This window comes from Falco rusticolus, chromosome 16 (assembly GCF_015220075.1).
Source record: "Falco rusticolus isolate bFalRus1 chromosome 16, bFalRus1.pri, whole genome shotgun sequence".
In the NCBI taxonomy this organism is placed as follows: Eukaryota; Metazoa; Chordata; class Aves; order Falconiformes; family Falconidae; genus Falco; species Falco rusticolus.
In genome coordinates, this window is record NC_051202.1 from 2,412,834 (window position 1) to 2,557,012 (window position 144,179).

The following is a 144,179-nucleotide window of genomic DNA, read 5'->3' on the forward strand; positions in this document are numbered from 1 at the left end:
GGTTTTTTGCTACAGGAAAAACCCAAGAGAAATGCACGTAATGTGAGAAAATCCACATTTGTGCTTACCATGACTGCAAAAGGATCTCTGCCCACCGACCAGGCTTCGCGTGGTCACAGCGCTCACGTGCCCAAGGCAGACACACGGCTGCAAAGCAACATGTTTTACACAGGCAGCACTTCCACACAGTTTTGACAATCAAATCACACGGTGGGCAGTTTCAAAGATTCAGAACCTACCTTCGGATTGTAAATAACTACTGACAAACCATTGTATGAACAGAGCGCTTTACAAAGCAAAACCTCCAGCTGGAGAGCATTTAACAGTCCAGGAATATACAAAGAGCAGTGATGTCAGGAGCGTAGTGCAGAGACCACCACAACAGGGATGGGAACAGCGCCAGCCACGGGGGAAGTGGAAGCTATCCACCCCCAGCAACTGGGCGAAGTTGAGCCGTTATTTTCAGTGGCTTGCTGCAGTCTAGGCTTGTGATTTTTGCTCTCCTGATACTCTCCATCCCACAGATTATCATTTGAGATATCAGTGATATCAGCTAAGACGTTTAGTCCCTACTGCATCTCCGTCTCAGGAGAAATCAAGAACGTGTAGCAACTTAAAATACACACTCAAATCCTCACTGGACTGAAACTCTTTTGCCTCTGACTCATCTCCATGAGGAAGACGAGCACATGTAAATCATATGGTGAGCCAGAACAACGTACCTGACAGACCTTTATGTGCCACCTGCTTCAACAGAAAAGGGATTAATTAATTTCATACTTATCAAGTGTCAATTGACAACTTGTTCTTCCTGGGTAATAGGGTTTGTGTAAATCTGAAGGTCGCCACTGACAGGGCTGGCAGAGGCTGGAGTGCTGAAAAGCACTGCCTACGTCGCAGCTGATGGGAGCGGGGTTGATTCATCCAGAAACTCTGGACACACGCCTGGCTTTCCTCTCTAATACACTGAATGTTTTAGCAGTGCCACTCCAACCTATGCCAAAGGGGAATTTGCCTTCAGAATTTTGAACTGCCAAACAGTACATCCAAATATTGGGTAGGACAAATTACTTCCAGCTGACAAACTACATGTTATACTAGACGAAAGCTTTTTTTGCAAGGGGCACAATCATACAGCAAGTTATCACGAAAGCATGCGAGGCAGCTGATAAAAAAACTGGGACGTGTTCAAAGGCACACAGTATTTCTGTCAGAAGAAATGGGTACTGACCAGCATCACCTTCAGACCACCACGAGGCATACACTCATCCTGCTGCTAACACTGGGTTTCATAGAGCCCATGGAGAAAGACAAAACCTTAATGGGCAATTAAGAGCAGGAGACTGAATCTAGTAGGTCAAATCTCTGCTTAGAGGGAAAACTGCAGTGGCTAGGCTCCTAATTTTAATTCCACAGTCAAGTGACTAAAGTAGAAGGCCTAAGCAAGGAATTTATCTGGGGGTAATAAATCTTTCTGATGTGCTTCCAGTCTCCTCTGATGGCTCAGAATTAAACTGCTTTATTTCAGTGGTCCAGCTTCCTTTGCAAGTATTCTAATTTTTGCCTCTTCCTTAGAGAACCCAATTTCACGATGGGCAGCTGCAAAAGTACTAAGCTTTCATTTTTAGTGCTTACGTTTCGCTTTAACATGCTACCTTTGGCAGAACCGGTCCATTAATCATTCTGGTGAGAAGGAAAACACAGAACTACTTTTCAGAGTACAAGACAATTCCCAGAGGGCTGGTAATTTATTAAGACTGATTTTCTTTATGATGCTGTTTTCCCTTTCTGAACTTTGGTGGCCTTTGCAAAGCTGTTTTGCTGTTGTATTTCAGACTGTCTCCTACTAGCATAGCATGTAATTCTTTTTTTTTTTTTTTTTCTCTCCAAACAGATGATTTCCAGTGTTTGGTTTCGTATGCATTCACTTTGTGATGAAATGACAGTCATTTTGCAGTATCACTTCAGCAGCTGAATACAGTACTTCAGGATGGTACTGCAAGACTGTAATATTTGAATGCAATGCTGATTTTTGTGAAATAATTCAATAAAAATAGACCTTGTTCCAAGGAGCTGCTGTCTTGAGTGGATGCTCAGAAACTTCTGAAATTATTAATCTTCAAATATGTTATGTTAAAGAGTAATCTATTTTTAAATGATGCAGTAGCCTAAACTCCCGCAAGGTATGAACACAAAGCCTCATTTTGCCAAGTAGCATAAATTTTCAGGGTTCTAGAACAGCTAAAAAGAAAGTATTACTATGTAAATTTGAAATATCCAACTTAATTTCCCAGGAAGAAACACTAACTTGTGTATTTTAATTTGCCATGATTACCCTTTCCGTAGCAGAGAGGAATAACACACGTTTTGGAACTTTTCACGTCACCCTGAATGCATTATCAGAGTATACTGTGCTGCCTGCCCAAACTGCACTACAATTTAAAACAATCCCTTGAGAAGACAAAGACGGAGTTTGCTATTGCTAAAAAGCACATGGCTAGCGTCCAATAAATCCCCGAGACAGTAACTAAGCTACGCGCATGCCCGAATTTAAATTCCCATCGACACCAAGAAGGATGAAAACCTCTCAAGTAATGTCAGCATTATGGCGCTGAGCCCTGTAAATCTCATCGCACAGCGGCTCACGTTAAGCAAACCAGAAGCACAGCCGTTCCCGTGGCTTTTCGGGCACCTTGGAATCAATATCCCCAAAGGTTGCACGTTACTAACAGTTTTCTAAGCTCAAATGGTTTCACAGCCCAGCTACTCACCTGAAGAGGAATGAGCCCGTCTAGTCAGAACCAAACTGTAAAAAAGATATTTGATTCAGTCCTTTATTTTACATTCGTAACAAGTGTCTAACTGCCTAATTAACTGAGAGGGCAAGCTATACAGGCAGGCTGGAAGCCAACCTTATTTATCATTTGCATTTAAGCAATGCTTTTGTATTTGCGAAGTGCTATGCAAATACCAATTACTGCCATGATGCAGCAGAGCTTATTAACACAAGCACAGTGCTGATATGATTATGCTGCTTCCAGCTCAGGAGCCAGCTCGTTTGCCAGCAGCCCGGCAGTCTCTGCCCTGCCTGCCTCCTGTTGCAGGGTAGTTATGCTGGGACACCCCCATCTCCCTCACGCTGTCCTGGAAAGCACCTGGAATAACCACAATATATCAAAAGTGACTTCCAAAGCGTGAAGCTCGGGTTCAATGCTTTGTGCCCCCCCGATGCTTGTGCTGCAAGGACAGCTCTGCAGCCAGCTGTATTATCAAGGAAGAAGCAATAAGGCTCCTCTGGCAGGATGTCCCCGTTATCCCCTGCTCCGTCCGCTGTTTCACAGCGTTACCAAGAGCATGACCGTATGTTACACTTCACAGTCCTTTGCCTTACTAAGTTGTGAGCATTTCCAGCAACTGTTCACTTTTGCTTCCTCTCTTCCACTTCCAGAGAAAGACATGGAGCACATGGCATTTGTTCTAGGAGAGGGACAACCTCCTGCGTCCTGGGAACCACTTGGGTCAGATCCACTACCAACAGGACTCAGTTTGTTTTCCCTTGCGTCAAAGGCACAAGCTACTACCCAGCTATTTCAGCTCGTGCACTTGCTATGCCAACACTGAGCTTACATGCACCTAACTCACGGCAGACCTCAGCCACCACCTATGTCCTGACCGCAGCACTCTGCGTACTGAGCACGGATTTGGTGGCCCAGGGAGCCTTTCGTTCATAGTTAGCTTCCTCACAAATCATCTCACCCTGGCTGCATTCAAAATAATTGACTCCTGAGGCAAAACTTGATGGGACTTGCGAGATCCTCTTTGGGTAAAAATCAGCATTAACAGCAAATATTTCTCCATTGCAAATCAGTGTGACCTACCTCAGCTCAGCTCCTAGAAAACCACGTGAAAAGGAAGACCCAGGACTACCCAGGCTCACATCAGTGTCTAGTTCAGACATGTCTGTACAGAAAAGTCAAATCCAAACAGTGCAAGCTTGGGAAACACTTGTTTTAATACTTAAACCATGTCATCTGGACTCATCTATATGCATTTGTTCCCAAGGACAGGATTCCTCTCCCCTGTAAGCCAGGTGTTTCAGCTGAAGCGCTCTTCCTGGTTGCTCCTTTATTCAGGCAGAGAACAGCATGCCTCTGCCGGGTAATTATCATCTCGGGTATGCCTGACGCGAACGAGGCAAATTGCTGTCTGGAGGTGCTTCTTTCTTCCTTTTGGCTACAAAGACAACCTGAGTGACTAGCATAGCCTCAGAGTTAAACTGGCTGAGCCGTGTCCCATCCCAGGCAGCTTCATACCAGGAGATCTTACTACGTTTTGCAGCTATCGAGCAAATTATATGGGGAAGGGACGCACGCAAATCAAGCAAGCAGAAAGCTCCAGTCTCATCACTGGGCCCTTACTGCTACTATCGATTCACCTGTGGAAGCACTCGGATCGTGGGGACCGCCTGCTGTACAAGCCCCGATGCCCCCAGTAGACAGCAGCCCCCTCCGCACCGCTTCCCGCGGTAAGGCTGGCAGCCCACTCGGTTCTGTCGGCACCCAAGGGGGGGGGTCAGAAAACAGCAGGTACAAAGAGCGAGGGGCTGCGACACTGCACCAAAGGACCCCCGATTTACAGGCTGATCTTGTACAAGTCACTGCCTCTCCCTGACTCAGTTTCTTCAAATGTAAAGTGGAGATTACGCTCCTGACCTCCTTTGCTGATTATTACTGGATCCACTGATGAAAAAAACCTCCAGCCCTAACACACAGGTGTTACTACTCACTAACTAGGGGCATTTTGCACATGCCTTTAAGTATGATACTACAAAGACCCAGTCCTGGGACCCTCCTCAAGCTGAGCACAGTAAAAACAGAAACCACAGACATGACTTATAAAAGGAGAAGCGCTACAGGGGGAAAATCTAAACTCAGCTAACATTTTCCATTTAAGAGAACATTTCAGAACTGTCAGATACAAACGCTTCACTAAAACAAGGCTACAAAACACTTAAGTGCATCTTGCATCTAAGAAAATGTTGCATTCTTTGTGGATACAATAGCTTTTCAAAACATTAACCACGTTATCCCCGAGCCATTTCCAAATCAAAACAGACCATGAAAACCAGTGAATTCATTGCTAGCCGAGCCCCAGTCCGGTAACTTTTTGCATTACTCCACTGACTTTATTTTAATGGGCATCGAATGGGCGGTTGGACTGGTTCTCAGCAGCAGCTGAGCAGTATCCAGAGTAAATCAAAGTCAAGGGCATTTTCCCAAGAGGAAAGTAGGTGAAAGGTAAGGCTGGATTTTCCGACAGCATTAACTGCCCCCAGACTGCAAGCGCAAGGTGAAACTCTGCCCACGGCCAGGGACACGCGCCGCCTCGGTGCACGGGGAGGTGACGGCAGCGGTGCAGGCAGGGGCAGAGCGCCTCTCGCCGGCTCCGTGGAAGGCTTCGTGAGGGCTGCAGAGGCTTCTCCTCTCTCCATGGCCACTGCTCCCTTCAAGGCCACCACTCCGTGCCTACGAATCTACAACTTTCTCTGGATGGAGCCAAGCGGCTGGGGAGTTTTCACATCGTGATTTTCTGTACCATGGCGGAAGCACGAGTAGCTTGCACTAGCAGTGCACAACCAAAACGACCCATCTTTTAGAAGCTGGTGAGAACTGTGAGTTTCTTATGCTCCTTGTGCAAAGGCTCTATGACACGGCACCAGTGCTTTCTCCAGTTCTGTGTTTTACCTTTCCAATTGCTCATCTCCCACTTCCCACATCTCAGACTGCCTGGGTGACCCTGAGGTGTGACACTGGGTTACGAGTACAAGAGATGGTGGGACCAAAGCACAGGCGCTAGCAGTAAGGACATGGAGACTTGGCCAAGCCCCTTCACGTGGCTTTGACAAATATGAAACAAGTTTTTCTTGACCCTAGAGTATTTTCTGTCCAAGGCCGAGTGCAAGGTTTGTGTGGGTAAGGTTTCACACTGCTCTGGGCTGTGTACAAGCCCATGTGATTTTCAAATTCCACAGGTAAAATGCTTTTTGCAACTTCATATCACAGCTTAAACATCCCACTTGTGTAACACCTTGAACTATTTCAAGACCATTTGCTCTCACCCCAGAAACCTTCTCTGAATTTTACTCAAGGACACAAATGTGACCATTATTGCTAGAGGATGGAGTTTCAGAAGGAAATACAAATGAAAAATGAAATGCATTCACATTTTCTGAAATATCTGAAAAGGTATGATGAATTGAGTAGAGAATGCTGTCCCTCCTTCCTTCCCTACTTTTTAAAGCAGTCAACAGAATTCCACTGCAATGATATTGCATGTAAATGAAAAAAAAAAAATTTAAAAAAAATAAAGAAGAGTGGGACACGGCATTCTCTATTAAATGCTTCAACAGATGCCTAGCACCTTGCCTGCTCTGGTAGCAGGTCTATACAATCCACCCACTTTTCTGGGAATGCAAAAATGCAAAGGAAAATGAAAAAAACCCCACAGTTTAAAACCAGACACAGACATTTTAAAACAGTTAACTCTTTTTTTCCACTGAGCCACTGAAGCCCACCGCTTTCAACATCCTTTTCAACTACTGGCCATTTAAACTTTGCTTCCTGCTCTGCAAATCTGCTAGCATTGTTACAGATGGGAATACCAAACACAGAGGGCAGTCTGTATCAGAGCAGTGGTGATGGCTGTCAGCTCTTGTAAACCATGAGCCATCACTTTGTCAGTCTCAGCCTTCGGCTTTGCAAGCTGTGACTAAAGATCCTGACTTGCTCTGCTAGCAGCTGTTGCAAGCTGTGAGCCAGCATCTTGGCATTCTCAGCTGAAACACTCACCACTTCTGCGCTCACAAACTGTCATTTTCAGTTAGCAGAACTCTCAGGTGACATGGCAGCAGCACAAGGACCTCACAGGGTAAGAAAAGGTTCTTCTGTTTGAACGACCCACATTCAACCAACTGACTCATTTTTAATCACTTTCCAATAGAGGTCATCCAGACAGTAAACATCTGGCTGTGGCACCTCAGCCATCTCCAAAGGAGAATTAGCTTGCGAGTCAACATCCAGTCCCACTCTATCAGTTGTCAATTATTTGTGCAGTCACAGTAGCACAATGACCCGTTTTTCATCATAAAAAAAACCCCCAAAAGCCAGAGGACCAAAATTTTCTAAGCAAAAGAGCCTCTTTGCCAAATAACACTTGCTTTGTTTCCACATGAAATTAGAATTCTCAACCATTCAAAGTAATTTTTGACACTGAATGGCCAACACCCTCCCAGAAGCTGTGTGTGCAAACCTCTGCTGACCACGCACTGCCGTTTCTAGACAGCGGTACTTAAAACATATAACACACATACCACGTATTTCACAAGCAAGCCTTCCCTGAAGCTTCCTCACTTACGTTTGCACAGGTACTTTGGGGTAAACATACCTCTGCGCTGCTGTCCATTTTCTCTTCCCACGTGTCCAGCTTTAGCTATGCACAGGCCCATACTCGCATCCCTCTTTTAACTGTCACTTTTTCACCCTGAAGAGTCACCTTGCCTCTGCTGCTTGGCAGGCTGCGAGGTCTGTCAGGAGTGACATTGGGTGTGTTGTTCTAGAGGAGCAGATTCACGCTGCAAACTACAGGTTAGCTCCGTGAGTCCCAGGTGCGCTGGTCTGGCACATCAACCAGCACATCAGATAATGATTGAAAAGGAAAAATGTATCATTTTGCCTGAGAATGATGAAAGCATCAAGAGAGCGGCTGTGTGAAAGAAAGACTAGACTTTATAAATTCCTGTATATCATTTATAATTGAAAATGAAATGTTGGAAACACCACCACCTTTAAAGAAGGAGGCCATACTGTGTTTCCACATGAACTTCCAGCCCTGCCTGTACCTTTGCACAGCTCCAGGAAGTTGCAAAGAGGAAGAAGATCAATTTTCCTTACTGTTTGTATACCACGTTCAATATGAATTTAGTAATGGCTTGTCTTAATAGCACTAGGAAGCAGGAAGATAAAATATTGAGAAGAATAAAAGTCCTAGACACTGTGATTTGCTTGTGGCTTCTCTTTTCTTCTTCAGAGATGGAAAACTTCAACTGAAGATTGCTTCTAAGTAGTATTCCCCCTTCCTCACCCCCCCGAGAAATGTGCAAGTTTTACTTCTCATCTTTTTAACCTTTCCTTCGGCAGGGAGCAGCCAGCTCGGCAGTTGATAGCGTGCCCTGACAGCCACGCCGCCGCAGCTCACTACTCCAAGTAACCCAGGATTACTCTGGATGTATTAGACACAATCACGGCTTCCTGATGAGCCGTGTGAAAATATCCTGAATGAGCAGTTCCCCACATCAAAAACCAACAGAACACGAATGGCTGTATGGTAAGCAGAAACTCTGTAAACAAGGGCTAGAGATGAAAAGGCCGGTCACTTCCCCCACACCTAACTAGCTCATCTTCAGATGATGTGAAGAAAATCAATGGAATATTGAAATATATAGATGTGAAATTATTTATTTCACCCATGTTATCTCCTTGTAGATATACAAAACTCACCTCAGCGGTGTATTAGCTTCGAAAGGGTGAGGGCAGAGAAAATCCTTTTGTAAAAAAAAGATAAAACTTCCCCCGAAACAGACTGCAGCTGTGGTGACGGTGCCAAGTCCCCAGGGATAACAGGTCAGCCGGGTATTTATAGTGAGGCACACTACAGTTCACCATTTAAAATGCCATCTGAAAAGCTGGGAGTTAAATGTATTGCTTCTCATAATTTCCTGCTCATCTTTGATTAAGGAAAAGCAGAAAAAAAAAGGCACAGAAACATCTCTTTCCCTGCAGTCCGTACAGTGCTATGTGAGACAGAAGGCGCAGCTCCCCGTCCTGGGGAGACAAACGCTGCAGGCACTCAGCAAGGAGCGGTTTACAGTCACGGCCGAAATTACCAGTGTCAAAATACCGCTTAGGCTTTTGTTTTAATGTGGCTCCCGAGAGCTCTGTGCAAATGCTTGGGTCATCACTTGTGGCCTGTGAATTACAGTTTAACATCTTTGGGTTAAATTAAGAAGGAAAACCAGGTAAGATTTAGCACTTGCTTTTCCCTCTGCTGAGAGAGGCGTTTCTCCGCTCCACTGAGTAAGGAAACAAGGAATCCTCACCACTTCCCACCTTTTTAACGGATGGGACCAGAATATATTCTCAGCCCCTTCTACTTGCCCTCACTAACAGGGAGGCTGCTGCTGGAGCAGCCTTTGCACAAGGCTTTGGAGCCAGCTCCCTAAAGGAGAGGATGATCGCCCAGGTCACGCACATCCCTGCTGGTACGTGCCCCACTCGCCTGCTGTGCCATCCCACCTCCGAAGCGCGACTTCAGCACCACAACACTGTCTCCTGAAGGTCAGGCTTTATGTTACCCTTGGCCTCAAAGGAAAAAAAACAACACCCAAACCCAAACCCTTCTCTGTCACACCGGCAATGGGCCTGTGCTAGGACACCCAGACAGACACGAGCTGTGTTCTCGGAAATCTTCTTTTTGCTGGTGTGAGAGCAATGAATGAAGGAGGGAAGCGCCCAGCAGAGAGGCTGCCACGCTCCCTCTGCCGGCTCTCCCCACGGGCAGGCAGCCAGCCTGCCCCACGCCTCGTCGGGGCCAAGCCAAGCCCAGCTCCATCACCCACCTCTGCACCCCAGGCGACTTCTGCAGCTGCATGCTGCCAGCTCGGCTAACGCAGGCTCCGCTTCACACCAGAGAGGTGGCATATAAATAACACAGCCAAGTTCAACAGGCAAATCACAGGTGAACGCGCTACGTTCTCCTTGCTCCACAAGCCCGTACAAACACTGACATCTTTGCTTCACAGCCTGGATGAATTCGAGAATCTCAGCACAGCTATCAGCAGCCTGCAGTCTTCACGCACTACAAGTTAAGAAATGTGTCTCCGTGTGTTAAATAACAGCAATTCTCCTGGCTCTCTTTTTACAAGACTTGCATACACTGAGGAACTCAGAATAGGATCAAAATATGTTTTAATCCTGAGGAAGAAGTGCAAGAGCTGTAACAATTCAGAAGGGACACATTATTTTTCTAGACTGGTATTTAGAAATCAGAAAAAATATTCATTTTACCTTCTAAACAGGGCTCAGCTATGAATATTGAGACACACTAAAACCACGTGACATTTACAGCTCTCTGGCACAGACCCAAGATTATTCCTTTCTATACATGCCACATCTTGCCAAACCAAAGCACAAGTGCTTCGCTGGCAGGATTCAGCTGTGTACAAGGACTTGTGCACAACTGCAGCCCGGGTTCTCGTGCATGCTCGATTTCTTGTACCTTTTCAGCAGGGCCAAGTGACAAAGCACAAGATCATCAGTGGCAAGTGACTAATGTTAACAAGGATAACTCCTCCCAGCAGTGGGATTTTATGCTGTCTAACCACAGTATGGCGGTTGGGGGGGTGGGGAGGAAAAAAAATAAAAATCTTTTCCCAGTGCTTCTCATCTTCACTTTGTAATTTACAGGAAACAAACCTTTCAGTGGAAAAATTTAATGAAATTTCTACCGCAGAACTTTTTAACCATCAATTTTGCACTTTGAACGTGGCAGCTCAATACAGATTGTTTGTCAGCAGCAAACCTGGCTCAATACTTTGTAAATAATGTTAAGCTGTGGTATTGTCCGTAGGGCCCTTCCCAGTTCAATTAATTTGCCAAACATACCCTTAAGAAGACAGATGCATCCGTGTAACCATCGCATGCAGCCCAGGACGTATGTGGTATCTTGTTGCCAAAAACTTTTCTGATTTGCATTTCTAAAATTCGTCCCCAGGCAAAAGTAGTCATGATTTATGGAAGACAAATGCAAAAACTGCCTGAATGACCCAGATAGCATTCTAAGTCAGAAATCATTACTAAAAAGTACAGGGTAGTTGTTCCTAAAAGTCAGTCAATAGCAGGATATAACGATACACATTCTTGCTTTCCATCTACCAGCTATTTCTTGCCACTGGGTTAGAAATCTCAGTTCCCAGTTAAAAACTGTAAATGAACAAAATAAAAGTATGCTAGCCCTGTTCTGACATTTTGCAGCCCACTGTCTTTACCAATGGATCTGACGGACAACTCAACTGCATTCCTGGAAGGCATTTCCCTGTTTCCAAGCCCACGTTTCCTTTCACATATCCCCACCACTTCCAGCCTCAGCAGTCTAGTTTCATGTCAGATACACTCACTGTACCTTTTGATTGTCTTGCTCCAGTATCTTTTCCAGCAGTCCAGGGGACACTCTCAGTAACGGGTAACACAACACAGGCAGATTCACAGTCAAGATATTATTACAATATGTGCCACATGCAAGAGCAAAATCTCCAATACTTACATACATATAAAAAAGCTTTATATTCAACTCCAGGACACACTCCAGTTAGCAATACAACAAACAGCAGAAGCTGAATGCAAAACCTCTCCAGATTCACTTCTGTATCTTGTGTAACATTCTAAGATTAAAGAATGACATGGAAAAGGACCAATACACATAAACCAACAAATGGAAGTGTCTTTGCTTTTTTAATATGTGTCATTTAAAGGAGGTATGATACTCTAATCACTGGAACCCAGTCTGTGATTCGAACATGCATTTATTCATGCTCCTGCTGAAGTTGTAAAGGATGTTTCTTGGTTGTCTTCCCTGCACTAACAGCTTATACATAAGGCTTGAAACATTAAACATTACTTATCTCCATTAACATGTTGTATCTCTCACCACAATTTGAGTCATCTGCTAGCGACTGTGGTACCTCACGTCTCAAACAATGCAATTTGAAGCTCATGAATTATATAATATAAAGACCAACTGCTGAAATGGTTTGAAGTTTAGTGAGACCAGTTCTGTCAGACGCAAGACAAGCCTTCCCCCAAATAACGTTAAAGTACATAAAACCTTTCACCATGTTTGACTCATCCTTTTTGTCAGTTAAATCTCAGAGCTGAAGCAATTGTTAACTTTACTTCTAAGTGACGAGACACGCCAGGTATCAAAAGTATCATAAACCTCATTATCAGTCCTGTATGGAAGCTTGTAATTGGTACAAGACAAACAATTTAAGCAAGCTGTTCAGGTAAACGCTCTTGCTGAAAATGCACCAGGAAGTGCTTTTTTCCAGCTAAGCATGAAGGTTAAAAACACAACAAATACAATGCAAGAATTAGAAGTGAAGTCCAAGCTAAGAGGCTTGAAGGAGCACAGCTCTACTATATCCCTATTAGTACCTGAACAGGGCAGGGAGCTGACTTTTAGGGCAAGCAAAGGGAACATTATGTGAAGGGGCAGGACAAAATGTGCGCAGACTTGCTCTACCTCGCCATACATTGCCACAAGAGCTGGAAATCAGAAGGGGAGCCCCGTGCTGGGAAGTCTCTGAAAGAAAGAAACTCTTTGCTTCTAGCAAGTTGAATAATATACCCGTTCCCTAGTTGTGAGCAAACACTACAAAGGAATAATTAGAAACTATCTGACCTGAAACCCACATGCCCATTACTGTGGTATTTTTCCACCTACTACAGGTGAAACAGAAGATGGGCTGGACCTGGAAGGGGAGGGGTGGAGTGGCAGCACAAGATGCTGATTTATAAAGCACTAGCAAACAGTGCTCTTTCTCCACAGGCTTTGGACAACAAACTCGTCCTGCCTGAAGGATGCCGAAGTGCAAGCAGGATTCCAGCTAACGTCTGCTTGCCAGCTGAGAGGGAACTACCACCTCTGGGAGCTTTTGCACTCCAACAGCCAAAACTCCTCTGAGCCACTTCATTCACCAGCTGGGCTTCTGCTTTTCATCCAGAGACTTTAGCTTGGCTGTTTCACTCATTGGGAAAGGAATACACTCCACCAGGATGGTAAAGGTGAGTACACTGTTCACAGATTTGCTCCTACTGCATATGTTTCTTCTTAAGAACAAGCATTAATTTAAATTTTAATATACACATGTATATTATAAATACGAGCTCAGAGAAAAATGGAACTAACACTAGATGCTGTTGGGCATCCAGTATAATGACTAAAGTTTTCACTGTAGATGGGTATGCACCTCTAACCCTAAAAAGTAAAGAGAGAAGATTGAATAAGGGAGAATTCTAGGACTGACTTGTTTCATAATCAAGAGATTCATGATCAGTATCCCTTTTGCAAAAAGTCTGAGATTTTGTGAAAATTTGCAGGTTAAAGATTAATCATAGATCATGCATAGAAGTGATCAATACAGTTTACTAACTTCATTAATCTTCTTTATTGTTCTCCACCTGCTATGTTCTCACAAGAGAGAGCTGTTTTCTTTCTCTCTTGCTTCTCTACTTCATGGGGCTTTGAGAAGCTGAACAGATTTTTGGGTGGGATAGTTAAAGAGAGGGGGAGGAGAAGGAGGAGGAAGGTGAAGGAAAAAATCCCAATAGATAAACCAGACTGTGAATCTTTGGGAAGATAGAAAAAATAGAACTTCTTGTAACAGACATGTCCTTTATCTGGGTTACATTATCACCAAGCAAATTCAAATGCTTTAAGGAAAAGGATTTCAAGACTTTCGACTCCTCAAACTACTCATCAGCTCTTAGCTTTTCCCTTCCTCGAGATACAATGTCAAGACTTCAAGATTCCTGTAACAAGAGGGCATCTGAGGATAAGATGCTACTTTTCAGTTCAGAATAATATTAAGTAATAAGATGTCTCAATCCTTTTTTTTTTTTTTTTTGACTTCTTGTTTCCCTTACTTGAGCGCTCTGGTTTAGCCTGGATGTAATTCAGATGTCTGCTCCCAACTCACCTGACATAGTACCTCTGCAGGAGTCCGAACACTGACAAATGCCCTGCAGAGTGTGTGTGTGCTCGTTCAGACAGACACACACAGGCAGACAGACAGCAGCAGCCTCCGCGCTCATCTGTCCCACTAATGAAGCACACCATCAGATAAGATCCAGTATGACTCTCATGAAGCTCTGTTTGTTAATCTGTAAGGAAGCCTCTGAAATGGGGTCAACCAATAGTTCTTCCAAGGCATGGCATGTAGTTTACAAGATAATTAGGATCTGGAACGTTATGATTATAGAAGCTGGTAAATTAGCAACACAGGAAGTTTGCCCTTCAGACTACAGTATTATCTTGAAGTTAGGAAACAGAACAACCCCCAAGTTATGAATAAAAGCAAAACACTAGCTCCCCTAGGTATAGCAGTTCCCTGGACCTGATACCAGATCAGCCAAAAGGAGCGAGGAGTTTGCTAATTCCCTGTCAGTTCGGAGCTCCATGTGACAGAGACTTGCTTCTCCTCAGCTACCAGTATGGTGTTTGCCTCCATCTCTCACCACATGATCGAATGTAAATGTGTAAATGTTAATTTTATTTATAAAACAAAAGTAAATCTTGAAGTCATGTATATAAAAAGCTCCGGGAACTGGCAAGTTCTCAGTGAGTGTTTTCTCTGACCCCTTTTCCTTTTAAAAATCTTCTGCTTTTACATTGATCCCTTCTTGGAGCTGGTAACTGACTTAATGGTTTTCATTAGCAATGCTGAGACCCTGGGCAGTATTCCTACACTTTGTGTTAGACCATAAACTGCTAAAGGTGTTGCACATCTCTAAAGGAATCACTGTAATTTACATCTGCTGAAGACCTGACCATAATTACTGTAACACACGCCGGAGAGATCTCAGGATAAGACAGCAACTAGCACTTTAAGCTGCCAGGAGAAGGAGATGGTAGCAACTTGTAGCTTGTCTAAGAGAAGTAGATTTTTCAGAGTATGACTTGCTTGTGGTATTTTTTTACTGCTTCCTTCAAGTCCCAGCAGATGTTCACAACAATGCCAAAACTGTATTTCTTTTACAGAAAAAGTCTGATGTTTACTCAGTCGAGATTTACGGGACAAAAGATCTAGAAAAAACAGAGATTGGAGATGAAGAGGAGAAGTACAAAGACTTAAAAGGCAACAAGAAAAAAAAGAAGACAGAAGACCTTAAGAAAGAACTGGACCTGGTGAGTGTGGCTAAGCTCCCGCCAGACCTGGTAGGACAGCCTCTGGAACGAAATCTGGCGAAGGCGAGCAAAACGCCGATGCACTATCATTTTAACAGAGCCAAGCTGCACCAAAAACCCTAGCACAGGGAAGGATTAACTTCCTCATGCTCCTGAAATGTGCCAGAAAAAAAGTTGTGCAAGATTAATACTTACAATGAAAGAATGATTCTGGCTTAATTAAGCCCCCAATGGTACAGAACATCATCTCCCTAAAGAGGAGTTATTTGCCACATGGAGTAACTGTAATCAGTATTTCTCCTGTGAACTGCCACTTGCACAGTCAGCCAGGAAACAGGGAAGGGTAGAAGCACAACATTTTGTTCCAGGGATCTAAAAGCATGCCTCAGTTATAAGCACAGGGTGGTGGTTTTTTTTTTTTTTTTTTCCCCAAACTAGCTGCCCTGTACTTCAAGGACAGTACACTGAACTCAAGAAACCTGTATTTTACTTCTGGCTTGCTACTGACCTGTTGACTGATCTTGGAAAAGTTGCTTCCCCTCTAGACACTCAGTTTCCCAATCTGAAAAATGAATCTGAAAAATATAGTGACCTTTTTTCTGAACTGCTTTGAGAACAACTCAAAGGAGATGCTATTTATGGGCTACATAGTACTTAAATGGTAAGGAAACCCCCAAACTGGCCATCAGTTTACCCACTGTGTTTCCAGATCTACCCAGTACTAAGTAAATAATTCGCAGTGTATCTTACCCTTGCCACCGGGGCACATATGATTACTCTCATGTTTCTAATGAGAAACCAAAGCACAGGCAAGTTCACTGACACATTCAAGTACCAGTGAATCATCCTGTGAAAACTATTGTGAGAGCTCTCAAACCCTTGGCTTCTAAATCTCAGTTTGAGACCAGATATAATAGGGTCAGTGATACCACAGAGGTGCCACTGCAGGGAAAAGAGAAGAGCTTTGAGATTTCCCTCTCCCACACCCTTTTTACCTGTGGTTAGAACCTGCTGCTTCTTTCTACCAGACTGTGGCGAATGATTTCACACACCGTACCTTGTCCATCAAGTGCAAAGATTGTTCATACATATTCTGACACCACGCTCTCTCTTCTATTAATATATTTCCTATGGCACTGAATGCTTGAGTCCTGTAGCATGTAAAGAGGAACTATTTATTTAAAAGAAGCACAGACATTTGTTGCAGGCAGTATTAACATGAAAACACCATTCTGTCCTTGTGACGGATTTGCTGGAGGAGGGAGCTATTTACAAAAGTACTCTTAAAAATCGAAAAGGAAATAGCATCTTCCACTGGAAGATATTTTACTTATCCATATGCAAATTGCATATTGTCTATTGAGGAAAGCGGGATGTCATACTAACCACTGGATCCCTGCTCCAAGATCCAGGTAGTTTGAACAGTCACTGGATCCTGAAATAAAGATTTCAATACTGACATTTTTCTCACGATCATCTTCTCTTTCTTTTGGAATCCAGGATGACCACAAACTCAGCACTTCAGAACTGGAGGAAAAGTACGGTACGAGCATCAACAAAGTAAGTCCATAAGGCATCACCAAGAAACCACCTTAATTAGTTGCCTTAGGTTGCCTCTGGCTTAGCCAAAGCTTCCTAGAGGCAGCAGGAAGGCATCCCCATCAACAGACGTACGTGCGGACACAAGCATTCACGCTCCCAATAAAGCCTAAACCAACAAGTCAACATGCAGCACTGACCTGGATTTAAACCGGAGTTTCTCTCAAGCCTGAAGAAGTCTAAGCTACCATTTTGAAATCAAAATCCTTGCACAAAACATGACCTCAAAGTTTGCACCAGGACCTCAGCTTTTCTCAAATTTTTACCTGCTATTTTGATTTCACTACAGCTAGTTTTTCACCAGCAGTGCCTGTAACCATTTATAGTAAAAGAGTGCACTGGAAATGATTTTACCTTGAAGGAAACACTAGATTTAAGAAACTATGCACCCGAGTCCCTTCGACACCTAACACTCGAATATCAAAGCACTGCAATGTGGCCAGAGTACAGACACGAATTTCATGACACCCATGAACTACAAATATCTTGGTGGAAATGCAGAAACAGCAGCAAAAGAACTGATGTCTCTTTCCCCCCAGCTTTCCAAACGCTTAGTACAGGTATACTTGATAGATACCTGACAAAATGGAAACTCCTAACGGACACCGCCCCAAATTCAATGCTCCAGTACAGAAAATACTTGTTTCTTCGTAACAGATAATTAAGTGTGACCACTTTGAAATCAGAACGCCTGGAAATCAAAGGTGCAGGCTACTGCAGCTGAGCTGTGATGCAACATTTAAGATAAAAACAGCATGTGAATTTTGTTCTCAGTTGAGATAAAAAAAAATAATCTGGTTTTCTGTGAATTCATTTTAAAGCTGTCATTTACTTTTGCAGGGTCTCTCTAGTGCAAGAGCAGCAGAGATTTTGGCTCGGGATGGTCCCAACTCCCTCTCTCCTCCCAAAGCCACCCCTGAAATCATTAAGTTCCTCAAGCAGATGGTGGGAGGGTTTTCCATCCTCTTATGGATAGGAGCTGTCTTCTCCTGGATTTCCTTTGGCATTCAGCTTGCACAGGGAGCTGAATCACCCTTTGACAATGTAAGTAGTTGAATAACCACAGAGTATTTGACCCTTTGACAATCTAAATAATTTAAATACTACTTCACAGTTATTCAGTAACTACAAGGAGGCCTTATACTTTTTCAGGACTCTCCCTCCACTGCTGAACAGTTCTGATAAATGCACAAATACCTGACATACCACTTCCGTCTAAGAGTGCCTATCCAAAGGTTTTATAACCACTATACGTAATTGTAAGAATTGAGTACTCATAAGAGCGATACTAAGTCCACAAAGAACTCCGGAGTCTTTTGACTCCGACTCCCTTATGATTTGAGTTACACTCTGCTAGTAATATAATTTGTCTGGGTTTGTGTCAGGTGTAGTTTAGAGAAGGCTTTTAGAGAGATGGAAAACTTGCTGTTAGAAACCCTTTTCATACTCAAAAAGCTTAATTTATATATATATATATATATATTTACTCATTAGCAAGGGAAAACTTGGAAGTTCTTTTCTTAAGCCAACTTTTAACCTGACCAATACCTTATTTATGATTTATTCTAACGGAGGAATTACTGAGCGTGACTTACATTAACTGGATTATGTCTTTTATTGATTAGCTCTACCTTGGAGTAGTCCTGGCACTGGTCGTTATACTCACTGGTATCTTTGCTTACTATCAAGAAGCCAAAAGCACAAACATCATGGCCAGCTTCAGTAAAATGATTCCACAGGTGAGAACCACCCACTGCCTTTGAAACAGAAGTTCATTCTAATATTGCACCTCAAAGTGTCAAAAGCGCAATAAAGCCCAACTCGAACATACTTCTTGGTAGGAGGTTTAGAAGAAGACACAATGCTGATTGTTGTCACATTTATGTCTTTCAGCAAGCTCTTGTCATCAGAGATGCAGAAAAGAAGGAACTGCCTGCAAACCAGCTGGTGGTTGGGGATGTCGTGGAAATAAAGGGTGGAGATAGGATCCCAGCGGATATTCGTCTGATCTTTACTCAGGGTTGTAAGGTAAATAGTACTTTGAAGAACATGGGAAAAGAGGAAAAACATGGTTTAGAGACTTTTATTACATATAGAGAATTTCTGTGCACCCACTGAGTTATTAGAGCTTTAATTAGACAGAATCTAATCAAATCACAGAGTGCATAGAGTGCAGAAGTTACACCGTGATGCTCAGCTCATCTGAGACTACCATCCCCACTCCCTGGATGTCAAAGGAAGCCTTTTGGTCCATACCATGTTCTAACAATGCTCTTTGTCAGGACAGAGGCAGGAGCACCAATCCAGTATTAAGCGTTTCCACAGACCTGGAGGCAGATCTTCAAAAGACGGCTGCTTTCAGCCTGCTACTGAAAATCCCACCAACAGACACACAGCGCTGACTGAATCCCCACAGGAACAGTTTCTCTCAGTGACAATGGCAACTCTCCCAGAGAAAAGGCACCCAGAGATGATGGTCCTGTTGCCCATTAGTAGACGTGCTGCCGCCTTGCCTTCTGGGCGAGATGTAACTGCATATTGCTAACTTTAATGTGGGCATGTCTTCATTTCATTAAAGGTGGACAATTCTTCACTCACAGGGGAATCAGAACCACAGTCTCGTTCCTGCGAGTTCACCCATGATAATCCCTTGGAGACCAAGAACATCGTGTTCTACTCCACCACCTGCGTGGAAGGTGCGTACAAAGAGAGGGGACCCCAGGAACGGCACCTGCAGACAGTGCTGCACGATACTGCTAACTCATGCTAAGCAATTCTGCTTCAAGTAATTCCAGAAAGGTTTAATGGCTCACAAGAAACTCCTGTCCCAAGCACACCAAAATAAAGCCTTAAGCACTAGGCTGGTCACACTTGGTATCAACCAGTGAGATGTGTCTTAACACCTAGTCTAGTTATGGGTGCAACAATCAATTTTTTGCTTCCTTGTGGTCTTCCCATTACATTCTTTAGGAATATCAAATTGCAGATGCCTCTAAGTACTTGTGGATGCTTCTGCGTTAGGGCTCTGCACACATAAAGGTGTTGCTCCTGTTCTCAGCACTAAAAGCTACGTGTGCCATACCTGACTGACCATCTGCTACGAGGCTGTACAGTGCCCAGGATAATGCTACATTCCTACGGCAGTGCAATCAAAGATGACTAATTAATGAAAATAGTTTACATCTTTCGTGACCGACAGAGCTGTAAGATTTTTAAGGGCAATAATGTAATTCTGGGGTGAAGTCTCAGGCATCTTAAAGCTAAGGAGGGTGTCAATTGATCAGTACTGGGTACAGAAGATAGGAGTAGCCTCTCCTGGAGCTGACAGTCTTATTTCCTTGCAGGCACTGCTACTGGCATTGTAATCAACACTGGGGATCGCACAATCATCGGGCGAATCGCCTCTCTGGCATCAGGAGTAGGAAACGAGAAAACACCCATTGCTATTGAGATAGAACACTTTGTCTACCTGGTGGCAGGAGTGGCCATTTCCATTGGTGTTCTCTTCTTCATTATATCTGTTTCTATGCGATACAAGATTCTGGATTCCATCATCTTTCTAATTGGCATCATTGTGGCAAATGTGCCAGAGGGACTGCTAGCCACAGTAACGGTAAGTCTGTGTGAGAATTTGGTGGTTGCCACTGTAATCCTTCAGTCATTACCACGATTCATTCTGAGACAGCTCTGCTGAAATTTGTAGAAGTCATTTTGGGTGATGTCATGAGTATTAGAGCACAGAACAAGAAAGTGGCCGAAATGCCTTTCACACACACAAATAACTCCATTACAATGCCACACTAACCAGTGAAGAACAGTTACCTATTAAGTGACTTGGCTGAGCTGAGTCTGAAATAGGGGTGGGTTTTTTTTCCATGAAACTGAAAGGATAAACGTTTCATTTGGGAATTCTGGCATCACTGAGCCATTAATCTTAAAAGTTGCAACTTGAAGAAATAAGGCCCTCCAAGTACTGTTCTCCCTCAATTGCTAACCAGTAGAAGGATATGACTCATTTCCCCACAACCTGTTCCTATTTGGAAATGAGGATATTGCACCCTAAAAGTTGCATGAAAATTCCGCTTACTAACACAAACAAGGCATCACTAAAATCCCTGGCTGAGAAGCAGCACACCCGCTGAGCCCTGCTAGCTCTGAAGTACACCAACAATGAACATCCAGCAGGACTGCAATAATGAAGAGGATAATTTCAGGATTCATTAAGTTGATGATTAGGAGCTCCCCCCCCCCCCCCCCCCCGTATGTTCTTCCATCTAAAACAGCCTCTTAACTGATATGACACTCTCATCTCCATCAGCAGGAAAGCAGGTTCCTCTCAGCAGCAAATGTACTCGTGCTAGTTACAGCCAAACCTCTGACCTTAACAACTCTATTAAAAAAGAAAGAAAAAAAAATATGCACTGCAGTCAGCCAAAAGATAATTTTGAAAAAATGTTCTCTTCCTAAAAAAAAACCCAAAAAAACCAAACCCAAACCAAACCCAAACAAAAACCCTAGCAGAAGTATGTAACCTCATTGAATCGTTTTGTAACTGTACCTCACTGACAGCGAGCTGAACTGACTTTACTTCTGCCAGGTGAGTCTGTCCCTGACAGCCAAGCGGATGGCCAAGAAGAACTGTTTGGTGAAGAACTTGGAAGCTGTAGAAACACTCGGTTCCACTTCCATCATCTGTTCTGACAAGACAGGGACCCTCACACAAAACAGGATGACTGTTGCTCACCTCTGGTTTGATAATCAGATCTACTCAGCTGACACCAGTGAGGATCAAACAGGTAAATATGGCAACGGGCCATATGGGCAGGGGCAACTGCTTGATTAAAGCTGTGGTGTTTCATACCCACCAGCTTTCAAACGGGAATGCCTTTTGGTAGCTAAACCAGGTATCTTCCTTCCATGCAGAAGTGTAGTGTGCAACAGCGAAGTCCCTTCTTAGCCATGTAGAGATGTGAAAAAAGGAATTAATATTTGAACTCCACTCACAGAAAGTAAGTCTGTGAGCTTCTAATCCAGAGCCTTTTGCTGACCGTAAATCTAGTAGGGAAACAAATAGATAAACATAATCTAAGCAGCTTTGCCAGAACTGCTAACCAAGAGATGTCAAGGTTTGTGTCAAGTTGCTTTTCCCTAACAGAACCTCTCAAAAGAACCATTTTCTTCCGCAAATAGTTCAATCTTGTTTCAAACTTAAGCTGCTACTTCTATCACGTAATATGCTCAAGGATGCAATGTGTCTTTTGCTTTCTTTCAGCCCAGCCTTTTGATCAAAGTTCTCCATCATGGACAGCATTATCAAAAATTGTAACTCTCTGCAACCGGGCAGAATTCAGACCAGGACAGGAGAATCTCCCAATAATGAAGGTACCGCCTACGTCACATCAGCTTATTTCTCTTCCTCTGAAAGAGCAATACCTATGAGTTGTTCTCTCTGGTTTTAGTAATCTCCTCCATCTTACTGAAGACAATCTTCTAAGTTACTATTTATAGTAGTATTATTGCTATACACTCACAAAAAGACAGAGAAAAAAACCCCCACACAGACAAGAACAACTGCCCCTATAAGGAAAAAGGCAATTCGAGTACCGAGAATTTCTACACTAGTAATTACTACACTATTAATACAACAAAACAGAAAAGGTAAACATGCCTTAATTAACGTCTTCACACATGACTGCTGAAGGTAGCAAATTCTGGCAACGAGACTACCAGAACAAATCCCTTATTTCTACTGTTTACTCCATCAATGTTTTCCTCAAAGTCATTTGATTTTGTGCACCCGTACGTGCCTGCTGCTACCCCAGAACTGCACTACAAAGCTGCTACACAAACCTGAAAATGATTGCAAATCTGCTTTCGCAGAATCAAATGCTGATTTCATCTGGGTGCTGTAGCTTAGGTCTAGCAGCAAGTGCAAAATAGATGTCCCAATTACTGTAATAATTTTTGAGGACAGCTTGAAAATAGCAATGTAGATTCATTGCTGCTTAAGCATAGGACATGTTATAGAATCACGCAAGCTTCTCCTGATGGAAGCGCAGAAGTATGTTTGCTCTAAACGGTTTCTTCTTTTGTGCATACAGAGAGTTGTGGTAGGTGATGCCTCTGAGACAGCTCTGCTGAAATTTGCAGAAGTCATTTTGGGTGATGTCATGAGTATTAGAGCACAGAACAAGAAAGTGGCTGAAATTCCTTTCAACTCTACCAACAAATTCCAGGTGTGTTCCGTTTTTGGAAATTATGTCAGATTGTTTCCAACTTAAACTGTTTCTATCACTGGGTCTAATGCAACGATTTGTAACCTGGAAGTCTTAGTGGGATAATTCAATGACAGAGGAAAATTAAACTGTAATAAATATAGTTCATTTCACTTAATGGAATGTACGATATTCTCATGGGAAAGTAGAAACATCATTTCCATGCAAAGTGACCAAAACTAAAACCAAATGAGGATCACGTATGCTCTTTCAAATCATTTCACATTTGTGGTGCACAGCTTTCCATTCATGAGACTGATGATCCCAACGACAAACGCTTCCTGCTGGTGATGAAAGGTGCCCCAGAGAGGATTTTGGAAAGATGTAGCACCATCATGATCAACGGCAAAGAAGAACCACTAGACAGTGAAAAGGCAGAAGCTTTCCAAACAGCATACATGGAGCTGGGGGGCATGGGAGAGAGAGTGCTGGGTGAGTCCAACTAGAGGGACTATGACAGAATGGTGGTGTGAAGTGAGCTTTAAATCTTGGTACAACCCAGTGTGTCTGGACTGCATTCCTCTTGCAGTAGAGAGGAAAAAAGGAAAGCATACAGCCTCCTAAGCAGAGTGTTAAAACCACACCGATGTGCTGCAAGATCCCTGCGGCAGGGATGCCCTTACCAGGCTATACTGATGTCATCTGCCACATGGAGCAGCCAAAAATCTCCATAAGGAGTCCACAAAGGAAAACACTCTTCTGTGCTGGCAGTATCGCTAGCTTTGCCCCATGAAACACTGACTCTGGGTGGACCTTGATATGAAGGTTACAATGGCAGGTGAAAAAAAAATCCTCCAGAAAAAGCTAACTGTTAAACGCACTGGAGTTCTGTGGACAAGAACAAAGCTGATGCAATACAGCAAGCTCTTCTCTTTCCCCCACTGCTTCCTGCACATCACATCAACCTAAGTTTCCTTTCAGGTTTCTGCCATTTGTACCTGCCTGAAAACGAGTTTCCAGACACCTACCCATTTGACACAGATTCCATGAACTTCCCAACCAACAACCTGTGCTTTGTGGGGCTCTTATCAATGATTGACCCACCGCGTTCCACAGTGCCGGACGCCGTCTCAAAATGCCGCAGTGCTGGGATCAAGGTAGGGAATTTACAATGAAAAATATGGTGATTCTACAGAAAGAATCAATATAACTTTTAAGATCTTCCATCAGGATGTCATTAAGTATCTTTCTAGCAACAACTACCAGGAATCTAAGTGTTCATTAATAACATTCTACAACTGGAACTTAAAGAAATGACCTGAAAGCCCTGAGAGTCAGAACAGTTTAATTTAAGTGGAATCACATTATAGGAAGTGCATGGAACCCCAAAACTGGAAATCCAAATTCGGAAAAGCTCAGATACTGTCTTATCAGATCCATTTCTAGAGTACAGAAACTGTGCCAGCTAGAATGACTTGCTTGTAAACAGAGTAAAGATAACAGAAACAATTATTGAGAAGGCATTAGGGCGCAGGGCTACACCTGTTATGAACTTTTATGCACAGGAATTACTAATCTCAAAAGTGTTCGAGTTGAACCCGAAGGAGTAATTCTCCTAACTTCACTCCCAGGGCACCCACAAGCAAACCTGCAGAGAGGCAATCTAGCTAAATAAAGGAAAATCTGTATTTAGAATTAGTGATCTCAGATGAGATGAATCCCAAGTCCCAACCTTGAGGAAGCTTTTTGTAGTCTGAAGGCAGATGTGGCAACTGGCAACTTTTCTTCAAGAAAAACAAGAAAAAAACATCTTACCTGTCAGGACACCTCAGTCACAAGGATCCATTTTAAGATACAATATTCTAACTAACAAGCCTTTGAGTATAGCCAATATAATTTCTTATATAAAGGCTTCTTTATTCTGCACTATTCCAACCTTGCTGCCTGTGACAAGTTCTTCCTTTACAACCCTGATAAAATAGCAGCAATCACAAGAGGTAGAGACCAGACGTCAATCCAGCACTAAGTAATTAAGAGTCATAATCTGTCGTTGTTGTGTACATAGCACAGCTTTTCACGTTCAGATTCTAAACCGCTTCCTGGTCTACAAGAGTAAATATTTCCCCTTATCTCGCTCCAGCCATTACACACACATTTGTCACTCATGCTGAGCGCTTGTCCCTTCCTCAGGTTATCATGGTCACTGGCGACCATCCAATCACGGCCAAGGCCATTGCCAAGAGCGTCGGTATCATTTCAGCCACCAGCGAGACCGTGGAAGATATCGCCAAGCGCCTCAACATTCCTGTTGAGCAAGTCAACAGACGGTAAGAGCAAAGAGAGCGCAGGGGATACGTATGGGTTTGCTTTCTGAAAGCTGCACCTCACCGTCTCCCTCCACAAGGCTCTTACAGCCCCTACGTACATCGCAGCTCCTTTCTGCTTTTCTGTTTCTTGCCACGTTCCCAGCCATTATGTCCATCCAACATGTCACTTCTACCTAAATAACTACACGTCCAGGTCAGTGGCTCTCACCTTTGCTGCCCCTTGAAAGAACACCGAGCAGATTACACTTTGCAGATCACGCTGGAGTTTGCTGTCACAGCCCATCTGACAAAACACACAGAGGAAAGGCACAATTCAGAATCACGCGACCTAAGGACCCTCAGGGTCCAAATTCTTCTTCCACCCATTAAACGTGAGAGAAATAACATCACAAGAGAAAGATAAAAGCTCTTCACAGCCCAGATGCCTTCCTTCTCCACTCTCCCACCCTCCCACCAAGTGTCCTCTTTCTCTGCTGTTACGCTTGCCGGGGAGGAAGCCTCAGCTCCCCGCTCTGTATCTAGGTAACTGGCATCCACTGCATTTCTGCGGCGCCTCTCATTCAACACCTGCTGATTAACAACAAACACTTCCGAAATTAACTCAATTTGCTGCTTTCCTTACTGTCAAGCCACATGCATCCTCTGAGCGCACTATTTTTATCTAAGCCTTTTGATGTGAAAATTCACCCAGCCTTCCCCCGGCCCTTACAGAGAAGCCACGGCAGCAGTGGTTAATGGGATGGAGCTGAAGGATATGAGCTTGCAGCAGCTGGATGAAATCTTGTGTAACCACTCCGAGATAGTCTTTGCTCGGACATCGCCCCAACAGAAACTGATTATAGTTGAAGGCTGTCAAAGGCAGGTAAGAAGTGTAAAGGGTTATGCGCAGATATGGCCACAGGGCATTCACGAGGCAGTAGCTTTCCACAGAGGACATCCCCGAGGTGAGAGGATGGAAGCCAATCTCCAGTGCTCTCTAAGCTCTGTTTATATTCTTTTCGCTGTGCCAGAACATTATCTAACATTGCTGCAAACACTGCCTGGATGGAATCCAAGATACTCAAATTCCTGTTACAGACTCTGAACTCCCATTGACAGGACGAGCTTCTCCCCAGTTTAACTGGCTTGGAGCTGTACCGAGGGTTTGTCTTTTGCGTGTCATTCTGAGAAGCTGCTGCGCTGTGCAGAAAGCCTCCTGGGCAGAGACTGTACACTTTGGGAAGGAGCCTTCCCTCAGGAATTCTTTAAACCCAGATAAAAGCAACACATTACCACATCTTTTCATCTCTTGTGGCCATTTAGACCTATGCAATTCCTGCCCACAGGAACATTTAGAAGGAAAATAAGGTATGAATCCCACAAAATACCATAGCGTGATTTATGCAGGACCAAGCCTTACCTATGTTACTTTCAAAGATTGTAAAACAACCCACAGAAAGCAGGATTTCAAGAGAGTTTGTCCCATCCACATGCAAAATTATGTAATGAAGCATGGAGTGCAGCCAGCACAAGAGGCAGAAGGGAAAGAAATGACATGTATAGAGCTCTGAAAAAGATGCAAATAGTCATATCAAAGGATTCTGCCCTCAGATATGACATCCTCCGAGTAGACGCTGCAAACTGAAAACCACACTACTGCCATGCCTGAACTTTGCAGAGGAGGAGATGCAGCACAAAACATTATTTTATTTTTGTAATTATGCCAGAGCTAAGCTTTCCCATCAGAATTATCAGCTTTTTGGGTTTAAGCCTGAAATGCTTTCAGGAAAGCAAAAAAGAAGAAGAAAAAAGTATAAAATCTTTCAATTTCACCCCTCTCATTTTCTTTTTGAATAGCCTTTGGCAGATAGGGGGTAAATATATTCTGTGCTGCTTAGATACCCACACTCCTAGCAGATTTGGCTCTTCATAAAGAATGAAAAGGAATACCCTGCCCCCCTCAACTCCAGCCAGCCAGTCTACATGCTATGTTTAGTACTTAGAGCTTATAAGCCCTTCTGTACATGGCATTATTTATAGGGAGTGACACTGTGCTAAATCCCCACAGGGACAGGACATTCAGTATTTCTATTAATCAGTTTGTCAGGCTTTTTCCCCCCTTGGAACACTCTGTATTGCTATCAAGCCACAAACTTTTGCATCAGCTAGAACAGGACCTTTAGCTGCAGTAGATGGTTTCACTGGAAGAGAACAAAGAAGGTGAGTTGAATAATCAGAGTTTTCCATCTTTTGGATTACTAGCACAATTCTAGCATAGACTGGCAGAGACTAGAAGTTGTTGGGGTAAGATAAGAAAGGTCCCTAACTGAATAGTTACGTAATTTACAATTGAGATGAAAACTGATTCTATAAGCACTTCACAAAAAAAGGCAAAGAACACACTGTCAACCGAAACTCTCCCACAGATACTAGAAATGAGCCTGGGTCTGCTCAGACAGGGATAGACCATATACATATAGACAGATGTATACATTTTTAAGCCCCCTTACATTCCACAGAAAGAAATGGTCAGATTAAGTGCATTTTAAATGCAATAAATCCACCTGCCTACTCTTCAGGATCTAGTAAACCATACCCCCAAATTTCCCATCTCTCTGTGGAGACAGTCTAGATGCCAAACTCACATACAGACATCTATCACACAAAAGTCTGAGGCTGCTGTATTAATCATGCCTAGCGTCTGTCTGATCACTGGCTATGTTTTATGTGGGTACAAAGAAGACTCAAAACTTCTCATCAGCATCTTTCTTCTAGAGATTTAAAGACAGGGAGCGTGCTGAAAGCAGACTGTCCTTAGGGGAAGACAGCACCATCACCTCAAAGAACCCACGTCTGGATCCTTTTGTGTGTTCCAGGGAGCAGTTGTTGCCGTGACTGGAGATGGAGTCAATGACTCCCCTGCTCTTAAAAAAGCAGATATTGGAATTGCTATGGGTATTGCTGGTTCTGACGCAGCTAAAAACGCAGCTGATATGGTACTGCTGGATGACAACTTTGCTTCGATTGTCACAGGAGTGGAGGAAGGTAAAAATAATATTGCTATCCACTTTCTTAGCTGAAAGCTGCTGACAGCCACACAGCACTGGCAGGTCCTCCTGATCCTTCCCTCCTGTGCTCACCCCCCCTTTCTTCTTTCTGGATTTGGAAATGCGATTGTGATATTTGTAATAACTGGGAATTAATTAAATTTATAGACACATGACAGACAGATAGCAAGGAAATGACCCCCCTCTTTCACATGTAACATTGGTCTGCTGTTGCTGCTTGTTTAAGCTCCAGGCAAAAGCACTTCCCATCTTGTCACAATGCAGTTTTGAGCCTCACAAAGATACAAACTCTTTTCTTTGCATTTTCACTCCATTACTTGCTCACGCATCACCTTAACTATGCTCCACCTATGACAGCTGCCCACATCCCACTCTTCTTCTCTTGTAAAGGGCTTTCCATTAAAATTACAGCATACTGCCAAATGGGACTTTCCCCTCAGCTTTTCCCATTCAAAGATTTTTTATATTCACTTGAATTTTCAGAAGGCTCCAAGGGAAGGTAGATTAGTAGTTTGTTTTTTTTTTTTAAAAACAACAACCACCCACCCAAAATGCATGAGGAAACATATGAAGAAATTAGACATAAGCAGTACGTGTTTTCACTCCATTTAGTTTAAAACGGAACTTCTTTCTGGAAAACACTGTTGACAATTAGCTTTGACAGAAGTGTTTCCTTTTCCTCCAGGCCGCCTAATCTTTGACAACCTGAAGAAAACAATTGCCTACACCTTGACTAAGAATATTGCTGAGCTTTGTCCCTTTCTCATCTACATTATTGCCAGCATTCCAATGCCCATTGGTACCATCACCATCCTATTCATTGACCTGGGCACAGACATTGTAAGTTGGGGTCTTTTAAGTTATTTTCTGCCAAAATATCATGACAAATGAGAGGGTCTGGGTGCAAAGGGACACGCAGAACATTGGAAGATTTAGCTGCCTTACCCTGCAGCTGAATAACAAGCTAGCTGAAGAGTAGAGGGCTAGGTTAAAAGTAGGCAGGTACAGAGAAAGAAGAGTAGAAAGGAAAACCTGCAAAGGGGGAGCAGAAAGAAAAGACTTCCGATCCATGCTGACAAGCAAAACTCAGTAGTATGCAAAACAACAGTGTGTTTCAATCAAGAGACCACACAGATTGTTGCAGTTACTACAGGGGATGAATACCAGACATTTCATCAGAGCCCAGTCCAAGGGATGGGGAAGATGTTTTCGGTATGCTCTGGCCCTTTGTATCATCATATGGTCATCAGGCCTATGAAACAGTTTCAGACTTCCCTCAAATCCTCTATACCTGTCAAGAGGATACTACACGGATCCTTCTTTCATTTGCTCTCTGTATACTGAAAAGGCAACACAGAGAACAGAACCACTTGAGAACTGAAACTTTTCTGATTAGCATCTGAGAAGCAGACAAATGTTTCCAAGACTCTGAAAGCTTATTTCTGTTGTAGATCCCCTCTGTTGCATTAGCCTACGAAAAAGCTGAAAGCGATATTATGAACAGGAGACCTCGTAACAAAAGGAAAGACAGGCTGGTGAATGAGCAGCTCGCCATATACTCCTATCTGCAGATCGGTAGGTTGACCTGTTCTCTGAAATGCTATCTCATACCAGCAAACTGATTAATTTTTTAGAAAAGGGGGAGCTGAAACTCAGCTCCTCCTCCTGCTCTCCTAGGTAAACATACTAACTCCCTTCTGTTATTCATTATTCAACAATACAACAGGTTTTTATCTACAGAGGTCAAGAACCTTAGAGCACTAAGAGCCCTAAAACTACCTTTAGACTCATAGCAAGTATCATGCCCTGGCAGACAGATAACACTGATAGCCAGTGTATTCCCCAGTGCTCCTAAAATTTGCTGCTTCCTCATTGCAACCTCTTTGGTTTTGCAGGTATCATGCAGTCAGTGGGAGCCTTTGTAACCTACTTTACTGTGTATGCTGAACAAGGTTTCCTCCCTTACACGCTGCTTGGCGTGCGAGTTGACTGGGAAAACAATGCCATTAATGACTTCGAGGACTCATATGGACAGCAATGGGTAAAGAAGCACTGAAACAGCCTTGCACTGTCACCCAACAGTTTCTTTAAAATTCTGTACTGCCCTCCAAAATAAGGGATTGGGGAAGGAGAGAGAGATTTAAATGCAAAAATAATTAGTTTTCATCTAATGGTCCCTCAGGATAGGCTATTCCGAGCTTCCTGCCACCCAGCACTCTCATTCAGACTCCATTCTTTCATTCATTCTTCTATTTGCTGCCTTCTCAATCAAAGCCTCTGGAGATGCACCTTCTTCTCTGGACTTTATGTTTAAGCCCATCACAATTTCTCAGCTCTGCTTCTGAACAGCACTACTATAAAGTACTTTGCAGACTCTTCCTCCCCCTTTCACTCTTCACTCCCCCTCACTCATTCTGCAAGAAATCACAAGATGCAGAAGCCATTAATAAGTCAGTTTAAATACCTCCTTACACCAGGCTCGTGCTTCAGCCTCATGACTCATCCACAGTCACTAGCAGACTAGAATAACTGGCCAAAATCTGATCATTATGTACCTAAATCTGGAATAACTCTGCATTTACACCTTAGTAACCGAAATCCCAATATCAAGGTTTGCAGTTGCTTGCAGAAGGTACGAGTGTCTGATATAACGCTGCTTGATTTTTCCTTCACTTTGCAGACAAAATACCAGAGGATGTACCTACAGTGGACTGGCTACACTGCCTTCTTTGTCAGCATCACAATTCAGCAAGTTGCCGATTTGATCATCAGGAAAACACGAAGAAATTCCATTTTCCAGCAGGGCCTTTTCAGGTGAGTTTTGCAGATCCTTTACCTGATGCACGAGAGGATAAGTTAGCCTGCTGCTAATTGGAAGAAGGTTAGCTCAGTTATTCAGCCCACTCACATCCAGTCTTTGAACAAAGACTAAACTAGGCTTCAAGCTACTGCAAATCTCAGACCAATATTTATTACAACTCCCCTCACCCCGCTTTTCATGATTTCATGGTGGGGTTTTCTTTAAAGAAAGACATTGCACTGGTTACTCTGAAAATGCATCCGCTTAAAACTAACTCTCCATTCATTGAAATGTTTACTACAAAAAAGGGAGTTTCCTCTCCAGATTATTTTCTTAAGTTCTTTATGTAGTTATCAATAGATAGCACACTTGGACCTCTCAGAGATAACTTGAGCTGCTGAGGAAACACCAGCTGGTCAAACAACCCCAGACAGTGCTGGCTGCCCTCTGCAGAACACTCTGTACCCTTCAGTCCCATGGGAGCCAGGGAGTTCAAAATATCTATTGGGACTGAAATACAAAACCTGGTATTTATTCAGAGTGCTTCTGGTAGGAAAGCAAATTTTTTTCCTTTATCTGCAGGTACAGAACCTACACCTATGTATACTTCCTTCTTACATTTACATTTGAGTCACAATGCGCACATTCACCGTGTGGCTAGCAGGCATGACTAACACACGCCACATGTCTACCTAAAGCTTACCTTAATCTAGGTAGGTCAGGAATGCTACACCAGGAAGGACACGGGTGTATGCAATGTAAGACAGTGCTGCACTGTCTACAGCTTGTCTCGTGCTACAGCCTGCAGCACTCATCATCTGAGCGGATCACTCAGGCTCGCTACCGGAGCGCAAGCACTGCTCTGGAAGCGGCACAGCCTTTGCATTATGGCATGGCATCGGGTTTTTATGCAGGGCCAGAGGCGTGTAACCCTTCCTCTTCGGTTTTCTTGCAGGAACAAAGTCATCTGGGTGGGTATATTCTCCCAGATAGGAATTGCTCTGATTCTTACCTATGGTCTCGGACATGTTACAGCCCTGAACTTCACCCCGCTGAGGTGAGTTCTGATGCTAGCTTGCTTCCCTTGCCCTCCGCATATAAACAATCATGGACATACCATTCTGCCAGAAACAGATGAATGGGAGCAGGGTGCCCATGCAGCACAATTCAAGGATAAATATTTAAGAAAATTCATTGTGAAGAACAGGGTGGACAATTTATTGACCAAAAGGGGCATCATAGTTTCCCCCCTAAAAGCACTACTTTTTCTAGTAGACTTACTACAGAGGATCCAGAAACCTACTTGTGTAGAACAAACATTTTAATATTTTTTTCCAGGATCCCCAATGTTTTGGTGACATTAGATAGCATTTTACCTCGTTTTATGCAAGCAGGTTTTATTTTAAATGTATCACTGTCAGAAAAGTTCCATTTTTCTGCCATCTTCAGAGACTATAATACCACCAGGCAACATTTTCTTCCGAACATTATCTGGAATAAATTAATTTAGTAACTACTTAAGACTGGGAGGCTTACATGCACATAATCTTATTTCTGAGTGCTTAAATTAGGGGCAGGCGAAGCCAAAAAGTCCAGATTCTCTTTTAGTGGCATCAGATAGCACAGAGACCCCAGAAATGCAGCTGAGCTGTTAGATGCATCTGAATGAGAACCTCTTCTCCCACTGCCAGGTTTCAGTATTGGTTTGTGGCTGTACCATTTGCCATCTTGATATGGGTCCACGATGAAGTCCGCAAGCTGTTGATCAGAAGATACCCAGGAAGTAAGTAGATTTTTCTAGTTTAGTATTTTAATATAAGGTGTCCTTTCCTACCCTGCCCACTTACACACCTACCTTAGCTGCCTACTTAAAAATGGACCACTTTTTTCCAACAATTATTTTCCTTTCTAAGGAAAAAATAACTGATTTCCCCCCCGCCCTCCCTCTCCCTTCTCCTGCTGCAGGCTGGTGGGACAAGAACATGTATTATTGAAACAGTCCTCATCACTGGTGGTCTTCCTCCTTGTGGAGAGCTTCTTCCCCACCTGACACAGCCTCTGCTGCTTTAATGCCCTGTCTGTGCAATATTAAGCATGGGTTTGCCCCATGAAGGGGTGAAGAAATTTCATGAATTTAATGAAGAAATAAGGACTTTAGAGGTTGATAAGTTACCTCCGACTGTACTGTAAAGCTGACGCTTGTCTAGAAATTGAAGTGCTACCTATTTTTGTAACAAGCACAATCTTCCCTCATTCAAAGATGAACTTGGAGAGTGCTCAGAGGAAAACATGCGTAAACGAAAAAAGAAAAAAAGACAGAAAATCCATATAATCTAAGGCATTAATTTGCACTAAAGGTGGTGTTTGCTGATTTTCTTTTTATGGTGGAACTGAATTCCAAGCAAGTGCATACACAGATCTGTATTACCCTACCAAGGGTAAAAATGCTGTATAGAAATAATTTGATAATAAAACTTCTTCCAGAAAACAGTACTCCATCTTATTTTCTTATAACGACTACGAGAAACTGAGTGGAACAGGAAAGAACCTAACCTCTGCCAGGACAAAGAGGAAAAAAGTGCACACTTGCTTTTTTGCCCCCATTAACAGACTAACATACTGCAAAAGTATGTGTTGAGTTTTGATAAACATATCTTGAAAACTAAGGCACAAGCAGTTGATTTGAACACACCGAGATACCATATTCAATACTCACTTTCCAAAGGCCACAATCTCTATGGCAAAACAGACCTTAGGATGCATTAGATAGGTACAGTTAAAGTTCAATTTCAAACCAGGTCTTTAATATGGTCATTTTAGCAAGAACCAGTAGATACCACATCTGTTAGACAAAGGCTTTAGCAATTTTAAACAATAAATAATGTATGTTGATATTTCACATTTACATACAAATCTAGATGAGCTTTAGAGAAGAAACAGGCAGAAGGAGAACTTCTGTTGCAGCAAACAGCAAAGAGGGATGGGCAATGAGAAAGAAGCCAAGAGAAGAACTGAGGGAGGGGAAAATAAGAAGAGTGTTTTCCAGCCCAACACCCACCTGCTCCAGAAGTCCACACCCTGCGTGCTAGAAGCTACTTTGCATTTTGCAAGCCTCCCTCCTCAAAACTCCTCTCCTAAATACCTGGCTGGGTATTACACCGAGTATCAATTACACTGGATGTCAGCGTTTTTCACGTACAGACGTGAAGGAGAGGAACTGAAAGCAGGAAGGAAGAGCAACAAAAAATAAACACATGAACAACGGGTGAGTCCAAATTCCAGATATATGTGCTGCTTATCACTTGGTAATGCAACCCTGTAAGACACCAACAACAACTACGCGAGGTGCCAAGCTGACTCATTTCAACACCTTGTCATTTGTCAGTAGTCAGGACTGATCTGTTTTGTCTTCTAAGACAGGAAAAATATGAGAAGCTGTACAGGCGAGCAGCATAACGCGCCCTCCACCATCTATAGATTTGCAGTTCTTAGCCAAAATGACATGTTCAAATATAGACAGAAGAAAGAAAAAAGGGGAGACTGTTTTTGCACAGCGTGTGGGCCGTTACTGCAGAGAACCAGGAAATAATATAGCTACATTTGTTTCACTTCAAAAACAAAATACATGTAGTTAAAAAAAAAAACAAACCAACAACTTGTGGGAAAGATAACTGGGCAGGTGGTTGACTCACAGAACAGACAAGCCTAAAAAGCACTGAGAAATGCAGCGGCTGCTCTGCAAAACCATCTACAGAACAGAAAGCCTGTTTTCTCCTGCTCGTTGTAGATTTGGTGTTCACCGAATGCTTACAAAAAGAAATTTCCCTGGTTGTGCTCTAACTCCTGATAGTTATCACCTCACAAATGCCTCAGTCTGGAGGAAGGGGTGAGTACTATCTCCGAACGGAGCCAGCAGCCTGCAGTTTGGTTTCTGGCCTCCCTTTGTTACTTGGAGTATCTCAGCACCTCCGACTACATTCACAGTCAACATCATTTTGCTGCCAAGGCAAAACAAAACCACACTCATAAAATTGTATACACAGAAGCCCAGAGTCTTACAACACACCGAAAGAGACTGACAAAACCACCCAGCTACAGAAGAGTAATTTTCCAGGATTTCTAGGCCAAGTGACAGTGTTAACAACTGTAACACTGGAAGCTAATCTGGCTTCTTCGTTTATTTTTCTAGGAACATTCTTTTGCTGTACAGCAAACCATTCTGCCTTTGTCTGACAAGTGCAGCCTCCCCAGCATCAGAGAGAACTCTGACACACGGATGTCCTGGGCTTGAAGGAAAAAAAAAAAAAAAAAAAAAGAGAGAGTTAAACAAAGAAACTGGGAGGAAACAAAGTAATGCAAGCTGGAAAAAAACAAACAAACAAAAACCCACTCAATAGCAGAAGGGGGAAAAAAACCCACAACAAAAAAGGCTTGAGAGAAAAACTTTAAAGACTGATGTGATGCATTGACATATGCTCCTGAGAGCAGAGCAAACTAAATCTGTCACAGTAATAATTGGAAAACTAGCAAACATATGCCTTCATGTCTCCACTGTGCAAAAGTGAGTGGGGAGGAACTGCAGCATCACATTTCCCACATGTATAATCATTTTAGGGGGGAAAAAAAAAAGCCACCTAGAAGATCAGTAACAGAAAAAAGAAAATAAGAAAAAAAGAAAAAAGCTCCAGCTGGTGTGCTCTGGAGCAAAAACCTCAAAACCAGCAAATGAATCTGAAACAGTCTGCTCCTGTACCTGTAGGGTCAGTTTTGCTTTTAACAAGATGTCCTTTGCATTTCAAATCTTGCTTTAGTTCAAAGCCCTCTTCAGTGGCTAAGAGTAGTATGCAACCTAACAGCTCCCATAATTTGGCTGCCTGTGACTCCATCTCACCAACATTTTCTTTGAGAGGACAAGATGTACTTTGCAATCTGTTTTACTGTATCAATGCCTGAGCAGAAAGTCCAAATTGGAGATTGGCAAAGCAACTGAACAGACAAGTTAAGAAATCAGAAGATTAACATCATTTCCAAGAAGGGCAAAGCCCATTGACACCTGAAGACAGATTCACTGTTTCTAAATCTAAGACTTTACAGTATTACAAAAGATCTCAAAACTATTAAGACAAAATGGACAAACAGGCCATAGGCATGGAAAGAATGAATCCTACATTTGCTCACTGGCGTGCATAGTGTTTGTTAGAACTAGTGAGTCTAGGAATCACTGTGTAGGGCAAGGCAGGTCATTGCATAACAACACGTGTGGGGAACAGCAGGTAGGACCTCCCGGTCCAGTATAGCCATCCTCTGTTGACATTAAGGCATGAGGTTATGCTATCTGATGCAAGTGAATGTGGCACTGTCCTCAAACACAGGCCCTATTTAACCCAATAAACTCAAGAAAGCATTGCTGTACCCATCAAACAACATTAAGATTATTCACAAGGAGAAGTGCAAAGAAGGTGGTACAATCCTGCTGCAAACTGAAGCAATTCAAGTACACACAGAGGCATCGTCCCTCCAATCTCATAACAGGTTTTTAAGCAGCAGTATCACACATAAATTCTTACACTTGGTGCTCCATCACTTATTTAATTCAATCTGTTTTGTATCACATTTGTGATCAGGTTAAATATATTCACCATGGCATGACATCTTCACGTTCTAGTGGCTCCCAAATCAAAAACGTTACACACATTCAGTTAAATTCCCCATCTGGGCAGAATACACAGACTGTAATCCAGAATCTGAAAACGTGAGCTGGCAAGCTCTTTATATTATAGCTGTGAAGGAAGATAATTTACTTTTCTGGTCAGGTCTACATAAGGCTTTTCCATTTAGCCTTGCACAGTCTTTATCACAAGAAGCCTTCAACCTTGCACAGGTTTCTTACTACTGCATGCATGCCATCATTATTATAATTTGAGGGATGTGAGAACATGTAGGAACCATAGCCACGGACCACGAGGAATACTTCTGTGCTAAATACTAAAGCAAAAAGAAAACACAACTCCTCCACTCATTTCTTACTTGTAAATTCCTTTAGTCAGTTCTGCAGCCTCGACAGGAATAAACATTGTTCTCCCTCAGTCAAGTATAACTCCAAGATACGCAACGGTGAGAAGCAGCTTTTTAAACTGTAGGTTAACATACCTTCAAACAGGCTGTTTCTTTTCTGCCTACAACTATGTTGCAAGCATGCCCACAGTTATCTATTAGCTCATAAACTGAGAAATCTTTCTTTAACACAAAACTGCTTTCTTGCTCCAGCCTCAGCCAGACTAGACAGGTCAGATGTCCCCACCGATTATGCTAAACTCCACAGCTTTCCTTTACCTCCTTTTGCTCCTTTTAACAACAGCTTCTTTGCACAGTTTTCTCTAGTTTAAACTAGCTCCCACCACCTCCCCCTCCCACCTCCAAAAATCCGAACACCTTTCCCCTTTCACCTGCTATGTTACTAGACAATTCCTGCATTCTGGTCAAGAGGCAAGCGAGATGAAAAGGGCGAGCTGGCTAAAGACCAAGCGCTACTCTGCAGCTGAGGAGAAAGGGAGAATGTAGGGATGGCAAAACCTGCTGTGCGACGCAGGATGTAAGAAGCCATGTGGGCAGGGAAATTGTACTAGCTGTGCTCCGTTGTAAGGGCTGCCTTCTTGGCCCTGTTCGTATGTTGCTCAAAAAAGTATTCGTGACAAGATTTCACGCTAGAGTTAGGAAGTATCATATAAAATCCCACTAACACACAGATTTTGAACAAGTCAAGAGTTATGAGCTACTTATCTTGGGGTGAGCCGAGCTTCAAGATAGTAACAAATAATACCCACCTTCTACCATAACTGTGTAAGAGCTAAAGTTCTTGCATGTGGCAGGTCTGAATTTTCCCTTGTGCTCAAATATAAAACTGGTTGTGGCAGTAGCAGAAGGGACATGTGTAATACCTAAGCGCAGTGACGAGTACATGTAAAGCACCTTCCTTTCCCTATAAATCAGTTTTGCAGACCTCATGTAGGATACTTATCCCCTCTCAAAATTATTAAACAACTAGGAATTCTCAGTATTACATTTTAAATCACATAATATGATGCAAGAGCTGAATAATTATTTGAGAAAGCTTGTGATGTTGGCATTTCAGTGGAGACTAGAGGGATACAGTGAAGACCTGTATTTCTGTGAAGTGGAGAATGTCTTCACTGTCATTAACTTATAGGCAGTGGTCACATTTCAACACAAAAACTGTAGCCAAATTATACAGTGAAAATTATTCTTATTACCTTTTCTGGTGGCAGCACCTCCAGTGCAAGGAACCTCTTCAGCAGACACCACAAGGCTGCTGGCCCAGGTGCACCTCCACTAGAGGAGGAAGGAAAATGCAGAAATTCATTTTTTCCCTCAAACATTTGCGGACAACTGCTCTCCTCACAACCGTGTCAATGCTTACTGAAAATAGAAATGATCGCAACATTGCTAAGAAGACACACCCAAGTCAGTTTATTTATTCTTCTAATTCAAGAGATTACCGCTGCTGTACCACCACACAAAGGACTCTGGGCTGGCTGCTCGCGAGGGTAATGAATTCTCCAGGGCCTTACTGCAGGTCTGGGATGTAGCAAAGCAAGTTCATGTAAGCCATAAGGAGAGAGACAACATTGCACTGCCAGGGGAGGATTATGGTGCCACTCTTGAGCCTTGACGTAGTCTCAGAAATCTCTTTACTGCTACACAACCTAGAGCATCCTGATTTACGGAGACCCCAATGATTTATTCCAGCCCCATCCTCTGACAAAAACTCTCAGGCACTGTTATGCTGGCTGCATTAATTTCTTCTGATACTAGAGATTTTCACAGAGGAAAAACACCTTCTCCTAAGTCATGCCTTATTACACCTGCTTTAACTAGGTCAGTTCATGAACTTTTTCCAAAACATTATTTTGCAATGACTGAAAAACTAGTCCAGACCCACCAGTCTGAAAGACCCCCTGGGAGCACATATTTTCGGGCATAATCACTCAATCCATCTAATTCCAGGTAACAGCACCAGAAAGCACAATGTAGTTTGCATTCATAATGACACGACACTCAATTTCTTACTCAGACCCATAACGAGTTTCCTTCAACTCCACATTGTGAAGTTTATTTTTAAGCTGAAAGAGTTTAATTTGAAGGTGCAACATTTGAGGCCATAAATGAAAACCAAAGACAAAGAGAAATGCTAGATGCAAAGATATTTACCCCCAGCACTCGCCTACCTAGGAGATTCTCTGGACTAATCATAATCACCACGGCAACATGAGCTACCATTTGTTACCTGCAAGATACTATCTTCAGAGCTCATTTGGCATCATTTAAATGCTCACATTACTAAGCATACCATTTAGGAAACAAAGCTCAAATGGAATCAGCTTTAGCTGCTTTAGTGCTGCTAAACCCTTGCAGTTCTGCTAGGAATTTTAAGCAGAATGCCCACTAGCCCAGTCAGAGCAACACTGTATGCTGCATTTAAGGATAAACACGGATTTTACAGCAGACCCATTTAGCAAAGCAGCAAAACCCACAGTCTAGAACTACATCTTTTATTTAACAACCTATTCTGAAACACCACTGCTTTTCAACTACTGCCACTTTAATTGGAAAATGAATCACAACAAGCGATGATTCTTTCTGAGAAGACCAGAAGACTAATTCCTTCTGTCTTGGGTTTCATAAAAATTTCAAGCAAAAAGCTAGACCAAACGAGAGAAAGCATTGTTCTTTTTCTTGAAAAACCGAATGATAAAACCTCCAACCAGATCTCTATGAAAGTGAGCTTAAAAGCCTAAGTCCTAAAGGTTTAATTAAGGACAGCAAGGTAGCCATGCCACCTCCAGGAGCTGAGCCTGAGGCTACCTGTGCCTCAGGGAGCCACCGGGGAGCCTGGCCAAGCCACAGCTCCTCCAAGGAAAATTCAGCTGGCTGGTGGTCACCCCCAGCTGGTGCCAGTATGGGTCAAGCCAGATCGTGCTCCATTTCGCCTGCATTCATGGGCAGGCAGAGGAGCATGGCCCCAGGCTCACAGGAGCCACAGAGCCAGCCAGCCTCTCACCAAGCCCTCCTGGGGTGAAGCGCCGAGGCTCCACCAGTTCCCCCCAAACCCCCCGAGTGCTGCCTGGGGACTTACCGCAACCACAGCCCAAAAAGCACCACTTCATCAGGCCGGTTAAATACTCCTTGCCTACTCAGAGGTACGGCACAAGCGAGTCTGTCCGGGGGCACCCGACATGCCTGGACAATAGCCCTGCTCAGCTGTGCCCAATGCTCGCTAACGAGGGTGCCCAGCTGCTCGCAGGGGTGGGCACCACCACACCTGGGGGGCACCTGCACCCTCCCACACACCCTGCACGCAGGCACACCTGTGACATGCTTTGCTAAATACACACACTTTTGGAACAGACATATTTCAGTATTTATACTCCTAAAACGATCCGGGTTATCAACTGAAGATAGGCTTTTACAGCTAGTACAAAGAACCTCCTAGAAGGAGGGAGAAGTACAGTGAAGCCCATTCTCAAGCAGCAGTGGGAAGGCAACGAGATGCACAAATGCCACAGAGATGGGCAACAAGCAAATGCTGCCTCTAATTCTGCGGGGGATGTGTTTTAACTCCCTGCAAGCAGACAGCCCTGCTAGCACAAAACCAAAGCACGTGCACCAGCAAGACTTACAGCCGTACAGTAAAAGCTTTCCTCTGCTCCCAAGAGGTTCTAAGAGGTAATGAATATTCTTAGGGACAAGAAACACTTAGTTAGGTGCAAAACAAGCAGAAAAGATAAACCCCAGTAAAAATGGTAACAGATTTCTCTGCCAAATGATTTGACAGATAGGAAATTTGTCCCCCTGTGAGCCAACAGAGCCATGTGCTGTCATGGTACCCGAGGTCTGTTCAACTTGACCAATCCTCTTCTAAACATCAAGAAAAACAGTGATTTTATAACCGCTGTGACACAAATAGCACGGCCTTGAAGCTTCACACACAATTCAACCACTGCTAAGTCTCTGTTCCTCCAAAATTCACCCCGAGGAAGAGCTTGTAACTGGCCCATTTGTACATCACAGTGGAACCCCACTGTTAGATCAATAACCATTTGGCCCAGCCTCACTCCAGTCTCAGTGGGAAAAGCAAAAGGTCTTTTATCAGTCACCTGCTGTTAGCAGGCAAGAAACACCCTAACCTGAAACTATCCCGACAATAAATATATCAGAAGTGACCGCATTATTCATTTTTCCAACCTATGATTTCTTCAGTCATTCAGCACTTCTCTCCCACTGTTCCAGCCCTACATAGTCTCCATACTTCGCCAGCCACCGCTCTCGTAAAACTGGAAAAGAGAAAACATTTTTGGGCTATGCAACTGAGAAACTACAGGAAAAACCACATTGTTCTGTACAAGCCTAGCCTCTTGGGCAGAAATTCCTATGGTGTCCGTTTGTCAGGTCTGAAGGCCTGTAAGACTGCTTCACGATCCCAGACCAGGCTTTCCAACGGAGCAGCTGATACCTACACACATCGCTTCCTACACTGCTGCAATAACCTTGGCTCCTGGCCTTATTTAGGCCAGCACATCAGTTTACTTTACGTACTCAGAAGCTGTTCCAACTTTCTTTCATAGGCAGCACTAACGCTTTCAGGGCCACAACCTCCTGGAATCTCTGCTCAGTCTTGCATGAAGCATCATTGTAGGCTATTTTGTGAATTCAAGAAGATGCCCAAAAACTGTCAAGATCTGTCACAGATCTGCAACTTAGTGGCAAAAAAAAAATGGCACAGCAAATTTGAAAATCTTGCATGACTGCAATACCTGCTTGTCTGACTTGAACAAAGGATTTACAGCGTCAGGCTGCTACACAAGTGATTGATTAGGAAGACAAGACACTGTATCTATTTTTGTGAAAAGATCTGAACACCTAGAATAGTCCTGGCTGAAGTGAAAATAAGCTTCCAACCTAGAATTAATTTTGTAGATAAGAAACTTCTCTCTTTTCCTCAAGAATCTCTCACTTACCTCCCCTCTTCCCTAGGTACACTGGCCTTCTCTTAAGTCTGCATTACGTGAGGCAGGCTGGTCTCGCTAATGTACTGGTCAACATCACACTGAAAGATGCATCCCTTCTGGCCTTTCTGTGACAGGGACAGAATGGGGATGCAGCTCAAAGCCATGATTTTGAAAAGGCTCCCACTAACAGGCGTCCCTCAGCTGTAAAAGCTGGTGCGACCTTTGTTTTAACTATGTAGAAAACCGAATTATTTTTTGTGAAACAGGAAATTAAATAAAGGCTGGCACCAGCTTAAACCTGAGTAAGGAGAATATGCTGGTACCAGCAGGGAAGGAGGAGAGAGTGCGTGCACAGATGGGTTGTGTGCTCGCTCTCTTCTCTGCTGGTACCAGCAGATCCTCTCACCTCCATGTACCACTGCTGCCCCGGGCTCCAGCAGCTCTGGGGTTCCTGCCCATCACACAGGCGAGTCAGCAGAGGTGAAGTTCCAGAGGTGAAGAATCCTTCACAGCTGGCAGACATGATGACTCTGTGCACTAAGCAGGGAAGTAAACAAAGCAAAACGGCTCAGGTGAGTCTGTGACACTCAGCTGTCTGTGTCCTATGTTACAGAGGCTGAGGGAGAGAATATGGAACATCAGTTTCATCAATCCAAACTGATGCTAATGATTTACGGATTTTAAACGCCAGAAAGGATCACTCAGAAACCAAGACAACTACAATAAGAAGCTGAAAAACATAAAGTGAATTAGGAGGCAGACAAGAACACATGGCAAGTGACATGAACTGCTGGGAGATGGAAAAAAATGAAAGAAAATAAGGAGACAATCGAGTTATCCTTCTGTAACTTCCTTGAAGGGTTCATGCCTGATAAAAATCTCCTGAACAATATCATTCATACCACCAGAAAGTCACCCCAAAAGAATGACTCAATGGCAAAGCATGTTTCAAATGTAATTTCCTATGGGATTGTAGCAGACAATACCTGAAGTCCAGTGATTTTATCCCAGGAAAATTGATCTGTTTCTTCCTGGTACATAAATAAGGCACCTATGATATGAAAGGGCTCAAAACTGCTTTTGTGTGAGTTCTGAACATTACACAAAGAAATATTCCTTGGATGTGCTGGTGGGGAGACTGCTAACTTACAGTACTACTCTGCACTAGGCCTTTCGTCTAAGGAGATCCATCTGCTTTCCAGAATCAGAGGCCCGAATTCCTCCAAGATTTGGAGAAGCAATCTGCCAGCTGGCTCTATGTACCCAAAAACCAGCCGTGGAGAAAGGAGAGCATAAACCTGTGCTCCGATAACAGCTCCGATTTTCCACCCAAGTTCAAAAGACTCACGAAGCGCTAACATTAAGAGATCTACCCCAATTCATTTCCGAGCTGAACTGGAGAAAGCAGCTACTTGTAGCAACTTCCCTATTTACACACACAAGCCCGCATGTGAGGTCAGAAGCACAACGCTGTCGTATTGCGATTTCATGTCAGGCCTCCAGGTCAGTCATTCTGGGAAACGTGTAGGACTTTGTCTTAACTCTCCCTGCCCCTGTGCCATACTGGGACCAGCACAGCCCCGGCTAGAACCAGTCTCTTCTCTTTTGTTGCGGCTGAAAAGAATTTTGCTTTAAATTCCCAGGGGTCTCAAGTCAGCTCTGCTAGATGAGGCTTGTGTTACTCTGTGCTTCTGTCTGGAATAGCCAGGTATGAGCTACCTTGGAGGAAAGTTCATGACATCCCGAACAGACAGAATGTTCCCAAGACAAATCCCCCCAGTTCCCAGCTGGCCAGCTGTAACTGAGCTTTCCTTACAGGTTACACACAGGTCAACTGGGGTGCTCAGTTGCTCCCCCGCTGCAGCACCCCCACAATGAAGCGTGAATAGTAACTCCAAGGGGAAGTAGCCGCTTGGCTTCACAGCCTCCTGCTCAGATCGCAGCTGGATCCAGCTTGCTTGTTGCTGAGATTAAACTCTTCCACAAGGTGAGTTTCTCCTTGAGTCCAGGATGTACATAACCCAGTCTCAAATTTCCTCCCAGTCCAGAAAACGAACGTGGCGGGAAGAAGAAAACCCACAAAAGAATAAAAGCCAAGGGGAGTGATTCTGCTGCGCGAATACTTCCTTTCTGAGCTTAGCTAACAGTTTTGGAACTGCAGTTTGCTAAGAGAGGGTGGAGAAGCCAAGGTAAGCAAAGGATTTACAATACTGCAAAAGTCTTCCTTGTTCTACTGCTGACCTACGAAGCACAAGTAAATACGCTGCAGAAAAACTCCTCAGGGTGGTAAATCATTGATGGGAGACATTTGCTGCCGGACTTACTATGGCTCAAATAACATTTACATCTTAAATTTAAAATTATTTCTCCAGGAGAAAGTTCAAGGGCTGTTTACCTAGTGTACAACACTTCTTTTGCTAGAAGAGAAAAAATTAACTCTGGCTTGTCTGACAAGATCAGAAAAAAGCCCCACAGGTCCTGACCTAATTTGTAGCAAAGTATATCGAAATTTCATGTAAGCAGAATAAATCCAACTTCACAGCAGCAGATACTAAGAGAGCACGACGTCTGTTTATACTTCCAATTTCTAATTTCTGCAGCCGTGTTGTAACGTAAAACCAAACCACGAATACTCACTTTTTCCTCTGATCTCCCCCCTGGTATGACTTGTGAGCACATTCATTATCTGGCCCTTTTCCAAAAAAGCCGTTAGCCCAGGATCTACACGCAGGACTGTGGTAATTCACCCCTCCTGCCTTCTAACACTGCACTATAGCTCAGTCTGGGGATCCTACAAGCTTGGTGCTTCAGGCAGGCTGCTTCTGAAAACACGGTTTCTCACACCTGCCAAAAAGCGACTGGCCTCAACATCCAGCGTTACAAGAAGCCTTTGACCTTACACACCATGTTGACTTCCTCGTTGACCACAATGCCGTTATCAGCTGCTACCTCTCCTGGCACCATTTACAAAGGGCAACCTGTCAGCCCTACGCACAATGGCTTTCCAGTAGAATTTGGTAAGAGCTGGGCACCTGGAAACTACCAGCTTTTTTAATGCCACGTTCTTCACTTTATCTGTGTTTGCCTTGGCAAATTTGCTCCAAGAAATAGGCTTATTAGCAGCTTTTCTCCCGATAAGAATACCACAGGTGTACACTTGGTATGGTTTTGGAGCTACAGAATATTGAGCTGTTTGCTTTGTTGCTCAAAGGTGTAGGAGTGATGGGCTGCAGCAGATTTCTCATAGAGAACAGTGCATATTTGTGTTATTTTGGGCTTTGATTCATCAGAACTTACATTGGCTGACAGATGGGCAAGGGGGAGACTGGGAATCAATGCCTGTTGCTTTTGGTACATGTTAAGTGGGTTTTCCAGGTCTCTTTTTCAGGGTCTAATAATGCCAGTTAGTAAAAGGTAACAAGGAAAACCAAGCTTCCCCTTCCTCAGTTCAAGTTTCATCCAGTTCTTTTAATGATTGGACTGCACGACTTACATTCAGACAAGATTTTGTCCTGCCTAATTTATGAAGTCATCTTGTCTGTCTGCTGCTCTTTCAGAGTCATCTGTTTTCTTTCCTAGGAAAAGCTAGCAGGGGTAACTATTCCCTTCATCCAATTTTAATTTTCTCAAGACTTCTTGCAAGACTGAATTCTACAAGTTCAAGAGAAAACAGAGATTTCCCTCTGAAGGAACTGTTATTTCTGATGCTACCTTAGAAAAATGCTGTGTCCCGACAAATATTAGATCTCCACAAATTCAAATCAGCTGCCACTTTTGCACTTCCCTGGTATCAGCACAGTCTGATTTTGCAGCTCCATTGCTTCACACCTTTTGCAACTGCAATCAACAACATGGCGAGTCAAAGCGTTTTGTCCTATTGCTCCGGCAAATCTCACAAAAAAGAGATTCTGTGTAGGCATTAAAATATGTCAGAACAAAACACATAAAGCAGGTGTTATACTGAATGGATTTAAAGCAGAGGAATACAGTGTGTCCATAAGCAGAGATTTCCTCCTTGAATTTAATAGAAATCAGTCGCTGCTGTTGCTTCCAAAGCCAGGAATAGGAATTTTAATTGCTGGGTGATTGAGATCTTGCCACGAGCATTAGTTCCTTGTAGAAAATATGGATGTTATTTTCCCATGACATGAACAGCTAAGTACTTCCAAGATTGTCATATAGTTCTCACATAAACAGACAGGTGAATTTCACTGTATCATCACCAGCGTGTACAGGATCTTATTGGTGAGTCCCAACAGCCATTTTCTTGTTTGGGGGCTACTGTTAAAAAATACATTTTGGATATCTTTTTGTTTAATTTGAAATATTTTCAGCAACGAAAAAAAAAAAAAAAAGAATTGCATAAGGCCAAGCATTGCAACTTTTAAATTGTTTGTGAATGTATCCGAGATCAATGTACCACTGGGTGTTGTATAAAGGTACATTCTCGCTGATTAGGTTTTACAGCCTTTTTTTTTTTTTTTTTTTAAAGAGTAACCTTGAAGACGACAGGTTTATCTATAGCTTTTGCAAGATAATCTACATTTTTATATGCAGTTGTAATACAAGGAAATGGCCTCAAATTACACCAGGGGAGGTTTAGATTGGATATTAGGAAAAATTTATTCACTGAAAGGGTGGTCAAGCAATGGGACAGGCTGCCCAGGGAGGGGGTGGAATCGCCATCCCTGGAGGTGCTCCAAAAAACGCGCAGATGCGGTGCTTGGGGACATGGTTTAGCACCAGACATGGCAGTCCTGGGTTAACGGTTGGATTTGATGATGTCAAAGGTCTTTTTCAACTTCAACGAGTCTGTGATTCTAAGTAAGAGCACAGCCAATCAGCAGGACTGCGGTATCAACTACGTGAAAGATGGGACAGGCTCTGTTCCACGGAACCACCTAGGGAGTTACAAAGTCATTTATAGAAGCTAGTCAGGTAGAAGTTGAGGAAAAGGTACTAAGGACTTGTTAATTCAATACTTCAATCATTCCAGAAAAAAACTACTGAGTTAAAGATGAACCAACCTGGGGCTGCAGCTTGTCCTGCTAATTTCTGTGATTCACCATATAAGCCCGCGTCTGCAAGAATCAAGGCTTCACTTGGCAAAGTTATTAAGCACGTACTTGGCTTCAAACCGATTCACTGATGAGCTAGTGAGACTATTTTCACATAGAAATGAGGTATTTACTATTTCAGGCTTCTGGAAGCAACCCAACAAATTGTTTAATCAAGGAATAAACCAACAAGCATAAGGACAGCCTCCAAACTCAGTACCAAGCAACTCCTTCGATTTGTCATTATTAGAGTTTCCCAGTTTCTTTCAAAGGGGAAGCCACAGTTTTATTCTTGTGGCGCTGTGGTGAATGACTCCTTTTACCTGTGGTAGAAACACAGTACCCTCACGGATAGGTGCTGGGGACCCAATGAAAGCATAAATATTAATTTCGCTCAGGTCAAGGGCTCACCTTCTGTGGATGTAACTTCCAAAAGCAAGATTGTTTGTTTATCATAATTTCGGGATTTCACTCTGGTAGGTGACACTTTCAAGTCTTCCCACTTTTCCAATTTGGCTGCAGAGAGAAGAAAAAAATTAGCTGAGAAGATCAAACGTAATCCTTGTACTTCTGTGGTACACACTACATCATCTACAACTCCAGTACTTCATGCGCAAAGGAAAGGTATCAACAAGCATTTTCTTCTTTAGTTAGTTTTCATTCTGGGAAGAACAATCGTATTTTGGCTATAAATTAAAAACCTTCTTTACTTCAGGCTTTTATTCTTCCTCTAGGAGCACAACTGATATGATATTCTCTGCTCTCATGTTGGAGAACACAATTATATAAACACCTGCTTCAGGCTGTCTACCCAGGAACTCGGGAGTGACAGTGCTGTGGTCTTTCAGCAGTAGCGTAAAACCAGCTTTTTGGGAGCCTTCATGTCCTGTGATAGATAAAAGCATGGCATTAAACCCAGAAACTTTCAAAAGAACATTTGGGACTATCAGGAAACCTCTGTCCTACACAGAGACAAATCTTGACTTCCACTAGAGCATTTTCAAAAGCAGCCTTAATTTCAATGCCCAATTTCTGGTACCTCAGCTCTGTCTTCAGTAAGTGTTCAAGATCATTAGGTCCTACTGTCTCTGAATGGAGCTAAGGATGCTCAGAGGCTCAAGCTGGGAATCCAGAACAAAAATCCTCTTTAACTTTTAACCTTCATCTGTGTGTGGGTATTTCTTGAGCCAAAAAGGAAAATAAAAGCATCTCCACCACAGACATTTGTGAATTTACATACACGTGACACAGTAGTACACAAAATTTGCTCTCATCTCACTCAGAAGTCGATGTGTAGCGGTCTTGGTTCTGAAGCAAATTCTTCACCAGGCCATTCTCATCTGCCAGTTCAATCCCACCTGCAGCACACAGAAGTCTAGGTCAGGGTTCAAGGGCAGGAAGCTATGGCAATTAAACTCAAGATATGTCTCAACGATGCAAAAGTAACCTACATCTGAAAAACAGCCCAAAGGCTGGGTGCATTTTAGTTGAGTACCATGATGCAGGACCATCTCAAAACAATTGCCTGCCCCTCATCCTAGTGGTCAGTCAGCCACGTTATATCGATGCATATACTTTATGTCAAGTCAAACCCAGCTCATACAACCCAGTGCAAACCTCTTTTGCTGTGGGATAAGCTGGCTTGTAATACACTGCAGCCGCTACGGTCTAGGAGAATTCAGTGGATGGCCAGTATGGTTATGTTCATCAGTGGCAACTTGATAGGCTTAGTTAACATGGTTGTATTTAAGGGCTGAGCATGAAAACCTGCAAAGAATCCACCAGCAGATGTGGGTTGTTAGCACATTTCAAGGTGCTGACATAGCAATGAAACCTTTATTGGGTAATTTCTTCAGATGGACATTTTCATTGAACTTTTTCTTCTAACAGCTTTTAAAAGCACTTTATTCTAGCTGCCTGTGTGTAAGAGGTAAGGATTAACCAGATAATGAGCACAGCCAGGGGCGGCCTCAGTAACTGCAACAAACACCACTGGGAACATTATCTGGCTTCATTAACACACTGGGAAGCTTGACAACAGTTTCACACTGGAAGACAGAGTCAGCAGAAACCACCCTGCTCGTTTCAGAAATCAGAGAGACACACAGAGCCATAACCCAAAGAGGTTCCTTTCCAGGGAACTCAGCCATGCCTTCCTTCTCACAGCCACAGCAGTGTGTGATGCTCTCCAAGGGAAGCTGAACTTTACACTGAATGTTGAAAAGGGCCCTTTCATTTTCTGTTGAGAGGCATGAGTCAAAGCAACCGAAGAAAAAACAACAGCCCTGTGACCCTTCTCCAAATTCCAAATTAAGTGACCCTGCACTTGATCATTCTTATCAGCAGTCTCAGGGAAATAGCACCTTTCTGAATGCGAGGGGACTTCACAGCTACTCCAGACAGCGCTGGACGTCCAGAAGATTCCATAGACCACTAGAAAAAGAGCTATCAACAGTAAATACTTCAGGAGCAGAACAAAACCACTGGTTGCACCACTCCTCTTTTTATTTGTTCTTTCCAAGTACCTATTAACAGAGCACAAATCGAAACGCTGTGTGAAAATCTGGTCTTTTCATTGATATTCTTTGGCTTTATGGGGAAAAAAAAAGAGACCCAAAATATTCTGAAACTGAATAATGTTTACTTATGACTAAAGTGTACTTGTTAAGAAAACCACAGTGGGATAACTGAAAGCTTCTAGCAAAAGTTCCATATGCATCTTAGTTTTGATTTAAAGCAAAAAAATGTTTCCATTGGAAAAATGTTACAATGAAAAAGCTGATAGATTTTATTTACTATTACCTTCCACCCTGCCTTTTACAAATATAACTTGGAACCACAATTTGCCACAGAGATAACTTTATCACCTGTCTGGGTACCATGTTTCCCTGTGGATATACAACAATCACTGAAGATGCTTACCTCCATGTAGTACTGTTACAAACATACCTGCTGATAATCTAAAAAAGAAAGCAATGAGGAGAGCAATGACAGTTTTTTCACTACTATGTTCTAGAACAGGCAATCACAGAGAGTAACCTGCAGGTGTTTTGTAGTGTTTGCCTGTAGGTTCCCATTGTCTGAAAGTCCCTTCAAAGTGTTAGTAAGCACCTAAATTCTCCCAAGGTGGAGCTGCAAAGGAGCCAGACCAAATCTTTTGTTTATGGGAGCAAGCTCAGAAAACACGGAACCACCAAAATGATGGTGGCAAAAGTCCTTGCAGTTCCTCTGGATCCAGAGACACCATTAGTGGAAGTAAAACTGAGAGCTTCTGTCTTGGCTCTTGGGCACTGAAGTCTCGCTCTCTTAATACTCACTATGGTTATGCAAAGGCAGAAGGTGCAGACACCGATTTGTGCCTAGGAACCATGAAGGAGTGGGTCCGCCGTTCACAGATAAGCAGTTCAGTAAACACTGCAGTGAGAAGAGAACGGGCTTTGCTGGTGGAAAGAGCTGGCTGAAGCCTACCTGTGGGGGTTGCCAAGGTACTGTGCTGGCTCACAGTCAAGAAATACTACGTTGCTGTACTCCACCTGGAACTAAGGAATACTGTGTAGGAAGAGATGGAGCAGGTGTTCCGATTCTGCTCCTGTTCCACAGAAGCATAGCCCTCTTCACAGCCAGGCTCTCTTGGCCTCATACAGACAGATCAAAAGAATAAGAACGGTAGGAAGGATGTTTTCATTTTAAAGATCAGGCTCCCAAAGCACTGGACACCAGCAGCTACACCATTCCCTGCAGTCACTGCTACTAGGAATAGTTTAAGTGTACTCTTTCCTCAAAGAAATGACATCTCTAGAGGTCTTCAAGGTCTCTGCCAGTAGATCTCACACAATATATTGAAAACATGCAGAAGCAATGGAGAGATGCTGGCCAAGGGCTAGAAGTATGGCTCTAGCCATACCCATGGCCTCACATATTTTCTGCTTTACTGACTTAACAATGAAAACTATACAATTAGTAAACAATGTCAAGAACCTCAGCTTCCTTCTCAAGTCTACAAATTATTAATAATCGAAGGCAAGTGTGAAAGTATTTCAATCAGATTAAGCAAACGGAATATGGACTATTCATTATGTAAGTGACCAAGCACATCTCTAACTAAACACACATCTATTCTGATACTTCAGGTACGGCAACTCTGTCCACAGACACGCACATTCTCCAATAATCCACCTTCAGCCATTGCCAAGGATAAACTAGGTTCCTCAAGGAAATGAGCTGGTGGCTATTTCACTTCACAAAAGATGAAATACTTCTGCTTCTGGTCTCTTCAATCCTCTGAGCAATGCAGCTCCTCTTCATTTCCAGCAGAGTTTCATCCCTCTTTGTGGCCCAAGAATCCAGCAGCTCAGAAGAGGGCTGAGCTCCCCATGCTTGTTTGATGTTTGCTGTCTGTTACAGAAATCCAAAACAAAAGCAGAGTGCAAATTCAGTGGACAGCACTGAGGAACTGCTATGCCACCACTAAGGCAACCTAGTCCAATGGGCAAAAAACCATAACAGGATCTACCGCCAGCACTCTGCACTGGCTCCAGAGTACGTGGCAAGCTGCACAGTGCATGTCACTCGCATATTCAGGCCTTTGCAGAGCTCACTGTATCTGAATTTCAAAATAATGCAAAGGATCCACCCATAATTACACCAAACCCACACCATTAATAAAGGCAAACTCTAAGCATCAGTCTAAAAATTCAGCAGCAGCTTGAGGAAAGCGTTCAGTTCAGAAGACACACTGCTTATTTTAACTCTTTGTTTATTTACAGCTATCAACCAGTACACATGAAGAGAACAGATGCCTTATTCCTTTGCTGGTAAACTGCTTGGTAAGATCACAGATCTTGGCTACATTGCAACATTTTCCCTGGAAACCTGTTATGATGAACAGAAAAGCTCTTACAAATGGATTAATAAGAAGCAAAAATCCTCTAAGTACCTGCTGAGAGAAAGAAGGAAACAAGCCTACACCTGTGAATTAGTTATGTACTTTGGTCTGCTTATTGGCCTTCTGCTGACTTCTTTTCAATGACCTGCATGTATGTTTTACACCAAGGAGGAGAGACAACGTATCTCCATCCCATTTTGTAATCTTATTTCCTATCCACTATAGGGAAACAGAAACCACCATACAGACTAAGATTTGTTACCTGGATTAACAAGGTCTGAAGGTTGCTGCAGGTTCACCAAAGCTTGCTTGATCTCACACAGAGTCTTGGCAAGGGGGGAAGCTGCTATCAGGCCCTCCACCTCCAACTCAGCCAGATAAGCCAACTGGAGATCGAAACCTGAAGGAAACAGGGAGGCACTTCTACTCCTCAAGTAAGTAGAGGCTCCTCATGGCTGAATGACTGCAATATACATGCTGCCATGAGCAAATACTCTATTGAGCACAGGGAACGTCTACCCAGAGGCTGTGAGGATCACAGAACTGATGGTACAGAGTTTTCCTGAGCTCCCCATAGTCGTGTTTAGTAAGTATAATGACACTCAATCTCTTCTTTACAGGCAGTCACTCAATATATGTGTAAAGGGTCTGTGGGGACAAAAGCTCCTTGACTTCACTCTTACAGAGGGACAGAGGAGGCAGAAGTGACTTTCCCCTTACTGGAGAAATTTTGTTGTCCTCAGCAGAAAGTTAAGTAAGAAATCACATAAATGGGAAAAGTAATTATACATTTGCTCTGTTAACAAACATACATATCCACTCTTAACCTAGACTTCATGGAATCAGCCTTCTACTATGATCTCTGAAAACCACCCGTGGCACCCACAACTAAGTCACTGCCCTTACCATGTTCTTCATGTCCAGGGAAGCTGAAGAAAGCGTCTTTCCTACTGAAAAGCTCACGATCCTGTGGGACAGAAAGGGCCCAACTGTTAAAATAAATGGGCAAGTGGAAAAACTAGCAAAAAGGTGAGAGATGGCCCAACAACAGACACCTGCAACTCACCTGCCCTTCCACTACTTCTGGTTTACTTTCACTGGCCAGGCTGTCCAGCGAGGATACAACTGCCACCGCCTCCTGCCCGTGGACCTTTAGCTCCATCGCTTGTTTCACAGCTACGTTCTTACACGGAGCATTCCCAAGAAGCATTTCCAGAGCTTTCATTAATTCTGTTGCCTCTTGCCATGGAGCACCTAATGAACCCGACAAGCAATTTAAAAGGCCTTCTACAGAACCACATGAAGAATGATATCTCCAGAGCAAAACCAAGGGCAGGAACCTTTCTTTGGAAATTCCACAAGACAGCTCCAAGACACCTCGTGCTGTAACACTTCCAGATAACCGTGCTTACCCTTTCCTAAGCTGACAGATCTGTCTTCCCGTTGAGCTCACCCGACAGTCTGTCAGCCCTTACAGAACGACACCACCACTGGAAGACATGATCTTGTGGGATCTCGTCTCATGTATGAGCCATGCCTTGTTTTCAACTGGTCCGCTGATGCCACCCTTACACATCACTCCTCTCTTGACCTGGTTCTCTCACCTGCCACGAAGTCGTTGCTACAGTGTTGATCGCATTGTTCGGCACCCACTGCTGCCCGGCTGCTGTCTGCATTTTTACACTCACAAATCCTTCGCTCAACAAAGATTTTCAGGCCTTCAGAGTCCTGTGCTTGCACCATGTCCTGATTACAGAAAGCAGCAGTATTAGACTCTGCAAGCCTCACAATCCACCTATTCCACATTTTGCCTTTCCTATCAAAACAGAGATTAGCGTAGTTATTTTATGCCAAAGTAAGGTACCGAAAGGATTAAGAGCTATCCCTCAGTAAACTGCCACATCAGGGAAACCACTTATCTTACAAATTACAGTTCCAAGACTCCCTTCCCTCAACTGTTCCTTCACACTGACCACAAGACTTTGAATCTGCTGGCTGATTCCATTGTAAAATGCCAACACATCCATCCTGTGCTTTGCCAGCTGAGATGCCAGATGCAAATTCTGATCTTCCAGCTTATCGTACAGGGTGCGAACACTGAAATCCTCCAGAACCCTCAGTGCAGAACGCTCTTCTGAAACACAAGGTAAGGCTCACACTTAATCACTGGCCACAACTCTATCATACTTTATTTTCCAGAGGGGGGCACTGCCTATCCATAGGAGGCAACAGCATTTTGTGTTCTGTGAAGGAGGAAAACGGATGAGGCAAGAGATGTAAGAGGTCTCGTTCCTGCGTGAGGGGGAGGATGACAGAGCGTTACTATCGACTCCTAACTTGTCCAGTAAACTGTCAGGATGCTACTTCCCTGTAAGCTGTTCTCAGCATCACTAGATGGTGCCATCTGCTGGGCTCTGGACCTGCTGTACCCTGTGAACATCCCGAAATTCCCAAGATGAGGTCACCCCCAGAAGGCGAACAAGCACCAAGAGTCATGTGCCTTCAGAGAACTGAATGACCAACAGAACCCAAGGAAGTATTTTTAAAGATCTTTATTTTCTTCACTAGTTATCTGAACCCGCTGTTGTTTTAAAGGACTTTCCAGGGCTGGCCACTTACCCTCCTAACTCTTAAAGGAGACAACGCCAACCCATTCCAATGACAGGAGGTTACACTCCCCAACTAAAGAGATCAAATAAACCTAGGACAGAAGTTTGGGGTGTGTGGTGCAAATGTGCACAAACAGGAGAGTGCTCAGTAGGCAAAGCGCCAGTGTTTGCATGCAGATTTCGAGGTATCAAAACGAGGTATCAAAATCTCATACTTGACAGTTAAACAGAAGACAACAGAATGGGGAATAAGTGGGAAGAAACCAGTGGGACACCTGGAGTTGGCACAGCACTTCACCTGCATTATGCGCAGCTCCCTTCTCTCCAAAGTCAGCATCCTCTCCAGAACCATGAGGACCAACAGTTTGATAGAACCGAAGGCTAGAGGAAATGACAAAGAGGCTGAAGAGCATCTCATTCTTCTCAGTAACATCAGATACCACAGCATCATCAGCCTAGTTCAAGCAGAAGGATAGGGTTCTTGTCTAGATTTTGAAGTCAAAACATGCAGAGGAAACCTAGGCCAGGTAATTCAGGCAATAATTGTTGTGCAGATGACAACAGAGCTGTCATACACTGCAGTGAAAGAGAGCTGGAATATTGCTGGGGAATTCCTGGGTAATCCCAAGAAACTGCTTGTGCAGCTAGAAACTCAGCATACTGTAAAGCTGGCAAGAAGTCCAGCATCGGGGAATGAGAGATTCAGGAACTGCAACAGGACATACTTTTGTACTATCAAGGTCTGAGCTCCAGATACCCACACAAGGGCGGTTTACCTGTCTTTAAGGAGGATGTACTCTGGTGGGATGTGCGGCTCGCCCAGGCTCCTCCATCGTGGCTTCCAGCTCTTCAGGGGGCTAATGATTGGGACAGCAGGCTGCAGCACTATAGCCAGGGTTGTCAGCACCACAATTAGGAAGCCCAGAACAAAGAGGACCACTGAGGAAGCCAAGAGTGATGGCAAGAAGTAAGAAACACAGGCAACTATGTGCATCAGCAACACGGTCTCCCTTTTACACTTCACTGAACAGCCTCCCTCCCCCACAAAACCAACATTTAGCAACTTTCGTATTCATTACGTGGGCTTCTGCTTCTCGCCTTGTTGATCCAGTGCACACAGGCAACGAGGCAAAAAGTTTTCAGCATTACCAGCTGAAGGGGACAGAACCAAGGATCATGCTTGCAAGTCACACTTTCATTTCTCTTTGCTTTAGCGTCCTCCCACTGATGGACAAGGGACTGGTGTGTACACAGCGCTTACACAGAGGTATGGCCTTGAGGAAAGACCTTAACTGCCCTTGTGTTTAGCTTTTAGTGAACTTTTAAACTATATTGAAATTAAATGCATCATTTATCACGGAAACACAGTGGCACTTTCTGCTTTCAAGCCAGGGAAAACAAAACCCTCAATTACTTGAATTCTTCAAGCAGGGTGTGGGGAAAAACACAACTGCTTCTTTCCTTTCTCCTTGCTTCAGCTCCTACACAGGCAGGTTCTTGGCTAGAGAGCAGTGAACTTTCAGGAAGAGAAGCTTTACTGGAAAAAGGGCTTAAAACTGACAAAGGCAGTGGTTTTATGGTATTTCAAAAAACCCACAACTAAACAACACCCAACCAAAATACTTGTTTTAACAACACCCAAAGAGGTACCAGAAAGGTCATGGCTAAGCATCAAGGTTCAAGGTCAGTGTTTTGGCTGTACCTGTGACAGCAGCCCAGTTAGGAGCCAAGTTCAGATTCTGTTGCTTCAAAACCCCACGTCTGGCCAGCTGGAACAGGGAAGAGGGCTGGAAGGACACATCTCTGGGGTCACAGCCCACATTTGCTTCATTCACAGTCACAATCAGAAAGTGTTCCTGAATGGTCTTATCCCTGAAAACATAAGTCCCAGACTCCAGGAAAACATGGGCAAACCTAAAAGGGAGAAGTAAGGAAGGCACTGGCTGATCCAAGCCTCCCTTAGCCTCCAGCCAGGATGACTGTTAAATACATGCACTTGAACACACTGAACTCTGGCGTCTTCACACACTGCTCAGTGCCAAGGACCTACTGATTTCATGAAAGACTCAGTCTTAAATCCTGCCCGTAACACATGCACTATTAATCACAGCAGATATTACCAGGAGATGTTGAGGTGAGTCTCCTGGATAAGGTGGTCTAGCCTTCGGAAGGGTCCAAAATCCCAGCCTGGGTTGTTGTTATATAGATGCTGCTTCTGATAAACAGGGTAATGGCTGGAGGAACGACCTGGGAACAGTTCAGCAGAGCGTCAGCAGCTCTGACCCACAGCAATTAGGATAGCTGACAGCGGTCTGGCAAAGAACTACATAACTGCATTTCTTTACAAGGGCCGTGCAGTGTCAACTCATTTGCATGATGCATTACTGCCCAACAAAGACTTAGCTTTCCAACAGAGAGCAAACTTCACCTCTACTCTACAGAAATCCAGTCAAAAAGTAAAAAAATACACCAGGTAAGTCAATGGCAGAGCCTAAACTAAAGTTCTGGAATCCCCTGAAGGCGAGAGAGACAGGGAGGTGAAGGAATGTGCTCATACATGCAGTACTATGAAATGCGGAGTCGTTGCTCTAAACAGGTCTGGACACATATCTGTGAAGAGCGCACACAGATCCAGCAACACTCACTGTGGGAATTGATGCTAAGCTGGAAAAGGATCGTGTCTCCTGCTTCCAAACATACTACTGGGTTAGGAACAAGGGGCAAGGCATGGATATCTTTGGAGGAAGTCCTCTGGACTCGACGGCCTTTCTGCAGCAACTGATCTGATGAAAAATCTCCTGCCACAGGCAACAGATGAAAAAAGAATTAATTCTGCAAAATGATCAGCATGTGAAAACACCTAACCCTTGGCAATGAAGAACTATTTACTTCATATCTGTGGGCAGTTACTGCTCACAAAGCCAAATTCTGCTCTCAGTCACACTCCATAAATGAGGAGCAACTGGAATTGGGAGCCACCACACACTTGCCAACAGATTTGCCACCAAATGGAGTTTCCTTCTAGTTCCTTGGAAGGCCAAAATCACCCTACAATTTTATTTGACCTGTTCCCAGGGAGCTAACCAGGCAGCCAGCATAGGTCCCCATTGTTTACTCCCAGAGAGAACAAGATCTCTCCCTACTTTGTAGACAGCTCTGAGTGTCTGACAATAAATTCCCTCTGTGCCAACTTGCTGGCCACTTGCTGTGCCAGCTTGAAAGGAAATGAATGGCTTAGTCTGGCTGGAGCTTCAGTTCCCTCTCAGGGGCTCTCAAGCCTTACCAGTGAGAAATGCATCCAGAACATCGGTGTTGGAGACAATGAAACCCAGCACCCCAGTGGGACAAAACAGAACTAAATGCACCCGCTGGCTTTTCTGCACATGTTCATCTGGGCCCAGGACGTTTGCCACTTCCTATTAAAAGCAGAGGGGAACATTGATCACTGTCAACCCTGGAGTCTGACCCTGGCTTGTGATCAGCCTTATCTTCAGTTGTACAAGACTGCTCTAGTGAGGTTTTCTTCTCCACCATTCAGAAACCGACATTTCTCAGTAGTGCACCAACCTGCTGCCTAGTCAGTACCCTGGGTAAGGAGACACACTGAGCCTCTCCCCTCTGCTCACAGCTTTGTACCCTTCTGTAATCCCAGCCCCCAGGAGTCCCTTTACCTAACCATAATCTGTAAGGGCCCTCTCCAGACCCGCACGCTGAGAAAGCATTCCCCTACTCCACGCTTACCCGCACTTCTCCTTCATTCATCCTCAGAAGCAGCTCTCTATTGATGCCAAATCCCAAGGTGATCTGTGGGGCTTTCAGCAAACACAGCTGGTCACAGAGCTCCTCAGCAGAGACATACTGCTTGCAGTGACATCTACAAAGTGGACAGAAGGTCTTGATGATTTATGATCCTTGAGCAAACAGCTACATCATCCTGATGGTCAGGCTAGCCACAGTGTCTTACGGTCTACACAATGAGCGGGCCTACTCTGTGTCCATGGAAAACAGGATAAAGCAAACTCACAGCCCATCTCGTCTAGTTCTGTGTCTGCTATTCAATGCATGTGAAAGGTCAAAATGCAACACCCACTCTCCAACAGACCTCTGTTGGTGTGCAACAGAGATCAGCTTCAGCCCTGTAACAGAGCATCATGCACCCCTCCCTAAAGTTCTGCTTTGAGAAAACGGTTGAAAGAAACAGTGTAATTTTAACACACTAGATTTCTATGTAATCCATGCCAGAAGGAGATTTTTCAATACAGAAGTTCATTCACAAAGAGAAAAAAGTAGTATCCTACGGCAAGAACTAGCTTCAGTGACTTAGCATTAATGTGGGGAAAGGAGGGAAATGACAACCGAGGATTGATTTTCCCAGTTCTGGTCTACATCTAACAGCGCGACCATCCACTGTATGGGGGCTCAACCTGAGGCAGGTGGAGAAGGCCTGCCTCAGAAAACTGCGAGCTGTGTCCACCCTCCCCTTGTCACTCAGTGCTCATTCTGGTGTCTCCACCCAGGCTTACAAAATCCCTAGGTAACGCCAAAAACACAGGCGTGCTCTCCAGGTAGAGGAACGAGGCCAATGAATGCAGACTGAAGGCCAGTATTTCCACAGAAAGGAACTCCAGCAACGGAAAGTTTCTCAGAAACACCTCCCACAGCCCTACCCTGAAATGACCTCATGGGATCCATAACTCAGGCAGTCAGAACTAATTGTGAAGTGCTTCTTAATGAGAGGCTAGCCTGAGACTTACATGCCCAGCTCTGCATTAATCTCTCCACCTGCAGGCCCACAAGAAGGAGAGCAGTCATATCGCTCAGGAAAAACGCACTGGCGCGTAGATGCCAGACGGACCTCTCCAGGAGCACAGAGCTCATCCACCTGGAAGAACAACACCCATCCAATGTGTGAAACCAGACAAGCTCTGGCACTTCGAGATGCAGCATCCCTAAAATTCTCTTCCTCCCCCACCCACACTGCTGACATTCAACGTAAAGGTAATCCAGCAAGGGTCATGAAAAGACAACGTGAGAAGCAAAGAAGGAAGATCACAACCATTTCCCTTCCCATCCAAATTCCTCAAGCAGGTCTGATGAAGAACTCCATCATAACAATATAGAAGCTTACATTCCTGCATCTGTAATCAAACACACTGCGCTGCTCCCCACTGCCCTAGCACAGAAGTATCCTTTGCCTCCATCCTTTCTGAGTTTATCCTCCCAAGATTCCAGTAAAGATAAATGCCATTATCCTACAAGGAATGGTCAGGAATCTCAAACAAACCAGCTAAAAGACTTGCTCATGTCTGCAGCAGCCCAGAGAGGGGAACGTGGATTGCATGCACACACTCAGACAGGGCTTACCTAAAGCATTGAATTACCCTCCCTCTCCTGCATTTCACGCAACTGTTTTGTTTTGAAGTCAAATTTCACCTGAGGTTGGCAGTCCTGATCGCTGTTGCTGTCAGGGTCTTTCTTGCCTCTCTCATCATAGTAAACGTAACCTGCCCGGCAGATACAGGAGGCATCTGACTGCTGGAAAGCCCGGTTCAGCCCACGGCAGGTACAGCTGGTAGCACCTTAGAGAAGAGGCTGGATTTAGAGTGGTAATCTGGGTAGGAAATACAGTTTGTAAAAACCTGTGCTCTCTGAAAAGGAACAGTTCCTGTGTTGAAAGGTCTTTGACCAAATCATGCTGCTTGTTTTAGTGGCACTCCTGGAGGCTGCTACCCCACTAGCACAGCAGAGCTGAGCCAACAGGAAAGCCAGCTGGAGCCAGCCTGGCTTTTGCTCCACCAGCACAATCATTAGCCCATTTCCTGAGGTGTCCATTTAACAGAAGATGCAGAAAGGCCCAGCTGGTCATTTGCAGCAGCAGCATTTTGACAAGCACTCCATTAATTTGTACATTAAGCCACCAGATAGGGTAAGGACCCAATCAATCAAAGCTGCCAAGTTTTCCAGTTTTCCCACCTTCTCCCACTTCATCATGGCTCAAAATGGACACGGTTCAGTACCCAATTTTGGCTCAAAAGCACATCTACACTTAACGCAAGCTCCCCAGTTCAGGGCAAAAGTACTCTTGGTGACACTCTGCTGTTTTCAAAGCAATGATAGAGCAAGAATCAGTAGGGCTGCTCATCCCTTCCTTCCTTGAAGGAGATCAAATCCCCTTGGCTAACAGAGTGTAAGGAAAAAAAAAATCCTCCTGGCTGGGACAGAGGAAGAACAGTCAGGCATTGGTGGCACATACAGCATCATGAGGATATCAGGGCTTGTGGTCCACCGTAAAACCACGTGGCGGGGGATCACATTTCTAGGTGATTTCCTTTTTAGCCTTTCCCTTAACAGTGATGAAAGTTTCACTCACACACAGCAAAACTCACCAGGCTGAGAGGAAGACGAGCTGCCACAGGGGAAGCAGGCAGCCTGAGCAGGAAGGTGATTGAAGGTGCCAGCAGGACAGGCCTGGCAATCCTCTATACGCTTTGCGAAGCTGCTGCTCCCATGGGTCCCCGGGGGACAGGGCAGAGGGGCAGATGCCAGGGGAGGGCAGTAATGGCCACTGGGGCAAGGTTTCTTGTGGTAATTCTCGCTGCCTAGAGAAAGTGGTGGGCTTTCAGACACAGACACTGCTCATGGACCCAAGCAAGTAAAGCTATTGTAAAGCTATTCCTCTTGCATCCTAACTCAGCAGGTTGCAAGCAGCAATGACTGTCACACAGCAAAATGTAGAACCCTTAGGTTTACTTTTTACTTCTGGTAATATATTAACTCTGGGCCTCTCAGCTAAGCCACGAAATTAGAGAAAACAGGGCTTGCAAGGGCCTGAGAGGTCACCCTCTGAGAGACAGGACACCCATATCCAACCGACTCCTGACCCATTTCTCTATACCCTCAACCTACACACAACCTGCCACGACAAATGCTCCACAAACTGATGTGACAGCCCACACCAGGGATTTATAACCGCTAAGGATTAAGAGGTTTGCCCACACAGACCTCGAAACTCTGTGATTACAATTTAAGCTGCTTGCCCCACTCCTCCACAGCAGCTCCATTTACCTTGTGGGCAGATGAAGCCTGCTGGGCAGGGCTGACAGGGTGCCGTGATGAGAGTGTCACTGCGATAGGTGCCTGCATCACAGATTCTGCAGAACTTCTCAAATGAATCCCTTGGACCAGGCAAGCCGAGGGCCATATACCCGCCTTCACAAGACAGTGGATGGGCACTGCCTGGGGGGCAGTAGTGGGGAAATACACACCTGGAAGGCAAAACAAGGCAGGAAGAGGGAAGAAAGTCTTTGAAAATATTTTGATTTCTGGATTCAATGACCAGTGCAAACTGAGGGCAAAATTAAAAATGGTTCTCATCTGGTTCCAGGCTCAAACTAACTACTAGAAATCACAATCTATTCAGTCTTAGCAGGCACCAAATCCGTCACTGTAATTACAAAGATACCTTTGCTTTTGCCCAATGCACAGCCACCATGGTTGAAGCATTAACTCAGGTTTTATCACAGGCCCATTTCAAAATATTCAAGAATTTTTAGAAACTTAAAGCTGGCTGCACCAAACATGCTAGGTACTCACAGCTGCTCAGGGCTATTGTATGTCGACGATCCTTCAGGACAGTAATAGCCAGCAGGGCACACTGAAGGCACGGCTGTGCGAGTATCACAGTATCGGCCAGGCCTGCAAGGTTTTGGATTTACTGAACCTGGTGGAAAAAAGGGGAAACAGTGATTGATCACGTGACATTCCCAGAACAGGAGATTATGCACTGGGGAGACAGTGAGCAAGAGGACTTTAATATGTGTGACTGCCCATAAACACTGCACTCTTCCTCATGCTCACAAAAGGGCACAGGTCTGTTGGGAACCAGTTTGCTATTTAGCATGAAATGCTGACACCTGAATGCCCAGCCCTGGGCGATGAAAGGTACCTGCTCCTTCTTCAGGCCCAGACCACCTCCTCTGTGAACCTCAGCTGAACGAGCAGGAAGGGAGGGCTGAAGAACTGGAGATGGGAATTCAAAGGCCCAAAGCCAGGAAAAGAATTCAGGGTAATAAATCCACTTCTAAAGCTACTCCATCAGTGACCATTATCCTGGGAGGGCTGCTGCAAGAATAGGACTGTAGTCACTGCTAAACACCTGCTGTGCACTGTCAGCCATCTAGACTCAGAAATAGCTGCAAATAGAGAAAATGAAGGAGCATGGCCATGTCACCTGCTGGGCATTCATAGCCAGGTTCACAAGGCACCCCTTGGGTGTTAGGCAGCCCTGTCTGTGCTGGATCCGGGCAATAGTATCCAGGTGAGCAGGGATCACACTCTTCCAATGATTTTGCACCAGGCTGGATCCTGGAAGTGCCAGCTGGACAAAGGAAAACATCTCCTTTACCAGGGCACCAGTATCCAGGGGGGCAGGGATAATCCTCAAACCTGGTCAGACCTGTTAGGAAGAGAAAGGAATGAAGAAAGGGAGGCTGAATGGCTAGGAGGGGTTCTAGAAAAGGGGTTTTACCTCTCTGTGAACATCAGTTACTTCCCCCTTTCCCTGTCTCATCTTAAGGAATTCTGTAATGAGCTCTAGAGGTAGGAAAAGGCTGGCTTTCACCTGGCACTTACCCGATAAAGGGCAGTGATAGCCTGGAGGACATGGCTGGCAATCTGCCAGGCTCTGAGCCCCTGGGTGCTTGCGGTAAGTTTGTGGTGGGCATTTCTGAGGTACCAGAAGACTGCTGTGGTCGCTGCTGTTGCCTCCCAAGCAATAGTGTCCTGATGGACATGGATATGCTTCCGAATCCCCTAACAAGCAGAAAGCAGGGCTTTAAGAAGTCATTTCTTCATCGTTAATTGAAACCCCTTTCTTCTGTGTCCTCCCTGGGTCCTTTCTAAACTACTGCATGTATGTGTACAATCCACCTCCACAATCCAAGTACCACTTCTGACAGATGGCACACAGGGATATTTGGAGACTTGTTGTGATTTCAGGCTCTCCTACATTTCCAGTGTTTGCTGGAACAGCACATTATATTAACCATGTTAAATGTCTCCTCTGCAGATACTTGAACGCTTCGCTAGAGAGTGTGTCCTGCTGTGAGGGCTGTTCCACCATACAGTATCTAGTTTCAAAGCTAGTCTCACCAGACTCAGGGATACATACAACTCTTGAAAAGCAGCTGCCATGCCCTCTCCTCACTGTTTACGCCCAGGTTCTAACCTGCTTTGCACCAGTGGCCCGGTGGACAGGGCAGGCAATCTTCTCTCTTCACAGCCCCTGGAACATCTCTAATAGTATTGGCAGGACATGGTATAGGTACCTCAGATCCTTCCAGGCAGTAGAAACCTACAGAAATGGGTGAGAAAAAAAAAAGAGATGAAAGTAAAACATAAAAGTCCTCCAATGGCAAAAATGAATCAGCAAGAGCCTCCTGTTGCTGTAGAATGAACATCTGTACCCAGCTGTTGGGATGCTGCTGGGCATATGGAGCACCAAACCAGCGCCTTCAAACTCTTCTGGACTAGAATGTAGCACCAAAAATTAAAGGTGGCCTTTTTGGTCAGGTGTAGAGGAATGAAGGCAGTGGGCTGATGAGCATTGATAACATGCAGCTGTGGCCTTGCCTCAGAGGCAGTGGGCTGATTGACATGGACGATGTGCAGGTGTAGCTTGTTCCTGCTAAATGGTTAAATAGCCCTGAGGATGGGGGGGGGGTGTCAGGTGGAGGAGGAGCAGGGTGGTCTGACCTCTGGAGGAAGGAGATACAGCACAGATGGTAGAATCTGACCAACGGTAAAGCCTTGTTGCAGCCTGCTAGTTTGTGCTGCAACAGTCAGGCGCACCTCTTTGTTCAGAAGACATAAACACAGAAGAAACCAATGACAACTTCAAACAAGGCATCACAATATATTACGCAAGAAAACAGATGCTCTCCAGTTGGTTAGCAGCAAGTCAATATTCTATATTTTCAACACTACTGAGATTCTTGCTTACCTGCAGGACACAGCCCTGCACACACCTGACCCCAGCGGCACCCTGCCAGGAGGCTCCAGGAAAAGCTGTGGCCCTGTGGAGTAGATTGAGAGCTCCCAGCAAGGCAGAAGTATCCAGCAGCACACTTCCCCTCCAGCTGTCCACGCCTGGAGCAAGGACAGTAGGAATTTACACACTGCTAATGAGACTGTGCAGAAACAGAACAAGTATTGATGCAATGAGCTCTGTGAAGTCTGCAACAAAAAATAAGAGTTTTTTTACACTGATATGAGAGAGATAACAGACACAGGTTTTCCACTTATAAAAACATGCAGATGACTAGAGTGAGCCAGGCACTCTAGTTCAAATTCCATGAACATGGGAAAATTGCTTTAAATGAAATTGTGGATGACTTTACTAGGCTGGACTTTCTGAATTACTTCCGTGTTTTCACCAATGCTACCTACTATCTCTTTCAGATGCTTCTTTGTACCACAACAATGTCCGACTGCTTTGGGATGCCTCCCCAAAATTCACAGATCCAACACCTCTGTACTCAAAAACTGTGTCTAAGCTTATATTTCTTTTCTTTGAATGAGAGATCTGGTAAAGAAGCTGGGAGGGACTTAGCATTGACTTAACAGCACAAAAAAAGGATGACAAACTGCTTAAGACAAGGCGAAAAAATGCAAGATACCTGCAGTAGTGACCAGGCAAGCAAGGCAGGCATTCCTTCTCATTCCAGAGGCCAGTCATATTTACAGGAGTGAAGGTGCCTTCAGGACACGTGAAAGGAACCCATGTGCCTGAAAGGGAGACCACAGAGACAATAAAGAGTCCTAGAAAGACTGTTGTGATTTGGCAGGACTCTAGAACTGTGTCAGAGTATAACAAATGACTCCCAGAAAAGCAAGGCGGCAACTATGCCATGCTTGCTCATTGCCACCTCCTCATCACCTGGCCTACAGGAAGACACACATTAGGTTTGTACAAGTCTGGGATCACAGTGAGGCACACGACATTTGAATCCTTGGCATAGCTGGTATGCAAGTTTCAGTGAACCTGTAGGACAGTAAGAGTGTGGTGGGCAGCGCTTGGGATCTCCTGACACCAGCTCCTGGCAGTAGAATCCTCTCTGGCATGGAATGCAGGATGCAGAGCCCCTGGCCGGCTGGTATTCCCCAGCAGGGCATGGCGTTGGGTGGGCTGCTCCTGACCAGCAGAAATGACCCTGGCAGTGGCACAGAAGGAAGAGGATTGCTAGGAGATGATAAGCAAACTTGAGAGTCTGTGTAAAGGGTGAATCCCAGAATTAGCAAAGCCTAGGGCAACATTCTTTGTGGATATAATCAAGATTTCAATCAGGGGCGTGTGTGACCCTTTGCCACTGGAAAAGTAACACCTCTTGCCCAGAGCTGGGACCCACCTCTTTCAATGCCCAACCATCACTAAGCAGTACCTTCGGGCAGAGGAATGCTGTGGGGCTGATGGAGCTGAAGTTTGCTGGGCAGTAAAAGCCCTCAGCACAAGGTCCCGTTGGAGAACTCAAACCAATGCTAGCACAGAAAGACCCAGGATAGCATGGCACACAGCTCTCTGGGGAGGTACCACCTGAGGAGGAAACCAAAAGTCAAGGCCAATGAGAGAGAGAGAGGAAAATACACTCAGTACAGTCAGAGCATCATCAGCATTTATTTGAATTGCCTCTTGCTGGCACCATCAGGCCTGGCTGAGCATACCGATACCCTTCGGTGACCCAGGGGCACCCCCTCACCATGGCTGCCAGCAATGAAGATCCCCATCACTGCGGACCACAGGAGAAACCTGTGGGTGAAGTCACACTCACCTGTGGCATTGTTCAGGGTCCCAATGGGGCAGGCAACTGGGAAGTGAGTGCCCTCTGGACAGTAGTGCCCTGGTGGGCAGGGCCCACTGAGTGGGAACGCAGGTGTCCCATGCGGAATGGCATCAGTGGCTCCTCCTTCACAGTAGTACCCAGCTGCACACAGACCTGCCATGACAGAACAGACAGGGTGGCAATTGCTAGCCCATGGCACTGTGGTCGGTGAAAAGGCACATCCCCAAACCCTCAGAAGCAGGCAGATACCTCAGAGAAGCTGAAGCCCGTCCTTGTCCTGTTTTATCACCGCTGATATCCTAGGCTTTTCACCTTTGGTTTGCCTTCCCTTCTTCCCATCAATCTTTGGCCTCTATCATTTCATTTCTTTACCTGCACTGACCTCATCCAGCATTTGCTTACCTTCTGACTTCTTTAACTCGTTCCCCGTGTTTTGTTTTCTATGGAAAGAGTTCTGCCTCTCTTTTCATGTGGCCAACCTTTGCATTTTGGCTCAGTGACTCTCTGCTTAAACAGGAGGGGAGGATTTAGGAGGACAGAAAGAACAGCAATAAAGGGGTTAAAAGCAAAGAAAGAGAAAGCAAAAAAAAATGTAGAGAGAGAAGGAAACTGATGCAGTAACATAGAAGTAACATCCAAACCAAATGCTCAGTTAAAAGAATGAAACAAAGAAATGACTGATAGGTAGAGACGTAGGGTAAAAGGGTATCCTCCAATAGCCTTTACTACCTCTTTACACTGAGTTTTCTACTGCCCTGCATCCTTCAGCCTTGAATCTCCAGCCCCTCCGTTATGGGTGGTCTGTCATTAACCAAACTCACCATCAGGTTCCCAGTTAGCATCTCCTCTGCAGTACCTCCCCACTGGGCACAGCTTGCAGGCAGTGGGGGCCAATGCCCCCTCCAAGGTGTTCAGTGTCCCCTCGGGGCATGGCATGGGGACAGCAGTCTGAACGGGGCAATAGTAACCTGTACATTGAAAGAGGTGAATGAGACACTACTCAAAAAAAAAAAAACAAAAACAAAAAAAAAACACAGAAGGAGAAAGAGAGGGGAACACCGAGCTTGCTCTAACAGCAAATACCCCAACCCCTGGAGCGAACCACTGCTATGGCTCGGCCAGAAGGAGTGGTGTAGGCATCTGTCATACCTCTTCCCATTTGCGTGGTAAGGGTTTTGCTGCACACATGTACCGCTCACCTCTGGGGCAGCCGAGTGGCTCCACAGTGGCAGCATTGCTGCAGGCCATCCCAGCCGGGCAGGGGAGGCAGGCACCGGCCCCAGGCACAGGGCTGAACGTGCCAGGTTCACAGGGCAGTTCTAGCCCAGTGCCCACAGGACAGTAGAAGCCACTGGGACATCTGTATCCACGAATCCCATCAGAAGGGCAGGGAGCAGAGTTTCCTTCCAAGCAAACATACCTGTAGAGAGAGAATTCCAACCTGAAACAATAAGCTCACAGCACTGTTCGGAGCCAATAGGTGGGGGAGGCACTAACTGAGAACCAAGGGACAGCATATTAAGAAACACCCCTTGAAAATGCAGTTTTATTTCAGTTTTGTTAACAACGTCCCCCCCGCACCCGAAATTTAGCGCCCACTTTAAAATTCTGGCAGAAGGCTTTTCTGCACTAAGCTCACTGAAAAGTGTTCTCATTCTGGAAGGAAAAGCCTTTGAAAACTGAAAGTTTTTTACTTCAAAGTACAGGGCCCAAGCGTTCAGTTCCTGCTCTCTTTGCTTAGCCTCCTTTTATCCCCAGTCCTCTTGTAGGCCTCTGCTTTAATGTCATCACTGACTCTTCCCTTTACCACCTCCTTCCCACGCTCTCACAACAAATAAAGATGAACTATAAAAGCTATGATGGCTCATAAGAGCTAAGCAACAAGGAAATGAGAGTCATGATCCCATCGTAAGCTGCAGACAGGGATTCAAAGGATGTCGTTTCTGATGAAGAAACAATTCCTAGTCCTTAAGGCAAACAACTCTGTGCAAAAGGAACAGCACTGAACAACAGAACAGCAAAGCTGAGGTTTTTTGCCCAGAAGCAAGACCTGTCTAGACGGAACAGCAGGCTACGAGAAGTGATGGATGCTACATGGTAGAGGTATTGAAAAGCAACCTGGGCAAGGCAGAAATTGTAGCCTGTTGGAGGGCAAGAACGTCACAGATTTTGGAAGTCCAGGCTCATTTATAATCATGTAATATTCATTACCATGCAGCCTAGAAAACCTTAATCAATACTGTTACAGCCAGGCTGTAACATCTTTCTAGGGTTAAAGGAATTTTTGGAAAGGCTTAAAATTTGACTGGGATGTGGCAACTCTCTCTTATTCCTAAGCAGTCTATTTCTGTGGCTAATTATTTTTAGTCATTCCAAATGTAGCCCTCACTTGTATTTCTGAGCTTAGCTTCAACTTTTAGCCACATTTCACAGCGATTTTCTCCACTAAATTCAAGAGATATCTGCTACCAGAAAGCCTTTCCCATGAAATCTCATTACATTACCATGAAATCACTTCTAAGATTCTCTTACACAGATAAAATAAACCGAGCTTCTGTAGCCTCTTGCTATGAGGCATACTCATGAGATGGAGAAATAGCGCTAACAGCATGTTTCTGCTTGCATTTTACAGGCTGGAAATGCTACCTTGTCACTGGTTTTTGCACCACCTTGTGGGAGAAGGGATAAAACACAGAAGGGAAAAAGGATGCCCAGGTCCAGTTCTCAGCAAGTGTGATTATCACGCTAAATAAAGGATTTGCAATACACTAAACCTCTTGTGAAAACAGTGCGAACACATCTATAATGCTGGGACTGGACGTCAGGCGCACATAAAGGGAAAAGGAATGGCTCTGAATGACTACTGAGGTCACCAAGTAGATGCTACATAGCTGACCTGAAGGGCTAAGAACAAAAGTCCTTCACAGTTTAATTATTTGAGTATAAATATTTGCATACAAGGCATTCGATGAGATAATGAGGCCCAGTATCTTTTAGTTTGGAAGTGCCTCCACTATAGCCTATAGCAATCCTGCTGGGCTGTATTTCACCGCTAACAAGTGACAGTCTCACCGCACCCTGCGTTACACAGCGATGTCTGGGCCAGATCAGACAGTCCTGCCCCACTGCAATAGCGTCCAGCTGGGCAGGGCTGGCACTGGTCCTCTGCCTCCAGCCCCACGACGGTAGAGAAGGATCCAGGAGGACAGGGCACGGGATACTCTGTACCACTGGGGCAGAAATGCCCTACAGGACAGATGTCATTACCAGGCAGACCAAGGCCTGAAGATTCCACCTGTATCAGAAAAATATAGAGGAGAGAAAAAGCGTTATTCAAAAAAGCTTTAGTACAATGTAGTACAGAGACAGGTTCTGGAAAGGGCACATAGGAGCCAAGTCCAAGAGTTTGCTGCCACTGAAACCAAATGAAGACCATGGCTGGCATAAAAAGGGCACTGGCTGCTGAGGCGTGGCTGTGCTATCCCTGGTACCATCTTTTGGAGGAGGTACTGGATGGCACACTCCAAGTGCAATCCACAGAAACTCACGTATGGCCAGATTTTATTAGTAGGCAGCAACATATTCCAGCAAACATTAAGAGGAGCACATCACATCATCTAAGGAGCTTCCAGGGGCAGCCGTAGAAGGCATGAGCAACCCCATACAGAGCAGCAACGCCTGGAAAATGTTACACCAATAGCTGCGAGATTGTGAGAGACCAGTCCTTGTCCCCAGGTCACTAGGTTTACAGTGCTGCTGCCTGGCACACGCTCACCCTGTGTTGGAAGGGGGCTGGGCTGATGGCTCCCTTGGCACAATGATAACCTGAATAGCAAAATCCAGAAGGCTGTGATAGACCTGGTGCTGAGCAATACATACCTAAAATGAACAGAAAAACCATCTCAGTGTGAAGACCTGCACAAAGGAGTCATCAACACCACAAAGGAAGAAGCTGTATTTTCCTCAACCTTCCCACGTATGCTCCCTGGGTTTCTTGTGCCAAGTCCCTCCTTACCTGCAGGGCAGGGCTCACAGTCAGACTCGTTAGCAGCACCAGTCCTGGGTCCAAAGGTACCCTTCGGACATGGATGCTCTGTACTGAAGTTGGTACCAGGCAGACAGAAGTATCCAGCAGGGCACACCTCAGGAGAATGTGCTCCAGAGCCTAGGAAACAAAGAACAGCATCTTGCTCAGAAGATACTACAAGAGGTGACTGGCAATGTCATTCTCTGTCAGCCAGAGTCAGCCTTCCTCCGCTGTTAGTTCAGCCAGAGCCAGGTCATGAGATTCCTCGTGCGTACTTCCGATTTAGTTGTTCAGATTCCCATCACAGTAATAGGAGAGAAACAGCACTTCCAGAGGAACTGCACTTCAAGTGCAATTCGTCTCATCCTAAGGTGGACATCTAAAATGAGAAAGATAAACTCCACCTCAGAAGGGCCTCTTTCTCTCTGTTGACTGCAGAAGGAGTACAGAAAACTAGCTCAGATGCAGATGTCTACAAAGGAGCTGTCTACGGTTTTTTTTTTAGAGTAATCCCATCTAGGGAATTCAATCACACCTGTGCAGCCATATTTTCTGCATTTTTTTCTTGCATGCATAAGCTGCCATACATGGATATCTTTGTTACTTTTATTTTCCTGGGCATGGAGTTACTTTCCTCAGATAGGAGAGTTTTGGCTTCAGCCTACTTGTTCACCTACAACTTCATATTCTTTGTAATGAGTTTCCACTTCCATTCCTGGCAGAAACTGATGCACCTGCCTGTCCTGTCCAATCCATGTAAAACCGACTTAGTAGAACCTTAACAGAACAAAGGTAGGCACGGCATTCAAAATCCCTTTTTGTTCTACTAAGCCTAACAAGAAGACTCAGCCCTCGGTGACACGGAAGCTCTTTTTATCGCAACACACAGCCCCTTCCAGACTCCTCACTTTTGTTAGGCTGTTCACAGAAGAGTCCTGCTGGGCAGAGGTCACAAAAGTCCTTCCTCTCCTGTGACCGATATGTCCCGTTCTCACAGGGTATAGGAAAAGCAGATCCCACGGGGCAGTAAAAGCCTCGTGGACAGCGATAGGGAATGGGAGTAGCTGAAGACTGGCCACGTGGGCAGTAGTGACCTGCAGAACACGGTCCTTCAGCAGTGGTTTTGCCCAGCCCTAAAACAACAAGAGCAATACCTTTCTTTTTCCTTTGCCAGATCAAAGAGAATGGAAACCCGTATCTCCTGAGATCCTGATCTCCATCATAGACCTGTAACATGCGTCAGAAAGTACCTTTTCTCTGAAGTTCTCTGTGAAGCCTCACACAGAGAACATCTTATCGCATAGGAAAGTCAGTTGTGAATTACATGTCTGGGGGAAACATAGGTTTCCAATTAAAATGCTCAGCTGTGATTCTGAGGCTCTCAGTTGTGGTTCCAGCTCTGCTGTGAACTCGTGTTAGCTCAGTCAAGTCATTTCCTCCCTGTTGCCTCAGGTCCTCACCTGAGAAAGGAAAAGCCTCTTTGTGTCATGGAAGTTGATGGATGAATCTGTTACTGTCAGAGTGACCACAAACAATTCAGTGTTCGGGGGAGCAAATAAACATCTTGTACAGACAGATGGTGAGAACCTCTGAGAAGGAGCAGCTGCCTCAGAGCACAGACCCTGGCTGCTAGCCAGTACCAAGCGCCTGTTTGCCAGGATATTTTGTTTCCCTGAGAGGCCGAAGACATACAAGACATCTAGAGGAGGTGGCTGAGCCAAGGAAGAAAGAAGGTGTAATAGCAAGCAAGCAAGAAGTGTTATGGGTGACCTGAGACTGCTACTGAGAACCCAACAGGAGTTTTGGAAGACAAACGATTCGGGGCATTTATCCTTGGTGTACATCCTGCAGAAACCGTCGCTAACCAAAGATGATGCGTGGCACTTACTGAGTTCGTTCTTCCTGTATCTGCTAAGGACAAGCTTGTAAGAAATAAAGCTGTAGCAGGCATCTATCATGACTCACATTGCATAACCCCCCAGTTCCCAAATACGACAGCTAAGACTCACCACTGCAGAAGTGTCCAGCTGGGCAGAGCTGACAGTCTGTTGACTGCCATTTGCCACTGTCAGGGTTAAAGCTTCCAGGGCTGCATGGGATTGGGGATTCAGAGCCTTCAGGACAGTAGAAGCCAGGGGGGCAGCGCTTATGATCTGGCTGCATGGATCCAAGATCACAGAAATACCCAGCGTAACATGTTCCTGCAAGAAAGAAAAGCTTTGGGATTAGGTTTAAGCAACAACAAAACACCAAAAATTCCAAACTGGGAGACAAAAAAAGATGATTAGATGCAAGCAATACACACCAGAAACACTGGCCAGACCTTCTCCTTGGCAGAACTTCCCCCCAGGGCAGGGCAGACAGGCATTACGGTAAAACGTCCCAGAGTGAATTAAAAACGTGCCAGTGGGACATGGCTCTGGCTTGCTGCTACCTGGTGGGCAGTAATGGCCTGCTGGGCAGAAGTTGCCTGTCTCATCATTAACAGGATTGGGTATACGTGCCTTTGAAGTGCAGTAATACCCAGGCAAACAAGGACCACTTGGGGATGACAGTCCTAAAGAAAAGGAGCATGAAGTCAAATAAGCCAATGGCATTACATAAATCACAGCTTCCAAACTAAACAAACCAGACAAGCCTTGTCAGCATGATGATTTCAGAGTTTACCGGCCTGTGACTAGCTCTGTCACTTAAAAGCTCAATCTACAGTCTCCGTATTTACTTACACAACTGAGTACCAGACAGCTAAAGGCCTGAACAGCTCTCTGGATCACCTTTACAGAAGAGGCTGACCAGTACCAGTCTCACCACCAAGTGACAACTGAGAACGAATGAGTCCTAGAACCCAAGCTGCTTGGTTTTTGGTTTCATAATCTTTGCTAAAACAAAACCACCTCGCTCTGACTCTTTAATTAAACTTACAAAAGATACTTTGCAAAAACCTTGAAAACAATCACAAAGAATCTCTGTTCAAGGGGTCCCAGAGATCAGTACAAACGCTACTTAAAAGTCAAATGAACTGCATGAAGAAGAACACTTCACACATTGGTGGAACTTTTTGATTCTCCCAGATACAAACCAGTCTAAGACTGTATTTAATCCATATGTGATTCCTACCTGAACTAGCACAAAATGTGCCCCCAGGACAAGGTCTGCATTCCCTGGGATTTCCCAGTCCAGTTTGGTTGCTGTAGGTGCCCTCTGGGCATGGGTACTGATTGGCAGCTTTTGTTCCTGACAGGCAGTAATAGCCTGCTGGACATTCTATTGGTGTGACCACTCCATGTGTGAAGTTCCCTTGGAGATCACCTGGGTGGTCTTTTAGGGCACAGAACCTACAAAAAAACCCCAAAACCCAACACACACCCCACAAATAAAACAACCAAAAAACCAACAAACTTAAGTCTTGCCTCAGTCCATGCTCTCCCTCTGTTCTGCCAGAGACTAAGAAACTTTTTCTGCACAACACTGACAGTCTAAGACTACACAATAAAAGGAAACAAATGGAGAGCTAAGATACAACCGGTCTTGACAGACTATTTTGTCCATCTCAGCAGACAGACCTACCAGGACGCATTTTCTACAATACTTGGGTTACAGTACAGAAAGTGACATAACAAAGGGAAAAGGGATAGGAAAACAGAAACAAGAAAACCAGCCTTGTGCATCAAAGGATACAACACACAGAGCAGCCTAAGGCAGAAGAAAATACAGGTTTACTCCTAAGGAAAGCAACAAGAGGATGGAGCACATCCATTTCACTTACATTCCTGCGGGGCATGTTTCACACTGGCTTTTACCAGCCTGGTCCTGATATTTTCCAGAGGGACAGGGCATGGGCTCTGGGCTGCCAGTGGGGCAATAGTGACCCACAGGACACAAATAGTCTAGAAGCAAAAAAAGAAATACACTTGCAATGTCACTGCTCTGCTTATGTCCTAAACAGCTGTACAGTGCCATTAGAGGAAGCATCACCACAAACCTAGAATTGGAATATTTAGTAAGACAACAGCTTTAGAAAGAACCCCCACCCTCCAGCTCCCAGTTTTGTTAAAACCGTTGCTGAGCCCAGGTTTGAGCCATGGAGGCCCACGCACTGCACTCTGAACACCAACTTCATGTACCACCGAGTGCTAGGCTTTTAACTGAAGGGCCATGCAGATGCATTGCCGTTAAGGGCTTTCAGAAAGCTGGAGGGGCTGCAGCCCCTGCACTGCCACACGGCTCACTATCGTCCTTTTCACAGAGCCACCTGCACGTTTTCAGGACATCAGGATCTGAGTTACACTTACCTCTACCTCACCCTTATGAAAGGAAGAACAGACAACTGCACATAACCTCTCGCCCACCAGCTCTTTCTAACAAAGTTGAGAATATCACAAGGAAAAAACTCATCTTTGGATGTTTTTTCAGCTTGATTATTTGCCTTGGTAAAGTCCCCTATTTTTTCTACTACATTTACACACAATTGCCCCCTCCTTAACCTGTGTTAAGTGCAATAATTTTTGTAAAACATTTTTAAATCTAAATAGCTAGCTATTCCTAAACGTAACTTCAAACTGTAAGTAAAGTCAGATTTTCAGATCATCTTGCCACTGCAAATCCTGTGGGTATAGAACGATCCCAAAGATTTCCTACCTGAATTCTGGCCTGACACAGAACCCTCTGGGCAAAACCATCCTTCTTTACACAAGCCCTCCGGGGAGCTCTGACCCCGCTGAGAACAAAACCACCCTGGGAAGCAGGCCTGGCAATCCTGTGCTGACTGGCCACCACGATGTGCCAAAAAGGAGCCTGAAAATAAAAAGCCACCAAAAGCACATTCTTACATCATCCTAGACTCTGCTGGAAGTGGCTATGGAGAGCAGCACAAGCTGCTCACATAGTAACTTCCTCGCTAAACTAGCCCCAGCTACCTCTTACAGAAGATGCCAAAAGGATGCGGGCTAGGAAGGGATTCAGGAGTGCAGTCCCCAGCACTCCCTTAGAAGAGCAGATGACAGCTGTCCTGTAAGAGGGGTCTGTCAGAGGTTGGTCCTCAGTGCCACCTGAGGTGAATTCCTATTTATTTCTGGTCTGGACTGAGCAGTGCAATTACTTGTCTAAAGTAACTACGGATTTAATCTGGGAAAGAAACAAATATTCCCATCTTTCTCACAACTTAATCCTTTATCTCACTAATAGTGATGTTAGAGGACAGCTCTCACTGTGCAGAGAGGACGGCAGAGGCTCTTGCACGCGCTCGGCTGTGCGACCTCTCCTTCAGGAGGGCTCAGCAAAGAGCTTCCTCCCAGCAGCTGTGCAGCAGCATGTAGGCACCGACCCAGGCTCCAGGGGCAATTCTGCAATTACCGACTGAATGCACATTTAGGACTGATGTTTCCAATACAACAGCACTGGATTAGAGGCTGAGCTTTCGTGCTGACAGCAGCTGTCCCTTCGGGAACATAAAGGCACGCTTCAGCACAAAGTAACAAGGGGCTGCAGAACTATGGCACAGACTCAGACAAGCTCAGCAGTGCACTGGGAAGTCAAACAACAGCATGCAGCAGCTGCCATCAAACCTACCTGGGGGGCATGGAGATGGAGAGTAACTCCCTGCAGGACAAAAATGGCCTCGAGGACAAACGTTCCCCACTGCTCCATCCACTGGGTTTGGGACTGTGGAGCCCCCCGTGCAGTAGAAGCCGGCTTCGCAGGGACCCGATGGAGCTGCAAGCTCTGCAGTTGCACAGTACAAACCTGATGCGGGGGGCAGAAGCAAGGCTGTCATTTAAGAGACACCAGAACCAGTCACAGCAAAAGACTGGGATTGCCTACTGATTTTGGCAAAAGGGAAAAAGAGTACATATGTACCAAAAATCAACTCACCACAACTAAGGAAGAAAGACTCTTCTCCTACCTGGAGTGCAGGGAAGAGGAAGAAACGAACCAGCAGGACAAAAGGTTCCTGCTTGGCACAACCCAAGAGATCCAAAAGTTGGAACTGCCATGCCTGTTAACAGAAAAGACACAGACTGAATTAAACCACAAGAACTGAAAGCACTCTGTCTTATCTAAAAAGCTCAGGAAGAACAGAACTAGAGCACGGAATTAAGGAAAGTAAAAAAGGAAAGTAAGCCATCCTGAACCTGGCTGGGTCCTTTAGGTGACTCTGTAACACCACCTTCTCAATAATAATCATCATCATGCTTTACTGTTCCACTTCATACCAGAGTAATTTCCAGGAAACACTGGTTTGCTTGATGTAGATCCAGGTGGACAAAACCACCCAGGCGCACACATTCCATCTGGTCTTGCTAGGCCTGGCTTGGAACAGACCCTTCCAGGAGGACACAGCTGGCACTTGGAAGCAGCCCAGATATTTAAAGCTTCACTGTAGGTTCCAGGGGGACAAGGATACTGTGTGGCAAATTCTGTATTCCTGGGGCAATAGTGACCTAGGAAAGAAGGCAGCTTTCATAAAGGTTAACCCATGCCGGTAATAGCCCAGGAAGAATAGCCGACCTGCACATACAGCACTCTCTTCATCTCTTTCTGAGCAGGACTGATCCCAGGCTATGACGGTGGGCCCATCTTTGCAATTTATCACTGCTCTGCAATAGCTACATCACACTAGCTGCATAAAATGAAGCTGATCAGGGCTGATGATTAGCAGTAGTTGTAATAGCATGCAGTTTTTTAAAGAGAAGATCTTAAAGTGTGTGATAAAGGTCTCCTGTCAAAACTGTTTGCTCTAATTACCATTTTCCACATTCAGACACAAACTGAATCTCAGAGAGCTTAAGTGCTTTGACCACGGGTCACTGATGGGTCCAGCCTCACGCAACCCAGCCGAATGACAAATCTACTCCAAATAGCTGTAGGGGCATCTGCTAATCCCTTAAACAAGATTTCCCAGGATGAGCAGGTAGGTGCAATCAGACCCACCTGCAGGGCAATCCGTGTAGTTTGTGGAGACAGCTGTGCAGTAAAAGCCTTCTGGGCACTCCAAACACTGTGCCATACTCCATGACGGACTATAACTCCCTGGAGGGCACGGCTGGGCTCTGCTGCTCCCCACCACGCAGTAATGTCCAGGTGGACATGGTCCTCCACTGACTGCCGTCTTTGAAGAAAAACGCCATAATTACAGTCTACAAACTCAGAGGGTGGCCTTGCAAAAAGATCTACATCAGATTCCGATGGTGGAGAGAACTAGACTAGTATGAAACCCTACGCTCATCATTCAGTCTTTTAAGGCTGCACACCTATCTTCTTCCAAAATAAGGGATCAGAATTCTGCCCATAACAAATCTTGCTGGGCTGGCTATTTGGAAGATGGCACCACCCTTTCATCATCTGTAGCCCGCAGAGAGCTGTGGCATAAAACCAGTGTCTTGTTATCATCTTTGAAAATTCTTACTGTATTTTGCCTAGGCAGTGGGCTGACAGATGCAGTATTCTAACTGAACTTGTGCACTCCTAACCTCTGTTATTTTAATCTGACATGGCATTCCACTCTACTTTGCAGCATCAATATGCAAAGATAGAGCTATTCTTGGTCACCTCTCAGATGTAAAAGCTGAAGGAAGGCCAGGTGTATTTTGCTGCCTTTAGCCTCTTTCACTATCATTAATCCAGATGCACCTGACAGAGAAGATAATGTGGTATGGGAGAGTTTAATGCAGGGGAAAAGAACTAAAGTGACCCTATGGTCTTCTGTTCCATTTTTACACTATTTACACCCCAAGCACAGCTTACCCTGGGAGGTTTAGGAGAAATGGTTCCTCCACTACAGTAGAATCCCGCCTCACATAATCCAGTTGGAGACACAAGTCCAGTCCCATTGCAGAAATACCCTTAAAATTAAGGGGCACCACAAAATGACCATAAAGGTATTGGTCACGTAAGACAGACAACAGCAAGTACATAGTGATAAATAATAATCACTGAAGCATCATGTTTGATGTCATCCACATCTATTCCCCAAATCCTTGTACTGAGAATTGCTGCAAGTACAGAGCTTACATGCCTGAACAAACAGCACTCCTTGTATCACCTCAAAAGTACCAAAGCATCTAGGGAAAGGGTGGAAAGGGAAGCTCACAGTGCAGAGGCTTGCACTTCACTGCGAGTATCCCCTTACAAGGGAAAGTGGCAGATTTAGTCTCTCTATGCTCTGCCTAACATCTCTCTCCAACAAAGCAGTTGTTTGTCATTGTCTGCTACAGAACCACAAAGTTTCTCAGGAGCCCTAGAAATGCTGGTGTCTGGCTAGAATCTTGCTAATCCTTTCTTTCAGTATTGTACCTGCATCACATAGGAGACAGTCCTCGATCCCAGTATTCCCAGTTGAGTTGCTGTAATAACCACGAGGACATGGCTGTGGAAAGGCAGAGCCCACAGGACAGTAAGTTCCCTTCAGGCATGCGTTCCCCAGAAGGCCATCTGTAGGTGTTGGACTAGAAACACCTCTGCTGCAGTAGAATCCAGCCAAACAGGGTCCTGTAACATGTGACTGCCCCGCAAGCGCACAGTAGTGCCCTGATAAAGCGATGCAATGCCATTAGTACCGGCAGAAAAAAAATCCAGAAAGATACTTGAGAGCAAGCTACATACTGACACAATTCATCCACTGAACCACTGAAGCTCAAGGGCATTCAATACACATTTTCATATATTCTCCTGTCACCATTATTTGCTGTTTACCTGGGTCACAAGGGGTGCAGTGAGACATCAGGCTGCTTCCAGTCTGTGGGTTGTAAGTCCCCTTAGGACATGGGAACTGAGTTGCAGAAGCAGTACCAGTAGGGCAGTAGTGGCCAGCTGAACACCGATTCTCCGAAAAGGAAGAAGAATTTTTGGGGCAGAAGAACCTGGTCCAAAGAGAGATTTAAAAAAACAAAAGTGGGGGAAGGAAAAAAAAAAAAAAAAGACATTTCCTAGCAATATTCTATCCACAAGTACTTGAATAATAACAGTGGGGCTAGCTAGGCTAATGTGGCTGCTGCACTGTGCTGTATTGACCACAGAAGAAACCTGCTTATGCATATTACTACATTCTCAGTTGTTTCCTCATATGCCAAATTGATAGCATAATTGCAAAAGCCACAGAGACATAATTTTCTTAACTTGAGTCATAACACATCCAGGCTGTGATTCATCAACTTGTAAAAGTTAATCAAGGTCAAATCCAGTCAGTAATTGGAGAGGAATCCCCCAAGGAAAAGGCAGGCTCAGCATCAGGTGATACACAAGATCCTCTTTCCCTTCCATGGGCCTATGCCAGCCTGTTGCCAAGGGAACCATCTACTACTTCAGACACGGAAAAAAGTTTATGGTGCCAATGGTTTCCTTGCTCTGAAGAGCCTTCTGATCTAAATTCCTTTCCAGTGTAGTTGTAACCTGGTTTAGGGCTTTGCCCGGTTCCCTAATCAACTGTACAGCGTTGCTAAACAGAGCTTAATAGTTGCTCTGCTTCCTCACAGAGACAAGTGCTTTACAGTGGTAAAATAACTCTTTTTCCCACCACATATTCCTCCATGATGACTGAATAAACAATTATTTCCAACAGTCCCTTAGTCATACGTATAATGCTAAGCTGTCACAACTCTTACCCTGCAGGACAGGGGAGGCAGCTGCCTTGCCTTTGTGAAGGGTTATAGGACCCTGCCGGACAAGCAATTGGAAGAGCTGTGCCCTTGGGACAGAAATAGCCTGGAAAAAAAAAAAAAAAAAAGCCACATCAGAATCAGCCGTCTTTGGAAAGTCAAAGACAGACATTTAAGTGTGACCTTAACTCACCCTGGGGACACGGCTGTGCCTTCTCACCAGACACACAGTATTCACCTTCTGGGCAAGCATTGCACTTCTCTCCATGAGTGTGTGGCATGTAGGAGCCAGGGGGGCATGGAGCTGGACTCCTGGATCCAAGAGGACAAAAGTGACTCACTGGACACGGAGCTCCTGAGAGGCCATCAGTGGGGGTTGGGGTCTGGGCCCTAGTGACACAGTAGTACCTGCAGCCGTGAATACAGGAACACGCTCTCTTTATTTCAAAAGGGTAAAGAAAACCCCTTGTAGAACACCTCTTCTTACAACAGCGTACATAAATACATTTGCTTTTCTACTTACCCTGGGCTGCATGGTCCTGAAGGGGCCCTCTGCCCGGAGCTATTGCAGTAATATCCCCCAGGACAAGGCTGGCATTCCTGCAAACGCCCACTGCCTTCGCTGCCAGACCATGTGCCAGGAGGGCACGGTGATGGAAGTGGTGCACCTGGCAAAATCAGTTGCACCAGAGCGAGGGAAATGCCACCTCATGCTTTCTACGAATTAAGAAAAATGATGCTTTAGCAAAGCATACCTTCAGGACAATAATGACCAGGAGGACAAGGAAGTCCTGATTCTCCGTCTTGAGGGTTTCTTACTTGGGCACCGCTTTTGCACCAAAATCCCTCAGCACAATCTCCTGGAAAACAGAATAACATATACAAACCCCATGAATATATTAAAATAATAGGCAGGTAGATGCAAGTTTCAGAATACAGACTGAAATAATCATTTGCTATGCCATCGTGCAGAGCCACTGCCAGTCTACAAATTAGTGATGTAATGGTCATCAAGCAGAGGAGCTGATTGTAACCGTAAGGAGTGCAGAATCAGCAGCAGATGCCAGACTGACAGTTCCTAGACAGGAAAGCACTTTACTGAGCTTTGACTGAGCACTGCCTCCATATTGGGCAACTACTTAAGCACACATTTCTCTTTAGGCACATATTCAACACATCCTTAAGTGAAGCCTGAAACATTAAGAAATTTATGAAGTGCTTTGCAAAAGAGCGACAACAAAATCATCAATGCCAATGTGAAAAAAACAATCTTGAAAAAAACTAGAGAGAGATCATTGCTGCATATTTTGTCCTCTCTTTCTCTGCTAAGCCTAATTACACGCGCATCACTTACGTGAAAGGATCAGTTCTTTGGGAACTAGGCTGAAAAAACCCTCTTAATTCTAAAAAGAATGCCAGACAGGTTTGACACTGGAAAACTGCCCACTGCATTTTCTGATGGGGTATCATACACAGAATTCTAGTTTCTGCAGTCCCTCTCTCACTTGCTTATAAAGAAAGAATCTTTTTCTTTCTCAGGAAGTTCTTGAATGTAAAATGGGACAGTTCACCTTAGCTGAGACCAGAACCCTAGTCCTAACTCCCTGGCACTAGCCATCAGCCATTGACACAACTCTCTAGCAGTAGCACATATACTCAGAAGAACAGCAAACACACCTGTTGGGGCAGCAAGTCCAGAGAATCCACAGTATTTTCCTGGTGGGCATCTTTGACATTCCTTGACAGTTTTCAGTTTTTGCCTTGGTCCAAAGGTTCCTGCGGGACAGCTGTACTGAGTGCTCCTGTTTGTCCCTGGCGGGCAGTAAAAACCTTGCGGGCACGGGTAAAGGGTGAAATCAATAACTGGCCCTTGCTGGCTGTCACAGTAATAACCTGCAGTGAAAATATGGGAAAGAAAACTAAATGAGTCACTGAGAGACACTAGCTATTGAGGTGCTGCTCATTAGGAGAGAACAGGTTCTCCCAGGCTTACAAAGCACCTCACTGGCCACTCAAAAAATTAATCTATTGCTGACTTAAATTACTATTGATCTGAATCATAGTCTTGCTGGGACAAATACACATCAAAGCTTTCTACTTGCTGCACTCTTTAGAAGGAGATTTACCACCCAGTGGTCCCCAGAACACAGAGTAAAACTTACAGGTAGCACAGGAAGACACTTAGGGACACAGCACTCATCTCTAATTCCTTTCAGTTACTGAAACTCTTCCAATAAAGGTTTCCCCTTGCCAGTATTTTAATTGTTTCAAATACACAGACATTACTATTTCTGCTTTCACATCTGAATTATTTGCTTTAACCTCTAAGGTTTTTTTCACACAGAACCAGAATTTGTTCTCCAGCCAAGAGAATGAAACCATTGAAAATGAAGCCAGGCATGAAGACTCTAAACTTTCATCCATAGGAAGGCTCAAGAGTCAATAATGAGCAGTCATCTCTTGTAAGAAAGATGCACAGAACAACATTTGGACATTGTGAAAATGTAACTCCTATTTTCTGGGTGCCTGTGCAGTCTACAGCACCCCTCTGACTCCTGCCAGATCTCCCAGCAAGTGAACGGCTTTTCCACCTTTGGCTTTTCCACTCTAAAACAGTGACTCACAGGAAGACACTTATTCTGAACCTAATACACACAAACACGTGCTCCTTTGAGCACATCCCCAGAGACTTTGCCAATCTGCAATGCAGTGCAGTTTATTCATGACTTACCTTCCCAGCACTCTCCGGTTGGGGCACTGAGGCCAGGTACCTCACAATAGAAGCCCGAGGGGCAAGGCTGGCACTCTGAAAGCATTTTCCTCCCTGGGAGGCTGGAAAAGGTGCCAGCTGGGCAAAGCTTGGGCACTGCTGCTGCTGCAGCTGTGAGAACAGGAGCAAGACAGAAATGAAAAATGAATGAAATTGCTGCATTCAGGGTTGGATGGATGCACAGCAGCATGGAAACAGCATCACTAAAGTCTTATTTTTCACTCATAGATCAAACAGCATTGCATGGCAGAGGACAGGCATTACTAGCTTCATTTTACCAAGGGAAACAGAGGTGAAGCCAATTACATTCTAAAGACAGATGAGTTGAGGCATCAAGACCAATATGTCACCACTTTCAAAGAACAGGCCAGGGGAAGAACAGAAGAATCTGGGACTTTGGGCACTGTGGTCAGACCCTAACAAGTTGACCACCACGCTCTCAAAATCTCCCATTGTTTTTTCGGATATTTTATGATGTGAATTTTTCAGTATTTGAGATATTATGCGACATGGCATTTTTAGTCCTGATTGATGCTGGATACTTACTGCAGTAAGTCCCCACAGGGCAGATATTCCCAGTCACACCATCCGTTGGTTTAGGCAGAGCTGCTCCACCTTTACAGTAAAACCCAGCGGTACATTCCCCACTGGGGACAGACAGACCTGGAAGACAGAGAAGATAACAGCACTGGAAGCACTAAGACAAAGGGAGAAAAGCAGGAAAAACAACCGCTCCCAGCCTCCCTCTAGGGTATGCCAAAGGCATCTCGCAAGCACTGCTACAGCTCTATGGAAGTATCAGGATAAAAAGAGCTCCTATTTAAGACACTGAAAGAATACTGAAGGGACAGAAAAAGAGTAGGAGAAAATGAAGCAGCACTCAGTATCTCAGCATCTGCAGACAATACAGAGGAGTCCGACAGGAGACCCTGATTTTTCATACTGGTCCTCTGAAGAGTGGAACATGGCCACAGAGGCAAAGTGACTCATTCAAGGTCACACAGCAAATTCTGGGCAAACTCAGGTTTTTAGGGTCCTCTAATGTGTTCCGAAATAGCAAACATTTCCTCGTCTATACAACGCTTTTGGTTTCCTCCCCCCACAACAGATCGCTCCTTTTCTCCAAAGACAGTAACCTGAGGCATTGCAGTAAAACCCTGGAGGGCAAGGAAGAGGCTCTGGGCTTCCTTTGGGGCAATAGAAACCAGCTATGCACTTCCCTCCAGTGGCAGTGGCTGGACAGAGGCAGTTGGCATTGGTGTAGTTATCCAAATCAAAAGGCCGTGAGGTCCAAGCAGCTGAGATGCAAAACCAACCTGAGAACAGAAAACATGACTGAGAAGCTCCAGCAATAACAGAGCCCCAGAAATTATCATGAATAAAACAGCTGGGATGGCTTTGCCTGTCATGTCTGCACGGCACAACTGCAAGCACACAGAATATGGGGCAGGTTAATACCACCAAAGTTTAACACCATCATGGCATAATTTTCCATGCAGTAGTATGTTCTATGATGCTTCTATATAATACCACAAAGATAAGAGATCTTGCATCTTTAAGTTCCATACTTTTGCTTTACACTCACAAGGCTCAATTCAGCTGCCTAAGCAGGTTCAGAACGGCAGATGCAGAGACGACTGCTTGTGACTACCAGACGCATGAAATCTGGGCCCACCTGAACGAGCAGATGGAAGTCAGGTGGATGCTCAGGGTGTCTTCAATCTTACTAGCATCTAGTTACGAACTACAGTTAGGCAAGTGAATCAAGCAAGCAGGCTGGAAAGGCTATGATAAAAGGTGCAGGATATAAGCATCAGCCTCCCAAGCGTACTGCTCCCAAGTGCTGTGCAATACGACAGCCAAACGACCCAGACTCACCTGCATCACACTCGCCGGAGGCAGCTGTCAAGTTCTCCTTCCCACAGTAGTGCCCAGGTGGACAGGGCAGGCAGCTATCCAAGCTCTGTGTCATGGGGTCAGGGTTATAGTAGCCCCGGGGGCAGGGAAACTGGGTAGCAAACCTGGTTCCTTTGGAATAAAGAGAGCAAGAATCCTTCATGAACTATAAATATCTTGGCTATTAATCCTGCAGTATCGATTTACGCCACCATTGCCAGTTTATCTCATTGCTGGTCTACACAGTGCACAGCTTGCCCTTCATGGCCAAGGCAGGCTCTGGGCACTGCTCAGCTTGCCCGTGAGGGAGTTAAGCAACAGCCATACCTATGGTTTAAAAAAATGTTGTTGTGTTGTTTTTTATTTTTCTGTGAAGAACCAGATTGACACTTAAACCTTTTGTTCACAGAGATAATCTCTTGCATTGAAGAAGGATGTTTTAGCCTGGCCAATGTATCGACTTGTCCCACATCTCACCTTTGGGGCAGTAGAAGCCAGCTGGGCAAGGATTCATACTGTAGCTGGTGGTATTTGCTGGGCAATAGTAGCCTGCAGCACAAGGAAAGCATGCAGCTTGTCTGGTGAGGTTGTTGTAAGTCCCTGCAAGGCAGGGTAAGGGAAAGCTGGTTCCTTCAGGACAGAAGTGGCTCACAGGGCAAGGGCCTCCTTTCTCCCACGTACCTAGGACAGAGAAAGGAGACACGCCAATAAAGGGCGCTGCTGAGGGAGGGGCAATGCCAACAAAGGGCGCTAACACCCTGCTGAGGAGGATCTTGTCTCCTCTGGGATCCCAGGAGAGATCAAGAGGATGTACAACACTAACTAGAATGACCACCATATCCCAGCTTTGACGTTACTCAATGTTATGTCACCATGTCTCTTCTGTCCTTGCTTCACTGGCAAAGCCACAACAAACCATACTTAACAGATCAGCTTTCTAAACACTCCGCTTCACACACACCATGAATTCTGGAAAATATGGAATTGTCTGCTGGGGACTTGGAATTCTTCCCTGGAAATTTTTATTTCCAAGACACAATAAAATGACAAGGGGAATCGGGCTATATCCATTACAGGCACACACCTGTAACTTTCGTAGTATCTCCTTTGATAACACAGATCGGTGAGCCAACTGCTGCTTCATCTTTGGCATGTATACATTGGTACAAATACCTCAAAATTAATGCAGGGGCAAGAATACTGGGGGAAAAGGTGACATTTTTTAAAGCTACTCTTTGCCCAAGCCCCTAATTATGTGACACAGCAGATGAAGATACTGACGTTCAGCCGGTGCAGCTCACCAAGTGGTGATGGCGAGGAAGCTCCAGACAGGCAGTAGTACCCAGCTGAGCAGGGTCCCGAGGGTGCTGTGAGGCCGGCAGAGCTGCAGTAATAGCCAGATGGACACACTGTGCAGCTGGAGTCCTGCCAGTTGTAGAGCCTGGTGAGGGACATAAGCGGGCTGTTTGCTGGCAAGTGTGCAAATCCAGCAGGTAGACTGTTGATGCCTACACCTCTAGCCAAGGGAAAACCACCATGAAGCCTTTATGATCAATGCAAAGATGTGTCTAATGAGCCTTACTGAGCTGCGTTCTGTTGCTTAAAGGATTAAGGGAGAGACCAAAAAGAAAAGGAAAATAAAAATTAACATCAGCAAAACCAAGAACCGGCTTACCTATCTGAGTAAGTGCCCACAGGGCATTGCTGTGGGATACTCGTGCCAGTGGGGCAGAAGTGTCCGGGTGGGCACGGGCCACCAGTGCTCGTGTTTGTGGCTCCATTAGGGTTTGGGACACTTGCTCCTACATGAAGAAGATAGACCAAAGGTAAGATATGGCTCGCTATTTATAGGCAGGCCTGTCCCCCATGCCTAAAGAAACATTTCCATACTTGACAGAAGAGAGCAGCTGATTGTTACTTACTACAATAAAGCAAAAAAAATCTACAGTGGAATGGAATAATTAAAAGCAAGTACCATAAGAGAACAGAAACATTTGGATGGTTTGCCTTTTTACTTTATTTCACCGTAGACCTGCTGCTTTAAAAGCTGGGGTGTTAGGAAGGAAGGAGACTCTGACCACACGTTATACAATGAATTCTAAGCCCCTACGAGAATGTGAGATTTAACTACAGCTCATAAAATCCTGCTCTAGCATGTATCATCAATCTCTAACGTATAGGCAGGAAAAGTGATACCCAGAAGAGAACAGCTCACAGGAGTTCCCAATGCTGCAACTAGGACTAAAAGTGATCCCAGACGCCCGTCTCTCACACTAAACCCAGAACCATTTGTTCGTTGAACAGGCCAGTAGGTACAGAAACTATTTATGTGAGAATATTGGGAGCATCTATGGAGTTCAAAGACCTGTCACCCGCATAGCAAACTATGGATTCAGAGAGAGTTGACTGCTGTTTCAGAGCAGTCTCCAGGCCTACACACTAGCTGGAAAATAGAAAGTTAGAAACAAAAAAGATGTCCTGTTTTTAATGAAAGCTCCCCTTCCACTGGCATGGCAAACAACACTCGCAGTTATCTGTTGGCGTTTCCTTTAAACTGAAATGCATCTAAAAGGTATCTTAAATTTGGACTTGATCTTGGTAAAACATTCATGGCAACTGCCTGGCAGAGAGCGCAGGAATTGGTGAAGACCTGAAAGAAATCTTGAGGAAGGCATAAACTGCCAAATTAGAACAGTCAAAACCAGAGAGCTAGGCCTCCATAAAATATGTATTTGCCTGTTTTTTCGGCTCCTGCAGGTGGCTCTCATGTCAGACTTCTCTGGATAATTTCAAGGACATAGTAACTTACTTAAAAGAAAAGGAAATGTTGGGATCCTTATTAAATCACCTAAACTCACATCCCATGCTTCTGTGACATGTATCAAATGCTAATCCTCAGCAGCACGGCTGCAGCGTGCAGCACAGAGAAAATTCAGTGCTACTGAATACTGTGCGGAAGGACTGAACGAAGTTGCTACTACCTTCCTAACGTCCTTTGTCCTTCCAAATACAAACCTTTATTTTAAACCAACAGTGGCTGAAAGCTGCCAGGAAACTTGCTCACAACAGTCAAGTTCCTATGGTAGCAACTTGTGGGAGTCTACTACTTCTAGTTTTTCCTAAGTCCTTCTTCTAACCTCAGAAATAAAGTATTTAGAGAAACTTCTGATGTGACTGAGTACAACCTTATCACATAGCTTCATTGCTCAGGACTATCTTGGCACTCTGCTATAAAAGCCAGGGAGAGATTGCACAGAGAATGTATAAAACCCAGTCCCTGAAGGGCCACAGCTTCCTACTTTTTTACTTCCCTTTTTGCCCTGTGAACGCTAAATTCAATACCTGCTGTGCAGAAGAACCCTGGCCAGCAGGGGCCACTTGGAGAGGATAATCCCCATTCTCCACAGAACATTCCTGGAGGGAAAAAAAAAAAAAGAGTATTAGCAAACTGGGAGAAAAAACAGGAGAACTGCTGTGCTGTATACACTGATTGGAAGGCAAAGGGGAAAACTTTGAGACAGCCTCAGCATCAGCACAACTGGGACAAAACCACATTCCAACTCAGATCATGCTCCTCTGGAAAACCCCGAGTGTCAACCAAACTCTTCTTCAGAGCCTCAAAAAACCTCTGTGGCTCAATGGGGGACACCATCAGCAGATCAAGGAACCTCCTTTGTGTGTTTTTATGTTTGCATTTCTTAGAGGTGAGATACCCATCAGTGAATCAGCAAAATACATGTGCAGGAGATCACCCTCGTAGACGCTGCCCTACATGGTCAACCAGAGTCCTCGGTCACTTCCTCACCTGCAGGACACTGCTGACACCTCTCAGCCAGGCTGAGTCCATAGGAGGGGTTGTAAGTCCCAGGAGGACAAGGATAAAAACTGATTCCAGTTTTCTGTGGGCAATAGAAGCCAGGAGGACAGCGACGTCTTAGTCCTTTTGAACAGTAAAACCCAGCAGGACAAGGAAAGCATTTGTCTTGACCTGTGAAGGAAATACCCAAACTGAAAGGAACCACGTAACGAAGCAGAAGAAAAATACCACGTGCACAACCTCCCTCTGGATGCTTGGTCACTAAAAGAAACAGAAATTGAAATGCAGTTCCTCTGCAAGTCCTCCTGCAGTAACTGGCCTTCAAACAAGTACCTTCCCCCCAAAGTGTTTGATTCAGCAAGCTTCTCCACTCCACTCCACCAGCCCCGGAGTGCCAGTAACCGCCACATCTCGCCATTAGGCGGCAGGCAGAACCGCAAGGACATCTGCTTAACTGCTTACTCGCTTTCTGTGCACTGAGTGTCACTGTTCCCATCCTAATAGACCGGCTGCTGCACGGTGAAATATATTTCTCGTGTTGACACGAGGAAAAAAAGCCCAAACACCCCCACCACTCCCAAACCCCTTTCTCTACCTCACCTCCCAAATACTGAATGCTCATAACAGCCAGCAGCTATTGACATTCTTGGAGACAAACAAAAAATAGGATCTGTGTTTCTGCCTCTTCCAAGTCACACTGAAGTTGTAAAGATCCAGTTCCTGACCTGTTGCATTACTGTATTCTCCGCTGGGGCAGGGAGAAGGTGCTGCTGAGCCTGCAGGGCAGAAGTGTCCTCGAGGACAGAGATCTCCAGTGATACCATCCTCTGGCTTTGCAGTCTTTGCTCTTCCTGTGCAGTAATAGCCTTAAAGCAGAAAGCATTTGAGTCCTGTCTCCCAGTCAAAACCAAATTAATTTCTAAGCAGCTAAAGAAGTTCTGGCTTTGTCTCACCTTGTGCACAAAGTCCTACAGGAGCATCCTGGCCAGACATATTGCAAAAAAACCCAGGGGCACAAGGCAGACACCAAGTGGCATCCTGGGCTCCTCTCTGTCCATTCCAGGTGCCAGCAGGGCACGGCATCTCTTTAGGGTGTGTTGTGCCAGCAGGGCAATAATGTCCTTGTGGACAAAGATCTCCAAATGCAAACCCTATCTGAAGCAAGGAAAATAAAAATAAAATTACTATGGTTTATGAAAGCTTTTGTAGTGTCAAAAGGTCTGAAGCAATGCAAGACATTCAGTACTCACAGGTGAGGAGGTGCTGGAACCTAGAATGCAGTAATATCCTGGCTGGCAATGTCCTTCTGGCTCAGTCAGACCAGCCGTGCTGCAGTACATGCCTGCTGGGCAGGGCTTGCATGAACCTGCCCTGACTACATCTGCGTAAGTTCCCTACACAAAGGGAGAGAACCAGTGAATGCCCCCTGCCAAGGGACTGGAAGCCTGCTGAAAAGAACTACTCGAAAGACAAGTCCGTATTTGATTCTTACCGCTGGACATGGAAGGGGCAAGGAACTTCCAGCCAAGCAAAAATGCCCTTTGGGACAATCCTGGGGTGCAGCCAGGCCTGGCTCATTGCAGAACGTACCCTCTGGGCAGTCCCTACAAAGAGACTGACCATGGCCCTGAAGAGGGAACATAGGAAAAACTTGACAGATGTGGTGTATTACTTACTGCTCACCATGTAAATAAATAAACTGTGCACGTTCTACGGACTACCGGAGATTCCCTGCTACAAAATAAACACCCTGAAGCAAAGAACTGCCATCCAAATGCAACAGATTTGTGGTACCTGAATAGCACCTTGCACCACTAAATCAATGGCAGGCACAGCCCTGACCTAATACAGCAGTAAGGCACGTGCTAATTCACCCATGCTAGGCTAGAGACTCCTCAGCCCACTTCTATATTTGCACTGTGCAAGAAAACTTAAGAAAAACTACTACGTGAACTACAGACAACAGTGCTGGACTGATGGATCTGATGTCCCAGCCCAAACCTTTTTAGTCCTACACAGAGCTCTTCTGTCGCAGGGTAAAAACAAAGGAGGCGGCGAACCCAACTTAGGAGAGAACTCCAGTTCCCCTTTTTTTAAGCTGACCACTTGAAAATGCCTCATGAATTTCTATTCACATGCTTTACAGTTTCCAAGGGCTCTTATAACCCCACAAGTCTACTACACAGAGTATACGAACATACTTACAGGTTGGAAGCTTCCAGGAGGACATGGCTCTGGCTTGAAAGCTCCTGTTAGGGAGTAATGCCCCTCCATCACCACTTGCTGAAGAGCACTTTTGGCACCTCCTGTACAGAAGTAGCCAGGTTCACATGGTCCCGAGGGAGCTTGGTTATTTGTCCCATCGCAATACAGGCTGTGTGGGGAAAACCAAAAGCCTTGGGTAGCAATAGTTCCTCTTGTCACTGGATAGCACACTCCAAATACAAAAATCCCTGCAGTCTACCTGGAATCTTAAGAGACCTGGTTCCTGTTTGCTTACAGGCCTTGAAAGGGAGTTGCCGAGGATACATATCACTTTTCACACATGCTTTTTAAAGACCATAACCTCTCAGATTCAGTAGCTTTATCCTGGGAAGAACTCTCTCCTCTACAATCAAGGGGTGGCACCTGCATGTATTTCTGAATAAAGATCACACAAACACTCAAATGTTGGTTTTCTTCAAACATTCGCTGCAGCTTTGGGCTAAAAATATATACAAAGAAAGGAACTTCGGTGGCACCCTCCAACTTCTGGACAGAACATGAATTTCAGAGTAGTCTCTTGCTCTGTTTTCCTGCCTACCTCTCCCAGGAAAAGGGTGAAGTAAAAAAAAAATAAAATAGAGGGCTAGTTTTTTGAATTTGGATTCTCTCAGAGCTTTAGATTCTACCCCATGGAGATCTACGACTCCGTTTCAGTTGGTCTCCTCCTTCACAGTAAAGCACAAAACCTACAAGTTTTGTGCCACTAAGCCCCAGATGATCCTGCCTGCACTGTCTGTCAGCCCAGCATGAAGATACGGCCACTGAAAGTCAGACTGTCCCTCACTGGTCTTAACAAGATGCACATACTCAACGCACACTCACAGAGAGGTGAAAGCCACCACAATCCATACCTTTTCTTTCAGAAGCAGGTGTGCAATTTTGGTGCCATTAAAAGGAATGCAACAGTGTGGTGAATTATATTATCTGGCAATACAGAAAGGACTACCCTATTAGCATTAATGAGATTGTTTAAGCAAGAGCTACTAGGTCAAGCCATCTTGCACTACAGACATAATGAGTCTTGACAAAAACTACTGAACAGAAAAAAAATAGGGGGCAACCGAGACAGTTCAAATTCCTTATTGCATATCTACTGTTACCAGTACGTAGCCATGGAGAACACAGGTAGCGCCTTTGCACCAGAGCCCTCGGAACAGAGCTGACTCCTCTGTAAGAGGGATGAAGGTAAGGATGGGCTACTGTGGCGACAGACTCGGAAGGCTGGGCAATCCCTTTGCAATGGGACAGAACTGAGCCATATTCTCCAAACGTGATACTCACCCAGGTGGGCAGTCCAAGCACTCCTGGAGGCTTCTCAACCCACTCACGTTGCTGTAAGTTCCTGGAGGACAGGGGATAGGTAAAGGAGAGCCAGGTGGGCAGTATGCCCCAGCAGGACACACATCTCCTGTCACACCATCTGTGGGCAACTGAAATTGGAAAAGGCATCGCTCAAACAAAGGAGTAAACAGGGTTAAAATATTTAAAGCATCATACTGATTTGGGTCCACAAGGCAATAAAGAAAAGAAAAGAAAAACAGAGACTCAGCCTCTTGTACAAAGGCAATAACTACTTGAGGGAAATCTAGCAAACACAAAAAGAATAAATATGAATACCCTTTTTACAGTAGCAATCCCACTGCGATTCACACCCACTGAACTCTTCACCTAGCCATACTTTTCATTAAGGGGTGTAAGTGTTGAAAGGGAAAAATAACAATGTTGTTACAGTCCCTTTGAGGGCAGCAGGAGTGGTCCTCACACCATAAACTTGAGTGTGAGCAGTACAAAATTGTGACACAAACTCACTGGGTTAATACAAAGCGCCACAGTGGAAAAAAAAACACCCCAGTGGAGCACAATTAGATGAGGAGGACAAAAACTTGCGTGACTTACTGCAGTCCAGGCGCTGCCCTGGCAGTAGAATCCAGCCTCACAGGGACCGCTTGGCCCAGTCTGTCCTGGAGCAGCGCAGTAGAAACCACGGCCACACGGGCTGCATTCCAGGGGTCCAGACAGCTCCTTCTTGTTACTGTACGTACCCTCTGAGCAGGGTTCAGGTTCAGAGCTGCCCATGACACAGTAAAAGCCCTGCAAAGCCAAGCCAGCTTAATACAGCATTTAAGGCCCTTCTATTAAATAGGGGCCCACGCAGCAGCTCCTTGGTTAGATAATCAAGAAGTAACAACTCACTGCTGGGCAAGGTTTGGGCTCTGACATGGCAGGAGAGTCACAGTAGTATCCAGGTGGACACGGTCTGCAAGCGTCTTCACCCTCAGCACTGGAATTATCCCAGAAGAAGCCTGGCATACAGGGGAAGGAGAGAGGAAATCCAGTCCCTGGAGGGCAGTTATAGCCGGGTGGGCAATCCCCCGTCTGGAATGCAAAATACACAGTCAGGCATGGCTTTGGTGTCGTCTTCTGAGTGAGGAAGAGGAATCTGTTACGATTCAACACAGGAAGATCCAAGCTTCATCTACAATTTGAATAACCTGGCATTTTTCTGGGGCAGATAAGAACAGAAGGAAGGGAATTCACAGTCTTATCAGTTAAATTCAGACCATGTAGGATAATTATTTTAGCTGAGGTGGGTTTTTGTTTTTTGTTTTTTTTTTGGTTTTTTGCTTTTTTTTTTTTAAGGTAAAATCTTGTCATGAAGACAGACCCTACACATTGCCTATACAGTTGTGGGGAAGATGCTCTTCTGCACTTGGATAAGAGCTGCAACTGGGATAAGAGTTATCACCTTGCTCTTAAACAAAAGCATGTATTAATCCATGTGGAAGAGAATCCAACTGGATTTTTTACTCTTAATAGAGGCTTCTTTTTTTAACAGCTATTAATATTTGAAGGGTTCACTCTTTCCAGAGACAAGGCAATCACAATGAAAGATCCTAAACCTCATTAGATGCCGACCAGCACCAATTCCCGACCTTTCTTAGCCTGCAATGACAGGCAAAGCAGAGACAGAAACAACCCTTAAGCTTGCTCCATAACAGTTGCAGCCATTGCAAAAAGAAAAAAAGTCAGGAGAACCTGGGGCTGTACTTACAGGGTGGGAAATTCCTGGAGGATTGATCCCATCTCTGTAGCAGTACTTCCGTGCAGGGCATGGTGAGCATTCATCAGCGCTGCTTAGACCCCTTTGCTCACCATAGGTCCCATTGGGGCAAGGCTGAGCGTGCAAGCCCTCGAAACGAAACAGAAAAATGGCTCTTCAATGTACTAATATGGCTGCTGCATCCCACAAGGTAAACACAGCAGCCAAAGCTGTGAAAATAATTCCTCCCAGTAACCGGGAATACTAGGAATCTAGCGTGAATGCTGAAAAGATGGTAAAAATAGAATGGGGACCCAATATACGGCGTCTCAGGAAACGTCATCTCAAAATTATGAGCAGTTTTATGTAGGGCAAATACTGCTAAGATCTGTGAACACCAAAAAAGTACAGATATGTTAGGAAAGGCTCCCACAGCAAGACTAATCCCAGTGCAGACTGTAACTGTACAGCCAGCTTGAGAAGAGAACAACGAATCCCAAGGACCGAAGTGGATTTCACTTACAGTATCTCCGCGAGGACAATAATATCCTCTTGGGCAGGCATTTGCACTGGCATCTGGAACAACTGCCTGTCCTTCTGGGCACAGGAGACCCGCTGGGCAAATCATGGCAAGGAGCATCATCTCCCGGCTGGTGTGCTCACTGGCACAGTAATGTCCAACAAGACATGGCAAGCAGGAGGCTGAGCCTTGGTCCTACAACACGAAAGGCACACGGGTCCACTTCTAGAGCACAAAAGAATCCTCGCGCATTTGGCAAGCTGCGTCGAGGCACAAAACAGAGGAAATGAATGCAACCAACCCTACAGCAGACCCTATCAGTAAACAAAACAGTCTACAGAAACATGGCCACTGAGCAAAGATGTTGCCCTTGAGAACTGATGACAAAATCCTGCTCTTCTAAAACATTCACTGTTGTGCCCAGTAATACGACCAGAAACACAAAGACTTCCCTTCGAATATTCCACCCAACCCATGATCAACAACCCGCAGGCAATTCAGCACATTCACTCTGCAGGCAGGAAGGTCCATGCTGCACAAGTAAGAAGCAGGCCCTGTCACTGCCTGTGGATTATCCATGCAAAAGGTTCTGATCCTCAAAACAGTCAAACCGACACCCTTTGCCAGCCGGAGCAAAGGAAAAACAGATACATTCCCTCACCTTTCTTTGTTACGCTCAACTCCAAAGTGCAAAGAAGAAATAATCTAGGTCTATTTGCCATACATAGATCTCAATTCATCATTTATCTCATGTCCAACTTTATTAAAGGGTTCCAGTGATAGCTACTAAGTTTGTGCAGAGATAGAAAACTGGCCTGGACAGAGATACTGGGGTCATTTGACAGGAGTGACAGGCTCATCTCCCATCAACAGGGAAACATAGCAATTATCACTAGAATTACTCATTACGGTTTTGGGGCAGATAAATAAGAAGCAGGCTTTAGCACCTGCTTGTGAGAATAGTTGTGCCATCACTGCTCCTTCAGTGGCTCCATCTTGTTGTTTTACCTTCCAAAACCAACTGATAATTTAACTTCATTGCAACCAAGTACTTCCTCTTGAGCAGGAACCAAATACAGGCTTTCTGCCAGGGTAAAATACATCGTGAAAACCCAAAGTAACTAGCCAACCATCCACTGCCAGACACATGACAGATGTACTTAAGATTGCTACTGCAAGATTCTGGACTGGGAATAACAGCAAGAGCAGAACTCAACACACGTGATACATACTTTCAGCATCACGTCTGGAACAGTTCCAAATCTGACTGTGTAGGAACACTCCCAGCACCTTCTCCACTAGTACTTTCACTCCTTACTCGTAGGGTCAGCACAGGTGGCCAGTATTGTTTAAAGCACTGCACACAATCACCCCAAATACTCAAGACTCATCATTGCAAGGAGATGGGCTCATTCCAGTGACTCCTTTGAGGTACTCAAAGGCTCAACCTCCCCCTGAAGCTCCTCTTTCTGCCAAAATCCAGTCCTTATGCTGAACAGATGCCAGGATAAAATTATTGCTGCTTACTGAGAAGTTGCCAGCACCACATGTCTGAGGAGTAACAGTGCCAAGCTCAGGGCAGTAATACCCTCCAGGACAAGGGATGCAGTCTGCAGCCACTTTTGCATCATGTTCCATGCGATAGGTGCCTCTACAGGAGAAAATAAAAGAAAGAAGAATCACAAACAGCAGCGAAGTGACCAAGAAAAAGATAGTGCACCTCTGGTCTGCATTTTCAGTCTTCTGTACGGAGGAAATTTACTGTTTCTGGAAGCAAGGAACTGCCTGATTTAGAAAAAACCTTGCCTGGACCACCCAGTAACATGCAAGGTGAAAGGAACTTGCTCATGTATCCAGTGCAGAAAGGTATTGCTTAAAATCAGAAGTGTTCTGAAATGCCAAGTAGAAGTATTTTTTTTTTTGTACCTGTACAACCACTTGCAGCATGTGTGGTGTACTTACACTGGGCATAGAACTGGCTTGGAGGTCCCACTGGCGCAGAAAGCTCCTGCAGGGCAGGCAGCACAGTCCTCCACTCTGCCATTTCCCTGTCTGGTACTGTAAGTTCCTGCAGGGCAGGGGTACTGCGTGCCCTTCCGTGTGCCTTTCCAAGAAAATAGGAGAGAAAAATCCTAATTCTTAACACAGCCTTGAAGACAGAAGGCCCCCCGTTCTTCATTACTATTATATATTTCAGTTACGTGTAAGTACGTATTTTGTGTATACAAAAATCACTGCACAAAGCTCTGAGAACAACAACAAAAAAATCAGCATTTAGCAAATATTGCAGAATCTTTGCAGAAAGTTTCAAATTTAGAATTGTCCTTGCACCAGACACTTAATGTGCATTTTCATTCTTTGCAAATTTGCAAAAAAACAATGATACAAACATGCTCAGTTCACACAGCACAGATTTAAAGTATTGGCTATACAGAAGGGACAGTCTGCTATCCTACTCCACACCAAAAACCTCTGATGCAAAAAATGTGCTGATAAAGTCATCGCGCGATTTTATCAGAGTCTACAAAATTTCTAAAGACAGAAATAAACTAAATCTCATTCATTCCTGCAAAAAGCTGCCTACCTACCCTGAGGGCAGTAATGCCCTGAGCTGCATATCCCAGTAGGGATACGGGCTCCTCCTGCACAAAACCAGCCTGCAGGGCACAGAAAACACTCCTCTCCTGAGGTCAGGCCTGTCCTATTGCTCCAGGTGCCTGGGGCACACTTGTGCTGCATTGGGTGCTTTGTGCCTGGTGGGCAGTAGTGACCAACTGGGCATGGAGTGGGAGGCTTCTGCTTGCCCCCGGTCCCTGTAAAGAGAAAGGCACATTTAGAGAAGCAACGTAGCCCAACGGGTAGCATCATGCTCGTTTCACACAATCCAGGTCCGTCATCCTGTTTCGAGCTCTGCTGGATGACCCCGAGTTAAGTCTTCTCCTCATTTTGTGCCTTTCCTCCATTTAAAATGGGATAACAATTACTTCCTCTGTTGATGAGAGGCTCCATCACAGAACTGGTTACTAAAGCAATTACTTACCAAGTCAAGTATCCTACACGGTACTCCTGTCCAAAGTTGAAACAGACATTAAAATGAAGAGGCCACCAATAAGCTAAAAACTTTGAAGAGTGTAAAAATTGGCCACTTTGAGATCTTGAAGTTAAAACAGTAACCATGGGTGGCATAAAGAGAAAACTTCAGAGCAGAATTAAAATTAACTTGTCTAGTAGGCATAGCAACCTCTTCAGTAACACTAAAGGGCAACTTTTTCCTGTTTACCATCATTGTGATACCTCACTGACCTGCTCTAGTACTTACTGGTGGGTTCTGTGATACTGGCTACCAAATAACACAGTTCTCTTTGTCACCAAGCCACATACCTCTCATACAGACAAATCCAGCAGGGCATGTTTCACACTGGGACTTATCAAAGAGGTTGAATCCATTGCCAACCGTTCCTGGAGGACAGGCGTTGCTGGGAAAATGAGGGCTGGACGACCCCGCTGGGCACACGTACCTAACAACACACAGCAGGCTAGGTGGGACAAATGTTTTGATGCCAGGAGGAGACAAACACTGTGTCCTACCAAAATATTAGGATGAATGTTGCAGCTGGGAAGAAGCTGAAGCACTTGATACTGTGGCTGACAGCGATGTAACCACAACAAATGATGCGGAAATAGTGAAAACAAAACACTGTGAAGGGACTGGTTGTGTCATACATCTTCCACCAAAAGTGGGTTTTGTTCATGTTGTTCATAATCACAGGATGTGTGGCCCAGCTTCATTCTTGTCTATCTTCAGCACCTATTCTGTGGCATATGTCACACTGATTCACCAGAAACTGCAATAAAATCTTGACATAGCAGAGGATGCACCTCCCTATGCACAAAGCAAAACCAATGGAGGCAAAATGTATGCACAGGTGTAAACAGAAGCACAGAAAACAACCAAGGCTTACCCTGGTAAGCACTCCGCGTCCGGCTGGGCTAAACCAGCCTGAGTACAAGCTCTCCCTGCTGGACAGGCTCTGCAATCAGCATCTTCATCCTGTCCTTGGAGGGGATTGTATGTACCTGGCTGGCATGGGACTGGAAAACTTGCTCCAGCAGGACAGAAATACCCAGCAGGGCACTTCAAACACAATCCAGTTCCTAAAGAGAGGAGAAATTATTTAAGGTCCACAAAGGGAGTGTGACCTGCTGACAGGGGGTCCTACAAGATACGATTCCTTTGCTTTCACCTGCAGCGAGAGAGTATGCTGGAGGTTCGTTCATACAAGCAAAGTTACTACAAAGCCAGAAGGTGGTGGTATTGGATTAGACGAATGTTACTGCGGTTGAGTGGCTAATGGAAGCAGTAACACCATCTGGACTGTGTTCTGAGCCCATAACACACAAAATGAGATACATTAAAAAATAAACACATACATCAGCCTTAAAACACACTTTGATGCAGGTATATTTAATAATCACAACAGGTCTCAGTTGTAAGAAAGCCTGGGGTTTCCGTGAAAGCTGAGCTGTTTTCATGTTTGCATTCTGAATACAGAGAGAGATGAACGGGTTTCACAGACTGGAGATACACTCAGTACAAACACATGGATACCTGCTTGAATAACAAACACTCTGGGCTGTGATCGTCTCTAAGATCCCATATGTTAAACAAAAGATGCTTGCATTGTAACTTAAAGAAACACTAATAAGATCAACACATAATAAAACAGTGATCCCTTACTGGTGTTACCATGTTCAGAAAGTGCATTTCATTACAAAATGTCCCCAAATGTTTAACTTGGTGAAAAGGAAACACAAATTCAGCACAGGAGTAGTTGCTATCCTCCTGAGTCGGGCCTTTCAACAGCAAAAAAAAAAAGCAAAAGGAGCAATTCCGGGGGAAGAGAAAATACTGGCTGATGATGATGGCTCCCCAGAGTACTTGCTGCTTGAACCCCTGCTGCCTTCCAAATGCTTATCAAGGCAAGGCTCAAGCACACACTAGCGTGTACGTGCCTCTGCAGGCTGGAATAGAGCCTCACAGCATCCCCAAAATCTTCAGGATTTATTAAAATCTAGGTTTCCCCCTCCACAGATTGAAGAGATAGGTCCAGATTAGGATTCCTTACGGTGCAAAGCAAGTTTAAGGGTTGTCTCTCTCTGCCTTCCACCCACTTGCTCATTGCCACCCCTCAGAACAATGTTATTATTTCCCCGTTACATTTACTCTACTGAGCATGGATGAATACAAGGTTCAAAACCACTAATACAGCAAGATCTGCATTTCTCAAGACTATAAAATTCCACAGCTCTGAGCACAGCAGCTGAATTAACACACCTGAGGGGGGCTGCAACCTCATGGAGCTGTGGGACCCTTTAAAAAGTGCCTTAAGCTGAACAAAAGCTTCATGGTGTGGATCTGCACCACCAGCAAATCCAGTGGGACTGTCATTTTATGTAACTAGAATCCATGCCATTTGGCTATCGGGACATGAAATTTCCATTTCTTGTCTGACTTTCTGGAGATGCTGCTTCCCTTTGGAGTTTAGAACAGATTTAATAGCGTGGCTGCCTGGAGACTTCATACGAGATCAATCAGGGCACGGATTTACATCCATTATCTATTCTGGAGGACCAGGCTAGCCCATATACTTTGCGTTAAATGTGAGGCAGACAAACTCTGTTTCACTGAAGGGTAAGCGTGTCACGCCTAACACACCATAGTGCAGATGGTGGACACAGGCTAATACCATATGAGTCATCATCTACATCATGGTCGTATACTTGAAGTACTCTACGGCTTGTCACGAGTTTATTCATGTGTCCCCTGCCTATTATGCTGCAGGCATTGTCCTACCTTTGACAAGTGTTCCTTAGGAGAGCTGACAACATCATTATATAAAGTAGTACAGGCATAGTATAGCAGCTTACATTATTAAACCGAAAGTCTTTAAACTCTAATTTACTTTGCAGCTTCTGCAGTGTTTGTTCAGGTGCCACTGGCCCTGTCTCTTGAACGTTACCGTCTTGATGAAATGTGAGGTTTGTTCCTTGCTGCACCATGTAAATGTACTTCTGGTTTTAATTTCAGAAGTGGGTGGAAAGCAGCAATTTCCCTGACTTAGCTGGGGAGTAAAAAAAAACAAACCACCACATCATTCAATAGTCAAGATGCTTTAGCAGCTGAGTCATTTGCTAGAAAAGAAATGATCAAGCAGAAAAATATATGGCTCGATTTGAAGGAGACTATTATTTTCTTAGCACATGTACCTCTGAGGGGAAGAGCCCAGAAGAAGTAAAGGGAGACTAAGCAACTGAACTCTAGGTTTCTGCTTCTAGCAGTGTACCTGGTGACTTGTGACCCTGGACAAAACGTTCTGGACTTGGGCCAAAGTTTACTTCTGTGAATTGAGTTCATTCCCTCAATCTCCTGCTGACTCTATTTTCCTATTTGTCCAGCACTGTTAAGGACAGAGAGGCGTTTTGTGTACTCTTGAGACACACTGAGGTACTCTGAAACATTGAAAACCAGGCAGATCTAGCTGCAGCAACATCTGAATTACCGTAGCAGAAAGCCAGGTCTCCCTTTCCATGTCTAAGCAAAGATTTAGTAGCAGAGGAGATTTTAACAAAGCTCTTTTATTCTGTCCTTTTACATTAGTTTATCCATTACTAAATCGCAACATCTAGTCACTTCCAACAGGTTTCCCAATCATTAGGTGACTCAGTCCTACTATATGCAAAACAAAGTTCTATGATTTAGAAAAACAGGCCAAACCAAAAATATTTAGAAGAAACCACCACAGAAAATAGAGCTGGAAATCTGTAGAAGCCTTGCCCCTACCTCCTTGCATGCGTTTCAGGACATTACATGCTGCTTCATCTACTTGGCAGTTTAAAAACTCTAAAGGGCCTTTAAAAACTCTTCAACAGCTTCTGAAGGCATAAAATTCAGTGCTTTTTTACTGTTACAATAAAAAAGTTTTGCCTAATCTGTAACCTAATTTCCCCTTGCTGCAAGAATGGGCTGGGGACTGTTGTGATTGATTCAAACACATACAACTAAAGAACTCCTTTCCCAAAGGGAAAGAATATTGTCAACTTACTTTAATTATGTTACTCCTCTGTTCCATGCATAAAAGAGCCTGAAAATGAGTCTGCATTACAGCATAACACATCTCCTTGAAGTTGACTAATAGTGCTAAAAAAAGCGTCTCACACGCAAAGTTGAATAAGCTTTAACAACAGACCAGCCGCTGACATTGGCTTCACAGCTGGCCCGTCAGGTGACTTTAGCACATCATTTCATGCTGCTCCTTGAATTTCTTTTCTTCTACTGAAAGTACAGTAATCACCTTTTCCCTCCATAGCAGCTTCTTTGAAATCTCTGCACAGGGATCTAAATACCAGGGCTCATCCTCATAAAGGCAGCTCCAATGCAATAAGTGGGTAGTAAGCACTGCTGGATGTAACGGCTTTGTAATTCCTGAACGCTTCACCACAAACCTGGTGACTTGTAGGAAATGCCATGGGTGGTTCTTTCATCCAGAGCTCTAGGACTGCCTAAGCCAGAGCCTAGTAAGTAAGTACCGTTACCTGCCAGCCCCTTTGTAAGGATGTACTTAACAGTGTGATTTACAGTGAGAATCGTTATCCCCACTGTCCAAAACGAAGATGATCTATGATACAGACCTGGCAAGCATGTGGAGCTGCTGCTGCGTGTGTGAAGTCCCTCTTTGGGTTTGAAACTTCCTGCTGGGCACAGCGGGACTGAAAGGCCATCAGAACAGGAGTGACCTATAGAGAAGAAGAAAACAACATGTAGTTCAGAAACAATATTCTGGACAGCTCAGGCTCAGAGTGGTGATGGTCTCTTGCACGCTGACATGTGTCCATTGCGGGGGAGAAATGGGAAAGCGCAAGTATTTGCTGGCTAAATCGTATCACGCTGTACGAACGTTGCACCCTGAAGGCAGACATTCATGGGCTCTGATCTGGCAGGATATAAACGACCTCCGAAGTAAAACCAGGAGAACCCATTGTGTCAGCACGGTACTCTGTCTGAGCTAAAGCACTATCCAATCAAAAAGAATTTCTTAGCACAAGCTCAAGGCAAAGCGAAGGTAGCAGTGTCCTAAAACAAAACAGATGTTAGGTGATCTAGCAGTACACAGTTTCCCAGACACTTTGCACACTCAAAAGTGGCCAAGTCCAGGATGCCCCCCTGGTAAACTGGTGCACTGCTGATGAAGACAGCCAAGAACCTGCATGTGATTGCTGGCCGGTAAGGGCACTTTCTTTATTTACACATTAAAAGGGTTTTATACCTAACATCAATGAGATGCCAGATTCATTTAAAGGAAAGAAGGCCATTTCAGTAGGCTGCATTTCACAAAATTCTTTCACAGCAGTGAGCAAAACAGAGTAATAGGTGAAGACAAAGACGGATAAGCCTTGCCCCTTCATGTCTGTCCCTCCAGCTCCAGCTCTTTTACTCCCTAAGTCAATTTATGTCAGCAGCTAAATTGTCCCACACTTGGGGCAAGGGCTATCTGGAGGAAGCAAAGGAACGTGCTCCAGACACAGACATTTTAAGATGTTTAAAGCACTTGAACTTTCAAAAGGTCACTGCATCAGATAGACAAAGGATTTGTGTGTGTTTATACTGAGAAAAGATGAAGTTCAAGAAGCACAGAGCAGAAATCCAGGAGCATCACTTTCTACTAAAGCTAACCAATAACGAAATTTAAAAAAAGCTTCAAAACTCACTAACATTTTCAAACTTCAAACACTCAAGTTTACAAATAGTTTTATGCATTTATGGCAAGATGTAAAAAAAAAAAAGGGAAAAAGAAAAAAAGAAGGAAGAGGGCTACTGAATTTTACATTTGCTTCTGGGTTTGCTTAATTTTGAACATTTTCTTTGAGATCTAGCATTTCAGTCAGCTCTTGTTTGTTGAAGGCTGCCATTTAAATGATTGACTGGTTTTTTTTAATCCAAGAATACGTTCACCTGAGGAATACAAACAAAGCTGCTGTGCTTGGTACTGCAATATAAGCAGAGATGCATGGACATAATCAATGGAACAAAACAGCCGGCCACTTACTTTATTTAAAAGCAGTACATGACAGATAGCCCATATCTTTTATGTTTTAGAAATTCTGACAAGACTTGAAAAACAAATTCTCATGAATTTCCCGTCTAAAAATGATTCTTCCTTCTGTAAGACTGAGCTGGCAAAGAAAATTCAAACATTTAATACATCATGACATTTTTTAATTCAAATCATACAACGAAATTTCAAGCTAAAATTTCAACTTAGTTTTATTAGTTAGCATCATTAGAGTTAAATGTTCTCTGTTTCTCTGCCAGTTCTGCTCTCTCCAAGATCATGGACATCAAGGATCAGCTGAAGTGTTCCTGCTGCTGTTAGGGACCACATTTGTCTCCCTGGTTCAATACATCATCTTTCACTTAAAATCTTTCTGCCAGTTGCACATTTAGCAATGAAATGCTCATACCCAGCTAGAATTAATTACTCTTTCCAAGTAAGATTTCGTAGAATTTGATTATCAAATGGTTTACTAAACTCCAGATGGATATTTGAAGGGAGGTCTGTGGGGCTGGAGGGCAGAAAGAAAAAGAAGAGGAAAAGGTTTTAACTGTGGCATGAAAGTGCCATTCTATATTGAAAGATATTGCTATGTATCAGCATAGCCATGACACTTCATTCACAGGCACGAAATACTAAGTACACAGATTATATATAATTAAAGTCAGTCAAACGGTGAAAAAGAACCCGTGGAATCCTCCAGCCTCTCCTGCTTATGATGCTATCCAAACTCCTTACCAGGAGGGTAAGGCTTTGCGACTGGGCTCAGATTTAAGAACACAAGGGGGACTAAACCTTAACACCGAAGCACTGAAGTTCAGCCTGGGATACTCCGCATATATTTAACCTGTTCATCATCTACTCAGAGATTCTCAGTTGCTCTCTCCAGGTTTTGTGGTTGATACACTGAAGGTGAAACCTGACTGCAGCCTTTGGCTGATCTTGTACTATAAACAATACAGCAGCAAATCTGTCACTAAATTCCATGCTCTAAAATGCCAGTGTCTGTCTGCTTGTTCAAATGTTTGGTAAGTACAGTTTATAAATACTGAAGTCCGAAGAAGCCAGCATTTCCTGATGTTTTATTTTTATTTTTTTTTTCATGGAGCCACAATTAGTTCCCTGGCCCTCTACAGAGCACAGTAAATAATAAGTGTAACATGATACACAACCACAAACCCGCCATCACTTCCCATGACCTTGCGAGACATTAGTTACTTGCGGTACCTGACCCCAGGTACTGGAAAATAACAGAAATCCTCTGTTCTATTCTCTCACATGTGTATTATAACTAGATCTAAACTACTGAGACCTTGGGCTAGCACGTTCTTTTTAGCTATTCCATTTCTCCTTCTACTGGACAACACGTAAGGTACCCAGAGTACAGGAACTCTTCATTATTTAATAAGAGGGATTCTAATTACAGGCATAAGAATCAAGTTACTGAGTTCAGTGACTCTGCAGGAGGCATCTGGAGCTGTTCATTAAATCATCTTCACATGCATACAGGGCTTACAGCAGAGAGGAAAGCACGGTAGGACTGCAGATCACAAACTGCATCCCCATAGCGACGTTACGCATCTTTTTACAAATCGACAGGTACACCACACACTCCCTGTAAGGCCTTTTTGCTAGGGTTCAGGTGCGCTAGGAAACATGATTTCAAGTCTGAGGGTATTCGGAGGGGATTATTGGCAGTATGGCTGCTACCTGCAGCACCAAACTTCTTCTGTTACCAAGGGCTGTATTGAAGAATGGAACAGAATTTACGTGGAGGGCCTCGGCAGGATACCAAAGCACCACACACTTTATCACAGGAAACAAGCACAACAGAAAGCTAACCTTGGGCCACCAAATCCTCACTAGGCTTAAGATCATCCCTCGTTCCCTGGGATGTATAAGGGACATGCCAGGATTTTAATGCTGCAGAAAATATTCTCTTTATGGGGGAACTTTGCCAAGCAGCCATTCAGTACTAGAGCAGCTTAACCTGCACACAGGCTACCAGCCTGGGCACTTGCAGAGCTTTGGGTTTTTGTAACAGGATTATTCCCAAATACTCACAGAATGTAACTTAGGGTGGCTTCCTGAATTACTCCATCATTTCCTTTGATGGATGTTTTTGGTTAATTAATCATGTGAAATGACATTCTACGCCTGTCAGAATTTTAAAAGATAATCATTTTGCAACAAAACCCTAGTCCCTCCTAGTCTGTTCCCTTGCTGCCTAATTCTGCATCAGCATCTCAGTGAGGAATTTGTAACACCCTCAACGATGGCATGCTGCTATTTCCTAAACATGGGCTTATTTGGATTTCTTTGAGAATACCGAGCACAAAGAGAAATTAGCTAAGAAAATCACAGCGTGCCCTTATTTGATTCCTAATGCCTACAGCACCCACTATAAATGGGAATTTGTGATAGCCAGTGAATCAAGGTCCTGAAGTGCAGGAAGCTATAATGTGCGAGAATCAATTTTACAGATGATCAGTTAAAAAAATCACAGAGTGAGAGCTGCTTTCTGTGCAGAAAGAGAAAGCAAAAGTTTCCTTTGTTGCTCAGCAACACTTGCACATTCAGACATACTAGTTTATGGCCCATGGCTACATCAGCTGGACCTCTCCCATAAACCCAGCAAGCGCGATGACTATCAAACCAAGCTGTGATTCTCTGTGTTCTTTCATTTTCATTCTCTGCTTTTCATGAACTCTTCTGAATGGCACCTGCTTTATCTCACGAGTTATTTTTTTAACCTCCAGTTTTACTGTAACACAGGGAGCCTATCTCTGTTCCAATACTGTCCGCTAAGTTTTACCAGAGCAAAGTGTCATTTCAGTCTCTTAAAGTTCTGTATTTTACTGGCAATAGAAGATGCTTGTGAGATGCGCTTACCTGCTGGGCAGGGCTGGCATAGCACAGTGTCTCCAGCTGAGAGAGAACCAGGAGTGCAGGTTACACAATGAGTGCGGCTCGGATTTGGCTGCTGACCGGCCAAACAATGCTAAGGGGAAGAAACACAAATTCATACCACCAGAAGGTCTAATGGCCATTGCTGTTGAAAGCTGTGTCCCAGGGAGGCCTGAGTCAGGAAAAAGCCCAGTTCTGCACTGTCTTGTGCTTCCTCCTTCTCTGCGCTCTCCCTTCCCTGCATTGCTTCAGCTCTATTCTCCAGGGGCAGATTCTAGAAGTCAAAACAGTACTTCAAACTCCAAGTTTCTTTGAGTCCTCAGCTGAAGATTTTAGTGGTGGCAGATAATGTGAGCGCTAACATTCTCAGAATTTAGATGAAAAATACTTACTTCTTTTAATACAGGCAACTTGTAGAAGGTCTTAGATCTACTATACCACTGAAGTGTTTTGAATGCTTTTCTGTGATGAAGAATGGCCCCTATCCTACTATTAAACCAAGGAAGCCTGTCTTCTCTTGACAACGCACTCACATTCAGGCTCTGTGTGCCCAGGAGAATTAAAATTTGCCCTCAGAGAACACCGCACTCATTCTGTACCTCTCTGCTCCGTCCATCTGGGCAGACAAATCTCTCTGGACATTCCCGACACTCCAACTCTCCCTCTGGTGAATACTGACCAGGACCACAGCTGCTCTGCACACCAGTCCGTGGATCACATGAATAGCCATCTGGACACGCACGGCACCCGGCTCCGCTCTCTAGGCTGAGATAGCCATTGGGACAAACCTGCAGTGAGATCACAAAGAGCATCAGATCCACAGAAACTTATTATTTGCATGAATAATACAAAACAGCAGTTTCAGACACCCTCAGCTCATGTGCCAGAAAGAAAGGATCTTGGATTGGCTTCCAGATCTGGCCTACGTACTCTTCAGAGCTCCCAACATGTGCTTTCTACTGTCAGTGGTGTAAACAATAAGTGGAGGGAGTGCTGCTTGCTGTCTACGTGGAGGGACAACCTGCTTTCTCTGAGCCACATCAGAGCCAAAGAGAGTGCAGGAATTGCCTAAAAAATGTCAAAGCAGATTGCAAAGTCTGGGAAGAAGCCTGAAATCAGACGATTCAAAATACGTGGGAGTAGAGGCAAAAAGCACTACTTCACCTGCGTGCTCTCTTCCCCTGTCCTCCCGCTTACCTGGCAGGCCGTGATGTCTGTCTGAGCAGTCAGTCCATTGGCTGTTCCCAGCGGGCATTTCCTTGGAGCTGCTTGACCCCCAGGGCAACTGTATCAAAAATGATGAAGTTATAAAATCAAATTCTTCCACTCTGGAATTCCATCCCCTTACCAGCCAGTATGGCTGTTGTGTAGTTACAGGAGCATCTCCCCTCGGCGATGGCTCAAGCAAACTCTCTTTTAGCCACCGAAGCATGGATTCACATCAGATCCCTCCAGAACCTCGGAGGGTTCCAACACATATATGGGAGCTCAAGGTGCATCACTTGGACTGCACACGCAAGGACAGAATTTGCAGTAAAAGGTGTGGCAACATGAACTCAGGGTTCAAGATAGTTTGTACGAAATCTTTCATAATCCAGTTTGAGATGGTGCCTGAAAACTCCACAATGGCCATTTCTACTTTTTTTTACAGTAAGCCATGTGTGCCAGAGAGAGCAGACTTAACGATTTTCTTGTGAAGAAGACAAGAGCATGCTGGTGACGATACACCAGAGTCTAGGACAGCTTTCCAACTGCAAATGGCTTGTTGAGGGCTTGCTTGCAACCCAGCCCAGGCTGGCTGACTGTGCGCTGGGTTCGGCACATCCAGAACGCAACCACCAGCCCCCTGCAATTCACCGTTCCTCGTCCCCAGACTTCTCTGTTCCCAAGTTATCACTCTGTGCCAGCTTACGGCAGTCAGAAAATGTGCTGTATCAGTAAGCAGCCAGGACACAGAATGAATTTTCCAGGGGAGGATTCCCTGCACTATGGGGACCAAAGACACCTCTTATTCTTTCTTTTGAGCTGAAAATCAACCTAGATTTTGCTGCTGCTACAAATACAAGTAACATTCCTGCCCCTCCTAAAAACACACTGCACAAGATACACAAACACACAACACAGAAAAGCTGTCCTGAGCAATCTCAAAGGGAGTCTAGTTTCGTACATTCCCCACAAACACAGACATTGTCACACATTTTACTGAGACTACCATGCTAAAGAACAATCATTCCCATTGACTTCAGGGGGAGCTGTGACTGCCAATTGCTGCAGAAAGCCCTAGATGCCATTTTAAGTCAAAGACAGTGGTTCTCCTGGTCAGTTGGTTATTCATCTATATTCATCTATGCTTCATGCCCCTCCTTCATGATCTGCATTACAAGATAGCTCTCAGAATATTCTGAATGTAAAAATGACATCCCAAACGTCTAACTTTCTTATTGCGGGAATGTAAGTTGCAAGCAGGAGGGAGGAAAGGAGACATACTAGAAACCCGTCGGACATTCCAAGCAGTTGCCGGCGGTGTAGTAATGTCCTTGCCTGCAGGCTATGAGACAGCGGGTCTGGCAGTCCATACTGCAATCTGGTGAGAGGGAAGAGGTCCCTAAAAGAGCAAAAGAAATAAATTTAAGCTTCAGTGAACAAACATTCAAGACTCTAACCTAAATGACCAGATATTATTACACCATAATGTAATCTCTGCACAATTTTGTCACTGGTGTTAATGGCATTAGTAGTACTATACGATAATTTTTACTATTGAGAACAATGCTTTGTCTTTGTAGTTATTTTTTTTAATAACTGCACCAGTGCAGTTACTAAAAAAAGAAACAGGAAATATTCCAAGCCTGTCTTGTTAAGAAGGAAGCTGAATTGGAAAAATCTCGTATTCCACAGTCAAATAAGCTTCTTGTTATCATTGTTACTGTTACACTTACATGAACTAGCCGACTTCTCAAAGCTACACAGAGCATTCCAAAGCTGGAAATAAACTTAACTTCCTGGGCTTTCCATTCACCAACACTATTTCCCCATCCACTACCACATTCATTCCTAAGTTATGGCGGCCAAATAAAGGAAAGGTTTCTCTTCCAGAGTTAAAATCTGTTCCCTTAAGGTTTCTAGGTAAATATTCTGAGCACAAAATTCTGGGGGAAATCTCAATTTCAGATGCTTATCAAACTAAGCCAACTAACCTCTGTAGGTAGCAGAGAGCCCTTTCTACGTCTTTAACATCTTTTGAAAAGGTCACATTCTGTTTGCCAGAAAGTTGAAAACTTAAGTTTTCAAGAGAGTGCAAACAGCACAGTCTGATGGAAAAAGCCAAGGGATGAAGGAGGTACTGCCCTGCTGTGTAATCTCAACCAAGATTCTTCTTTTTCTATTTCAGTTATTCAGTCTACATAGTAAAGGAAATTTTACTACCCCCACATTCTAGAAGAGAAAGTGATAAATACTCGACAAAGAGTAAGATAGCTGAAATCAGAACTTAAAGAATGGGACGAACACAGAGTTACTATTTCCTTCCCGCATTTCTTTCTTCCATTTTGCGAGTCTATATGCCACTTCCTAATGAATCCCTTTTTTTGAAAAGTAAGCTACACAACGGTAACTACAAGGATTCCACATGAAGTTCCTCGTGAAGGGCTTCTCTCTGTGCCTGTGCCCAAGCAAAAAAAAATGAGGGTGCAGGGTGGGGAGGAGAGTTGCAGATTTGGTTTTTTTTTCCTATGTTCCATACTCAAATAAGCACCTAGGTAGTATTATTAATATTGTTACCTGAAAACACTGACACTTTTTTTTTTTCTCTTTTTAGAAAATTAAAACCTCTTGGTGAATGCATTCCCCCCCACCTTCTCTACCTGTTTTCTCCCTGAACAAATTCCTAAAAAAGATTGTTCTTTTGAAAGAATAGCAGCCGTGTTCATCAGGTTACTACCAGAATGAGCTAAACAACTGCCACTCTAATGCCCTATAGCTTTCAGAAGGCAAAAGTATTAAAAATCCAACCCAAACCAATAAAAGTAGTCTGCCTGTATGAGAATGTTACCCACTCACCTCTCAGGAAGATCCTAAGGCTACAAAACAAAATCAGCCAACTCAAAGCATTAGCCATGGGGAGTGGTAAGGAGTTCTTAAAAAAAAACAAACAACAGCTCAGGGCTTATCTTTAAAATGTTTCTTGAGCATCCAGCGTTGCCTTTGTTGAAGCCTAGTGTAACCAAATCCCTTCCAGGTAATCACTTTCCAAAACAGCCTGAACTGAAATGAACACCGAGCTGCAGAAAGAAAAGACGGCCAAGGAGTTAAACCCATGGAAACTCCCCTGCAGCATTACCAAAGCTAAAAAGCGACAAAATTCATTTAGATGTGAGGTAAGCATACCTTCCAAGCATCTGCTAGGCAGGGAGCTTCAAAGTATACTTGTCATCATCTTGCAGATCTGTCTGGCTTGCCCAATGAAATGACCCCATGAAAAGGGCCCTGCAGAGTCACAAATTTTTTTTTTTTTTCCTTCAACATCTACATGAAATATTCCGTTTTCTGGTTACTTGTTCTGCAATTTCAGGTTCTTCCTGGACTTTGAAAACCCAGACAAACTCTTCCTAACCCAGGATGCTCCCTTGTAATATCCACTAGCTACTAGCTATTTTTTTCCTTTTCCAAGATAATTCTCTGAAGATGCACAAAGCTAAACTTCATCAAAGCTACAGCAGTGCTGGGGAGCAAGCAGAAATCGTTCTACTGTAATAGTAAACAAGTAGATCGTATCCTGGAGCCATTTCATGAACATGCAACTTCAGAATAAGCTTCTTTTTCAATATACTCTCACGCTTTTAAAAATAACATGAAAAATGCAAGGTTCAGTACCTGCTCTAGTGAAGACTGCAAAGAGAAGATCGTTTTTCTTCTGTAAGTTACAATACCCTCTCTTTGTTCTGCTTCCTCTGTAACTTCCTAGAAACCAGAGATCAGCGAGGACTTTGGAAACAGTAAAACCCCTCGTCTTCCAGGCTTCACACTGACATAATCCCAGTCCAGGAGCTAGTCCAGTGTTGGTTGTTGGCTCATGCAAAATTATTGGAGAGCAGTGCTATCCAAAAACCAAAAATCAAACAGATCCTTCTTCATTCCATGCCACTGCAGTGTCTGTAAAGAAACCTGTATAGCTATGGACACATCTTCCACTTCTGCAAGCCTTTCAAAAGGGAATGGAGAACAACTGCAGAGGTCAGTGACAGCAAAGCTCCTGTTGGGAAGGGTAGTCCTGCCACGGACACACAGGATCTCGCTCTGTGGCTGCCTAACTTCACTTTCTGAATAACGACCTTCACAGTTTGGACCTGAACATGAAGCGCATGTTATCCTTGAATTGTTTGAGTCCCCCAATGGAAGATTATGCCAGAGCATCTCTAGCCAGCAGGGAGCAGAAGCTCTAACCATCATGGCTGAATGTCTACAAAGAGGCCTCACGCCTATCTTCCTAACTAGCAAAGCACCATCTGTTGCACTTTATCAAGTCTTTAATTAAACTCCTCCAGTACAACTCAGATGTGTCTGTTTCTTCCTATTCTGCAAACAATTCCTGGAAATCTCTGCAATTATCTTATATTACAGACAAGAATTGCCAATTAAAACCTAATCAACACAGTGTAAAGGCAGGCACCAGGCCAAGCGCTTCTAATTTTCTTCCCATTTTCGACCTGCTTGTCCCTTGTACTTCAGAAAGTTCAGGAAAGATGGAAGATGCAGTAGAACGCAGAAAAGATAAGAGACTGTTAGATTCACTTTGCCTTGTTTCCAGTTCCTAATTAACTATAGAATTCTCAGATTTATGCAGAGATAACTCACAGGTCAAATTCACTCCTGTGGCTCGTACTAGAGAAAGGCAAAGAAGGATCTGCTACTTAACTGCAGGCTCACTTGAGGGATGAAATACTGACCTCATGCTCAAAGATGGTCCTTCCTCTGATCAGGCAAACCGGAGCTCTGAGAGGGTCACTGACTCGCTGTATGTCACACGCCCCGCTACTACAGCACGAAGCCATTGAGGCTCCCCAGTCCTGAACTCTAAGCCTCCCAAAACAGGTTTTGACATCCACTCGATCTGCAGCAATTCTGAATAAGCCCCCTTCCACCGTCTCTGCCACAGTGACTTCTGACGTTAGCAAAAAGAAGGATCCGGCCTGACGTATTTCTCAAGTGCACCGCTACAGAAATGAGCTGCTGCGAGAACAGCAGAATAACCTGGGACTCAGTCCAGGACACTGCGATTTACTTTCATACAGCGGCGGCAGCATCATTCATCTGAAACATCACAAAATCCTGTACAGTTTACACTGATGGTAAGCCATAGCTATCTATTCCTGGCTATAAAGAAAACAGAGCCTTGCTATTATTTCATCCTCTTCTGTCAAGAAACAAATAGACGCAGATTGAATTATAAATCTAGACTGTTGGATGCAATGCACAGAAACGTGAAGGCGACTCCAGCAAAGAAAATAAATAGGCATGTTCTTTTCTCAGTTGCAGGCACTGGAGGCCTACCAAGTATCAGCATATTCATTCCTCTGGGATACAAAATAGCTCAGCTTCCAGAACTGACACGCTCATCTTCTCTCCACCAATGACTTGACTATTGCTTCAGCAGACCTGACTGTATTTGAAAAAGCTCCTATTTTTCTTGAACTGTTTGGTCAGTCCTAAAGAAACCAGTCAACCCTGTAATATTAGTAGTCCTTCACAAACCAGGAAAGCACCATTTTTCTTGATTTGAACACCAAAAAAACCATTCTGCTCAGTTCACTGCCAATAGCAATAAACTCCTGGGTGTGTAAGTGGCAGCACTGCCTACCTCAGGGCAGAGAGATGGTCCTCTTGTGGCGACTGTGCTAGGAGGGATGGGAACGACTCAGAACTTTACAGAAAGCTATGATTACTCACCCTGAAATGAGTTACCGTTTCCACATAAGCAATTTTCCTCAGGCATCAAACTTGATAAGACATCCATATCCTAAATGACAAAATATGCACACACCCAAACCGGCACATCTCATTTCATGTACATCAAGTCTTTCGAGGGGAAGCAGGGAAAGCAGGCACAGAAAACTCAAAACTGGGGAAGAGGCAGGAGTCAGAAGCCACGTTGAGAATAGTTTTGTTACTTACTTGTATAGCGATAATTTCTAGTAGTACCAATAGCTTATAAAGATTCCTCTTCTATACAAAGGAAAATATCTGTGACTTTGAATAAAAAAATCTCTCGGTTCTTGTACAGAAACAGCAAGTACATTTCAACTTAAAGCCACCACTTTGTCTAATAAAATAGCAGGAATGACAGCGATGGCTAAGGGTGGAGCTTCCTCCCATCTGCTTCCCTCTCTCCTTTCTTCCTTTTCTCATTGTTATTATGCAGATAGCAGTACTCAGAAGCCTGTGGATTAGTACATTACAATTCCGTTTTTAAAGCTGCAAAGTCAGGGCTGTATCTTTCTTGCATGCAGGCATATGTGTAGATATACACACACCCCCCTCATAAAAAGCAACTATGCAAGTCCCTTCTGATGAACCCGTAAACCACATGCATAATTCACCATGGGCTTATGGGCTGCTGTAGTACTTCCCTGTACGTGCATCCCAATGATCTAATAACACCTTGGAGAAAAAAACCACTGCTGAATACCACAAAATAACAACACTTGCCAATACAAAGCCTACAGATACACCGAGAGATGCTGCAGCGATACAGAGGCTATTTTCCTGTCATACAATACCAGAGCAAGCTGAGCACTGACGACAAAAAAACATGGGATTTACCACAGGACAAACAAATTTAGTGGCATGTTAAATATATGCAAGCACCGTCACAGCCAGGGTGCCGACACATGCACAACACTGAGCCATCCTTCCCTGGTAACTGAAAGTTTTTCCCCCTCTGTGAGAAATGGCAGCATAAAACAGCAGTGTAAAACTACACCATAGCTTTATTTTATGTGCTGTTTTGCATGCTAAACTTTATCCCTGCTAAGCTTACGAAGTTAAATGCTGAATTCACAAAGGCAGTAAACTACAGAGAGAGAAATTAAATGGTATGACAGAAAACCACAAAGACCTTCAGATGAGTTTAGATTAAGATGCAGTACAGCTTTCCCAGTAATCTCCAGCAGACACAGCATAGGCAACCAATGGATTAGGGGAGTGTAAAGCAGCGTGGGGATAGGTGGGGAGGCAGAAAACAAGGGTGGGGAATCCTAGGTCCACAGACACCAGTGGCAAAACACTCCTGGATTTCTACAGGGCTAAGATTTCACACAGTACCACATACACCCAGTATCTAACCGGCTTACATTAAACTCAGCTTTTAAAGAGACTGGTGGGACTGGTGACAAATCACAAAAAAAAATAATCGCTGTATCAACAGAACTTTACAGCATTCAAAGTCCAAACACAGAGTGTCAGAGGCAGCAAAGATAAAGGCACTCAATCAAAGAGGCTCAACTGGGAAAAGCTTAGCCACAGGTGCTCATAGATTAAGTAAAAAGTGTTAATAAAAACAGTCATTAACATCTCTCCAAAAGGCAAGACGTACTTTGTCTACTCCACACCTATAGAGCAGATAATTCAGTCTCCTGCCCTGCCCCAAATCCAACTTGAGACACTTTGCTAACTGTTGTACACCAGAGGTCATGGCATTTATCCTACTACCCTGTCTTCAACAACGGTTTGTAGAAAATACTTATAGTGCAAGAGGAGCCAAAGCCGCTGGGCAGGAACAGACTGACCCTTGCCTCTGTACTCTCCCACAGGTTCCAATTCTCTCTGCTAAATGTACACGTATGAAACACAGCCCAGGGCTGTCCCTGGATATGGTCACAGGGCAGATGCTTCCAAATTTTCATAAAGCCCGCTTCATCACAGAATATAGCTCTGTCAGTGCCTTCTGCACCCCGAGAGGATTCCAGCAGCATTTGTTAAAGCGCTTACATAATTATACTGCAATTAATGAAAATTATACTCTTGTGAGACACTGCTGAAAACCTCTTATTTCTTTGTTATCCTTAGTGAGAAGCAGACTGCAAAAGTTAAGTCCCTTTTGATCTCCATTACCCATAACCCTTCACTTTCAGTTGCACCCAGCAGCAACAATAACTCTTGGTATCTTCCGGGTCCTGAGCCTGATTAACATCAGAGGTTTGCTGTCAAAAAGGACATCTGAAATCACACCCAGCAGCTAATGCTTTCTGAAGCTTTGCCACTGCTGCGACACTGCTGGAAGGCATAGGGGGAGGTAGCTTAACAAATGTGTTTTGTGCATTGCCGAGAAGTAAGTAAATAGACAAAAATGTAAGCTCTGATGTTGACTTCTCAATACTGCCTCTCACTTCAGCAGAATGATTGGATTGTAAACTCTACAGAAGATGAACCCAGAGAAATGGGGCCAGCGCTTAGCTACCAAACCAAGCTAGTGCTGAAATTAGCTAGAGGAAGCAGGACAAACGTGCAGAGCATTTGCCAAAGAGACCAAGAGAAGCATTTCTGAGGAGTATAGAGAATTATGAATAGGACTGGCTACAGCTCTGTTGTATGCCAGGGCAGTCCCAGGCTGGAATGAGACCAGCAACATGGAAAACATTTTGGAAAAGCAACACAGGGATTTTACAGCTTCACTATAAACCATCTAAATTACACTGTTCAGACTTTGTGGACACAGATAGCTGCTTGGTTTGTCCCTGGGCAAGCTTCAAGGGCCTCAATCCTTTGCTATATCTTGTCCAAGCTAAAGCAGGCAAGCCTAGGCAGCCCCTGCTAATCAGCACTATAGTTCTGACAGACAACAGTGCCCAGAGGTTGACAGAGGATCACAGAGAGCAAAGCAAGATGAGCAGTGCTGATGAACATGTTAGAAGCCAGGACAGGTTAGGATCAGGAGAGGGCTAAACCAACCTAAGTATCAGGTGTGAATCCCAGGCACAGGGATTAATTCCATCCCCACTGTTATCAGGCTGAGATAATAAAACACTTGATGCTACTGCACTGTTGCCTGCTTGTGTATCCCAGGAGACCTTTCTCATTTTGTGTTTGTAGTACAACACTGGATCTTCATTTATTGCTGTCAGTAATAAAACAAATGAAAAAACCCAATACCTATAGCCTCTCCCAGTAGATACTCACTCATTTTGAATAAAGCAACATTTCCCAGGCCAGTTGCAGAATTATAGCATTAAAACAGGGAAACACTTTGGCTTGGATTTTATTTTTAAGCAATGGTAGCCCCCCAAAAAACTCTGGAGAGTTTGTACAAAAAAACATAGCAGAAGAGTAAGCAAAGTATCTCCAAAAGCATTCCTTGAAAAGTTCTTTAGACCAAGTTACTCACATCAGAATGCTAAAAAATTAGACCCAAAACCACCTTTGTTTAACTTCCATCACAGGAGATACTGGAATACTGCAGTCCACATGTGGATTCAACACAGATAGGGTACAACAGGCAAAACACAGGCAAAGGTATATTTAGGGTGTAACCAAACATACAGCTGTTGTATCAAAGTACATCAGATATTTGTAAATACATAAGCTTCTAGGCACTGGTGAAAGAATATTTCCATTAGTGGAAGGGACTTCTACCTCAACGTAGACTCTTTATAAAATAGCATAGCCTGGTTACAGTGTGCTGAATTTTAAATGCATCTGGAAACACCATCATTGACAGTAGATGTGTATTGTGTACATATAAGCCCCTTTTCTTTACAACAGGGATAGAAACCTGGTACAGGAGAACAGAATATAGGGAAAATGCGTTCACATCATAGGGCTATCCAAGAAATCAGCAGAGTAAGGGTGGAACAGAAACACTGTCAGTTAAGCATGACAGGTAGGGGTGTTGTGTCTCCAACCCTTCTCTCTACACATTTGCAAGTAGGAGAAGGTTCACAGTAGGACAGCATTTGCAGGCCTTCAGACTGCCAGGAAAACGTAGCTTTGATTTAATAGCACAAAGCCACACAACAGGAGTCCAGGTAACCCAGACATTGCAGTTATGTATGAGCATGAAGTGGCATACGGCCCAGAAAGAAGCACAAGTTCAAAGGCTCCTAAAGCACCAGATCTTTTGAGAAACCCTATCCATGCATTTTATTGGAAAGCAAAATTGCCACCACAGCAGAAAAGCAGCAGTAGCTGCTGACTCAAGCTTGCAGTTTTATTTCAAAGTCTCTCCCACCCCTTATGTTTTGCCTGTATTCTTAACTAATACAATCATACTTCATCCTGGAGTAGGTACCAAAACAAAGGCAATAGCACAATCACAGATTTAAATATTGGGAAGTGTGGCATCTGTCCCTTTGAAAAAGTCTCTTCTTCCAGAGGAGAGGGAAGTTTAAAGCCAGGTACATCCTCTTGAGATCAGGATCAATTCTGTCACCCAAAAGCAGAAGTAATTCTTTAAACCCTGCCAAGATCCTGCAAAAGGTTTTAGCTCAGGAAATTGGACTATATTAGAAGTCTCCAAGGCCAAACTAGCAGCTGAAGTGCCGAAGCCTAGGAAGAAAAAAAAAAAAAAAAAAAGATTGAAGTGAGTGCCAGCAACAAAATAGGGAGTGACTGAAAAGAAATCTGGACAAGGGAAAAAAAGCACCTTTCAAAACATCAGGCTGGTAACTTATCAAAAGCTGCAAGTGTTACATTAAGGGACCTCACATAACCCAGAGGCACTCATAACGATTTCTCAGTCTCTTCATCTAAAGTACTGAAAAATTAGATGCTCCTAATGGAATCCTCAGATTCAAATTAAAGCAATGAACAGCTTTGACAGGAGAGGATAGATGAAACAAACATGTCCATCCAGGAGGAGAAACTCCAGGCCAGTCATATCCCATCAGGAATTCAACTTTATTAAATACGCACACAGTGTTTAACTGTCTGAATGCAGAGATACAGAATGTGTTACAATGCTTCAGGCAGCACAGAATTTGTCAAAGATCATCACAGTACCACCACCAGTCACATCCCAGGTATGCCGGAGAAGGTTTCCTCCACCATACATAAACTGCAACAATTCAGAGGACTGAAATTTATATACTCTTCCACAGAGTCAAGAGCAGAGTCTGGCCTTCTAAGACACCAGCAGATTAACAGGTTAGAACACAGTTCGACATGGAGCTCCACGCAACTCGGCTCTTCAGCTATTCCTAACAGGTTCTTACAGCACAGCAGCATGAAAGCACTTACTGAGGAAAGGGGGTGGCCTTGGGCAACTGATGCCACCCTATTAGTTTGTTTCTGCATTCATGTCCTATTGTACCACTCCCCCGAGACTGGGACAAAAGGACATTTACTAAAAACCAAACCTGTCAGGAAATACTGCCTTTAGCCTCCTTAAGCTAATATGTGCCAACACAGGATCCTGATTTCAGAGTCTTTTCAGTCTATGGCTTGGACTCATTTTGCAATTCTGGCCAAAGATGCTTGGATGCTTAATTATCCCTGGAAGCTCTGTACAGCCTGCACTGCACAAGTACAGTTTGAGTTAAAGAGGTGCCTTGCATCAACTAGAATTGTTCTTTAAAAGCAGAAAAAGAACAGCGTTAGATTTACACTACTGATTTGTCTTCCACAATGTGCCCCAAAATCACTATTTCTCATTTCCAAGCTTAAAAACCTGGATAACCACTTAATCTTTTACTTTCTCTAAGAATGTCAGAAAGCTTTAGCAATCATGAAAAAGAGTACTTGAAGACCTTAAGGCTGGTCCAGTTGGGCAGACTCTGCTCTTCAAAGTGTTTGAATTCAGACCTCTTTTCCACTGCAATTTCTTCTGTTAGTTTCTGCCACCAACTTTCTGAATCTCAACCTTATTTCCAGTGGCAGCAAAGCACAGCCTCCAGGGCTACATTCAGTCTGGTTACAGGGAACTGAAAATATGAAGCCTCTTCACTTGCCTTAGAGACAGCTCTGAAGTTATTCTTAAAATACCCTATTCCTTTGAACAAAGGCTCTGCTGCATATGATAGTTTTCTTCTGTGCTGTTGAGTCACTGTCATTCAGGAAGCTGCACTGAAAGCACATTTAAGTTTCTCAAAATACACACTTTGCAGGCTTTAAAAGGTAGACATTTAAACAAGGAACACATCTCCAACTGGTCCCACTTTAATGGGGAAACCGTCTGGGAAAAATGTAAAATGAGACATCAAACACCTCCATTTCTAAGTTCCAGTACTTCTTATTGAAAAATTCTTACTTTAAAAGAAGCAAAGATCAAGATCATATGGCAGGGAACAATGTTTCTAGCACATTGTCAGAGCTGTTACATTTAGTTACAGTGTCTCTCATGTCACCCAAGTGTAAAGGCCTTGCAAGCCAGGGACAGGGACTGTATGTTACACCCAGGATACTGAGGCACACTCTACCTAAACAAAGGACAAACTTTTTTTGGGGTGCTATCCAAGACACACACTTAACCCTTCGGGCATTTACAACATATGGTCATACTTTGACAGGTTTTATACAAGATTTAAAGGATTTGCCTTAAATTACAGGCAAAAGTCACCTGGAGTTGAGTGGCTTCTGCTCTATTAGATGACCAATTGCTTTCCAAAAGCTACAGTGCTGTAGGATGCAACACCGAAAGCTTCTGCATATCTTCTTCTTAGTGTCTTGCCTAGGATTGCAAAGAACATGCAGCACAGCAGGAACTCAACTCAAGAGTCCCAGAACTCCCTAACTTAAGGGCCTCCTACTCAACATGAACAAAACATTTCTGCAAGTAACCAATTCCATCTGCTATCTACTTCACCATAGCATCTAATTAAATGCATGTGGTTCAAACCCCTCAAAAAAAAAAAAGCCATTTCCATCCAGCAAGCATCAGAACAGCCCCAAAGTGGACTCTCTCAATGACAATTTTACCCACAGAAGTGCTGCATGTTAAAGAGTCTCTCTCTTTAAACTGTGTGCTCCTTTCCTTTAAATATCAGGGTGCATGTTATAAAGATGACACATGCAGTCACAGGCTAAACCACTCTGCACCACCCTTCAGAGAACAAGCTGATAAGTTAGCTTAAAGTGTTTGTGTATACATTTGGACCTTGCCTTACATCCTTATCTGCACGGTACTAGCATAGCCTCCCTTTCAGTGCATCTTGATACTCTTCCATTACCCCTCCTTTCCCATACTCACTCAACTAGTGTATGTCCCCAGGAAACTACTGCAGGAGGCCAAGCGATTAATAAATAACTGTCGAACAGATCTTTAATTCGGGCACACACACACCCACCTCCACCCACCCCCCATGGTCTTATTTGTAAGACAGATGCATAGTCACACCTTGAGATAACTGTCGTACTTCTGCTCCCCTTCTTTCTAAAAAGCAAGGCTTGGTTGTGAACCAGACCATGGAATTTTTTTAATCCCTGTTTAGCCTAGCATGAAATTGTTTTCCAGGTAGCAATTAATTCTGCTGCAACTTTTTTTCTCTTGTTGGGCTATTTGCTATGTTTGGGAAGACTGTGCTAAACCAGAGCTTCCCTGTTATCAGCAGTGTCACAACAGCTGTGTCAAACAAGCCCTTTAGCATCTCCTGTCACAGCCTAATCTCACCAGTTCCTGTGTATTTGAGGTAGTAAGTTAGCTTCTCTCAAACAAAACGGACTGACTAGCATATAATGCGAAGAAACAATTGTCAGCTCACTATTAGAAAGAAAATTTTGTTGCTAAAGGTTTTTGGTCTCATTCCTTAGCCTCACATTTACTGTAAAAAGCAGATTGAATACCCACTTACTCCTAGTCTGCATCCTTCCCCTTTAGAGCTGCATTTTTCTTAGAAAAGCAAAACCATACACACCTTTTCAGAACAATTCATCTTGCTTAAATTGAACTAAATGTGGGCTCGTTTTTTCTTTTTGAAAAGCATGGAGGAGTTGTGTTTAGTTTTGTACCTTTCAGTGTTGTGACTGTTTAATCCCCAGGTTAGATTAGTTGCCTTGTTATTGCAGTCTGATTCGAATTCCCAGGTTTCCCCTCCGACTTTTGCTTTCTTCTGAGTCTTACTTATTTAAGCCCTCCTCATTAAGATACTTTAAGTCAAAATAACCCCAAAACTTATAGATGTGACTTCTTCCTCGTGACATATCCCTTGCCCTTAACCTATTTAGAAATCTTAGCCCTGGAAGACTTGCAAGTGCTACAGTTCTGCTAACACCATCACACACGACTTCCAGGAAGGTATGACAGTCTGCAATAGCTGGGCTCACTACAAGTCACACAGCTTACCTAGAAAGGCTGACTGGTATTCTTGGAAATTAGTCAATCACATGCTAGATTCTCTTACTGAAACTTCAAGAAAAAGGTTACTTTGGGAAAAATTTCAGAGTGAAACACTTTTGGTAGGGAGAAAGAGGACCGAAACCAACATCCTTGTTTTCTCTAGGTATTTACCCATTTTGTTTACATTTGAAAAATGAGTGCCAATTCCACTTAAATCAAGGCATTTTGTATTTAGGATTTTCATGCTCAGTTTTCCTTTAAAAGCCACAATGTTATTCACACAGGATTTTCTGTGAAAAGATGGTTTTTGCTTTTATTGTTCTCCCTTTCCCATCCCCCTTTAGCAGAAAAAAAAAATCATTTCAAAGCCAGCTCTAAATAGAGTTTGTATTCAGAACATTTATTGCTTTAATTATTGTTTGCATATGAAATTTCCAAGAGCATCCCTCTTAGGGGACATCTGCAGCTTGCCAGCTGAGCAGCTGGCTAAGAGATAAGGCTCACTGTTTTTTCCTCAGCTTACTCCATAGGAGTTCCCTCCCAGTGCTCAAGCAAGCAAAACCTGAAATCCAGGTCCGGGACCGAGCTTGCTGCTACCTAGGATACAGTTGACATGTCTATCTGCACAACGGAGAGTTCAGATGCTCCCTTTGAACTCAGAATAAGTTAACAGGGAATCACACCACTGTACAGATACAAGCCAAGAGTCTCGGGAGCAGAGCAGTGATGTTCCCATAGCACGGCGCTCTGACCTAGCTGGGCTGTATAACTTGATCAGAGTGAGCTTGTTTAGCAGCAGCTGTACACCGTTATGCACGGTGGCAGCAAGGCCAGTAAAGATCTGCCACCCTGCAGCTTCAGGTTCCATTCTCATTTAACGGGATAGCAACACACGCACGCAATTAGTCAAGTAGATCAGGCAATACTGATAGTTGAAGGGTATGTGCCATTCCTATCTTAAATTCTTTCAATTGATTAAGCCTTCACAAATAATTCAGCATAGATTTTGAAAAGCTCCATGAAGCTAGACCGCAGCCAAAACTTTGTAGTACCACCAACTGTTGTGGTTTCTGTCGTGAAAACCAGTTTGGCTTCGAACCTACTTTTCCCTTTGTGATTCATTTAGAGGCACAGCAGACTACAGCTGGCATGTCATAGCACTATCGAACCTCCAAACTGGCACTGCCTTCTGACATTTTCCAAGCAAGGAAAAGCACAGAATGTCTGCTGCTTTTATTCCTCAGCCTCCCCACCTGGAAGTGTCACACTTGACTATACCAGCACTAACGTTACAGCAACAAGGAAGAAAGAGCAACATGAATGCGTTCTCTTTAGAGCAGGGCTTCACAAGCTCAGGGGACTGGCACCAAGGCATGTTGCCTATAAGCATATGGTCACTAGTCTGAAAGTAACCCACAGCAAGAGCGACTAAAGGGTCTATCACCTGATCATTTGTGTTCCATACTTTTTCATAGCTGTACATAAGCACAGTTTGTAGAGGATCTCAGGGGATGGTGACAGTTACTGCTCTTTCAAGTCAGAGAAAACTGAAGTCCTTAACTGTATTTCCCCACCAGCAAACCATGTTTCTTTCCCACAAAATTCAAATAAGCTTTTGAAAAGGATAGTCACACACAAGTGCCCTCTGTCAGGACATTTCATTTTCCAAACTTCATTCTTCTCACCCTTTTTTGAAGTGCTCATTACAACATGCCATGCCTTAAAGTGAAGTGCCACCCACCACTGTGAACTGGCAATAGTGCAGAGCAGAGCCCTCCTTCAGTGAAAACCCATGCTTTCCTCAAAGGCTCGGGGCAGAGTCCAGAGACCTTCAGGCACCATCTGTTGAGAGATAACAACTGAGCTCCTTAGGAAAGGACACACTATAATATTTCCAAGATTGGTCAATAGCTTGAGGCATTACTGTAGTGCCTTACAGAACTTAAGGGAAAATTCCAGTCTTTCTGCAAGACTTTCAAATTTAATACAGTACGTCCTTGCTGTAGAAATTCCAAGACCATATAAAAGCCTATAGAGAGTTATGTTTTTCCACTAAATTCTACGGGGCTTTATATAAATGAATACTTTTTAAAGACCTTGATTACAACTAAAGAGTGCATCAGTCTGCATTGCTTTTGAAATTCCAGTCCCTTCACGTTGCGCTGAACCCAGAAGGAAGACATAAGTTACATCCACTCGGAGCCTCAATGCACAGCAGTCATATAAACCTCACCCCAGCAGGGTGGACAGAAGGAGGATGCACAGACTTGCAACACCAGAATTTTGGTTCTTTGTCTCCTGCCACCATTATTATGGTAAACTTCCAGGTACTGAATATCCCCAAAGTGTTTACAGCTTCATCAATTTGCTTTGAAGACAACACAGTATCAATCGCTGTGAACTAACCAGTCTGCTTACAAGGGAAATGCAACAAAGAGCCACAGTGCAAAGTTTGGCCAATTGCTAGGAAGTACCACCAGCACACACGCTATTCAATTCTCCTTGCAGAAACTGTTAAGAAATTATGGCAATCATTTCTCTGAACATGTATTCAGATAGGAAATCTATTTTAGCTAAGCCTCCTCTCAATATAGCTTTGCTTACATTATACTACATTCTTATCACCCTCCACACATTAAGAGATAGCACTTAGAAACAGTGTGCCCTTAACAACTAAAATTGCTGCCTCGGCATCATGTGCTGGCAGTTGAAGTTCATCACCATGAAAATCCACATCATCCTTTCCATCTCATCTAACATTTCTCCCAGGAAGAAACCTAACTTCCCCAAATTTCTCATTCCTTATTTTCTTTAGCACAAGGTACAAATTCCCTCTCACGCATCTGATGGTGAAAGGCTATTTTAAAACACAGTCCCAAGACTTCCATTACCTTTTACTTGAGACTATCTATTTTGGTATAGTAGGACATCACAAGCACACACAACCAGCAACCCACGCTCACTTTCCAAGGAGGTTAATGCTGCACAAGGTACAGGATCCTATCCACATCCTGTTTGCTCTTTAAGCTGCCCTTTTCAAACATTCCTTTTTACTTGTCCAGAAGTCTTCAGTGTTCTGTTTTGTTGGCTTGAGCAAAACTGGCAAGTTCAGTGTAATTCATTAGTTTGATTAACATTACGAAAAGGTAGCGAGTTGAATATGAATTAGGATTTCATGTTCTAGCAAGTTCCTGCTTTAACCTCTACATTTTAAGCCAAGTAAAGGTTAAGTGGATAGAAACGTGGAAAACTAGTGGAGTATGTGATGAAGGATTATGTATCTGTAGGGAACTACCCAGACCCTATATAGCTGCTTATTTCCAGAAGACCTCATCCTCATCAGTTTCTGCTTCACATGTTCCTTATAGACTTCAATTTCATACCCTAAAACAAAATTCCTCTTTAAGATACATACCACACTTCCAAGTTTCTGGTTTTGGGTGCTGTGAGCCCAAAAGTAGCACTAAATCCCACACTTAGCCATCGAGCACCATGTCTGGCCTCATTTCAAGCAATATTAAGAAGCTGGATCCAATCCAAAATCTGCTGTGTTTCAAAGAACTTTCATAGACCTAGGATTAGGGTTGGGGTTTTTTTGTTTTGTTTTGGGTTTGCTTTTTTAAAAGCATATACATGGCATATACATTTTGGTCTTTTTGAAGTTAAGGGTTTATTTATAGCATAACATGAAAACCAGTGAAGACTCAGTGGTTTATGATACTATCACTGCAGAATCAGAGGAAAAAAGGAATCAGACTAGTATTACATTTACTAGTCAAGTTTAGAAAATCTTTGATTAAAGGCTTCTTGCAAACATGTCAGCATCAAAATACTAAACCCTACCCCTTTAAAACAGTAATTCTTTTAAGTCAGTGAAGAAGTTTTTTTTTTTTTTTTTTTTTTTTTCCCCCCCAGCAGAGGGAATTGCCCAGAGAAAAGTGAAATAGAACCCAACATGTAATAAATCAGTTAACGGCATGGCTCAGAACTTGCTGTGCCACACCTTTCACTAAAGCATGGTTCAAGCAGGATGACAGTAAAATAACATACATCAAGTTCTTAACTTTGGCAGAGCCAAGTTTCATGCTGTTAATGAGATGGGTCTGAAAAGAAACAAAGAGCTCTTCCCTTAGTGCCTTAAAAAGAACATGCAACCTCAGTGTTTTCTCTATCTGATGTGATCATTATTCATACAAATTTAAGTCAGCTTTTACCATCTAAAAAACACATTTTAAACAATTTTTAGTATGTATTTAAAGCCAAGCTGTTGACTGGCTTTTTCCCAGTTTATCTGGGCTAGCAAAAATAGCCAGCTAATAATTATTCCATAGGCTTAGAGCTTGACTGAGCTGTTCACTGACCAAGCTATTTTAAAGGACTTTACAGAGACTTAGCTGGAGTACAAGTAGTACCAAAGCAGGACAGCTTTCTATCACATCAAGACAACAGCATGCAAGCCACAAAAACATTTTAAATGAAAGAAAACAAAGGCTCCCACTTCACTCCCCTTCCCAGCATTCACCACTTCTGTGAAGTGAGACTTCCTTTACTAGAGAAATATTTCTATTCCTGTAGAACAAATCCAAGAGGGTCTTGTTAGACTAAAGACAGTCCTGAACCAGAATGAGGAAGCTGAACAGCCCCTAACCCCAAATACATCACGTTAGACTACTAATATCGTTTCCATGCAAGCTGCAGTAGATCCGGTGTTCTGATGTGCCTAGTGCCCCCAGAGGAGCATGCATCCCATTCCTGCAGGACTAACATGCTCTACTTCACACGCACAAATGACTTTATGCTCACATAGCTTTGACTACAGTGGGACAAATTCTTTTGAGAAGGATTCCTTATATGTCTAAGTGTTTTCAGATCATTGCTTGAGACAAGACAAATGCATCAAGCTACAAGAGGGCTAGGAAGATCTGGAGGAGAAGAGCTTGACACTGCTTCAGAGGACAGCTAGACGACTACATTCTAAGACTTTTAAATCTCCTTATTAAGGATACTTCACTGAAAGATAGGCTTATGACACCAATTTTAACGAAGCAAGACTTTATATGAGGAGATAAGTTATTCTCAAACCCTGCATTTGGTACTACACTCCACTATCAATCAAAGGCAGATCCAAACCCCCGGGCTCATGCACATTTCTACTGTTACTGGAATTTTTACAGCTTCTGCTCCAGGAAAGGTTCTAAAGTGTAATTGGGAAATAACCTCAGGGAAATTTGCCAGGGATTTTACTGGATTTCCTGAAGCATAGTCGTCACTGACTAATCACACTGGCCTCTGCTCTGAAGTCAAGGGTGTTCAACAGAAGCATTCAACTTAAAATCAAAGCCGACTTCCCAATAGCTATACAAGGCGTCCTGAAAGTTCACCTACGCTACCCATCACAGGTCACTTGTGTAGCCTTTAACCACTGCTTCCCCCAGCTCCCAGGACATACCACCACATTCAGCGTATGCTCTTCAGCTCCATGCATCCCAGCTTGTGATTTTGTAGTAACTGAAGACAACAATAAAAGCCCTGCCCACATCCACAGTGCTCTCTACTCTTCTAACCTGCACCAGGCCAAGGCATTTCATTCAGAGACATGAGTTTATGGAGAAGGGAGAATGCTGTCTGCAAACAGTAACCACAACGTTTCCACTGCTTGAGTTGAACAAGTTGTGTCAGCCATAAGCATCACTTCCCACAAGACAACAAATAACATGCAGCAAGCATCTTGTTCCAACAGTTTCTTTAAATAGCAGAAGATGATTATGAGATCGAGGTGACAGCTTTTATCAAATTACCAAGGTTTTTGATATACCAAGTGTGATATTACATCTCAAAAAGAATCAGAGCTATCTTTTCTCTGAAAAGACAATTTCACACACATCAACACACTAAACATCAGCTCAGCAGGTCAAAAACACCTGCCTTATTCTTTCATTAAAAAAAAATTCCACTGGGAATTACAACACTACAGCTCAACTCCTGCATCAAGGGACAAAGCCACTGAAATTCCCTTTTTTTCATTCTTACAGATCTATTGTTTGGGCCACCAAAGACAAAGCAGTAGCCAGGAGAGCAGAGGAAGAGCACAGCTGAGACTGCCAGAACTGCATAAAGCCGAGCAGTCTAAAGGACAGCACTACACTGAAGTTAAGACAACCTGGACTTTTGTGCCTCCTCCAGAAAAAAAAAACCACCAACAAGAACCACCAAACAACACTGAAGAACCCCAGAGACTGGAAGAGACCTCGAGAGATTACACACTACACACAGTAATAAATGCATTATTCATGCCTAGCAACCCTTTCAAATATGAGTCTCCTTCCTTTCTTGCTAACAATTCTCCCTATTAATACGAGCTAGTTTAGGACACAGAAGTACAACAGCAGGAATCACATTTCTATGGCGCAATACTTCAGCAACAGTTTGGAAAAATCTTCCCAGTTAATCAAGCAAACAAGCATAGCAAAGTTACGCTTTATGCCTTCGGTCACATGAAGGGGGCTTGCAAGCAAACTGCATTATAACTACACAACATTTGACAATTTATATCTTTATCAAGTGCTCAGAAAGCCTTAAGAAACTAAGCCTTGTAAAAGCAATTCATTCCGAATTGGTCAGGGCACTCATCTGGAAAGAAGAAATTGTCAATGAACAGAAGTGTCACAGATGTATGGCTGGAGATTCCTGCCATCGGGCAACACTAAAACCTGACAAAAGACCAGAAGTCAGTTCAACGGACTGCAATTAGACTGCCCCCTCCCCCAACACATATCCAAGGACATCACCTACTGCCAGGTTCTGTTCCACCTGGGCAAATTCTTTGCTGGCTCAAACTAAACTGATATACTGTTTTCAATAAACCAAACCTCGAAATATTAAGTGCTTTAGTAACTAGAAACCTTTTTTCATCATTGAGCAAGACTGAAGAATCCCATGATACGTAGCATATAACATCACTGTAGACTGATGAGTTAAACACATGCAGGCTACATAGAAGCCTCCTGTCAGAAACATTTTGTTACTGGATCAGACTTTCTGCCAGTTGTCTCAAAGCAAATAAACTGAATCCCATCTTCTCCCTAGGACTTGTAGATTATAGCAAGAGGCAGCATGATTCACTGCCCTTGGTATGTGAATCTACAGGTCACTACACCAGGAACTGCAAGGAGGCCACTGCTGCGATGCCTCCAGCTAAGCCAACTGCCACCTAGAGAGTCCGTGCTCCTTAAGGAATGCCTCTTAACAGATGAAAGCTTCACTTGCTAAAAGCTGCATTCCTGTGTCATTTGGAAGAAACAAGCTCAAGGGCTCTATTTCCAAGTGGCTGCTGACTAGAAAGAGGCAGACTTCTTATACTCTGGGAGCAATAACTTGCTGCCTATTTAAAGAAAGTCAAGAATGTATAAGTTGTGAAGTCCACTCTCTGAAGAGATTACGAGCTGAAAACGTTAAGAAAGCAATTTTACCATGCTAGCATGATACAAAGGCTTTGAATACCTTGTACTCATCACAAAGCATCTGATTATCTCTGCTCTCAATTTATCATATCACAGATTAGGTGGTTCGGAAGCCACTATTCTCCTTTGCCACACTGGTGACTGACATAAAGAATTAGAAGGGCTAGTCTGAAGTCAAGGAAATTTTTGGAATTCCAGACTACAGTCACACAAAATCACCTGCTTCCTTTAAAGGCAGTAATTTGGAAAAGTTGTCAGGCAGTTGGTATTTCAAGGAAGGGGATGTCAAAAAGAGTCAAGGCAGCATAAGAAAAAAAAGAAAAATAAGCTCATTTTTGACAGTACTTGTTACTTTCTCAAAAGCTCCGTTAGCTATGCCTTGGATTCCTGTAAAATCTGAAGTAGATGATGATGTTAGAGGAGTGACGCTTCAACGAATGGGAAGCATTTCTTCTCCTAGTGCCAATTTGCATCAAAGCCTTAATGCTGGATGGCTAGGGTGCCATGGCAATTTATGTTTTCAATCGCTTGTTTTCATATTCTAACCTTTTTTTTTTTTTTGACATCACAATCATTGGAAGGTCAAGAATTGAGACCCTTCATAAAACTGAACTGCAGCCTAATTGACAGCTCAGAAAGTTCCACATTGAGACAAAAGCAGAAACACATAGGTTTGAGAACTGGGTCCGTGAAATCTTAGCAAGGAAAGAAACCCCAAGAAGGTGAACTCTAGCTGATGAGAGGTACGAGAGAATCATTTTCAGAGCAGGGGTGGGGTGGAGTATTTTCTTCAGTCTCTTGGTTGAACACTAAGATGTGTGCCACCAGCCCAAAAGCTGTTTCAGTATCAAATACATTAGAACAGGAAAATTACAGTTCAAACTCCCACCAGAACAAGAGCAATACAAGTTTGGAAGAGAGATGCTGTATTTTTAAATGCCACAGCAGGTATGGAAACCCATCTTTTTAAGGCAAAAAGAACAATTATCAATCATTAAAAGAACAGAGTGGCTGGGGAAAGAACAGCAGTAAGGAGCCTGAAGAAAATAAAAAGCATCTCACCTTTCAGCAAGTGCTCTACATTTTAGCTAATACAGAATAACCCAATCCTAGTAGAACAAACCACACGAGATCATCACGTAGCAGGGAAACCTAACTTTTGCATTTCTTCTTTCAGGGAAGAATAAGGCTATTGATTTATTTTTTGCACTCCCTGTGCACAAAGGGTGCAGTGCCAGGAAGATCCCAGCACATCAGCTTCACGAAGCAGTAGTACACCACTAACACTTGAGTACCTGTACAGTTTCACTTAAGTACTGCACTCACACCAAGGACAGAATCCAGGTGGCTGAGGGAGAAAGAATGAAAATACCCTCAAAACTCTGCTCTCTATCTGTAGGAGGGAATATAGACTTGTCCATGAGCTTAATAAACTGATTTGCACAACAGTAAGAGGGTACAACATCAAGCTGGTCTAGCTGAGAAGGTAGAAGCTCATATTCTTGCCTTTACTGTTGGGAAGGAGAAATCAAGATCTTGCCCCAAGTCCTTAAGCTTCTCCATGTTGCAACCAGGTAGCCCAAACCCTCCTAATGGACTTCTGCACATCTCACCTCCAGAGTCACACCCAAAGCACAGAATAAACCCTTGCTCAGAATAGATAGTTTAAGCAAGTCTGGATGGTTCTAGGCAAGGCTTGGACTTCCAGCCAGCTCAAAGTCATCAAGGGAAACAGCAGTAAAGTACCTGTCCTAAAGGAGGCTCCTGCTTCTCACCACAGCTACAGCAGAACAGCAGCCATTTGCTGATGAATGTATGGTTTTGTATAACGACAATGCAGCCACTGATAAATGAGAAAATACAAGCACCCGGAGTAAAATTTAAATTAAAAGAACTGCCAAAATCAACTGCAAATGAACCGTTAACCAGCGAAGAGAGACTAAATAGAATGTGGTCATATTTCCTTGCTGCAGTCAGATACACTGCTGTGTTTGGAGCAGCATTAGCAAATTACTGAGCAATCCTGAGAACAAAACATTACAATAATCAATCCCTTTAGTACCAAAGGCCCATGCTAAGCATTCTGCTTTAGTAGCATTTAGCCTGTCCATTATTTCAGAGATAGCATGTCAGCAAAGGAAAGGAAACCTCAGTTCTGTTATTTATCTAAAATTACTTTCTCTGTGCGGATGCATATTCTAAGCTGTTTTGTTTTTCCAAATAAACACTGGGGTAAAGGGAGCTACAGAAAAAAGTAATAATAAAACAATCAATCACTCTCACACAAGCAATGTATTCCCAGATGATCAGGTTTAAAGGGAAACAAACCAGCCTGTTTACCTGCATTGTAACAACCCCTGCTAAGCCTTCCAGTGCTAGAGCATTCAAAATAAGTTTCTCTGCAATTAGGAATTACTGCTCAATTACCACACGTTAGAATAACTTCTCACTCACACTACTGAATTTGGTTTCACTACAAGTGTATTCTCTGTAGCTTTTGTGCTAACAGTGTACGTTGTCTTACCGACTGCCTAATTTTCCAAGGTGGTGCATGGTATTCCAGAAAATTTCACATTCTTGTACCATTTCAGACACAGGAACATGCTAGTACTTAGGGGAGTCATGAGTTCATTCAACAGCCACATAGAGGCATAGAAAGAAGCCACACATACCATGCACCAAGATTTGTACGCTGTGCCTCAACAAGCTAGGCATAAGTATAGTTTATGTGAGCTTTTCACTTTTACGTAGCACAGAATTCCAAGTTCAACCAAACCGAGGTCACCACCCTAGGTAAGTTTAATTCAACAAGCTAAATACCTGCTTCAACCATTCAGAGTTTCCATAAGGCATTCAAACACTGTCACATTTTTACTTTTAAGGGTATTTTCCACGCCCAACTCAAAAATCAAGCAAAAGCTGCCTGTGACTGAGCTTTCTTTCTTTTGAGAGATTGCAAACATGAGTCCAGTTAACATTAAGCCTTAAAACAAAATGTGAAATCATGCCATTTCTGCGTGGTTCTACAAGCCATTATTTCCTCTCTTGTCCCTTTCATCTAATGCAAACCAAGAGCAACGCCACTGCACTACAAAAGGTCCCTGCTGATGGCTCTTTTGTTGCAACTGTAATTTAATAACCACCAACAAAAAATGTCCGGCTGTTTAAGGAGTAGAGTCTGTTTAATGCTTTAATTGGTACTCATTTTAAACAGTTCATTAGAAAGGCAGAACTTTCTGCCTGATTTTACAGCCTATCCGACCTGACAAGCAGGCAGCCAGCCACTCAGTTCAAACAGGGACACTAATTAACAAGCCCCAGGTCACCTCTCTCTTCACAAACACATTAGGTGCTACAGCAGGGTCACAGGGCTAACAGAGGCAGCGTGCTGAACAGTTAAAAGCTTTTTGTTTCCTTGTTTCACCTCTAGCAAGACAGCCCACAGATGGATTACACAGGCCAGCACCTCCAGTGTTTCAGCAAAGGGATTTGGAGAACACTGGGCAAGAGGCTCCAAAATAGTCTTGCAGGACTGTTACTACTAGGTCACCTACTTTCCACAAGGGCAATCCAATGCCGTAGAGACTGCAGTGCATCAGGAAAGCAGCACACAAGCCCGATCTCCTTTATATTGCATCTCCCCACTGCAGAGCAAACAGATCACTGGCACAGCCAAGCTAGGAGCAGTTTTACACAAACCAGTGAGGTCTACAGTGTTTTGCTACGAAGAGACTGGGATGAAGTGGAGTCTAGCATTAAGCATATTACCACCCTCAACACACAGTTAATTAGCGCCTGCGTTTTTGGAGATCGGAGTCTTATTCCCAGGTCCAACATTCACCTGTTGCAAGGACTCAAGATCAAGTCAGACTGACATCTCTAAGCACAGAAGCTCCAGCCTTACTGCAGCGAATTTCAGTCACTTGCGCAGATGACGCTTAGGTGTACTGTCCTTACCTTCATCTCTGCCTACATATCCATCTGAAGCTGTAATCACTAACTTATAGAGATACAACTCTTTTAGGACAACTTCTCTTCAGTAGGTTTCTCTGGAACATGAAGCCCTGATATAAAGCCCACACCAGCCCATAATAAATATCCGCTCAGGGTCTTTGTAAAAGCATTCCTTTTCTTTAAGATCAGGAAGCACTAGGGTTCGCTAATAGAAAACAGACTTTAACAGAAATAGGAAAGACTACAGAAAATGCAATTATTTCAAAGTCTAACTTCTTTCAGAAAGCTGTATTTCCCCAAGGTGTTTTAAAAATCATATGAGGAAGCACAAAAATAAGATGTGCAAGTTGTCAAGGAGGGAAAGCCAAACTCACTCAGCTCTAACACTGCATTAAAAACTACATTCAGGACGAGCATAGAAGCCAGAGGCCAGATCTCAAGCAGACTGCCGTTTGAAGGGATCAGCTGACATTCAAAATCTCTACAGTTCAAGAACAGAAAAAGGCATATTAGCCAGTTAAACCATGCAAGAAAAAACTATTAAAAGCAAAAGAGTAATACATATTAAAATACTATGCAAACTCTTTATCCCATTTGTAAGTTTCCACAAAGTGAATACCAAAGTAAATGTAAGAGACACATTTAGAGCCAGAACAGGAAGGTGAAGCCTTGCCATAATCACTCAGTGCCAAAGCAGCGCTGGAAGAGAAGCCAAGTATCTCACAAACAGGTAGCATGGGATCTCATCTTCTTTTAAAAAAGATGAAGGAAATACGATTCCCCCCAATGTAAACAGACTTTTTCTTGGAAAACCAAAGTAACTCTTAAGACTTGCAGCTGTACAATTCTGACTGTGCAGCAGGAGATTATCACATGTTCAGAGACTATACCATCTCATATTCACTGATTAGCCAGTTCTTAGAACTGTAGAAAGCACCACTCTTGAAAAATCCACTCAACTGCTCCTCCTGCCACTGATCAAAAATCAGGGTACATGAATGTTGGAAGCTCAGGTGCTCCCTCCAACTCATATGCATAGTGCAGGCTGCTATATAACATGCTCTACCTCTTATGCTTCAACTCTTCCAAAAGTTTGTGCTGCAGCAGTATTCCTGCGTTCACTCAGGAGATTATGCCCAGTACAGGTCCAGGTCCGCAGCCTTTAAAGAGCGAGAGGCAGCTTCTCAAAGCTGTGTCGCCAGCGCAATGATAGCTCAAGTTCTGCTACAACACCTCCACATTACTTTTAATGCCTGAAATTCAGAGAGCAAAATGAATCACTGAAGATGACAGGCAGTCATTTTTTGCAACTGGATTTTATATATCATTCTGAACTTATGGGATAAAGTTTTTCATCATTTCCTGTCTTGGTTATACATACCAGCTGCTAGGTGCCACCAATGATGCACAATCCCTTGGCGACACATTTATCTAGGACTGACATGAACAACCAGCAACTAGATACCCTGATATGCAGACAACCTGACAGCACTGTCAGCTGATTACCAAGTCCTCTATCTTTATTCCAGTACTTCTTTTGTGGACTTACCATTGTCTTCTCTCCCTACACCTGGATATGCCTGTCCTCATTTGTGCATGCTTTTTACCTTTTTCTGCTGAGGTCTGAGTGCACTTCAGCGTCATTCTGTAAAACAGATTAGCACCCCCCGTGCCATTTGGTGCAACATTTAAAGACAAAGCAGGGCTGGGTCTAATAACATGGGTGAGAAGCTTGGCTCAAAAGATGACAGGTAGCCCTTATAAGCCTGCAGAAACACGACATAGCTCAGCTGGTGTTGCTGTTCCTATTGGATATACATAAAGCTTTTCCATGAAGAACAATTTTACTAGCAGAGACACTCCACTTTAAAAGTATTCCAACTTCTTCCCGTTAGTCCCCCTGGTACTTTCTTTTAGAAGTCATTGTACAACAAGGTATCCAATTAGAAAATTCTCTCTGCATAATCATCCCTTTTTAACCTGAACTTTGAACACCACTGCTTTTAACATGCTACCCCAAAGCTGTTTAACTTCCACGAGTAAACAGAGCAATAGGCAGGATATCCATACTGAACCATTAATATCAAGGCAGCAATAAATCTGACAATGTTGTAATGCACTCAATTTGCAAATGCAAAACAAGTGTTGAAATCTAGCCAATAAACTACTGAGTTATTTGCCTTGTTGCTTATTGCAATCAGAGAAAATGAGGGTCTGTGTCAAAAGAAAGCAGTCTAAGTTTTATATCACTGAATATGGATATAAGCAGCCAGACAGTGCTGGAAAGGAAAACGGGAGAGCAAATACACAACTGAATGATGCTAATAAGAAGGGTCCCTTCTGGATTCTTCCTTATCTATTCCCCACCCTCCCTGAGGCCTGTTCATGAATCCTGATGTCACTTCCCTTAGTATCTTAACACTGGCATATTTCAAGCTCATAATGAAATGTGAGACAGCAGAAATTTAATCTCTTCACACTTACTGTAACATATCCACACATTAATTTCCTGTTTAATCAATTATAATACTCTTCACAAAAGCATTTTTTCCAGGGAAATGCATAAACCCAAAGAGGTTTCCCTAAACAGTTCAGTCAAGCCATATATTTGGCAAGTTCACTTTTTAGGTACGTGCTGGAAAAGAACAAAAGTGATACTTCAAACTTAATTGGAAAAGCACACATACTGTGTGGAGATTTAATACCAGTTACGAAAGACTGCTAAAGTCAGGCATTTGCCATGTACTTTGCTGCACTATACCTCCTTAAATAGCTTTTTTACTTGCATTGCATTCATTGTGACAATTACAGCCTGAACACTGAGACAGGCAAGCTGTGCAACACAATAATATATTAACATCAAGGAAAGGAGATTATGCCATTAACCAAGAACAGCATAACTGCGATCTGGTCAGCAGCATCTCTGGGGTATTCCTACGTTGCTTTGTTACAGAGAGAGGACACTTGAAAACACAGAACCTGGAATACAGCGTTATTTAAATGTTTCTGCAGTGTAGTTAAACCTACATTCTTTTTTCCAATCACAGCTTTTGCACTTTAGAGTGAGAATAGTTTTTTAAAACAGGAAAACTGGACAAAGGGAACATGTAAGGTCACAAAATGAAACAGAACCAGACACAGGATCAGAATCTCTGATATAGTCACACGTCCGAACTGCTCGACCCAATGATTTTCTGCAACAAGGTACACTACCAACAGCTGCAGGCCATTTTCATACTTTTAGATATAAGAAGTTTTTCCAAAGGTGTGACACTCGGCATCTTCCCCACCAGCTGACAATACAGAAACTAAGGTGGTTCAGATGCTCGCAGGATGCATTCCTACAAGCCAGACAGAACCAACAGGGCTCAGCATTGTGAAAACTAAGAGCACCTGTGGGACACAACTCTCCAGACTTTCCTGACACTCCAGAGATACTTTCAGCCTCAGATGCAAGGAAGACCTTGCTGCAAATCGTTATATTAGATGGCCATCTCCCAGCATCTCAGATAAAGACAGACTCCAGGGCATGAGAACTACCACCTTCCTACGCAACAAGAAGAGCTATTACAGTAATTAGATCCCTCTTCAGCATAAAACAAAGGTTTTTGTCACCACAGCCAAAGATTCTGTCTTGTATTTAAGGCACAGGACAAGGCTCTGCTGCAGGCTTCCACAAGCACGTAAGAGCAAGTTTTTTCCTGTCCTTTGTGTGTAAATTCCCCTGTTTGCTATGCACAAGCCTAAAACCTACTATGTGACAGTCCCCATTTTACAGAAGTCCAGTTGCTGCATTCATACGCACAGCAAGATTCAAGCCAAAAACTGCTCACCACAGGACAAATACAGGGGACTAAGTTCAGCCCGGTCACACTGTTCCTGAAGCTCACTACTCATCTCCTTGGTCACTCTGATTTTAGCAGTAATACAGAACACTTGTTGAACTTCCAGAGGGCAAGGCTAGACCATCACCTAACTTCATCACACAAGAATTAAGGTAGGACCAATTTCACAGACTCTTACTAACAATAGCAAGCTAGAAGCAGTTTTAAGCACAATAGTTGCATTATTGGATACCTCACAATGTGCATCTGAAGAGCTCTATTTGCAAATCATAAACTGGAAGATGCTGCCTTATGAATAATGCAAGTTTGTCACATAACAATGGGTTGGAAATAAATCCAAGTCCTTAAGCATTGCAGTAAACATCTTTGTGCCTTAAGGGAAAGAAAGAAAAGCAATATATGAAGAAGGTGCAGGAACAACTCCTGAGCTGCCACTGGTGTTTTTTTAGCTAACTCCTTGGCTAGGTTGATGAAGATCAGAGATCTCAAATGATTTTACCGATAGAGCATTTTTACAACTCATTTAGGAGCTTATTTAAGACAGTCAAACTCAGCATCTTAAGCGTTTTACCATCAAACACCTATGTTCTCAAGTATTTCCAGGATACTTAATACCAGGACAACATATAACCATTGCATATGTGAAATCATCCTACATCTGACAATTCCACCAAAGCCCTGAGATGAAGCTGTGAATATTATACATCCAGGCCTAATAACTGATTTACCTGAACTACTTAACACACTCTGCGCCTTTGTTGATCACAAACTCTAAGAGGAGATCCTCTAAAATCTCTATAAAATGTAATATCCACATAATTTCAAATAGGTAGGATTTTTAGGTGAATTTTTTCCTTGTTCATAAAATTTGGTACAGCCCTTCACCAAATCCTTAGGAGTGCTTTAAGTACCTGAAAACACTTCCAAAACTTCAGCAGGAATGACATTTAAAACACATTGTGAAGAATCTGTTTTCAGCATACACAGAGGCAAGCAATTCACCTTCTGGCTTGCTTTTAAGCTAAAATTCCTCAAGACAAACCCTGGCTTGTAGGATATAAAATACAACAGCTGCATGATTATAGATGTTTCTAATAAAAAGTTAGTTGCTCTGGTTATTCCAGCCTTTGAACATTTTGTCTTGCATATACAGGAAACAGTGTGTATTTAAAATATTACACACATCACGTATATTGCCAACCACCATGAAAAGCTGCAATTCTTTGAAGGATGTCTGCAGTAATTCCTCCCATACACTGTACCATTCCCCCCGCTGGCACCTCTTAATTTCATTTTTGTGTTCATTATACTTAATATTCAGCTCATGATAATTTCAGGAACTCTTCCCCCAATTAATAACATGCAGATTTATGCAGTTCTCTGGTTTGCATACCTGATTTTCCTCACACAGTTTGTCTGCTTTACTATAATTTCTCTGATATTTACTTTGCCTTGATATTCTTGCAAAGTTAAATAGGAACTCTCACTCCAACATTCATTATTAATTTCTCCTAAGTATCTCCAATTAATTTTCTGAATAGATTGGTACTTTATGACATTTGTTATTGATTGTTTGGAAGCAAACTTTCAATTACTGGAGGAGCACAACTTTCCTAGCTCAAAACTTGGGTTTGAATATGCTTCTGCTACACAAAGCAGTCTTAAAGAGGCAGCACTTCTTTTAATAGGAAGTCACAATTACAGCCCAAATGGATATAACCACCCATAAATCAATTCCCTATCTTTACACATCTCTCAACTGACAGACACAAATACGCCAGACAGACTGCTTTTGGTAAAAGCTGCTCTAAAGTTGAACAGTCTTAGTTTTAGCACCAGTATTTTCCTTCACTCCATCACATGGGACAAAAGCAGTATACGAATGAACTCCTACTTGAACACTTTGGGGTTCTGTGCTAAATGCCCCCTTGCAGAAACAGCAAAAGTCTAAAGCAAGGATGAACACGGCCAACTCCTCTGCCAGCACAGCACTGCTTCCTCTCAGCTAGAAAAAAAAAAAACCAACCAAAAAAAACCTCCAAGATAATCCTTCACTTTCTGTCCAGACATTTTTAAGAGACATTTACTTTCAGCTTCCATTACTGCAATCCAACCACAAAAGCAAGGATGCCAAGTTCAGCTGGCTCTTCAGCAGACCAAGATTCACAGACTGCACAGCACAGCAGAACAGGTCCCATTAAGTTCATACACGTATTGGGAAGGACAAGCAAGGTTGCAGGTCAGGAAAAGCCAGCAACGGTTCAGAACTGGTAAAATGCCCCAATGAGTGCAGATCAGAAACACTGCAGAGAATCAGTTATAAGAAACAGGGCTAAAAAAAAAAAAAGAATAATCAAGAGGTCAGCTGGCCAAGAGCAACACAGACTAACCACAAGGATAGCACATCCTGGAAGTTAATAATTCCCGAGGAGGTTGCAGAGTCTTCATGGACAACTATTGACTGAAGTTTCATGGGGCTCTCTCACTAGAGCCAACACTACCCCTAAGCAAATAAGCAAGGAGCCCTAGTGAAACAGAAGTTCAGGAGAAACTACCTACAGGGTCTTCCTTCAGCAGCTGCCATATACAGTTACCTGTGCCAAAGCCCAGGCATTGTCTCCAGTCAGATCCAGGCAAGTTCTACTTCTGAGAGTTTTCTACTGGCCCATCCTGACGCCAGACAGCTCATTAATGGAAAAAAGCTCCTTATACTACAGAAACTCAGAAGGGAGTAGCTGTGCTGCTCTAACTTGGCCTCATGGGCTAGTCAAGATAGGTCTAGGCCAGAATCCCCTTCTGACTGGGAGGTCCAAGAAGATAATTCTCAGAATTGCCACACACCAATTCCAAGCTTTCAGTCCCAACATCACCACCACAGAGGAACACTTGCCCCTACCTTCCATTCTCTGCTTAAAAACTTTTCAAACTCGTATGAAGTTTAAGCTGTCTTCCAACAAACTTGGAAAGAAGTCAGATCTTGCTTTTGTGGAACCTTTTCAAAGCTACCTTTTTCCTTTGCTCAAGTTTTGATTTCTGGAGGCAAGACATCAGCCTAGAAAGCTTTATAAGATCTCAGATCCATAAAACGCTGTGGTAGAAGTGCATTGCCAAGCAACACTCAGACTGCGCTTAGGCTGTAAAGATATTCTGGCCAAGAACACAAAACAGGGATCATCAGAAACACATTTCTAAAAAGTATGCCTCAGCCACCACCAGACAGCAGGTCTGTTATCATGTCAGCCCCTTTCATTTTAAGGGACTTGAAATGCTATCCGTCTGCCTCCAAGTGCCCCAGCCTTATCTCAAAATGCTTCTGAGCCCAATAATCACTTTAAGTGTTTCAGAGTGTAACAGAAAGAGTTGACACCAAGGAGGAATAGTATTCACATATGAGAAAAACCTATGCAGTACGTTACAGTAGAACATAAGACAGTATTCAACAGCTAGCATGTCTCTCTTACCCCAAGCTAAAAGACTGCACTCCGTTGTTAGATATGCAGTGTTTTTCACTTAGCATTTGGAAATAACTGGTATGTAGGCAGAAGCAAGCAATTTACTAGCCACATCTCCCATACAGTACTGAGAAGTCATTTGGTTTATTTCATCCATTTAAGAAGTGAGACTTACTAGGTGTACGTTTCTGCCTGAGCTAAGGAAGTGACACAAATCTGAATGAATCAAGAATAGAGAAATTCAGTTCATAAAGTGCAAAGGAAGCTTACAATAACAGAAAGGTTAGTGGGAAGATTAAGTCCTCACTGCACACTGGGGAGAAATAGTCTTAAAAAATGCAGCAGTTTTTCCTTAGATAAAAAATAATCTACTGATAGATAAATAAACCTGGCTACAAGCAAAACCATCTCTCTCGTCAGGTCTTTTGCTGCTACTTGCACACCTCGTACAGACCTCAGCTTCACAGGACACACTTCTACAGCACCTACATAGAGCAGGGGCTGTGCCAACCCAGCAGCTCACTGATGCAGGTTTCCCTTACCCGCCATGAAATGCAGAGTGACACTGGAGCTGTTTCACCAAGAAACCTTTCTTCAGCTTGCATCCAAGGCAAGAGGAGCTCAGAGACAAAATAGGTGGGTTGTTTATTTTTTGTTGTTGTTTGGTTTTTTTTGTTTTGTTTTGGTGTTTTTGTTTGTTTTTGGTGTTTTGTTGGGGTTTTTTTTGTGTGTGTGTTTTGTTTTTTGTTGGGGTTTTTTTTTTTAGAGTCCCAGAGGAGGCCAGAGAGAATCAGTCTTAAAGTATTTTCATCTCTCCAAGGCCATGAAGTCCTACAGAACTCTATAGGCATTCAACATCAGAATGCACAAGGAGTCAGAAGCTCAAAGTTAAGCACACACCATCAGCCCTTCAAATGAAGCCTCAACACCTCCGACCATTCAGTAAGGATTTCAGGTATGTAAACCCCACCGCATTAGAGCTATTAACTATGGCAACCTAAAGCATCTTTCTAAAGAGACCATTATTGGGGCCCGCGCCTATACATTCTCACTCATTAGAAAACAAAAGGGTGAAGTGAAATAGTTGTTCTTCTCATTCAGCCGCTTATGTCAGTCAATAGGCAAAAGCTGCAAGGTTCTTCTCAGCCGCCTTCTGTTTTCTGCCCCTTCCATCACACACACTGTGTCAAGCAACATTTGGCTTTTAAAAGCATTCTTTACCCAGGGAGCTGTGTGATTGACACCGACAGAAAGAAAATGCAAATGGAAAAGAAGATGCAAGTGTGGGAACCTGCTCAATCTAACTGAAAAATAACTCATTTAGCAGAAATCGTTTAAAGAAATAAATGCTGTCAGAGCCAGAAGTCAAACAGTAAATAAGCCTTACCCAATTTAAACATGTAGCTGCTTAAAAACATTCTTCACAGTAATGTGCAGTTTAAGCACTTAGGAATATTGCCAAGAGGTGTCAAAACAGTAAAAAGAAGTCTGAAAATAAAATTGCATGTAAATAAATCCCCCTCAGCTCTGCCAAACAACTCAGGCTCACTAGCTACAAAACCACACTATATTCAAGAGAGCTACTTTCCAGCCAGATGTGGCCAGAGTATGATGTTTCTTTTTTGCCATGCTGGAACAAGCCACCAGCATAGACCATCTTGTTTGGTGCTCCCAACCCCAAAATCCAATCCTCAGTTTTGTGATATTTGGTATCTTGGGGTACCTTTGCACTAAATTGTTCTTCAGATACTTGGAAAAGATAAAACCAGATATGTATGGCTGGTCTGCCTTTTAGCTTGTTGTTTGTTTATACCTATATCATACTCTTAACTAACATCCCCTCAAATATTCTCATTTCTAGTGACTTCATTGGAAAAGTCAGGGCTTAACAAGACTCTAAACTTCACTAGGAAAAACAGGAGAACAACTGTTTAACAGTGATTTAGCAGACATCTGTCAAAAAGTCACAAGTAGCATGTGCAAGGTAAATGGGGAATTTAATTCCACAGTAAGCAAACTATGACATAGGTCATTAAGACATCAGGTAGCAGACTGAAAGATAAGAAAAATAAACGCCCCTGACGGTACATAACATTACTCCACATACACAGTTACTATCACCCATTACACAGCACTGCAACATCTACCAAGTAACGCTGAAAGGAGACAATAAATGATCTCAAAAGAAGTCTGAACAGATCTGTGAATGACAATAAAATTCTATAAGAGGCTAAATCACGTTCAGTGCTCAAAGATGCAGCCACTAAAGGCAGCTTAGATCACCTCTTAGGGCTAGACAAATATATTTCTTGCATGCCATCTGAACATTTTCCTACCTTGTTGCTACAACCACTTACATGGCTCTGTGCCTTACAGCCTGTCTCATGCAAAGTTACACAACTGCTTTGCTGGGCCCTGTCCTCCTGTCACCCACATTACAGCAAACCTACAGCCAGCTCCTAGTAATGAAAGCAAGTGCTACCAGACATGACAGTATGTTTTTACACGTTTATCTTGCAGCTGCAAACAGGCACTGAAGCCCATCAAGCTTCTGTCAGCATGCAACACTCCCACATGCTCCTCATGTTACGCGACACTAGCTGTGGAACCAGGTACTTACCTGCGTGTAAATAAAAGTGAACTTTCAGCTCTTATGATCTTTAATACTCACATTTTCAAGCACAGAAAAACCCATCTTAGCCAAGAACAGTGAACTTCAGTTACTGAACCAGGAAGTGTCTTGTTATGTCTTGTTGGTTTCCCATTCCTCTTGCCCAGTTGTTCACTTCTGAGCCATTCCCTTTCCTCATTCACAAGAGCAGGTGCATATACCCACCTTGATTGTTCCCTCAGAGGCACACCTTCCCTTCTCTTGAGTAAACAATAAATAGCTTGTAGTAATTAGTGTAATACTAACAGCCCTCTCTTCAAAAATACTCCTTCTATTGCAAGCGTATTTTGAAAGAAAGCAGTATCAACACTGAGCATCAAAGCTGCCAGCTGCCTTATCACACACTGGGACTGTACGAGATCTCTCGAGCTAAAAAGACTTAAACTGGATTAGTAACATGAATGGGAGGCTTGAAGCTTTATTACTGCTGAAAGTTATATTGGCAATAGAGCAGACTTACATCTGCATTTCAGCAGTGCCTCAGGAGAGTATTTACTGACATTCATTCCACCTTCACTGCTTTCTGGTCTTAAGGTTGCAAGTCTACTGGCATATTAGCATAAACACTTCTTTCCTGGCTAGAACCCAACATTAACATAACAATGACCTCCACAACTGTCACCACTGCTGTCTACAGCAGGTATAGCTACAAACATAGTGTGTTCAAACATAATTTGTAGGAAACATTCGCTTTTGAGAGGTGCACAGGATACGTAACACCCTTTATGCATAGACACAGCACCATTGTACAGTGCAAGACAGTAACAGCCATATGACAGGCTGAAGAGCATGGAAACACCTTTCCCAGCTCAGCCACCACCTTCTTACCAGCCATCCATTTTATTTCTGTAATGCCACTTTGTAACCACCAAACTGGTGATTACTCCTCTCTAATCTCACCTCACAAGATATAGCTGATGCTTCCAAGCATTTGAGATCTCCTGATGAAACGAGAGTTCTCAACATGACTCGCCGACTGTGAACGTTGCACTCTGTTTGCACTGCAAGTGCAGAACAGGCGGTCAGCTAAGGAACTCCTGTGGGCTTACCAGCGGTGGTTAGGAAAGGCTCCCAAGGGCAAGAGCACAACTGCCTCTTACTTACACATTCCTAATACACCACCACTCTCTCCTTATCCCACATTGTGCTAATAACATCCAAAGGCAGCA

At 43.8% G+C, this 144,179-nt stretch overlaps 2 protein-coding genes and 1 long non-coding RNA gene across 3 annotated transcripts; 1 reads left to right on the forward strand and 2 right to left on the reverse strand.

The window, feature by feature from the left end:
* Positions 1-12,653: 12,653 nt before the first annotated feature.
* ATP12A (ATPase H+/K+ transporting non-gastric alpha2 subunit) lies at positions 12,654-33,496 on the forward strand. Its single transcript, XM_037409808.1, has 23 exons — positions 12,654-12,896; positions 14,872-15,018; positions 16,519-16,578; positions 17,458-17,661; positions 18,243-18,356; positions 18,511-18,645; positions 19,196-19,313; positions 19,962-20,230; positions 21,215-21,413; positions 21,890-21,999; positions 22,719-22,853; positions 23,132-23,324; positions 23,814-23,989; positions 25,023-25,159; positions 25,871-26,021; positions 28,015-28,183; positions 28,892-29,046; positions 29,658-29,781; positions 30,102-30,247; positions 30,887-31,020; positions 31,962-32,063; positions 32,698-32,789; positions 32,972-33,496. Exons 1-23 carry the CDS (start codon positions 12,888-12,890, stop codon positions 32,998-33,000), a joined length of 3,108 nt encoding a protein of 1,035 aa, XP_037265705.1. The 5' UTR covers positions 12,654-12,887; the 3' UTR covers positions 33,001-33,496.
* Positions 33,497-49,574: 16,078 nt separating this feature from the next.
* LOC119158305 lies at positions 49,575-67,580 on the reverse strand. Its single transcript, XM_037410078.1, has 28 exons — positions 67,505-67,580; positions 67,243-67,389; positions 66,410-66,574; positions 66,023-66,174; positions 65,626-65,794; positions 65,261-65,369; positions 64,585-64,730; positions 63,811-63,936; positions 63,216-63,395; positions 62,815-63,039; positions 62,178-62,304; positions 61,650-61,849; positions 60,971-61,183; positions 60,018-60,163; positions 59,339-59,466; positions 58,326-58,458; positions 57,868-58,000; positions 57,230-57,382; positions 56,705-56,831; positions 56,287-56,498; positions 55,361-55,523; positions 54,883-54,965; positions 53,949-54,109; positions 53,580-53,721; positions 53,042-53,229; positions 52,882-52,942; positions 52,238-52,375; positions 49,575-51,485 (listed from the first exon to the last, which is right to left on the reverse strand). The coding sequence occupies exons 1-28, from the start codon at positions 67,578-67,580 to the stop codon at positions 51,442-51,444; spliced, it is 4,047 nt and encodes a 1,348-aa protein (XP_037265975.1). The 3' UTR covers positions 49,575-51,441.
* Positions 67,581-78,191: 10,611 nt separating this feature from the next.
* On the reverse strand, positions 78,192-80,130 carry LOC119158322. Its single transcript, XR_005107835.1, has 4 exons — positions 80,048-80,130; positions 79,140-79,306; positions 78,741-78,974; positions 78,192-78,289 (listed from the first exon to the last, which is right to left on the reverse strand). It is a non-coding gene; the product is annotated as an uncharacterized LOC119158322 (long non-coding RNA).
* Between the last annotated feature and the right edge of the window lie 64,049 nt (positions 80,131-144,179).

Coding starts and splice junctions, on each gene's coding strand:
- ATP12A (XM_037409808.1), top strand. Junction 17,662..18,242: donor CTGAATCACCCTTTGACAAT/GTAAGTAGTTGA, acceptor TTTATTGATTAG/CTCTACCTTGGAGTAGTCCT. Junction 18,357..18,510: donor TCAGTAAAATGATTCCACAG/GTGAGAACCACC, acceptor TATGTCTTTCAG/CAAGCTCTTGTCATCAGAGA.
- LOC119158305 (XM_037410078.1), bottom strand. CDS start 67,580: ATGGGAAGAGGTATGACAGATGCCTACACCACTCCTTCTGGCCGAGCC. Junction 64,731..65,260: donor TTGCCTGGTCACTACTGCAG/GTATCTTGCATT, acceptor TCCTTGCTCCAG/GCGTGGACAGCTGGAGGGGA. Junction 52,376..52,881: donor CCCTGGACATGAAGAACATG/GTAAGGGCAGTG, acceptor TGTTTCCTTCAG/GTTTCGATCTCCAGTTGGCT.